At 43.0% G+C, this 144,179-nt stretch overlaps 1 protein-coding gene and 2 long non-coding RNA genes across 4 annotated transcripts; 1 reads left to right on the top strand and 2 right to left on the bottom strand.

Annotated features, from left to right (window-relative positions):
• Window positions 1–2,854: 2,854 nt before the first annotated feature.
• On the bottom strand, window positions 2,855–8,211 carry LOC115200139 (uncharacterized). Its single transcript, XR_003879479.1, has 4 exons — window positions 7,778–8,211; window positions 7,542–7,653; window positions 5,754–6,369; window positions 2,855–3,642 (listed from the first exon to the last, which is right to left on the bottom strand). It is a non-coding gene; the product is annotated as an uncharacterized LOC115200139 (long non-coding RNA).
• Window positions 8,212–19,980: 11,769 nt separating this feature from the next.
• Window positions 19,981–21,156, top strand: LOC115199631 (uncharacterized). Its single transcript, XR_003879394.1, has 3 exons — window positions 19,981–20,212; window positions 20,840–21,034; window positions 21,121–21,156. It is a non-coding gene; the product is annotated as an uncharacterized LOC115199631 (long non-coding RNA).
• A 57,845-nt stretch (window positions 21,157–79,001) lies between these two features.
• LOC115200136 (transcription factor 7-like 1-B) lies at window positions 79,002–127,054 on the bottom strand. Of its 2 annotated transcripts, none has more exons than XM_029762911.1 (12): window positions 126,094–127,054; window positions 125,857–125,929; window positions 125,624–125,751; window positions 101,701–101,784; window positions 85,419–85,554; window positions 85,117–85,219; window positions 84,650–84,733; window positions 81,497–81,643; window positions 81,084–81,246; window positions 80,849–80,956; window positions 80,558–80,609; window positions 79,002–79,901 (listed from the first exon to the last, which is right to left on the bottom strand). In XM_029762911.1, exons 1-12 carry the CDS (start codon window positions 126,277–126,279, stop codon window positions 79,426–79,428), a joined length of 1,740 nt encoding a protein of 579 aa, XP_029618771.1. In that variant the 5' UTR covers window positions 126,280–127,054; the 3' UTR covers window positions 79,002–79,425. The 2 variants fall into 2 exon arrangements, with proteins under 2 accessions (XP_029618771.1, XP_029618772.1); XM_029762912.1 differs by having other exon boundaries at window positions 79,426–79,901; window positions 81,084–81,243; window positions 126,094–126,279.
• Window positions 127,055–144,179: the final 17,125 nt, after the last annotated feature.

Below are 144,179 nucleotides of genomic sequence, written 5' to 3'. Positions count from 1 at the left end.
CTGCGTAAGAGCAAAGAATCAATGGCCAAATTCTTAGGCCTCATCTGGGGTTGTTAGTACCAGTCACCACTCAGTTAGTTGTAAAGCAGGTAAGGGTTGCTATTTGCTTTGTTTTATCTAATAAGAGAGTACACATCAGTGTCTATGCAGGCTACAAACCAAGCACTGAGCTTTTAGAGGTTGGCCACACAATGGACAGGGGTACAAACATTTGTCAGCCATTATTTGTTAAACTATTAAGATGGACAACTTAAAAAAGAATCATCTTTAGCATAGTTACTGAAACATTTGTAACAAAGATTTTGTTTTTATGCGTCCCCCCTGAGCAGAAGTGTGTGGTCAACCCAGTGAGCTACAGGTAGGTAGGTGCGCTTTGTCTTTAAATCTATTGGTTAATCCAGCTTCCCATCCCAGATCCTGGAATCATTCTCACCGTTGTGCTTTAGGGGCCAAAAGTAACATTTTTCAACAAGCAACATACTGAGCTTAAGGTTATAACAGATAGATAAATACATAGTTATTGTATATGATTTTGGGTGATCTGTGTCTGGTGGAAGAAATGTTTCAGGAAAATGGGAAAAGATTCTGTCTCAGACTCTGTGCACAAAGCAAAGAGTAGTTAATGTTAATGTGTTTGAAATTACAAGCCCAGCCAACATCATCCACAGTACAGGTTAGTATTAATAACCACAGGTCTGCTAGCCAGGTCACCCTTGATACAAGTCAGTATTCAATGTCCTTCCATGTCTGAGGACATCGGGAGATGATGTGGAAACTGGCCTCTAGGGGCAACAGTGAGCGCTGTTAGATTCAAGTAGGTTTCAGTTTTGGCAGATGGCAAATGGCATCTGCCTCGTGTCACAAAGGTTGCATGTTCAAATCCCTCAATATGAAGTTGTTTTTGAGATTTTTGTTTTAAGCCTATTCCTAACCTTAACCTTTAAACACTTTGAAATTTGGAAGAAATTTGAAATGTGATGTTTAAGAAACATGGATGAACGTCAAATTCTGACGTGAGACTGTGAGAGCTAGTTGCAGCATACATTACATGCACACGTACACACACACACACACACACACACACTAGAGAGGGGGATGGCTTGCTGAACCAAAACCTCAAAACCTGATAACTCTCAGCACAACATTAGTCATTTCAGTTAGTTTGTTAGATAATTAGTTAATTAGTAGGTTAGTTAGTTTGTTAGTTTCTGGGAAGCTGTTTCATGCCCCAATAGTTAGTGCTTTCTCACTCTAGTGCAGGTTATTGAAGTGTCACACGATCAAGGACACAGGGATGTCTATCCTCATGACAACTCAGGAAGTAAAGAAAAGATACTGCAGGGTGAAGTGATGAGTTGGTCGCAGCATGGTTAGACAGCATTGAAAGAAGCGCCACACGTTAGTCTTAGAGAAGATACAGTATGTTAGTAAGAGCAAGAAATCAATGGCCAAATTGTTAGGCCTCGTCCAGGGTTGTTGTTAGTACCAGTCACCACTCAGTTAGTAGTAAAGCAGGTAAGGGTTGCTATTTGCTTTGGTTTATCTAATAAGAGAGTACACATGTGTCTATGCAGGCTACAAACCAAGCACTGAGCTGCAACACCTTTTAGGGGTTGGCCACACAATAGAAAGGGGGACAAACATTTGTCAGCCATTATTTGTTAAACTGGAACACCTTTTACAAAAATAATACAATTCTTTAACATAGTTACTAGAACATTTGTAACATGTTTTTAGGCGTCCCCCTGAGCAGAAGTGTGTGGTCAACCCAGTGAGCTACAGGTAGGTAGGTGCGCTTTGTCTTTAAATCTATTGGTTAATCCAGCTTCCCATCCCAGATCCTGGAATCATTCTCACCGTTGTTTTAGGGGCCAAAAGTAAAACGTCTCAACAAGCAACATACTGAGCTTAAGGGTATAACAGATAGATAAATACATAGTTATTGTATATGATTTTGGGTGATCTGTGTCTGGTGGAAGAAGGGTTTCAGGAAAATGGGAGAGGTACAAGTTAGTATAGTACAGGTTAGTATAAGTAACAAAATGTCTGTTACCAGACATTAGTACTGTTAGGTATTAGAGGGTATTTGTTAGTGTATTTATTAAGGAATGCCAAGAGAGCTGATGGTTTGGTTTCAGGGGGTAAGGAAATGAATTACTCTAAGACCCCCACTCTTAAACTCAAAATGTACACCTACACCACAGGACTTTGTTGGCATCTTCAATTGGGAGGACGGGCTCATGGCTGGAGCGGAATGAATAGACTGGTATCAAATACATCAAATATATGGTTTCCATGTGTTTGATACCATTCCATTTGCTCCGTTCCGGCCATTCATATGAGCTGTCCTCCCCTCAACGGGGCTTGGGTTTTAGTTTGGTTGATTAGCTTGATTAGTGACTGTTAGATTGTTAGTCCAGGTTAGCAAACCAGGATTACTCTGGTGTTGGTTAGTTCTATATGACTCTAGCTGAGGTTATTGGGAGTTCCAGTACATGCAGCAATCACAAGACAAACCAGGCCTCGGGAGACCATCCAAACACCGCCACAAACACTGACACAACCCTATTAAAGTCGTAACATCCTCACAACACTCCTGTTCGAGCACACAAATTTATTTCTAGTGGCAAGCCGAAGTCGGTAGCCGAAATCTACGCTCCTTCGTTGGTGATTGGTCAACAGTAGGGATTCTTCAATAAAGTCTTTGTTGTAATTCAACGAGAGACGACATGTTTTCATGCAAATGTTTTCATTGAGAAATACTGCACCAAACAAATCAGTTAGATGTAAAATTGCGCGACTAAGATCTCCTCCGCAAAAACGTCAAATTTTATAACAGATTTCTTGAGTTATCTTAGATTCATTCTGAATATTTTGAGGAAGTTTATACTGGCTACGGCATGTCAAAATGGACAATCGGTACTATTGCCACTTTTTTATTGTTTTCCAAGTGAGGGTCTTTTAAGGGAGGATGCAAGCACACTTGTTCGGTTTGCCTAGCCGACTTCGGAAGCCGCCAGCCAAACTGAAGCATGCTGACGCCTTTAGGAGCGCATCAATTAAATTAGCAGGAAGGCCATCTCAGCAGACTCAACCTTGTTATTCATGTTAGACATCAGAGGTAGATGGAAGTGAGTAAGGTGTTAAAAGTGTTGCCAAGGTTACCGAGAAGAGAAAGGTGCTGACAGCATGAGGAGAAGCAGGCATCAGAGAGAGGTGTTAGTCTCTCTCTGCTTTGATCAGCTGAACAGTGTGGAAGGGGATGATAATGTGTTATTTTACAGAGAAGGGGAGAGAGCTCCCTCAGGTAAACAATATTTAAGGAAAAGAAAGCGCCAAAGCATCAGACAACACTAAAACCCCACCCTTTATGGGTCTTTCTTATGGCATGAAATGTGGTCCTGAATGACGTCGGCATAAAATAGACTACAATTAAAGGTTCCAGCAACGTACCAATGGTACTTCAAATAATAATATTAACAATAATAATCACTGCAAGGTCTCCTTCTAACACAAATCGATAGCTAAAGAAGTGAGCTCCGTCAGTAGCCTTGTAGTAATGCTCATTCGTCAGTGGGTGAAAGCCATAGGTCCCAGTTCCCGTCCCAGTTCCAATTCGGTAAGGATGAACCGCGTTGACAACTGCAGGGGGGATGACATGACAACACAGTCACTGAGTTCTGTTCTACATTACACAAGATGTGTAGACAACTGAGCAGCAGAGAAAGATTGATGGACTGAGTAGCAGACAGTTTGACAGGCGCAGAGAAGAAGTGATTGTGGCAGTTTGGCTGAGGACACCTAAACTAAAACAGGTGGAGGGAGCAGAGAAGCAGCCATTAGTTTAGGCTGACATGGTGCTAGGGTGAAGAGGACAACAGACATTAATTCTGCAACCGAAATGTCACACATTTTGTCCCAAAATTAAAGTCAAGAGGGCTCTTTGAGTGTGTGTGTGTGTGTGTGTGTGTGTGTGTGTGTGTGTGTGTGTGTGTGTGTGTGTGTGTGTGTGTGTGTGTTTGTGTGTGTGTGTATAATCTGTGAAATGCATGAAATCAGGATTATTGGCCAGGGGCAGGATTCTAAGCTTTAAAGCTTCTGCAAAGAGAGATCCAGAATATGTTTGGGTTGCCTTGGTGAGGACAATCTCCCCTCACACCACGGTCCCCCACCATCAAATCCACTCTCAGCACATATGTAGGCTACCCTTCCACAGCCTCTATTTCTCTTGCTCTTGGCTGACCTGACCCAACCAAACACATTTTATAGGCTGATCTGGCATACGTCAGATATTAAAGATAATCAGCCATGAAAGCAGATTAGACAAATCTGATTTAGTTATGGCTCTGCTTTCAGGTTGTTTTGCTCTCCACCTCTTGTCTCTGACAGTAAAGGGCGACTGCACTGTTATAATGCGGTGGATTTATAAATGAACACACTAAACTAATCCCTTACTTTCCATGTCACCCTCCCTATTATATACCCTCCCATATACCCTCTCTTTTAGATCACTCACAGCTGAAAATATTTAAATGTTACATTCATCCGATGTCTGCCACAATTTTGGATGACGTGATGATGTCACCGCTGCTCGTGCTGCTCCCTGTGCGCACTGAGTGCTAGTGCGCATGTGATGTTGGTCCATTTAAACCAGATGCAACCCGGATATAGACAGTCCACGAATCGGCGTATGCGAACGTGAGTAGATTACCTTGAAAACAACAGTCAGACATCTTGGACGCATTCTCCATTCCTTTATACCTCAGTGGATAGATCGGGTTAGATACACACAGACCGCGTAGTTCGCATGAGAGAGGAATGTACACAACACAACGACGAGAGGGATAGAGACCATTCGTGAAAGTATGCCTTATCTACTTTGAAGAACTAGAAAAATGATTTTGTCAGACAGCTAGGCAGGCTAGCCTAGCTAAATAAGATGACTAAAGCCAATAGTAGAGTATGGGGAGCACAGAGATAACATTAGATGGTTGTCTGGCTGGTTGGCTGCTACTGCCTAAGCAGAGATGAGATATGACTAAGGCAGTTGGGTCCCCAGAAATGCTGGCGATAAAAATGGGGTCCCGCTGAAAAATGTTCAATACCACTGCTTTAAGGAATTAAAAATAATAAAGTCATCAAATAAAAACTAAGTAATATACACCACTTAAATATTGTATTATTTCATAGTAATTTACTATTTTTCTATTGATGTCTACCTAATGTGGACCTGACAGAGACAATGGAATATGTTCAATGTGTTGGCAATTAAAGGTTCACTATTTTGGGGTTTGGAATTTCCATTAAAAACTATAAAACCATTTTAATGCCATTATTTCATAATGCATTTAATTAATGTAATTTTTTTTTTAAATCAAATAAGAACGTGATTATATTTTAATAATCGAACCAACTTCAAAAAGCACTAATCGCTCAGCATTAACCCTCTCTCTTGGCATGAGAACATATTGTACAGTACATCCTCAATAGCAGCACTGGTCTTTGTGTCAGTAGAAGGCCCTTGAACCAGTGTGCAACGAGAGGTCTCATTTGCTCAAATGCCAATATTCTAACAAAACCTCACAGACATATCGGGGGAAGAGAGTCCACCTCAGCATAGGTTTCTGGATTGTCTATTTAACAAGGGCATTTGAAAGGGTTTTGGCTCTCTCTGAATATAGACTGGCAACAAATATACATTCTTAGTCAATGACTTCAATGAAAGTCTAAATTAGTTTGAGAAATAGTTGTACCTGTGTAGAAAACAGCTTTGTAGACAGCTCTGTCAGTCTGGTCATGTTGTTGACTCGTCTAAATGGCCTCTGAGGGCTGGCACCGTCTCAGTATCCTCCTCAGCATATCTGGAGAGAAACACAGAGCAGCGAGCAGCAGAAAGTGGAACGCAACCCCCTGGAACACCTGCCCCCAAAACCCTACCAAGGAGAGGCTGGAACGTTGGACTTGACTACTGCCAAAAGATACCATTGGATGCAGGAGGGAAGGGTTAATAAAGTTCCCAGAATCATAGGTGATTAGGAACAGTTACTAACTGACTTGATTAACCTTTTTTTTATCTTATTTGAAATGTTTTACCTTAAACTGACCTAATTGAAATGAATATCTTGCTAAGGTAGCTCCCCTAATACAAACAATAGTCAATACAAATTTCATGGAGGAATGGAGCCTACAAGACATCATTACCACCAGTGGTTAATCCTCTGTCTTTAGAAGAACCCCTTCAATATGTGTGGATATACTGGACGCATACCTGTCTCCCTACTCCTGTATTCATCAGTCCATCAGGGACCCCAGGGAATCCCAGTTGTCATGGGGACGTGCGTCCTGCCAGCTGGGCTGTGGGTTTGGCCACTGTAGACAGAGGGCATCCATTAGCCAGCAGCACTGTTCTATTTAAACAGCAGCAGTGGAGGTGGACAGGGTGAGATAAGAACTGTTTGTAATAAAACTAGATGGATGCACACTGCCCCTGCTTCATCACAAACTGATGTGGTAGAGGGGCCGCAGGCATGAATTTCTCCTCAAAGAAAAATGTATGATGTATAGGCATATCCTATAATGAATCTTTTATTTATCTCCATCGTGGAACAGAATAGCTAGCCTAAACGAACAAGGCATATGATACAGTGGTAGCTGACTCACTGTGCTGTTGCTGCATTTGAATGTCTAAATTATTTACTATGTAGGGCTAGACTAGTTGGTCCTGCAGAGATTTGTGTGTCCTTGCCTTTAAACTGAAATGGGGGCGTTGAAATGGTATTCAGCTCTCATAAATCCGCATATACACTGAGTGTAAAAAAATATTAAGAATACCTTCCTAATATCGAGTTGCAACCCCCCAACCACCCAAAGGCACTTAAATATTTTGTCTTGCCCATTCACCCTTTGAATGACACACATACACAATCCGTGTCTCTATTGTCTGAAGGCTTAAACATCCTTCTTTAACCTGTCTCCTCCCCTTCATCTACACTGACTGAAGTGGATTTAACATCAATAAGGATCATAGCTTTCACCTGGATTCACCTGGTCAGTCTATGTCATGGAAAGACTGCAGGTGTTCTTAATGTTTTGTATACTCAGTGTATGCCAGTCACTGAAAGTCATGTCAGTAAAAACAAATTTGACTAGTAAATTAGTCTAGCCAGCTATCTAAATTTGTAGTAATCATATCCAAATTACCGACCATTTCATGTTCATAATGTTTTGTACGTTGTGTTATAAAACATAATTTCCAAATGCACCTCGCCATGAAGACTCGTCACACAGATTGATCATTAAATGATGATTAAAACCATTGAACACCATACATTATGACTGTTTTAATAATGTCTTACCCTATATTCTCCTCAGCATAATGATCACGTATATTATTCTCCCCAGGACAGAAACCAGGCAATGGAACAATAATTGTAGGCTGTCTGAAGCTACGGTTTAGGGAGCGTTTCACAGATTAAAATGAAGAATTAAACATCTTATTAAACGAATATCAGAAGATAGAAAATCGGTCAGTGGTCTCTTACCTTTTGCATTGATGCAAGTTTGATCATCGGTCCAAAATGCACCTGTCTCGCACCATCTGTGTCAGCAAGGGTGGCGCGATAAAGAGCTCCAACTGTGTCCGACTCTAATCCTCTTCGGATAGAATGAGCGATGTACAAAATTGTCAGTGATATATAGTATAGATATTCTGAATGAAAAGCGAATCTTTATCAATGGTTTTGTGATGCTCAGCGCACAAAAACCTATTCCAATTTACCCGTGGAGTGCGTCAGTTTGCCTTGATCAGAGAGGTCGGGTGAGTGCGGAGCAGCTGCCTCTGATGGGCGGTTAATAATGGAAAGTAAATAACAAGACTGAAGCCTGGACAAAGGAGTGTTTGGATGGCACGAGGAATTAACCCGCAGATGTCTGTATTTTGTATGCGAGCGCTTGTAGGCTACGGACTCCAGCTGCCACAGATCTACGAGTACGTTCTATTGTAATGCAAACTGATGACAGAATGAATGCCCGTCAGTCTCCTCTACCATCTGCGTTCCCTCGGTAACCAGAAACTTGCGTGTAGGCGCCATCCAAGCGTTTTCACATTGGCTACAGATTAGGGTTGAAACAATATAATCTCTGCAGTGAGTCTGAATACAATAGAATGAAACACTTAATACAGGGATGTGTAGGCCTATGCCATTTTAGCCCATATAGTGTCTAGTTTGGTAAGAAATTATCATATGATCAGACTTGCCTGCACAGTGCCATGGGGAAATTGAAAGAAAGAACCCTCCTATATGTGTGAACCCCTATAATCTATTCTAAATAATGGCCTCATCTCACACAAAAAGCAATTATATGCTAGAATGTTAATTTATTTTTTGTAAACTTAGCAAAAAAAGAAACGTCCTCTCACTGTCAACTGCATTTATTTTCAGCAAACTTAACATGTGCAAATATTTGTATGAACATAACAAGATTCAACAACTGAGACATAAACTGAACAAGTTCCACAGACATGTGACTAACAGAAAGTAACAGTCAGTATCTGGTGTGGCCACCAGCTGCATTAATTGCAGTGCATCTCCTCCTCATGGACTGCACCAGATTTGCCAGTTTTTGCTATGAGATGTTACCCCACCCTTCCACCAAGGCACCTGCAAGTTTCCGGACATTTCTGGGTGGAATGGCCCTAGCAATCACCCTCCGATCCAACAGGTCCCAGACGTGCTCAATGGGATTGAGATCCGGGCTCTTCGCTGGCCATGGCAGAACACTGACATTCCTGTCTTGTAGGAAATCACGCACAGAACGAGCAGTATGGCTGGTGGCATTGTCATGCTGGAGGGTCATGTCAGGATGAGCCTGCAGGAAGCGTACCACATGGATGTCTTCCCTGCAATGCACAGAGTTGAGATTGCCTGCAATGACAACAAGCTCAGTCCGATGATGATGTGACACACCCCCCCAGACCATAACGGACCCTCCGCCTCCAAATTGATCCCACTCCGGAGTACAGGCCTCTGTGTAACGTTCATTCTTTCGACGATAAACGCGAATCCGACCATCACCCCTGGTGAGACAAAACCACGACTTGTCAGTGAAGAGCACTTTTTGCCCGTCCTGTCCGGTCCAGCGACGGTGGGTTTGTGCCCATAGGCGATGTTGTTGTCGGTGATGTCTGGTGAGGACCTGCCTTACAACAGGCCTACAAGCCCTCAGTCCAGCCTCTCTCAGCCTATTATGGACAGTCTGAGCACTGATGGAGGGATTGTGCATTCCTGGTGTAACTCGGGCAGTTGTTGTTGCCATCCTGTACCTGTCCCGCAGGTGTGATGTTCGGATGTACCGATCCTGTGCAGGTGTTACACGTGGTCTGCCACTGCGAGGACGATCAGCAGTCCATCCTGTCTCCCTGTAGCGCTGTCTTAGGCGTCTCACAGTACGGACATTGCAATTTATTGCCCGGCCACATCTGCAGTCCTCATATCTCCTTGCAGCATGCCTAAGGCACGTTCACGCAGATGAGCAGGCACCCTGGGCATCTTTCTTTTGGTGTTGTTCAGAGTCAGTAGAAAGGCTTCTTTAGTGTCCTAAGTTTTCAAAACTGTGACCTTAATTGCCTACCGTCTATAAACTGTTAGTGTCTTATCGACTGTTCCACAGGTGCATGTTCATTAATTGTTTATGGTTCATTGAAGAAGCATGGGAAACAGAGTTGAAACCATTTAAAATGAAGATCTATGAAGATATTTGGATTTTTACGAATTATCTTTGAAAGACAGGGTCCTGAAAAAGGGGTGTTTCTTTTTTTGCTGAGTTTATATTCATTAGTATCCAGCATGGTGCTGTCATCCAACAGTCTGCACTTGGAGCCAATTCTCCACTCTTGTTTGAAGGTTGTTCATTCACTGTTCTCTTTTCTCTTGTTTCCTTTCATCTCTCACATAAATGAATTCTATCCACGATTAAAGCTATCACACACACACAATTTTGTAATTTGGCAGAACTATCCTTTAAACAAAACGCGTTGTAAGATTTGGTCACTTCGGGATTCTGTAGCTGAGGGAAACAAACATGATGTCACGTTGCTACTTCCTGAAAAGATTGAGAGCTTGTTCACTGAATTTAGATTATTTGTCTTTCTTTTTCAATGTGTGAAGCATGTTTTGGCATATGATATTAACTATTTTAATAAAACAGAGCTACTGTCAAGTTGCTGTTATGTCAAGCCAAAATAAGTTCATGAGTAAGAATTTGCTAACAAGTCACTCCGTGTGCAATTATAGTGTTTAACATGATTTTTGAATGACTACCTCATCTCTGTACCCCACACATATCTATCTGTAAGGTCCCTCAGTCGAGCAGTGAATTTCAAACACCGATTCAACCACAAAGACCAGGGAGGTTTTCCAATGCCTCACAAAGAAGGGCACCAATTGGTAGATGGGTTAAAAAAGCAGACATTGAATATTCCTTTGAGCATGGTGAAGTTATTAATTGCACTTTGGATGGTGTATCAATACATCCAGTCACTACAAAGATACAGGTGTCCTTCATAACTCAGTTGCCAGAGAGGAAGGAAACCGCTCAGTGATTTCACCATGGGGCCAATGGTGACTTTAAAAATGTTACAGAATTTGATGGCTGTGATAGGAGAAAACTGAGGATGGCTCAACAACATTGTAGTTACTCCACAATACTAACCTAATTGACAGAGTGAAAAGAAGGAAGCATGTACAGTATACAAATATTCCAAAACATGCATCCTATTTGCAACAAGTCACTAAAGTAATAATGCAAAAAATGTGGCAAAGCAATAAACTTTTTGTAATGAATACAAAGTGTTATGTTTGGGCCAAATATGTTACTGGTATGCTTGTAACTGTCACGTCCTGACCAGTATAAGGGTTATTTGTTATTGTAGTTTGGTCAGGACGTGGCAGAGGGTATTTGTTTTATGTGGTTCGGGGTGGTGGTTTATTTAGTAGGGCGTTTGATGTATTATTTCCGGGTTTTGGTTTATGTTCTATGTTTTGTACTTCTATGTTCTTTCTGGGTTGGTATATTTCTATGTGTAGGTTAATGGGGGGTTGGACTCTCAATTGGAGGCAGGTGCTTTCTCGTTGCCTCTGATTGAGAGTCCTATATATGGGTAATTGTTTGGTTTAGTGTTTGTGGGAGATTGTTTCTTGTTTTGCTGAGTGTGAGCATGACAAGACTGTTTTGTTGTTCGTGCATTCTTTCTTTATTTTGTTATTTTGGTGTTCACTTTGGTTTCAATAAAATACAAGATGAGCATCCACATTCCTGCTGCGTTTTGGTCCTCCATTCCCGACGACAACCGTTACAGTAACTTTCAGGGACTAGGGAGTTTTTAAGGGGGGGGGATTACAGAAGGGAGCTAAGCACAGGCAAAATCCTAGAGGAAAACCTGGTTCAGTCTGCTTTCCACCAGACAATGGGAGATTAATTCATCTTTCAGCAGGACAATAATCTAAAACACAAGGCCAAATCTACACTGGAGTTGCTTACCAAGACGACAGTAAATGTTCCTGAGTGGCCGAGTTATACTTGAAAATCTATGGCAAGACCTGAAAATGGTTGTCTAGCAATGATCAACAACCAATTTGACAGACACTGAAGAATTTAAAAAACAATAAAATGGGTATTTCTCATTTTCAATACATTTGCAAAAATGTCTAAAAACATTTTTTCACTTTTTCATTATGGGGTATTGTGTGTTGATGGGTGGGAAAAAAAATATATTTAATCAATTTTGAATTCAGGCTGTAACACAACAAAATAAATCAAGGGGTCAAGGGGTATGAACACTTTCTGAAGGCACTGTATGTTATTTTCAGAGGTTGACTGGCTCATCATTTGAAGCTGCATTTCTATACAATATAGAAAATCTAAAATGATAGTTGGAGAAGAGCAAAAAATATCCCCAGCCATTATCACGTTGGTTGATGTAGCTTCATTCACCACAGTTGATCTACAAACACATAGCCTTTTAGTTATACAATTACCTGCTACACATTCTCACATTATCTTAGCACCGGGATTAAAAACTATAATTGAATACGTAGAGAGGGATCTGTTAGCAGAAAAAACATTTTATTAACAAAAGGTAAACAACTAAGTTTGCTTTACAGGACATACTCTTTTGTTGCAGTTTTACAGCTAATTTCCTGCAATTCTACACATTTTGCCATGGGGTGGGGAGACATTTTTGCAGTTTTAAAGCTACACATTTTGTCATGACCTATGCCATGTTAATATGATATCTGAGTGATAGTGACTAACAAAATCAATGGGGGCCCCCTGGAGGTCAGGGTCCTTGGGCACGTGCCCGGTCGGTAATTTAGCTATGATTACTATACGTTTACTGACATGGGCTAATTGAATGACTGACATACATTGAGTGTACAAAACATTAAGAGCACATGCTCTTTCCATGACAGACTGACCAGGTGAATAGAAGTGACAGCCTATGATCCCTTATTGATGTCACTTGTTTAATCCACTTCTAATCAGTGTAGCTGAAGAGGAGACAGGTTAAAACCCCCTAGAAGCTATGGATGCACCAATCTAAGTAACATAATAAAAAAATCGCCAACAAAACCCGTCAGTTTAAGCTTTTGGGCTGCGTCTTAATCCACCGCATCCACCTATGGTGGCCTTCCGTATCTGCGGTGGAAGGTGGCCGAGCTACAACAGTGTTTGTCAGACCACGAGACATCCCGAAAATCAGTCTTCTCATGAAAACGTCTGTAGCATCCGAAAGGAGAGATTCTCACGAACAAGATGGTGTTCTCCGTTTTGCTCTATGACACCCAAAAGTGTCATGGGACTGGTCTGAAGGCAACCGGTACTGCTTTAAAAAAATGAATGAAGTATGGAGGTAGTTTTGTGCCTAGCACGCACCCTACATGTGGAAGTAAATCATCAATCTTGTCTTTATACCTGTTCAGACAACACATTCCAGGTGGCAGTATGCGCCCTTGCCTACTGTGAAATGGAGAAGGCCCTCAATGGCATTGCCAATGCCATCACAGAACCATTATGGCACAGAAGCAAAGAGCCCTCTATGTACTAGGCCTTACCTCCTTACTTCCTCATTTGGTCTGATTGGTCGATTGTGTCCCAAATGTTATCATATTAGCTACCTTGGCCTTTTCTAGTCTATTAACTCTTCTCCCTCTACATAGCAAAGCTGCTGTTATGCCAGCCGCCACTCACCACCTGAGCCATGAGCACGGCACAATGCCGAGGAATGTCTAGCTGGGAAAATCAGTAGCAGCATGCAAGCTCATTCTCCAACAGAAAGGTGCAGTATTGAGAAATGGATGAATTGACACAGCGACCAAAATCGAACTCCTGTTGCAAATATTAGTTTAGCTAATTCACTAATAAAAAGTATTGTGCCGACATGCCCAGACATGCATGCATGCAAGCTAGCTAAACAAATAGCTAAGATTACAATAAGGAACCCTTTCATCTGTGGTGTTAGCTAGCTATATTAGCAACTATGCTACCTAGCTGGCTAGATAAATATGGTGATAAAATATCAGATAGGAGCTAATAGCTAACGTTAGCTGGTTATCATTTTGAACATGCACCATTTTCGGCAACGAGCCATCTGACTTGCATTGTAAAGTTAGCTATTCACTGGTGTACTGATCTAAAATAGCTAGCTAGCAACTTGTAAACAATTACTCATTCCTATAAGTACTATTTTTAATAGTAATATTAAATAATACACATTGGCTGCTAAGCCAATTATTTTATATGATTGTTGCCTCCCTTTGAAGTTCATTGTGATGGTACCGGCATTTGTTTTTGATGATAATTATTAGGTGGAGGTTGCTAGCTACAATGGTATTGTAGCGACCCGCACAGACAGCTGTGGGTTATGTGTTAGGCTATTAGTGGGTTGTGTCGTACTTACCAGTGTTCGCGGGGTCATGCCAATCAACCTGCTATCTGCCAATCACGGGAATGCCTGGAATGTTCTGATACCGGGTAGCCTAGTGGTTGGCGGAGTGGCGTGAAGGGGGGTTGGGCAGGGGGATGGAGCATTGGAAGTTAAGACCGGGTTTAGCCATTGTTCTCTCTCTTACGTCTGTGCTTCACAAGAGAAGGTCACGGTTGGTTTGTAGGGTACCTTTCATTTATTTGGCGTGGGCTACGGCCAAACAGTAGCCTGTGTTAAGTTGGTTTAATAAACCGTCCATTCGTTAACTCCATCCTCTGTCTGGACAATTGTTCCTTTATGATCTAGTCTGGTCATTACATTGGTGTCAGAAGTAAAAACGGGAATAAAAGTTAGCCAGCTAGCTGACTTCGGTGGCTAGCTAACGTAGGTGAGAACGGGGTTGAAAATGCTTCGAGGGAATCCAAAAGTGAAGGTGGAGGTAGGGGACGATTATGGCCAAGGAGGTGCGTGTGCATGGACGTCGGAGGATCTGGCTGAGGAAATTGCCAGGGCGTCGGATCCCAGAGGCTGCTTGAGGGAGGACGTTAGAGTGATGGCGGCTGAAGCGGGCATGAGTGCTTCGTCTACTGTGCTTCGTGCAAATTCTGGTGGGCGGACCGAAGGGGTGACGTCGACGCGGCGGGACGAGGAATCTGGGGCTCAGGATGTAAACAAACATGGCGGCGCCCAGCCCCTGGCTGCGTCCGTATCCGTTAAGACCCCAAAGTATTCCGGTAAGGCGGATTGGGAAGCATTTCATGCTCAGTTTGAACTGTTAGCTCATTTTAGGGGGTGGTCAAATGAAGATAGGGCACTGCAGTTGGCTTTATGCCTCACGGATGATGCTCTGGCCTGTTTGATATTGATTAGCCCCGAGGACAGACGTGATTATGTGGCTTTAGTGGGAGCACTGAGGAGGCGCTATGGACAGTGTGTACAGCCCGGGCTGCTGCGTTCCAAACTGAGTAATAGACGCAGGCAGCCTGGAGAGCCTCTACGGGTGCTAGCTAATGACATTGAGAGCCTCTCTTGGCGGGCATATGCTCACATGCCCCCCTACGTGCAGAGCGAGCTAGCACGGGACCAGTTCATACATGCGCTTTCTCCTACGGAGCTGCGCATACAGACCCAGCTGGCTCATCCTGAGTCATTGCAGATAGCCTTGGAGATGGCTTTGGAGAGGGAGCTGGTGTGGGCTGGGGCTTCAGCTGGGTCTTTGGTGGGGGTGCAGGGAGGCAGACCCTCTGTGCGAGCTGGGGGGGCAGAGCAGCCCAGAGCCGGAAAAGTCTGCATGCGTGGCTGATATGACAGAACTCATTCGTGCTGTGGAACGAAACAGGTGGAACGAAACACACGCCGTGGTCCCCGGGTCTGCTGGGGTTGTGGCCAGCCAGGCCATCTGCGCCGGGATTGCCCCAAGTCCCCCGGAGCTCTGGGAAACGGCTCGGGGTCCGCATAGACCGGGTAGTGCGGACCCCTGACTTTCTATCCCAACCACCATCTTCTTCAGGAGGAGCCCACCGGCCCAGACGGGGAAGCAAGGCTCCATTTCCCCCAGAAGCAGACGAGGGCAAGCGGACGGAGCCTGTTGTTGTGGTGGGCCGGACCTGTGTTGGTGACTGTTGTCATGTCGCTGTCACTGTGGAGGGGGTGCCCTGCTCTGCCCTGGTGGACACTGGGTCCACAGTTACCCTGGTGAGGCCAGATATTGTACTAGGTTGGACTCAGTGTGAGCCCACAACTGTGCAGCTCCGCACAGTCACAGGTGAGCTGGCAACCATGAAAGGGAAGGGAATAATGACTCTGACAGTAAGGGGCAGGTCGGTGCGTAATCCTGTGTGGGTGGCGGCTGTGCAGGACCCTTGTATCCTGGGGTTGGACTTTCTTAGGAGCACAGGCTGCCAGTTAGACCTAAATGGGGGCACACTGAGCTTCCAGGGAGGGCCGGCAGTCACCATTGCACCCCCTAATATCACATACACTCAACTCAACAAACCCTTTACTCCAACAGTTAAAGCAGCAGAGACTCATGGCTGCCCCCCCTCCCCCACATCTGTGTGTGACTTTTCCCCAGCCCCCCTGTCACCTACGGCTGTGTGTTACATTCCCCCAGCTACCTCCACGACACAGCCCTCCGTGAGCCCGGGCCGCACCCCCCCAGCCCAGCTACCCCAGATGGGAGAGGAGAGGACACTGTCTGCAGTGAGGGAGATATGGGGGAGGAACTGTGTTGGTCTTGACCCCGAGCAGCAGGAACGGTTGTGGCAGTTGCTGTTTGAATTCAGAGACAGCTTTGCGCTGAGTGAGGAAAAGGTGGGTCAGACTCATCTGGTGCAGCACGAGATCGACACAGGTGATGCTCGACCCATCAAGATGCGTCCCCGCCGTATCCCGCTGGCACGCCAGGAGGCGGCAGACAAGGCTGTGTTGGAGATGCAGCGGGCAGACTTCATCGAGCCCTCAGACAGCCCCTGGGCGGCGCCAGTTGTCATGGTTCCTAAGAAGGGGGGCAAGCTGAGGTTCTGTGCGGACTACAGGCGGCTGAATGAGGTAACCAGGAAGGACTCATACCCCATACCACGTATCGATGAGTTACTGGACCTGGTTAGGGGGTCCTCCTGGTTCTCCTCACTAGACCTCCACAGTGGCTACTGGCAGGTGCCCCTCTCCCCAGAGGCCAGAGCCAAAACTGCGTTCTCCACTAACAGAGGACACTGGCAGTTCAAGGTCCTGTGCTTCGGCCTGTGCGACGCTCCAGCTACTTTTGAGCGTTTGATGGACAGGGTGCTGGATGGCATCCCCCGACAGCAGTGTCTGGTATACCTCGATGACATCCTGGCCCATGGCAGCTCCTTCCAGTCAGCCCTGGTGGCGCTACGGCGTGTGCTGGAGCGGGTGGCTGCCGCAGGTCTGAAGCTCCACCCCGAGAAGTGCCACTTCATGAGGAGAGAGGTGTCCTTCCTGGGCCACCGAGTGGGGAAGGAGGGGATCAGCACCATGGAGGACAAGGTGGGGGCTGTCAGAGACTGGCCCACCCCCACCGACCAGCGTCAGCTGAAGAGCTTCCTGGGCCTGGCCTCATACTACAGGAGGTTTGTACGGGGCTTCTCAAGTGTCGCTGCTCCCCTGAACCGCCTGCTGCCGAAGGACAAGGCTTTCACTTGGACAGTGGAGTGTGAGGAGGCCTTCAACACCCTCAAACGTGCACTGATCGGGGCCCCTGTGCTCGCCCCCCCCTGACCTCACCTTGCCCTTTATCCTGGACACAGACGCGAGCAATGTGGGCATGGGTGGGGTGCTGGCCCAGGTGGGGCCAGAGGGGGAGAGAGTGGTGGCGTACTTCAGCAAAACTTTTGACAAACATGAGCGCCGCCACTGTGTCACCCGGCGGGAGCTCCTGGCTTTTGTGGCTTCCATCAAACACTTCAAGTACTACCTGGGTGGCCTGCCCTTTACTGTAAGGACTGACCACTCTGCTCTCCAGTGGCTCATGTCTTTCAGAGAGCCAGAGGGGAAGGTGGCACGCTGGTTGGAGGAGCTTCAGCCGTATGACTTCACAGTGGTGCACAGGGCAGGGGCACGCCACTCCAACGCCGATGCCATGTCCTGGCGGCCCTGTACTGCAGATGGCTGCCGCCACTGTGAACGGAGAGAGGGACGGGAGAGAGAGCTGAGTGCAGAGGAGGGGTTCTGTGCCGCAGTGTGTCGGGTGAGCAGGCCTGTCTGCTGTGAGCTGCAGACTGTCGACGTGGCTGAATGGGAGCAGCAGCAGGGATGGGACACAGACCTACAGCCAGTGCTACAGTGGGTAGAGGCGCAGGTGAGGCCACCATGGGAAGAGGTGACAGCAATCTCACTCGCGACCAAAGGGTTGTGGTCAAAGTTTGAGAGACTGTGGCTGGCTGATGGTGTGCTACAGCGGGCATGGAAGGAGTCAGCTACGGGAGAGGAGAGGTGGCAGGTGGTGGTCCCAAAAGCATTGCGGGAGGCGGTGCTCCAGAGTACTCATGGGGGGGTGGGGACTCGACACTTTGGGGTCACAAAAACACTCCGCCGCCTCCGTCAGGGCTTTTACTGGGGGCAGCACAAGAGGGATGTGGAGGACTTTTGCCGCCGCTGTGACAACTGCACAGCGAGAAAGGGCCCCCCAGGCCGCTCTCATGCTCAGCTCCAACAGTTCCCAGTGGGGGCTCCCATGGAGAGGGTGGGAGTGGATGTAGTTGGGCCGTTCCCCACCACAGACAGTGGAAACCGCTGGGTGCTCACGGCCATGGACTATTTCACAAAATGGCCTGAGGCCTATGCTCTGCCTGACCAGGAGGCAGAGACCATCGTCGACGCCCTGACAGCGGGGATGTTCAGCAGGTTTGGAGCTGCGGAGTCCATCCACAGCGACCAAGGCAGAAACTTTGAGTCCCGTGTGTTCGCCACCATGTGTGAGAGGCTGGGTATGCACAAGACCCGCACTACTCCTCTCCATCCTCAAAGTGATGGCCTTGTGGAGCGCTTCAACAAAACGCTCGGACAGCAGCTGGCCATCGTCTCTGCCAAACACCAGCGTGACTGGGACAAGCACCTGCCTATGGTCCTCATGGCATGCCGCTTCGCTGTCCAAGACTCCACCTCCTGCACGCCTGCCCTCCTCATGCTGGGGAGAGAGATCCGCACCCCTACGGAGATGGCGTTTGGTCGGCCCCTGGATAGCCCTCATTTTCCCCCGGGGCCGGAGTATGCCCGGAGACTCCAGGACCGCCTGGAGACAGCCCACAACTTCGCCAGAGAGCAGCTGGTGAATGCAGGTGTGAGGCAGAAAAGGAACTATGACGTGCACACCCGGGGAAGGCACTTTGTGGCTGGGGAGCTGGTCTGGGTCTACAGCCCCCTAAGGAAAAAAGGCAGATGCCCCAAGTTGGACAGTCACTGGGTGGGACCCTGCAGCGTCTTGGAGAGGGTAGGGGAGGCTGTTTACCGGGTGCAGCTTCCTCCCAGGGGGAGAAAGGTGGCATTTCACCGGGACAGGTTAGCCCCATACAGAGGGGCCGCTTCTCCCCAAACCCCAGGGACCCCCACAATTCCCCTCTCTGGCAATGACATTCTCCAGGCACCCACCCCCAGGTGCCGTCGACAAGGCTCCAGATGGCCCACTCCTCCTGTCTCCCTCCCTGTGTCACCGCGTGGTTCCCTGGAGCCACAGACTGTATTCCCCGTTCCCGCTTCCTTGTCCCCCATATCCCTTCCTTCGTCCCCTGGGCCAGAGGGGCAGCCCCCTGCCATGGATGGAGCCCCCTGTTTCACATCTGGACACTCTGCGACCATCACGGCCACGCAGGCAAAGGAGACCTCCGGGTCACTTCAGAGACTTTGTTTGTTCCCTCGGGGATGAGGGACTTTGTGGTGGGGGGGCTGTGTAGCGACCCGCACAGACAGCTGTGGGTTATGTGTTAGGCTATTAGTGGGTTGTGTCGTACTTACCAGTGTTCGCAGGGTCATGCCAATCAACCTGCTATCTGCCAATCACGGGAATGCCTGGAATGTTCTGATACCGGGTAGCCTGGTGGTTGGCGGAGTGGCGTGGAGGGGGGTTGGGCAGGGGGATGGAGCATTGGAAGTTAAGACCGGGTTTAGCCATTGTTCTCTCTCTTACGTCTGGGCTTCACAAGAGAAGGTCACGGTTGGTTTGTAGGGTACCTTTCATTTATTTGGCGTGGGCTACGGCCAAACAGTAGCCTGTGTTAAGTTGGTTTAATAAACCGTCCATTTGTTAACTCCATCCTCTGTCTGGACAATTGTTCCTTTATGATCTAGTCAGGTCATTACAGTATCTTCAACCTAGCCTAGCTTTTAGCTGGGCCTACACCACTGCACACACACCAGTCGTTACTATGACAACTAGTGTAGCCATGTCAGCAAATGACTGCTGTCTGAACACACAAATCAGATTTGGTAGCCCTTATGCACATTCCATGATTGAACGTTCTAAACACACTTCCTACCGGCGTGGCAATTTCCTGTGGCTCATACTATAGAACGGAAGTCAGTCTAGTTGTTATCGACGATATAACGTTACTACCACTATGTCGCAGTTTTTTACTAGGTGTCTTCAGGACTTGCCTCAAGTTAATATTTATGATGTACATCGAATTGTTAAATCAGCCTCTGAGACTCCAGCTAGCAAGAATGAAAAGGGGTTCAAGATGTATGTAGGAAGCTACATATACAACTATGAAGGTGAGTACCAAGTCACTGACAGATATAACGTTAGCTAGCTACAATCATATTAGCTAGCTAATTTAACATAACTGTAGCTAGCTAGTTTCTTCGTAAAATGATGTAACGTTGACAGAATCTACCTGAGAATGTGTGTATTTTCATTAGCTTGGTTAAGTTATGCTTGCTAGCTAAAAATAATTGTTATTCATGTCTTCTACACACTATCTAACAAAGGTACATTGACAGGGGAGATCACCGTGAGGGCTGCCTGTCACGGGTCCATGAGGAAGAGTGAAAAGTCGCACAGCATGAGAGTAGGGAAAGGTTATAGCTAGCTACTAGGGACCTTGTTAAACATCTCCTGTGGGACGCTGTCATTATGGTCAAAATGTGTTGGAGACAGTGTCAACGTTTAATCTTATCGATAGATATTAATGATGGGTCCCAATCCCAATTTAGAATTGCCCACTTAACAGGTTATTTGGTAAAGATCTGTTGATGCAGTGTTTGGTAATTGTGTTACTGAGACACAATCTATTCCTGTATAGTTAAATGAGCCCCAAGTTAAGAAGACTAGACACTACTATGTTTATTGTTATTTATGGACCGCATCATTCTTGTTTCTCACTTATCTTATCTTCACAGATGGTGTTAAAACACTCCGTACCAGTGATAGTGGTCCATAGCCACTGCTCCTGTGTTGCAGGAAGTGCTATGTGCAATCATCTGGTGGCCCTTCTTTACCAGACAGCGCACTACTCTCAACTAAACATTCCTGCTGCACCACCAGTTCACAGCTGCACAGACATAGAACAGCGTTGGCACAAGCCAAGAACACTTGTGAGTCCTTCAATATTCATAAAAAAATGCACCTGAGAAGTATTCAGCCTATGTAACAGTAAATCCTTGTTAATTAGGGTGGGAAGCCAGGTCCGGTTGATGGGATAGAGTTCTGTAAACCTACTAACTCATGTGCTGAAGGAATAAGGTAAATTGGAAGTCCCTAGAATGGAAACATTTCAAAAAACATTTTCTTGTGATTTTCTTTTTTTTGTATCCAGATGATACGCCTAAACAGTGACATCTTTATGATGTAATGACAAATGTTTAGGACAAAGACTGGGGGGAAAATATATAATCTGTATGTTTTAATCCATTTTATTTGAACTTCGGGCTTGTGCTGTTTCTGGAAAAGTTACATGAGTTTTTGTCATAGTAATCTCTCCAACCTGATGTTAAGGTTTAAAAATGTTTTGCAAAAGTTCTCTCTACATAGCACTCAATGGATACATGCCTGACATGGACCTTCTCCGCATCTCAGAAACGTATTCCAACGTTTCTCCACTTACTGCCCCTCTTGTGACAACAATGGAAATGTCAGCTGACGTGCCCCTGGTTGAGTCTGCCTTAGGACAGCACGCTGCCAGCTTGCACTGGCCCAATCAACTTCCACAGCCAAAGACCCGTGAAATTGTGAAGATTGCCGATGCCCCTTCTCCACCAATACTTCCATTAGATGGCTACAGGCTTCAGTCTTCCCAGTGTGCTTACGTCCTTAGCCATCAGGAGCAGTTCCACCTCAAGGCATTAGAGACAACCTACGAGATGTCACACAAAGTCGAGGTTGCTACAAGGGAGCAGAGCAGCAGCCCGGAATGGTATCAGCTCATGAAAATGAAAATAACATCCTCTTGTTTCCGAGAAGTTTGCCATGTCCGGGGAGAGACCTCAGCTGACCTCCTAGCTGAGAGGATGTTCAAGGGATCTGATATGCAGACCATGGAGATGAAGAGGGGGCTAGCTATGGAGCCAGTGGCTGTACAGGAGTACTGCACACTGAAGAATGTTAACTTCTTTCCATATGGCTTCGTAGTGCACCCAGGTGCTCCGTGGTTAGGATCCTCTCCAGATGGAATCATATTTGATCCCAGTGTGAGGCTACACTTTGGACTCTTAGAGGTCAAGTGCCCAAATGTACCAAGTTATGTTGTACCTGAAGATACAGAATGGAGAGCTGAAGTTGAAGAGATCTCATGCTTACTACTGGCAGGTGCAAGGTCAAATCCTTCTCACAGGTTGTAGCTGGTGTGACTTTGTCATCTATGCACAGGAGGACATCCTAGTTGAAAGGATATATAAAGAGCTACAGGTTTAAAAAAATATGAGAGAAGGTTGACCACTTGTATTTTTACCACTACTTGCAGAAGTGTCTCTCGCACCTGAATGGATCCCCTGCATGGGTGCCAAATTTAGTGGTTTCACGAAAAATAAGTATTGATGTTCTTGTGAAGAAAACTACAGTAGAATAGATTTGTTTAAAAAAAATGTATTTCAGCAAATGTTCAACAGTTCAGTTAATCAATTACACATAATCTAACATTGTATTCATTCTTGCATGAAGGCTATTCTGTGTTTACTTGATTTCTTTCCCCCACCCCTAAACTCATTTCCTAATTAAAGCCAATACAAGCGCCACACAAACTAATACTCATTACCACACAAATGATTGATACATGTCGTAGATAAACAAATTATTATTTTGCTGCTAGAAAATAAACACGTACATTTACACTGGCTTGGCCCATGCTCTGACCAAAGGTCCGATTTGATAGTTGACCAACAGGCACGCCACTGCAAATAAAAGGTTGATGCTGCCGGAGATGGTCAGGGGGATGACTGTGTCAAACAGCTTGTGTTCCTTTACTCTGCAGATCATTCTTTTAACATGCACTCTCAGCCTGGTAATGGATTGGGTCTCCCTAACCTCATGCGCTGACATCTGTGTGTGTCTTGACAGAAAGGCTGGCTGGTAGACCTTGCACGAAACAATGTCATCTACGAGAAAGCCCTAATCCACTATAATGGCCATGTCAGGGGTGAGCAAGGAAATAATTCAAGACTGCTTGAAGATCTCCTTGTCACTCACAGATCCAGCATACAACGATGACACAAAAGTGACAGCTCCATGTGGTGACATTCCCAACATGCCCTTAAAGGTACAGTGTGTCTTGTAGGAAGAAAACACCTCACTCTGCAGTAGTAGTGAAGATGGTGTCTGGCAGTGGAGTTCAGTGCAGTCGATCACTACCTGGGTGTCTAGATAGTCCTTGAATTCAGGTGGCCTTTGATGGTTTCCTTGGGGATCCATATCTGTGCTGATCCAAGCAGACAGTAGAGAAAGTTGGCCCAAGAGATGATAATCTGGCTCACTGTCGATTGATGGATGCTGAACCGATGGGCCAAATCCTTCTGCTTCAGACCCAGCGACAGATGAGTCATAAACAAGAAGAACTCGTCGATTGATGCCAGTGATGACCGTTTTAGTACAATATAGTCCTTATATTCGGTCCATAACAAAAAGTAAATAATGTTTAACAATTACAGTAAGATCAAATAATATTCTCTTAAGTATTTAATGAAGTTGTCCCTTACCGGTTTTCTTCGAGGTACACTTGTTTCTGATGGATTGGTGCTTGTGACTCTTATAAACTTGATTTCTGCTGCCCGCTCAATCAAGTGCCAGAAGGCCATCAGGCTTGCAAATCTAAAGACAAACCCAGAGTATTTAGCAATATACATTCAATGTGCCTACTTATGCTAAGATATGCTAGCCTAGTTTAAATAACAATGAACATGTTCTTAAAGGTAAGATGGACTTTGGGTTAATAATAATAATTCATAGTAAATAATAAACAATAGTAATGCTGGATAATACAAATCATTACTGTACTTTGTGTAAAAACGTATATCCTCGTCAGCTCACTGGTCACCATAGCAGCACCCACCCGTAGCACGCGCTCCAGCAGGTATATCTCACTGGTCACCCCCAAAGCCAATTCTTCCTTTGGCCGCCTCTCCTTCCAGTTCTCTGCTGCCAATGACTGGAACGAACTACAAAAATCACTAAAGCTGGAGACACTTACCTCCCTCACTAGCTTTAAGCACCAGCAGTCAGAGCAGCTCACAGATCACTGCACCTGTACATAGCTCATCTGTAAATAGCCCATCCAATCTACCTCATCCCCATACTGTATTTATTTATTTATGTAACCCTCTCCCCAGGCTCGAATATGACTCTCACAATATTAACTTATGCAGAGTATCTCAGCAGCATGGGATGTTAGGTGAGAAGGACATCTCCAATAAGAATTCCTATTGTAAACCCTCTAGGGTTATGACAATAGGGTATTAACTTCAGATTAAATGATTATAGGTTTCTGTTATTGAATCAGGATAAACCATCCCATGCATTAAATTAAATTGAAACAATCAATGACTCCACCAAGGCAATATACATAACGTTCCATATGTGTATTAAAACATTTTTAAACACAAATACATTTTCAGACACAACATCAAAAGAAATAAAAAAAGAATCCCCAATGAGTCGTGCACAACCCTTGTCCAAATTATTTCAAGTTTGCTTAAATAAACCGTTGGCGCGCGTTGGAGCGCAAAAAAATGACAACACCCAAAAATATCCTGAAGCACCTCACGTTGTGGTTACTCACTACTTGGTAGATATTCCCTCAGCGAAATGTGTTAGGGTTGAACTGGCTATTTGTTTGCATAACCTATATAATATACTGGGGAAGCTATGCTACAATATTAAGTATATAAACTACGGATAAGTCAACTGCTGAAGACAAGAACTACACCCGGTGACAGGAAGTGCGTCACGAGGCTGGGACCAGCCTGCACGCCGACGATAGGATGAGCAAGTTTAAACCACGCTCCTCCTCCCTCTGACAGGCCAGCATTGAGGGGGAACTATCACTGTCAGAGTATATAAGAGAGAACAATAGGATGTGACGCTCTCTTCTCTGTCTGCCCTGCGTGGTGTAACAGCGAGACCGTATATATATATACGAACAACATATTTACTATACACGTGTTTGCATTAATTAAAGTACAAATAAATCAGAAGTTACTATGTGCTGACTATTTTGTTCTGATACCAGAATCGAATTGATGCAACTTTAACAGAAGTATGGCAGTTCCATGCAGGTTTCCTCAAAGTCCAAGGCAAGCACAGCTACCCATGCAGACAGTACTCCTTAGCCGCAACCGATATCCCCATGGGAACACAAACTCGTTAAGCTTCCCAAGCAATTATCTCCCGGTGTCACACGATGCTAGGCTAACCTCAATGCTGGCAAATACCTCCACGACGAGATGATAGCTTCAGTATTTACTAAGTTTTAACAAAATTATAACAACTCTTTTATAAAATAAAACATGTATTTCCCTTCATATCCTAGTAGGTATGGGTTTTGTTCTAGTTCTGTCGTCTTCTTTTATAATTTCTTTACCAACCGTTCTAAGGTAAAAACGTCCATCCTCTCATCAACGTCTTTTTTCCCTCTCTTTTTTTCCCAGGCCTCCCGTTAACCAGGTCAACTCCCATTGGCCACAACTTAACAAGCGACCTTATTGGTCAAAACTTACACTTCAAAGTAGTGGTTTGGAAGGAATCAGTGGCTAACTGCAAGCGTGGCAAAGCAATCACTAGCCAGCTATTCGGTGAAGAGGGTGTGTGGTCCAAGTCTGCGTTTAAGGGTCTCTTTTCCAAGCTTAAAAGGATAAACATTCACATGCAACACCATGGGCCAGAAAAGGTTGAATACATTGGCCATGCTGTCAATCCAGCATGACTTCTCCGTGTTCAAAACAACCGGAAACTCGGAACTGGGAAATCTCAGACTTCAGTGAGTTCAAGACAACTGTGAACTTGGAAAATACAAGCTCCAAATGGGAAAATAAGTTTTGAACATTCATCCAACTCGGAATTCCAAGTCAGGAACTCTGGCCTCTTTCTAGAGCTCCAACCTGAAGATCCCTGACGTCATGACTCAACATAGTTTTTTCCCCCAGAGTTCCCAGTTGTCTTGAAAGCACTATAAATCCAGAGAATGCCAGACTGATGACAAAGTTTGGTGACAAAATTTTCTCACAAGAAGGACCGCCGCACCACCTTGTCAAAGTGAGCGCAGCACAACAAGGTGAGTCCAAAAATGTATTGTATGCTGCTGCATAAATGATGGAATATGCCAGGGAGATATGTATACTGTAGCTAAGAAAGTAATACTAAGTGTATGTTATAATTTGGTCCCTTTCCCCCTAATAACTTAGCCAACTGTTCTGACTTGGTGGTGCACATGTAGCCTATAGACAGTTTTAAAAAAGGTCATTGAATTTTGTAAGAGTTTTCATTGTCTGCTTATATGCCCCTTTATATATCCTACAGTTCTGACTTGGTGTACATGGAGAATACTGTAAGAATGGCCCATGTTCTGAGTTCTGTCGCTCTACATTTCAAACGTGCTGAACAAATAGTTATATTGACTACATCTGTCTTAGCTCGCTCATTAATGTCTTAATCGAAATTATGGACTGCCTCTTATCCGCTCACTTTTCCTTATGCCATAGTTTGTACGTCTCAATTGTCAGTAGAAACCACATTTGTTTAAGCAAGTCAGCCATATCAGCTATGATTTTTTTAAAGGCAGTAATTGAGGCTCAATTAACTGTTTCGCAGCTTGACAAGGCTCCGCTGATAGCCAGGTGTAGCAGTGGTAAGGATTCACTCCATGGTGCTGAAAAGAAAGCTCTTCTGTTGGGACAGTTTTATGTAGGCCCTAATAGTTTGCAGGCAATGTTTGTCACCGTTATAGCGCAATTAATGTATTGTTTAGTGTTGTGTAGTGGCTTGCTGGCATGCATCTAAAAAATTAATTGCCCCACCAAGATTTACATGCTAAAATCACCACTGGTTCTTTTATATTCTCAAACGTACAGCAGTGCCTATATGATGTCCTTCCATACAGGCGTGACATGCTGAAATGATGCTTCTATGCAAACGTTGTTGATCAGTAGGCTACTATAAGTCCCAAACTGAAGGCAAACAGATTGTCTTCTGTAGCACCATAGACTCCACTAATCAGCCAAAACAAGGACAATAACTCAATTCATGCACACTCCTACTGAAAATGCATTCACCTGTATTGTTAGTAGACCTATGCCATCGTAATATACCCAGTTTATGAAGAGATTTACTATTCAAATAAAATGATTACATTGGTAAAATCAAACTATATAACAACAAAGGTATTGTTTCATTTTAAAATTGATGCATTAATGCATGCATGGCTGTCTCTGGGAAATTGACATCAAATGTTCAAACTGAATGATATTGAATATCGGCCTAAAATAAGAAATCCATATCAGTCGTTCTCTACTTTATAGTTCGCCACTTTTGACAGGAGCCCTATGGGCCCTGGTGGTCAAAGTAGTGCACTATATATGAAAAGGGGTGCTATTTGAGACGGAACCCATGTCTCCACCAAACCAATGCTTTTAGATTTGTGGGAAGTAGCCTGCAGGTGGCTTGGAATGCAGCCAGATGATTATATCAATTCATGGGCACTTACTTTAAAATGTAATTTTGTATTTTTGTGTTGTTGCCTAAAGTCTCTTTCTCCCATATATTTTAACAGTGCCATCGTCATCTCTCCGCCAGTCAGTTATCCATGGTCCACACACACACACACACACACACACACGTCACAACGCTGCCTACCTACTTCCTTTGGATAATTCGTTTCCATGTGTGTCAGGTCACCAAACACCTCTTCCTCCGCAACAGCAGAGCTGTAAACGACACGGCTGTCTTATCTCATTTCAACATAACCTGCATCATCAATGCCACACATCAATGACGTCACAAACACTTCCACTGCAGGGATGGACTATATCCATATACATGTTAGACTCTCCATCTTCACCTCTGAGTGACTTCTTTGATGAGGTAGCGGATAAAATACATCTTGTTGGGGAGCAGGGTGGACGCACATTAGTTCACGGCAACGCAGGCATGAGTCGCTTAGCTACACTGCTTGGTGGGTCTAATGAAGTACCATGGAGTAACACTTTGACGCCCACAAATGGGTCAAATCTTGTGGACCTATTATCAGGTCAAATAGCGGATTCTGGAAGCAACTCATCAAATCAAAGTTTATTTGTCATGTGTGCTGAATACAACAGCACACGTGAAAATGCTTACTTACAGGCTCTAACCAATAGTGCAAAAAAGGTATTAGGTGAACAATAGGTAGGTAAAGAAATAAAACAACAGTAAAAAGACAGGCTATATACAGTAGCGAGGCTATAAGGCTACATACAGACACCGGTTAGTCAGGCTGATTTGGGGTAGTATGTACATGTAGATATGGTTAAAGTGACTATGCATATATGATGAACAGAGAGTAGCAGTAGCGTAAAAGAGGGGTTGGCGGGTGATGGGTGGGACACAATGCAGGTAGCCCGGTTAGCCACTGTGCGGGAGCACTGGTTGGTCGGCCCAATTGAGGTAGTATGTACATGAATGTATAGTTAAAGTGACTATGCATATATGATAAACAGAGAGTAGCAGCAGCGTAAATTGAGGGGTTGGGGGGGGGGGCACACAATGCAATAATCCGGGTAGCCATTTGATTACCTGTTCAGGAGTCTTATGGCTTGGGGGTAAAAACTGTTGAGAAGCCTTTTTGTCCTAGACTTGGCACTCCGGTACCGCTTGCCATGCAGTAGTAGAGAGAACAGTCTATGACTGGGGTGGCTGGGGTCTTTGACAATTTTTAGGGCCTTCCTCTGACACCGCCTGGTGTAGAGATCCTGGATGGCAGGCAGTTTAGCCCCAGTGATGTACTGGGCCATACGCACTACCCTCTGAAGTGCCTTGCGGTCAGAGGCCGAGCAGTTGCCGTACCAGGCAGTGATGCAACCAGTCAGGATGCTCTCGATGCTGCAGCTGTAGAACCTTTTGAGGATCTCAGGACCCATGCCAAATCTTTTTAGTTTCCTGAGGGGGAATAGGCTTTGTCGTGCCCTCTTCACGACTGTCTTGGTGTGTTTAGACCATTCTAGTTTGTTATTGATGTGGACACCAAGGAACTTGAATCTCTCAACCTGCTCCACTACAGCCCCGTTGATGAGAATGGGGCCGTGCTCGGTCCTCCTTTTCTTGTAGTCCACAATAATCTCCTTAGTCTTGGTTACATTGAGGGATAGGTTGTTATTCTGACACCACCCAGCCAGGTATCAGACTTCCTCCCTATAGGCTGTCTCCTCGTTGTCGGTGATCAGGCCTACCACTGTTGTGTAGTCTGCAAACTTAATGATGGTGTTGGAGTCGTGCCTGGCCATGCAGTCGTGGGTGAACAGGGAGTACAGGAGGGGACTGAGCACGCACCCCTGGGGAGCTCCAGTGTTGAGGATCAGCGTGGCAGATTTGTTGCTACCTACCCTCACCACCTCGGGGTGGCCCGTCAGGAAGTCCAGGATCCAGTTGCAGAGGGAGGTGTTTAGTCCCAGGATCCTTAGCTTAGTGATGAGCCGAGTAAAGCCCAAAAGATCTCCGCCACGGCACAACCCAATGGGGGGCACCAACCCAGACAGGAAGAACACGTCAGTGACTCAACCCACTCAAGTGACTCACCCCTTCTAGGGACGGCATGGAAGAGCACCAGTAGGCCAGTGACAGCCCCTGTAATAGGGTTAGAGGCAAAGAATCCCAGTGGAGAGAGGGGAACCGGCCAGGCAGAGACAGCAACGGCGGTTCGTTGCTCCAGTGCCTTTCCGCTCACCTTCACACTCCTGGGCCAGACTACACTCAATCATAGGACCTACTGAAGAGATGAGTCTTCAATAAAGACTTAAAGGTTGAGACCGAGTCTGCGTCTCTCACATGGGTAGGCAGACCATTCCATAAAAATTGAGCTCTATAGGAGAAAGCCCTGCCTCCAGCTGTTTGCTTAGAAATTCTAGGGACAATTAGGAGGCCTGCGTCTTGTGACCGTAGCGTATGTGTAGGTATGTACAGCAGGACCAAATCGGAAAGATAGGTAGGACCAAGCCCATGTTATGCTTTGTAGGTTAGCAGTAAAACCTTGAAATCAGCCCTTGCCGTAACAGGAAGCCAGTGTAGGGAGGCTAGCACTGGAGTAATATGATACAATTTTGGGGTTCTAGTCAGGATTCTAGCAGCCGTATTTAGCACTAACTGAAGTTTATTTAGTGCTTTATCAGGGTAACCAGAAAGTAGAGCATTGCAGTAGTCTAACCTAGAAGTGACAAAAGCATGGATACATTTTTCTGCATAATTTTTTAACAGAACCCATTTCAGATTTTTGCAATGTTATGTAGATGGAAAAAAGCTGTCCTTGAAACAGTCTTGATATGTTCGTCAAAAGAGAGATCAGGGTCCAGAGTAACGCCGAGGTCCTTCAGTTTTATTTGAGACGACTGTACAACCATCAATATTAATTGTCAGATTCAACAGAAGATCTCTTTGTTTCTTGGGACCTTGAACAAGCATCTCTGTTTTGTCCGAGTTTAAAAGTAGAAAGTTTGCAGCCATCCACTTCCTTATGTCTGAAATACAGGCTTCCAGCGAGGGCAATTTTGGGGCTTCACCATGTTTCATTGAAATGTACAGCTCTGTGTCATCTGCATAGCAGTGAAAGTTAACATTATGTTTTCGAATGACATCCCCAAGAGGTAAAATATATAGTGAAAACAATAGTGTCCTAAAACGGAACCTTGAGGAACACCGAAATTTACAGTTGATTTGTCAGAGGACAAGCCATTCACAGAGACAAACTGATATCTTTCCGACAGATAAGATCTAAACTAGGCCAGAACTTGTCCGTGTAGACCAATTTGGGTTTCCAATCTCTCCAAAAGAATGTGGTGATCGATGGTATCAAAAGCAGCACTAAGGTCTAGGAGCACGAGGACAGATGCAGAGCCTCGGTCTGACGCCATTAAAAGGTAATTTACCACCTTCACAAGTGCCGTCTTAGTGCTATGATGGGGTCTAAAACCAGACGGAAGCATTTTGTATTCATTGTTTGTCTTCAGGACGGCAGTGAGTTGCTGCGCAACAGCTTTTTATACCATTTTTGGGAGGAATGGGAGATTCGATATAGGCCGATAGTTTTTTATATTTTCTGGGTCAAGGTTTGGCTTTTTCAAGAGAGGCTTTATTACTGCCACTTTTAGTGAGTTTGGTACACATCCAGTGGATAGAGAGCCGTTTATTATGTTCAACATAGGAGGTCCAAGCACAGGAAGCAGCTCTTTCAGTAGTTTAGTTGGAATAGGTTCCAGTATGCAGCTTGAAGGTTTGGAGGCCATGATTATTTTCATCATTGTGTCAAGAGATATAGTACTAAAACACTTAAGTGTATCCCTTGATCCTATGTCCTGGCAGAGTTGTACAGACTCAGGACATCTGAGCTTTGGAGGAATACGCGGATTTAAAGAGGAGTCCGTAATTTGCTTTCTAATGATCATGATATTTTCCTCAAAGAAGTTTATGAATTTATTACTACTGAAGTGAAAGCCATCCTCTCTTGGGGAATGCTGCTTTTTAGTTAGCTTTGCGACAGTATCTATAATAAATTTTGGATTGTTCTTATTTTCCTCAATTAAATTGGAAAAATGGGATTATCGAGCAGCAGTGAGGACTCTTCGATACTGCACGGTACTGTCTTTCCAAGCTAGTCGGAAGACTTCCAGTTTGGTGTGGCGTCATTTCCGTTCTAATTTTCTGGAGATGGGTTAAAGTAGGATTTTTAAGCGTTGAGACAATAGACGGATTGTATGTGTGTGCCATTCAGAGGGTGAATGGGCAAAACAAAATATTTAAGTGCTTTTAGCAGGCTATGGTAGTAGGTGTCAGGCGCTCCGGTTTGTGTCAAGAACTGGAACACTGCCGGGTTTCACGCTCAACAGTCTCCCAAATGTGTCAAGAATGGTCACCCACCCAAAGAACATCCAGCCAACTTGAAGCACCTGTGTAAAGCATTGGGGTCAACATGGGTCAGCATTCCCGTGGAGTGCTTTCGACACCTTGTAAAGTTCATGCTCTGACAAATTGAGACTGTTCTGAGGGAAAAAGGGGAAGCTGCAACTCAATACTATGAAGGTGTTCCTAATATTTGGTATACTCAGTGTACAGTCAAACAAAGCCCTTACAAAATGTGGAAAGTTTATTTACAAGCCAGAATGTTGAATAAAATTACATTTGGACGTACTCTACCAGTTGTCTGTGTGGTTGGTCCTTCAGTGGGTCAAAATTTGAGACAAGGAAAGTATTATTTACAACTTTTGAGAGCGCTGGTACTGCCATAAAAAAATATCACCTGACCCATGCGCAAAACCATGTAAACACATGCAAGACTTCGATTATATGCATGCATCGCATGCAGGTACTTCCGTCTTGTGCACGTGCCTTAGGTCACAAGCAAACTAAATCTTGATTGCCACATACAGAGAGACATGTTTTGAAGTCAGTTTAATAATACTTTCCTGTGGATATGGTCTCAAATTTCAACCCACTAAAGGACCAACCCCACGGACAATCGGCAGAGTAAGTTAAAATATAATTTTATTCAACATTCGTGACAAACAAGGGACATTTAGGTTTTTTCTATGCAATTGTGCGTAGCTAAGCTGTAACCAACAGAGTGGAGCAGAGACCAGCTCTGACTATATCGAATCACCCAAGGTCAAAACCACTCCATGGTGAAGGAAGTTTCTGATTAACTCCACCAACGGAGTGGAGCATATTATACATGTTTTTGTATAGTTTTTATAGTTCTGAACCTACTGCCCCCCAAGTCGTCATGACATCGTCAAGTTCGCCACCCCCTAAACGTTCAGATAAGCATGATATTCCCCTTTTTATCCAATTTTTGAATATTGCCACAGAGGCAGGGTGAGACAATGTTCAGCTGCCCATTTAAGAGGTGGACCATTACTGTGGTGGGAGTTGCATGTCTGTCTGAGTAGCCTTAGCAGAGTTGCCAACAGGGCATAACATTTACTTTTTGGTCCACCAGCCACTGTGGTAGGTAGATTTAAAATCGACCATTCACTCAAGATATTTTACCAGCCAAAATATTTTTTCTCCACTAAAATTACACCAAAAAACAAAACAAATTGATGAGTATGCTTTGTAATGTTTCTAAAACAATAAATGTATTACTAGTAAGAAGTATTGTGGTATATTGTTTAATTACATTTTTTGTGACTCATGTCTTTTAACTAAAATATCAGAGACAAAAATGTTAACCTGCCCATTTAAGGGCGGAAGGTTACCGTGGTAGCTCAACTCGAGTCAAGTATGTGCCTGTGAGATTGAGTCTGACTCGTAGAAGTGTTATCTTCTCTTACCCCAGCAGTTGAAACTCAAACATAGAAAAACCTAGCTTGTGAACAAAATAATGTAAATAGCCATGAAAGCACAAGGACAAAGTTTAACTTCAGTAGACTTTCGTTCCAAGTCAATAAGACCAACTTTTATGTCTGTGTGCAGTGCTTCTAAAAAATGAATCTGTAACGGCTGTCTGAAGAGAGAGTAGACCAAGGTGCAGCGGAGTTAGTGTTCATCTTCAGGAATTTATTAATGACGAAAGAACACTATACAAAAAACAAGAAAACCGACAGCCAAACAGTACTGTCAGGTGCAAACATGAACGAGACAGAAAACAATCACCCACAAAACCCAAAGGAAAAATAGGTTACTTATGTGTGACTCCCAATCAGCAACAACGAACTTCAGCTGTGCTTGATTGGGAGCCACACACGGGCCAAAACAAAGAAATACAAAACCATAGAAAAAAGAACATAGAACGCCCACCCAATGTAACACCCTGGCCTAACCAAAAATAAAGAACAAAAACCCCTCTCTATGGTTACAGAATCTTTCACTTATGTTGCTGGCTGTGCAGCACGTTAAGTGGAATAACCTATTTGTAGTTCTTTGACTTTGTGTGATTCATTTACCAAATATGAAGCAGCAGAAATACTTTGAAAACAGCTACTATAGCATTTATTTTACTGTAAATGTGTTCATACTTGACTAGTTATTGATATATGCAAGTTGAATGCTCGCACTGTAGAGTAGAGGTCGACTGATTCATCGGAATGGCCGATTTAATTAGGGCTGATTTCAAGTTTTCATAACAATCGGAAATCGGTATTTTTGGATGCCGATTTGGCCGATTTTGGGATTTTTTATTTAAAAAAAATTATTAAACACCTTTATTTAACTAGGCAAGTCAGTTAAGAACACATTCTTATTTTCAATGATGGCCTAGGAACGGTGGGTTAACTGCCTTGTTCAGGGGCAGAACGGCAGATTTTTACCTTGTCAGCTCGGGGATTCAATCTTGCAACCTTATGGTTAACTAGTACAACGCTCTAACCACCTGCTTTACATTGCACTCCACGAGGAGCCTGCCTGTTACGCGAATGCAGTAGGAAGCCAAGGTAAGTTGCTAGCTAGCATTAAACGTATCTTATAAAAAACAATCAATCAATCATAATCACTAGTTAACTACAAATGGTTGATATTACTAGTTTATCTAGCCTGTCCGGTGTTGCATATAATTGCTTAGGACCTAACCATAAACATCAATGCCTTTCTTAATAAAATCAATACACAAGTATATATTTTTAAACCTGCATATTTAGTTAATGTTACCTGCTAACATTAATTTCTTTTAACTAGGGAAAATGTGTCACTTCTCTTGCAACAAAGTCAGGGTATATGCAGCAGTTTGGGCCGCCTGGCTCGTTGCGAACTGTGAAGACTATTTCTTCCTAACAAAGACAGCCGACTTCGCCAAACGGGGGATGATTTAACAAAAGCGCATTTGCGGAAAAAAGCACAATCGTTGCATGACTGTACCTAACCATAAACATCAATGCCTTTCTTAAAATCAATACACAGAAGTATATATTTTTAAACCTGCATATTTAGCTAAAAGAAATCCAGGATAGCAGGCAATATTAACCAGGTGAAATTGTGTCACTTCTCTTGCGTTCATTGTACGCAGAGTCAGGGTATATGCAACAGTTTGGGCCGCCTGGCCCGTTGCGAACTAATTTGCCAGAATTTTACGTAATTATGACATAACATTAAAGGTTGTGCAATGTAACAGGAATATTTTGACTTAGGGATGCCACCCATTAGACAAAATACGGAACGGTTCCGTATTTCACTGAAAGGAAAAACGTTTTGTTTTCGAGATGATAGTTTCCGGATTTGACCATATTAATGACCTAAGGCTCGTATTTATGTGTTTATTATATTATAATTAAGTCTATGATTTGATAGAGCAGTCTGACTGAGCGATGGTAGGCACAGCAGGCTCGTAAGCATTCATTCAAACAGCACTTTCGTGCGTTTTGCCAGCAGCTCTTCACAATGCTTCAAGCATTGCGCTGTTTATGACTTCAAGCCTATCAACTCCCAAGATTAGGCTGGTGTAACTGATGTGAAATGACTAGCTAGTTAGCGGTAGCGCGCTAATAGCATTTCGAATGTCACTCGCTCTGAGACTTGGAGTAGTTGTTCCCCTTGCTCTGCATGGGTAACGCTGCTTCGAGGGTGGCTGTTGTCGATGTGTTCCTGGTTCGATACCAGGTAGGAGCGAGGAGAGGGATGGAAGCTATACTGTTACACTGGCAATACTAAAGTGCCTATAAGAACATCCAATAGTCAAAGGTATATGAAATACAAATCGTATAGTGAGAAATAGTCCTATAATTCCGATAATAACTACAACCTAAAACTTCTTACCTGGGAATATTGAAGACTCATGTTAAAAGGAACCACCAGCTTTCATATGTTCTCATGTTCTGAGCAAGGAACTTAAACGTTAGCTTTCTTACATGGCACATATTGCACTTTTACTTTCTTCTCCAACACTTTGTTTTCGCATTATTTAAACCAAATTGAACATGTTTCATTATTTATTTGAGGCTAAATTGATTTTATTGATGTATTATTGTCAGAATGCTCAAGGAAGCAGGAGGGTTGAAGTCAGGCGCAGGAGACACAAATCCGTGAACACTCGTCTTTAATAAACAATCCACACTTGCCAAAAACAGGTAGGGCAGGGCAAGGTAAAACAAATACCCATAAACAGCCCGAACACAGCGTAGGGACACAGCCCAAAACACATTGCCACAAAACCCACAGGCAGAAGGGAAAAAACACCTGTTCCCCAGACGTACAACCTGACGAAAATAATCACGCACAAACACAGACATACCTTGCTAAACTAAATAACCCCCCCTACTAATAACTAAACTAAAACAGGTGCGTGCCTACCTAGACCTAACCAACAGAAAGTGAAACAAAAAGGATCGATGGCAGCTAGTAGGCCGGCGACGACGACCGTCGCCCGGTCGAGGAGGGGCACCACCATCCGTCGGTGACGTGACAGTACTCCCCCCCTGACGCGGGTGCGCCGACGCCGGCCTCGAGGACGCCCCGGCGGGCGAGGCGCAGGGCGATCCGGATGGAGGCTGTGGAACTCCCGGATGAGCGCTGGGTCAAATATGTCCTCCACCGGTACCCAGCACCTCTCCTCCGGGCCGTACCCCTCACAGTCCACGAGGTACTGCAGGCCCCTCGCCCGGCGTCTGGAGTCCAAGATGGACCGGACTGTGTACGCCGGGGGCCCCCCGATGTCCAGGGGGGGTGGAGGGACCTCCCGCACCTAATTTTCCTGCAGCGGACCAGCGACCACCGGCCTGAGGAGAGACACATGAAACGAGGGGTTAATGCGATAATAAGAAGGAAGTTGTAATCTGTAACACACCTCGTTTATTTTCCTCAGGACTTTAAATGGCCCCACAAACCACGGACCCAGCTTCCGGCAGGGCAGGCGGAGGGGCAGGTTCCGGGTCGAGAGCCAGACTCTCTCCCCTGGGGTAAACACGGGGGCCTCACTGCGGCGCCGGTCAGCGCTCGCCTTTTGTCGTTCCCTGGCTCGTTCCAGGGATTCCTGAACAGCGTCCCAGGTCTCGCTAGAGCGCTGAACCCATTCCTCTACCGCAGTGGCTTCCGTCTGGCTCTGATGCCATGGCCCCAGGTCCGGCTGATAACCCCACACACATTGGAACGGCGACATGTTGGTAGAGGAGTGGCGTAAAGAGTTCTGAGCCATTTCGGCCCATGGCACGAACCTTGCCCACTCCCCTGGCCGGTCCTGGCAGTAGGACCGCAGAAACCTGCCCACTTCCTGATTTACCCTCTCTACCTGCCCATTACTTTCGGGGTGAAACCCTGAGGTCAAACTGACCGAAACCCCCAGTCGCTCCATAAACGCCCGCCACACTCGTGACGTGAACTGGGGGCCTCGATCTGAGACGATATCCTCGGGCACCCCGTAGTGCCAGAAGACGTGGGTGAATAAGGCTTCCGCGGTCTGCAGGGCCGTAGGAAGACCGGGTAAAGGAAGCAGACGGCAGGACTTAGAGAACCGGTCCACAACGACCAGGATCGTGGTGTTGCCCTGAGACGGCGGGAGATCGGTCAGGAAATCCACCGCCAGGTGGGACCATGGTGGCTTTGGAACCGGGAGGGGCTGTAATTTCCCTCTAGGCAGGTGCCTGGGAGCCTTACTCTGAGCGCACACCGAACAGGAGGAGACATAGTGCCTCACATCCCTCACCAAGGTGGGCCACCAGTATCTACCACTAAGACCACACACTGTCCGCTCAACCCCTGGGTGACCCGAGGAGGGAAGCGTGTGCGCCCACCGAATCAGACGATCGCGAACACCGAGCGGAACGTACTTACGACCCACTGGACACTGAGGAGGAGTAGGCTCCGTCCATATGCCCGCTCGATGTCCGCGTCCACCTCCCAGACCACCGGTGCCACCAGGCAGGAGGCTGGAAGTATGGGAGTGGGATCGGTGGACCGTTCCTCGGCGTCATGGAGACGAGACAGTGCGTCGGCCTTAGTGTTCCGGGAACCTGGGATATACGAGATGTTAAACTGAAATCTAGTAAAGAACATCGCCCACCTGGCTTGACGCGGGTTCAGTCTCCTCGCCGCCCGGATGTACTCCAGATTGCGGGGGTCAGTCCAGATGACAAAACCTTCAGACGACCAAAGGCCCTGTCCGCCTCCGCTGACCACCGCAACCGCACCGGGCCCCCCTTCATCAGTGAGGTAATGGGAGCCGCCACCTGCCCAAAGCCCCGGATAAACTTCCGGTTGTAATTGGCAAATCCCAAAAACCGCTGCACCTCCTTCACCGTGGTGGGAGTCGGCCAATTACGCACGGCTGATATGCAGTCACATTCCATCACTACCCCTGATGTGGAAATGCGATACCCCAAGAAAGAGACGGCTGGTTTGGAAAACTCACATTTCTCAGCCTTGACGTATAGGTCATGCTCCACCAGTCGCCCAAGCACTTTACGCACCAGAGACACATGCTCGACGCGTGTAGCGGAGTAGACCAGAATGTCATCGATGTACACCACTACACCCTGACCGAGCAGGTCCCGGAGAATCTCGTCCACAAAGGATTGGAAGACTGCGGGAGCATTCTTTAACCCATACGGCATGACGAGGTACTCATAATGGCCAGATGTGGTACTAAATGCAGTTTCCCACTCGTCCCCTCCTCGGATACGCACCAAATTATATGCACTCCTGAGATCCAATTTCGTGAAGAAGCGCGCCCTGTGAAATGACTCTATCGCCGATGCGATGAGAGGTAGTAGGTAACTGAAACCCACTGGGATGGCATTTAGACCTCTATAGTCAATGCACGGGCGCAGACCTCCCTCCTTCTTCTTCACAAAAAGAAGCTCGAGGAGACGGGTGAGTTAGATGGCCGAATGTATCCCTGCCTCAAAGACTCAGTGACGTATGTTTCCATAGCCGCTGTTTCTTCCTGAGACAGGGGATAAACGTGACTACGAGGAAGTGCAGCGCCCACCAGGAGGTTTATCGCACAGCCTCCTCGTCGATGATGGTAATTGGGTCGCCTTCGTTTTACTGAAGGCGATAGCCAAATCGGCATACTTGCTGGCTGTGCAGCACGTTAAGTGGAATAACCTATTTGTAGTTCTTTGACTTTGTGTGATTCATTTACCAAATATGAAGCAGCAGAAATACTTTGAAAACAGCTACTATAGCATTTATTTTACTGTAAATGTGTTCATACTTGACTAGTTATTGATATATGCAAGTTGAATGCTCGCACTGTAGAGTAGAGGTCGACTGATTCATCGGAATGGCCGATTTAATTAGGGCTGATTTCAAGTTTTCATAACAATCGGAAATCGGTATTTTTGGATGCCGATTTGGCCGATTTTGGGATTTTTTATTTAAAAAAAATTATTAAACACCTTTATTTAACTAGGCAAGTCAGTTAAGAACACATTCTTATTTTCAATGATGGCCTAGGAACGGTGGGTTAACTGCCTTGTTCAGGGGCAGAACGGCAGATTTTTACCTTGTCAGCTCGGGGATTCAATCTTGCAACCTTATGGTTAACTAGTACAACGCTCTAACCACCTGCTTTACATTGCACTCCACGAGGAGCCTGCCTGTTACGCGAATGCAGTAGGAAGCCAAGGTAAGTTGCTAGCTAGCATTAAACGTATCTTATAAAAAACAATCAATCAATCATAATCACTAGTTAACTACAAATGGTTGATATTACTAGTTTATCTAGCCTGTCCGGTGTTGCATATAATTGCTTAGGACCTAACCATAAACATCAATGCCTTTCTTAATAAAATCAATACACAAGTATATATTTTTAAACCTGCATATTTAGTTAATGTTACCTGCTAACATTAATTTCTTTTAACTAGGGAAAATGTGTCACTTCTCTTGCAACAAAGTCAGGGTATATGCAGCAGTTTGGGCCGCCTGGCTCGTTGCGAACTGTGAAGACTATTTCTTCCTAACAAAGACAGCCGACTTCGCCAAACGGGGGATGATTTAACAAAAGCGCATTTGCGGAAAAAAGCACAATCGTTGCATGACTGTACCTAACCATAAACATCAATGCCTTTCTTAAAATCAATACACAGAAGTATATATTTTTAAACCTGCATATTTAGCTAAAAGAAATCCAGGATAGCAGGCAATATTAACCAGGTGAAATTGTGTCACTTCTCTTGCGTTCATTGTACGCAGAGTCAGGGTATATGCAACAGTTTGGGCCGCCTGGCCCGTTGCGAACTAATTTGCCAGAATTTTACATAATTATGACATAACATTAAAGGTTGTGCAATGTAACAGGAATATTTTGACTTAGGGATGCCACCCATTAGACAAAATACGGAACGGTTCCGTATTTCACTGAAAGGAAAAACGTTTTGTTTTCGAGATGATAGTTTCCGGATTTGACCATATTAATGACCTAAGGCTCGTATTTATGTGTTTATTATATTATAATTAAGTCTATGATTTGATAGAGCAGTCTGACTGAGCGATGGTAGGCACAGCAGGCTCGTAAGCATTCATTCAAACAGCACTTTCGTGCGTTTTGCCAGCAGCTCTTCACAATGCTTCAAGCATTGCGCTGTTTATGACTTCAAGCCTATCAACTCCCAAGATTAGGCTGGTGTAACTGATGTGAAATGACTAGCTAGTTAGCGGTAGCGCGCTAATAGCATTTCGAATGTCACTCGCTCTGAGACTTGGAGTAGTTGTTCCCCTTGCTCTGCATGGGTAACGCTGCTTCGAGGGTGGCTGTTGTCGATGTGTTCCTGGTTCGATACCAGGTAGGAGCGAGGAGAGGGATGGAAGCTATACTGTTACACTGGCAATACTAAAGTGCCTATAAGAACATCCAATAGTCAAAGGTATATGAAATACAAATCGTATAGTGAGAAATAGTCCTATAATTCCGATAATAACTACAACCTAAAACTTCTTACCTGGGAATATTGAAGACTCATGTTAAAAGGAACCACCAGCTTTCATATGTTCTCATGTTCTGAGCAAGGAACTTAAACGTTAGCTTTCTTACATGGCACATATTGCACTTTTACTTTCTTCTCCAACACTTTGTTTTCGCATTATTTAAACCAAATTGAACATGTTTCATTATTTATTTGAGGCTAAATTGATTTTATTGATGTATTATTGTCAGAATGCTCAAGGAAGCAGGAGGGTTGAAGTCAGGCGCAGGAGACACAAATCCGTGAACACTCGTCTTTAATAAACAATCCACACTTGCCAAAAACAGGTAGGGCAGGGCAAGGTAAAACAAATACCCATAAACAGCCCGAACACAGCGTAGGGACACAGCCCAAAACACACTGCCACAAAACCCACAGGCAGAAGGGAAAAAACACCTGTTCCCCAGACGTACAACCTGACGAAAATAATCACGCACAAACACAGACATACCTTGCTAGACTAAATAACCCCCCCTACTAATAACTAAACTAAAACAGGTGCGTGCCTACCTAGACCTAACCAACAGAAAGTGAAACAAAAAGGATCGATGGCAGCTAGTAGGCCGGCGACGACGACCGCCGCCCGGTCGAGGAGGGGCACCACCATCCGTCGGTGACGTGACAGTACTCCCCCCCTGACGCGGGTGCGCCGACGCCGGCCTCGAGGACGCCCCGGCGGGCGAGGCGCAGGGCGATCCGGATGGAGGCTGTGGAACTCCCGGATGAGCGCTGGGTCAAATATGTCCTCCACCGGTACCCAGCACCTCTCCTCCGGGCCGTACCCCTCACAGTCCACGAGGTACTGCAGGCCCCTCGCCCGGCGTCTGGAGTCCAAGATGGACCGGACTGTGTACGCCGGGGGCCCCCCGATGTCCAGGGGGGGTGGAGGGACCTCCCGCACCTAATTTTCCTGCAGCGGACCAGCGACCACCGGCCTGAGGAGAGACACATGAAACGAGGGGTTAATGCGATAATAAGAAGGAAGTTGTAATCTGTAACACACCTCGTTTATTTTCCTCAGGACTTTAAATGGCCCCACAAACCACGGACCCAGCTTCCGGCAGGGCAGGCGGAGGGGCAGGTTCCGGGTCGAGAGCCAGACTCTCTCCCCTGGGGTAAACACGGGGGCCTCACTGCGGCGCCGGTCAGCGCTCGCCTTTTGTCGTTCCCTGGCTCGTTCCAGGGATTCCTGAACAGCGTCCCAGGTCTCGCTAGAGCGCTGAACCCATTCCTCTACCGCAGTGGCTTCCGTCTGGCTCTGATGCCATGGCCCCAGGTCCGGCTGATAACCCCACACACATTGGAACGGCGACATGTTGGTAGAGGAGTGGCGTAAAGAGTTCTGAGCCATTTCGGCCCATGGCACGAACCTTGCCCACTCCCCTGGCCGGTCCTGGCAGTAGGACCGCAGAAACCTGCCCACTTCCTGATTTACCCTCTCTACCTGCCCATTACTTTCGGGGTGAAACCCTGAGGTCAAACTGACCGAAACCCCCAGTCGCTCCATAAACGCCCGCCACACTCGTGACGTGAACTGGGGGCCTCGATCTGAGACGATATCCTCGGGCACCCCGTAGTGCCAGAAGACGTGGGTGAATAAGGCTTCCGCGGTCTGCAGGGCCGTAGGAAGACCGGGTAAAGGAAGCAGACGGCAGGACTTAGAGAACCGGTCCACAACGACCAGGATCGTGGTGTTGCCCTGAGACGGCGGGAGATCGGTCAGGAAATCCACCGCCAGGTGGGACCATGGTGGCTTTGGAACCGGGAGGGGCTGTAATTTCCCTCTAGGCAGGTGCCTGGGAGCCTTACTCTGAGCGCACACCGAACAGGAGGAGACATAGTGCCTCACATCCCTCACCAAGGTGGGCCACCAGTATCTACCACTAAGACCACACACTGTCCGCTCAACCCCTGGGTGACCCGAGGAGGGAAGCGTGTGCGCCCACCGAATCAGACGATCGCGAACACCGAGCGGAACGTACTTACGACCCACTGGACACTGAGGAGGAGTAGGCTCCGTCCATATGCCCGCTCGATGTCCGCGTCCACCTCCCAGACCACCGGTGCCACCAGGCAGGAGGCTGGAAGTATGGGAGTGGGATCGGTGGACCGTTCCTCGGCGTCATGGAGACGAGACAGTGCGTCGGCCTTAGTGTTCCGGGAACCTGGGATATACGAGATGTTAAACTGAAATCTAGTAAAGAACATCGCCCACCTGGCTTGACGCGGGTTCAGTCTCCTCGCCGCCCGGATGTACTCCAGATTGCGGGGGTCAGTCCAGATGACAAAACCTTCAGACGACCAAAGGCCCTGTCCGCCTCCGCTGACCACCGCAACCGCACCGGGCCCCCCTTCATCAGTGAGGTAATGGGAGCCGCCACCTGCCCAAAGCCCCGGATAAACTTCCGGTTGTAATTGGCAAATCCCAAAAACCGCTGCACCTCCTTCACCGTGGTGGGAGTCGGCCAATTACGCACGGCTGATATGCAGTCACATTCCATCACTACCCCTGATGTGGAAATGCGATACCCCAAGAAAGAGACGGCTGGTTTGGAAAACTCACATTTCTCAGCCTTGACGTATAGGTCATGCTCCACCAGTCGCCCAAGCACTTTACGCACCAGAGACACATGCTCGACGCGTGTAGCGGAGTAGACCAGAATGTCATCGATGTACACCACTACACCCTGACCGAGCAGGTCCCGGAGAATCTCGTCCACAAAGGATTGGAAGACTGCGGGAGCATTCTTTAACCCATACGGCATGACGAGGTACTCATAATGGCCAGATGTGGTACTAAATGCAGTTTCCCACTCGTCCCCTCCTCGGATACGCACCAAATTATATGCACTCCTGAGATCCAATTTCGTGAAGAAGCGCGCCCTGTGAAATGACTCTATCGCCGATGCGATGAGAGGTAGTAGGTAACTGAAACCCACTGGGATGGCATTTAGACCTCTATAGTCAATGCACGGGCGCAGACCTCCCTCCTTCTTCTTCACAAAAAGAAGCTCGAGGAGACGGGTGAGTTAGATGGCCGAATGTATCCCTGCCTTAAAGACTCAGTGACGTATGTTTCCATAGCCGCTGTTTCTTCCTGAGACAGGGGATAAACGTGACTACGAGGAAGTGCAGCGCCCACCAGGAGGTTTATCGCACAGCCTCCTCGTCGATGAGGTGGTAATTGGGTCGCCTTCGTTTTACTGAAGGCGATAGCCAAATCGGCATACTTGCTGGCTGTGCAGCACGTTAAGTGGAATAACCTATTTGTAGTTCTTTGACTTTGTGTGATTCATTTACCAAATATGAAGCAGCAGAAATACTTTGAAAACAGCTACTATAGCATTTATTTTACTGTAAATGTGTTCATACTTGACTAGTTATTGATATATGCAAGTTGAATGCTCGCACTGTAGAGTAGAGGTCGACTGATTCATCGGAATGGCCGATTTAATTAGGGCTGATTTCAAGTTTTCATAACAATCGGAAATCGGTATTTTTGGATGCCGATTTGGCCGATTTTGGGATTTTTTATTTAAAAAAAATTATTAAACACCTTTATTTAACTAGGCAAGTCAGTTAAGAACACATTCTTATTTTCAATGATGGCCTAGGAACGGTGGGTTAACTGCCTTGTTCAGGGGCAGAACGGCAGATTTTTACCTTGTCAGCTCGGGGATTCAATCTTGCAACCTTATGGTTAACTAGTACAACGCTCTAACCACCTGCTTTACATTGCACTCCACGAGGAGCCTGCCTGTTACGCGAATGCAGTAGGAAGCCAAGGTAAGTTGCTAGCTAGCATTAAACGTATCTTATAAAAAACAATCAATCAATCATAATCACTAGTTAACTACAAATGGTTGATATTACTAGTTTATCTAGCCTGTCCGGTGTTGCATATAATTGCTTAGGACCTAACCATAAACATCAATGCCTTTCTTAATAAAATCAATACACAAGTATATATTTTTAAACCTGCATATTTAGTTAATGTTACCTGCTAACATTAATTTCTTTTAACTAGGGAAAATGTGTCACTTCTCTTGCAACAAAGTCAGGGTATATGCAGCAGTTTGGGCCGCCTGGCTCGTTGCGAACTGTGAAGACTATTTCTTCCTAACAAAGACAGCCGACTTCGCCAAACGGGGGATGATTTAACAAAAGCGCATTTGCGGAAAAAAGCACAATCGTTGCATGACTGTACCTAACCATAAACATCAATGCCTTTCTTAAAATCAATACACAGAAGTATATATTTTTAAACCTGCATATTTAGCTAAAAGAAATCCAGGATAGCAGGCAATATTAACCAGGTGAAATTGTGTCACTTCTCTTGCGTTCATTGTACGCAGAGTCAGGGTATATGCAACAGTTTGGGCCGCCTGGCCCGTTGCGAACTAATTTGCCAGAATTTTACATAATTATGACATAACATTAAAGGTTGTGCAATGTAACAGGAATATTTTGACTTAGGGATGCCACCCATTAGACAAAATACGGAACGGTTCCGTATTTCACTGAAAGGAAAAACGTTTTGTTTTCGAGATGATAGTTTCCGGATTTGACCATATTAATGACCTAAGGCTCGTATTTATGTGTTTATTATATTATAATTAAGTCTATGATTTGATAGAGCAGTCTGACTGAGCGATGGCAGCAGGCTCGTAAGCATTCATTCAAACAGCACTTTCGTGCGTTTTGCCAGCAGCTCTTCACAATGCTTCAAGCATTGCGCTGTTTATGACTTCAAGCCTATCAACTCCCAAGATTAGGCTGGTGTAACTGATGTGAAATGACTAGCTAGTTAGCGGTAGCGCGCTAATAGCATTTCGAATGTCACTCGCTCTGAGACTTGGAGTAGTTGTTCCCCTTGCTCTGCATGGGTAACGCTGCTTCGAGGGTGGCTGTTGTCGATGTGTTCCTGGTTCGATACCAGGTAGGAGCGAGGAGAGGGATGGAAGCTATACTGTTACACTGGCAATACTAAAGTGCCTATAAGAACATCCAATAGTCAAAGGTATATGAAATACAAATCGTATAGTGAGAAATAGTCCTATAATTCCGATAATAACTACAACCTAAAACTTCTTACCTGGGAATATTGAAGACTCATGTTAAAAGGAACCACCAGCTTTCATATGTTCTCATGTTCTGAGCAAGGAACTTAAACGTTAGCTTTCTTACATGGCACATATTGCACTTTTACTTTCTTCTCCAACACTTTGTTTTCGCATTATTTAAACCAAATTGAACATGTTTCATTATTTATTTGAGGCTAAATTGATTTTATTGATGTATTATTGTCAGAATGCTCAAGGAAGCAGGAGGGTTGAAGTCAGGCGCAGGAGACACAAATCCGTGAACACTCGTCTTTAATAAACAATCCACACTTGCCAAAAACAGGTAGGGCAGGGCAAGGTAAAACAAATACCCATAAACAGCCCGAACACAGCGTAGGGACACAGCCCAAAACACACTGCCACAAAACCCACAGGCAGAAGGGAAAAAACACCTGTTCCCCAGACGTACAACCTGACGAAAATAATCACGCACAAACACAGACATACCTTGCTAGACTAAATAACCCCCCCTACTAATAACTAAACTAAAACAGGTGCGTGCCTACCTAGACCTAACCAACAGAAAGTGAAACAAAAAGGATCGATGGCAGCTAGTAGGCCGGCGACGACGACCGCCGAGCGCCGCCCGGTCGAGGAGGGGCACCACCATCCGTCGGTGACGTGACAGTACTCCCCCCCTGACGCGGGTGCGCCGACGCCGGCCTCGAGGACGCCCCGGCGGGCGAGGCGCAGGGCGATCCGGATGGAGGCTGTGGAACTCCCGGATGAGCGCTGGGTCAAATATGTCCTCCACCGGTACCCAGCACCTCTCCTCCGGGCCGTACCCCTCACAGTCCACGAGGTACTGCAGGCCCCTCGCCCGGCGTCTGGAGTCCAAGATGGACCGGACTGTGTACGCCGGGGGCCCCCCGATGTCCAGGGGGGGTGGAGGGACCTCCCGCACCTAATTTTCCTGCAGCGGACCAGCGACCACCGGCCTGAGGAGAGACACATGAAACGAGGGGTTAATGCGATAATAAGAAGGAAGTTGTAATCTGTAACACACCTCGTTTATTTTCCTCAGGACTTTAAATGGCCCCACAAACCACGGACCCAGCTTCCGGCAGGGCAGGCGGAGGGGCAGGTTCCGGGTCGAGAGCCAGACTCTCTCCCCTGGGGTAAACACGGGGGCCTCACTGCGGCGCCGGTCAGCGCTCGCCTTTTGTCGTTCCCTGGCTCGTTCCAGGGATTCCTGAACAGCGTCCCAGGTCTCGCTAGAGCGCTGAACCCATTCCTCTACCGCAGTGGCTTCCGTCTGGCTCTGATGCCATGGCCCCAGGACCGGCTGATAACCCCACACACATTGGAACGGCGACATGTTGGTAGAGGAGTGGCGTAAAGAGTTCTGAGCCATTTCGGCCCATGGCACGAACCTTGCCCACTCCCCTGGCCGGTCCTGGCAGTAGGACCGCAGAAACCTGCCCACTTCCTGATTTACCCTCTCTACCTGCCCATTACTTTCGTGGGTGAAACCCTGAGGTCAAACTGACCGAAACCCCCAGTCGCTCCATAAACGCCCGCCACACTCGGGACGTGAACTGGGGGCCTCGATCTGAGACGATATCCTCGGGCACCCCGTAGTGCCAGAAGACGTGGGTGAATAAGGCTTCCGCGGTCTGCAGGGCCGTAGGAAGACCGGGTAAAGGAAGCAGACGGCAGGACTTAGAGAACCGGTCCACAACGACCAGGATCGTGGTGTTGCCCTGAGACGGCGGGAGATCGGTCAGGAAATCCACCGCCAGGTGGGACCATGGTGGCTTTGGAACCGGGAGGGGCTGTAATTTCCCTCTAGGCAGGTGCCTGGGAGCCTTACTCTGAGCGCACACCGAACAGGAGGAGACATAGTGCCTCACATCCCTCACCAAGGTGGGCCACCAGTATCTACCACTAAGACCACACACTGTCCGCTCAACCCCTGGGTGACCCGAGGAGGGAAGCGTGTGCGCCCACCGAATCAGACGATCGCGAACACCGAGCGGAACGTACTTACGACCCACTGGACACTGAGGAGGAGTAGGCTCCGTCCATATGCCCGCTCGATGTCCGCGTCCACCTCCCAGACCACCGGTGCCACCAGGCAGGAGGCTGGAAGTATGGGAGTGGGATCGGTGGACCGTTCCTCGGCGTCATGGAGACGAGACAGTGCGTCGGCCTTAGTGTTCCGGGAACCTGGGATATACGAGATGTTAAACTGAAATCTAGTAAAGAACATCGCCCACCTGGCTTGACGCGGGTTCAGTCTCCTCGCCGCCCGGATGTACTCCAGATTGCGGGGGTCAGTCCAGATGACAAAACCTTCAGACGACCAAAGGCCCTGTCCGCCTCCGCTGACCACCGCAACCGCACCGGGCCCCCCTTCATCAGTGAGGTAATGGGAGCCGCCACCTGCCCAAAGCCCCGGATAAACTTCCGGTTGTAATTGGCAAATCCCAAAAACCGCTGCACCTCCTTCACCGTGGTGGGAGTCGGCCAATTACGCACGGCTGATATGCAGTCACATTCCATCACTACCCCTGATGTGGAAATGCGATACCCCAAGAAAGAGACGGCTGGTTTGGAAAACTCACATTTCTCAGCCTTGACGTATAGGTCATGCTCCACCAGTCGCCCAAGCACTTTACGCACCAGAGACACATGCTCGACGCGTGTAGCGGAGTAGACCAGAATGTCATCGATGTACACCACTACACCCTGACCGAGCAGGTCCCGGAGAATCTCGTCCACAAAGGATTGGAAGACTGCGGGAGCATTCTTTAACCCATACGGCATGACGAGGTACTCATAATGGCCAGATGTGGTACTAAATGCAGATTCCCACTCGTCCCCTCCTCGGATACGCACCAAATTATATGCACTCCTGAGATCCAATTTCGTGAAGAAGCGCGCCCTGTGAAATGACTCTATCGCCGATGCGATGAGAGGTAGTAGGTAACTGAAACCCACTGGGATGGCATTTAGACCTCTATAGTCAATGCACGGGCGCAGACCTCCCTCCTTCTTCTTCACAAAAAGAAGCTCGAGGAGACGGGTGAGTTAGATGGCCGAATGTATCCCTGCCTCAAAGACTCAGTGACGTATGTTTCCATAGCCGCTGTTTCTTCCTGAGACAGGGGATAAACGTGACTACGAGGAAGTGCAGCGCCCACCAGGAGGTTTATCGCACAGCCTCCTCGTCGATGAGGTGGTAATTGGGTCGCCTTCGTTTTACTGAAGGCGATAGCCAAATCGGCATACTCTGAGGGAATGTGCACGGTGGAGACTTGGTCTGGACTCTCCACCGTAGTCACACCGATGGAAACTCCTATGCACCTGCCCGAGCACTCATTTGACCAACTGATGGAGTCAGCAGGAGTCAGGGGGGGAGTACTGTCACGACGACGACCGCCGAGCGCCGCCCGGTCGAGGAGGGGCGCCACCATCCTTCGGTGTCGTGACAATTATATTAAGTTAAAATAAGTGTTCATTCAGTATTGTTGTAATTGTCATTATTACAAATAAATGTAATTAATTAATTGGCCAATTAATCGGCACTGGCTTTTCTGGCCCCCCCCCAAAAAAATCGGTATCGGTATCGGTGTTGAAAAAAAATCATAATCGGTCGACCACTACTGTGGAGCCCTGACCACCCGCTAACCTGGCTGGTGAAATATACATTTTACCCGCCAATGCCAAAGTCTACCTGCACGTAATTCATTTTAGGCCCTGGTAGCCAACAACTGGAAGTTCCGGTTTTCAGGGGAAAACGGTAGAGAGCCTTTGATTCGACTTTTGGATGTTAACAGAGGAAGAGGTAAAGAGAGGCCCAACTCTGCGGAAAATCTGTCTCCCTCCAGCGGGTGGTGTTTTTTTCACCCCCACAAAGCAATGACTTTTTGTATGGTGGTCAATGAGAGTGTCGAATTTGGTCAACAAAACAATTAATGGATTATTTGCTACATGAGGTTTATTTGGTTGAACAGAAGTTCCATAATGCTTAGGTTGTTACGAGTGTGCTGATATAAGTAGAACACGTGACATCCCCGCAACTTATATCAGAGTTGTCTCAAGATGACTAGAATCTTTCCAAACATACCCAAATCAAACAACCTGGATTAATAGAAGACTTGTAAGAAAAAACTGAAAGAGCAATGCTGCTTATAAACGGGGCAAGGTGACCGGGGACAATAGTTTGGGTAAACAGTACAAATATGATTTACAGTACAAAAAAATACAAATATATAAATAAATGCATGAAATGAAATGTATGAATTCACTACTGTAAGTCGCTCTGGATAAGAGCGTCTGCTAAATGACTAAAATGTAAATGTAAAAATGTAAATTTACGCAGATCGATCAAGATGGCGAAACTCAAGCATAGAGACAAAGTGGAGGAACAATTCAGCGGGTCAGACACAATGCATATGTGGCAGAGCCTCCGGATTACAAAAAGAAAGCCAGCCACATCACAGTCAGTCACCAACGCCACCCTACCGGACGAGCTAAAGCACAATGACGCTGAGCTGCCGAGGAGCGCCCCCGATGACAACATGGGCTACACATTCACAGGTTCCACTGAGGATGCATGTAAGTAATTTTAACGTGTTAACCCTTGCAAGGCTACTGGCCCAGATGGCTAGTGTTGATGAACAGTTACTTGAGAAGGAGACCAAGTCAAGACGCCGGACAGGGTGGATTCAATTATCGTAAGGCAGCTTTATTAAGATACAAAGATATTTGGCATAGCGTGCACGGACTCGTTCTGTCACCTCTTAAGGAGACAGCAGAAGAGAGCCCCGAGAACATGTTGTGTTTACATTTTATACAGTGTATCAATAATGAAATGATGTAGGTTGAGTCTGGTAGATTCGCTCTCCTGACTGGTCGATGAGTGTTGAGGGCGGTCCCGTCCCCGACTGATGTCGACTTCTCATTGGCTCTTGACAGTGTTCTTTGTTCTTGAAACCCAGCCCTCAGGGATGTGTGTGTGTGTGTGTGTCACGAGTCTACTCAGCCTACACTACTTCTAGCTTATCTTCATGTGTGTACCCGAGAGTCAGACACCCAAGGACAGTGCCTGTTTTTATGCTACAGTTAGGACAGTCTCTGCTACCAGCCCCTCCCGTACACCTGTCCTTGAGCGGCCCCACAACCAGGCATTGTGTGTGTGTGTGGGTGGTTAGGACTAACTGTTCTGCAAGATGTTAGCTTGGTATAATGATTGTGTAAGGTTACTGGCAGTGTTTAGGCAATATCGCATTAGTATTAAGAGACATAAAGAATATATTTATTACAAATCCCCCTCTTCACGTCTCCAAAGAGACGTGACCACCAAACAAGTTTAAAAGTACATTTGCAGAAGCAAATTTTTAGTCCCCTTCTTCACGTCTAAAAGACGTGACAACTTCCGGCTACACCTAACATGTGCTGGGTTGACTACCAGTCACCCAGGAACTTAAAACCTTCACACCCGGAAGAATAACATTACACGAACTGATTACACAAGGTTGGAGTAAAACACAAATTTGTCAAAGACAAATTTTGTGAGTCCCCCTCTTCACGTCTCACAAGAGACGTGACAATGTATAAGCAAAAGGCATAGTTATAGATGAAATTTGTCGAAAGACACATCTAGTCTTGAAATATGTAAGTAGGTTCTGCTTCCTCAACAGTAAACCAATGATCATTGCCCAGAGCTGGATTCAGTGTCCTCTGGGGTCACTTCCATCAAAGGCATCATTCCGGTTGCCCATCTGCTCCGTTATCAATCTCTCCAGAATCCTGGAAATGAGACCTCTCGCACACGGGAGCCAAACAACAACCACACAACACAAACACTCATACCGGTGAAAGCAGCCCATAATACAGTTCTCACAACACTTTTCCATTTACCAAACATGGGCTGTGTTATCAGGAATGTACGTACAGCAATGAACCCAATCATTCTACCTACACCATCCTCCTTTGCCAATAACATATCGAGAGTCAGTCTATTTTACCAGGTCATGAGGGGGGTGGCGGATAATTGATCAGAGAACCTCTTTACTGCATCCCCGTTTTCATTCATGAATCTCTGTTGATTATAAAACATGTCATTAATCCCATCCACATTTTTATTTGTTGTCAACCACCAAAATAATGTAGGGTTAAAAACTTCACATATTTGATTCATAGCTTTGTATTCATCTGGAACTTTCCTGAGGATGCCAATAGCATCCCTCTAGACAAAGCTACTCCCATCCTGGTCAAAACTCCTCCTGTGCCTACTTTAGCCTCCTATAACTGGCCTCTGATGACTAACTCGAACTGGTTGGACCAATAACCCCAGGGCGCAAGCTAACCACCCTTTGTGGTAATTTCTGTCGCATGCGTCCTTTTCTGGTACTAGCCCACCCTTCATCAGTTATAGGTGCTGTGAGGTTAAACATTTTCTATTCATCTTTCAAACCTAAGTCAGTCACATTCACGATTACTTTCAGCCATTAAAGTCATCTAAGTTCTCGGTGCCATTCTTGTATCTATAACACTGGTGCTCATCAGGAATTTAGGTGAACCCGAGGTGGGTTGGCTGAGTACTTCAATCTGGCCAACCCCAATTCCTGTACAGTTGTCTGCTTCCCCAGGAAATTGTTTAATGTTTACCTTAAATTCTACATCTTGATTTTCTTTAATGCCTTATTCTGTATGTCACTCATCAGTGTATTATATAGTTTATCTTCTACTTCTTCTCAATGACAACGGTATCGTATGATTTGTACCAGAAGGTGGTGGATCTGAATGTATCAGTCAGATTAGACTATGATGCAGCTCAGAGTCTCTACTCTTCCCAAAAACCGCCAACCCTCTCCTGCCCTTAGTCACTCTGCTAGGTACCACCCCATACTCACACCTCTAGGAGCACACACAGTGATGAACGGTCGGGATAGGAAATCTTCGTTAAGGAGGTAACCCCCGGACCCTATTGGTATCGGTTCTTCTCCTAACTCTGTGTGTGATCAACAGTGTTCATATGTGTACATACCTCCTTGCAGTGGGTAACGTGGACCCAAGTGACTCTCTCAGCTTTTCTAATGGCAAAGGAAGTGGCTTAACAGAACCTGGTATGGGCCTTCCCAACGGTGTTGCTTCCAGTTTTTTCTCCTCAGGGACTGGATCCACACCCAGTCTCCTGGTTGGATTGAGTGAATCACCTTCTCCTGTAATTCACCTGTTGGACACAAATTCTTGGACATACGGGTTTGGTTAACAAACAGTCTTCTCATGTGCTCTGCTAGTATATCTTTAATTTCTATGTCTACCTGTTCTGGCATCTCTAACTCTGGCATTCTATAGGCTCTACCTGATTAGCTAAACTGTCATCCATCATTTAAAGAGATAGATCCTAGTAAACCAACTCTAGGGATAATATCTTGACCTAATATTCTAGCTACCATAATCATGTCCACCAAGTAAGTTGGGAACACTTCTACCCATTTGCTATACTTATCTGTTATTGTTAAACACCCCTTCTTCCCCTCAATTCGGAATAGTTCAATAAGTCCATTTCCAAATGTTGGAATGGATATTCTACAAAAAATGTTTTTGTTTAAATAATTATCCTAACCTGTTCTATCACCTGCTCTACCATGCTCTCTACCATACTCCCCCTATTTATACATGGCTCAAGCCATGTATCAATTTTTCTACATATCTAAACAGTGTCTTTGGTAAGGCCCCCTTTCATTTTCCACATGTCCAATTCTCCCTTGGGCATTCATCCTTAGCTATCATTTAACAATCCTCTGTCAAGTGTCTTATCTTCTTTAAGATGTATCTGTGCTGTTTTGTATGGTTTTAAATGTCTATGTGCTTGTCTGTGTAAATAGTAACTTTTCTCTCCTTTCTTATTTCACCGGTTCTAGTCAATGCTACTATTTCGGCCTACTGTGTAGAATAGTGTCTGGGCAATGGTTCAGAGTCTAACACCTGAAACCAACTAAGCTTTCATTGCTCTTTTAGTTAGGGTAACAATTACTTTCAACAAAATGTTCATATCTCCTCCTAGCGATATTACCAAACATAAACTTCAAATCAAAACTAAAATACATGCCTGCCAATGGAGCCGATAGTCTCTCCATGAATTAATATCCTAAAGCTAAGTGAACCCAATTCTCTTCCTATCTACTCCTGCTGGCCCCCCTTCTTTCTTCCCGCTACTCCCCAACCCTCAAGGTTACAGCGGTGCAGGGGAGGATCTCTCTGTCTGCCCTTCTATCTGTCTCCAGCTTTTTCTCATAACAGAAAGCATCAAATCTGGGTTGTTTCCAAATATTGACTAAATGTCTCATTGTCTCCTTGGTTGCACTCCTGAACTTTAGAAAAATCAACCTGTCTAGATATTGCATATCTACTAAAATGTATCTCGATACCCTCAATAATCCTGGATCACCTACAGATGTCATGTATCCCTGTCCTGTTGACATAAGTCTACCATTATTAAACTTATTCACAACAAAATATAGTAATACTAGTATATCAATTCCACAGCCTTGTTGTGTTAAATCTCTTACACTGAATTCAACAACAGCTGACTTCCTAAGGGAAAATAAACCTATCTAGATCATGTATAAAATACCCCTGCTACTGGTCAAAATATTTTAAAATCACATAATCAGATCAAAATGACACATCTGATTTACTCCACCCAGGAAAAATATTTTACCCTTATTGTTCTAGGAAAATAGACTTAAGGAAGCCTACCCTTAGTCTAAGGCTTTGCCCTTTTAGTCCTATCATTGGTTCAAATTATCAATTGTGTCTAAGAGCTTTAACTCCATCATAATTATCAGTTCTACAAATTCCCTTAAAACACAGGAAAAGTCACCAGAGGGGTTAAAAAGTCATACCACCCTTTCAGAACCGTGTTTCTTACTACATTAAACAAATTAAAGCTAAGAACTTTATCTACATTTGTATCCCAGGTTCCCAGAACATCCCTTATCAAAAGAATTTCGTGTGTTTATTAAAACTCAGAAAACAAAACTTCCAAAATGCCATGTGTGTATACCCCTTTAAGATATCCTGTCCCTAGGATTTTTCCAAAGACAGTTAAGCGCTCCATTTTCCATAAAATAACCACTTGGTCAGCATTTCCTCATACTACACCGATTCAAAAACCCAAACGTTAACTACAAACAAAACCTAAAAATACTTTATAATTCCATTATACTCCCCCCGGTCATTGGTTTTAAACTTATTTGAACATGCGCTACCCTTGGATAAAATACTGTACTTCAAGCCTATTAAACTCCCCTACTTTAACATACTGCTTGACTAATTTAACCCAAGATTGCTTAAAACCTTAAACCCCTTCAGTTTGTCTGCAAACCGGCCCATTCTGTTTGCTAGGAATACCCTGCCATTATACACAACTGTGTTTAATGTGCACCGTCCCTGTAAAAATAAAATTAACTCCACCTGCAATTCACTTTACTAACTTAATATTTTTCCATGCAATGTTCAAATCCCCACCAGTGAGAGTTCCTAAGGATACTCCGGCAATGATTATGAAAATAACAAACAGGGGAGCTGATATCCCCAGCCTCTCCCAGGGAGGGAGATAACCCGACCCTGGGCGTGGCGCCTTAGGTCGTGGAAACGGGAGCTGTGGTCCCATTTTCCCCAACTAAGGTTTCAGTGGTTGGAATCGAATTTTAGGGCGCGCAAATCGGCCCTGGTTTCAGTCAAAGTTCTGGAAGGGGTTGGGGCCGGAGTGCAGTGTGTAAGGTGGTGCCAAGGCGCGCCTGATTTACCTTTGACCTGGACAGAGTGTGAAGTAACTTCCTTCACTTCGTACGGTCCAGTCCACCTGGGTTCTAGCCACTTTCTCTTGTGGACTTTGACCCTCACCCAGTCCCCAACTTTTACCTTCAGTGGTGGCGAGTCTCCCGACAGCTCCCCCTCTTGGACCTTCCGGACCTGCGCAGAGAGAGCTACAGAAAGTTCCGTCAGTTTTCTCACATAGTCAGACATTCCTATTCTCAGCACATCAAGAGGGGGCATATGACCTCCCTCCCTTGGTGGGCCAGGCATGACTCTCCCCGTCATTATCTCATGGGGAGAGAGAGATGGGTCCCCGCCAGTCATGGCCATCAGTGCCAGTGGTAGGGCTTCCACCCAGGTTAGCTTCGAACCTGCACATACCTTAGCAATCTTAGCCTTAAGAGTTTGATTTGCATGTTCCGCTAGGCCCTGAGATTGTGGCCTGTACACTGACCCGAATTTGTGCACAATTCCAAACCTTTCCTCCACCTGTCTCAGGTGTTTATTGCTGAAATGGGATCCGTTACCGGAACGGATTTGTCTCGGAACCCCATACCTAGGTATGAGGTCTCTTTGCAGCCATTTGATGACTGATTTGGCATCTTCCCGTGCCGTTGGTATTGCCTCTACCCACCTAGAGAACCTGTCTACCATTACTAACAGGTACCTTTTTCCTCCCACCACGTTATCTGCTCCCATGTCTGTGTAATCTATACTAATGTCTTGGAAACAGGCATTGGGTACTGGGTAAGATCCCATGGGCGTCTGGTATCTGGTTTTTTATATGGAAGCGCCCTTCTAGTCTCCTCTATAGCCCAAACTCCTATTCTCAATTCTGCTTCAGCCTTTTCTCTGTTTTTAGTTCCTTGTTTCTTAAACATATGCCTTCTGTTGCCTTCCACTTCCCCTGCTATTCCTTTCTGCACTACCTCCTTCAACCCTTCTTCCATCACTAACAGCTGGCTTTTAGTGGGGGCTCCCCCGCTAAAATAGCCCGCCTGTGTCCATGTCAGTTTCACTTCCTCCCACACTTTTCTAATTGCTTTATACTGTTCCTCTCCTCCTGCCCTCTCTCTTATTTTTTGTTCCAAATATTCACTGAATTTAAGTTTAGTCGGCGGAATAGACGCCATATTTATTTATGAATTACCCACTATCCTTTGTATACTTAGCCCGTCGTTGGTCAAGACCAACGATGTATTCACGGTGCCGGCACAGTCTTGTCTTACCTCTGGTGCCCCACCCTCGTAAACAAAGTTATTTTAAAATATTAGGACTAATATTCTGAATAGGCTAAAACATTAACCCGGTCAATACCAACTCCCCGGTGATTACCTCAATTTGGTGTTCAATGTTATTTAGGTCCCCCTCGGTACTTACACATCAAACCCTTACTCAGTTCTATAGACAGACAGATCGCACACCCGGGCTGAAACCCAAACTATTGGTATCGCTTCGCGCCTTCGGGGTACGTACAAACAAAACGCTCTCAAAACAGGGCCGGAAACAGATTCCAGGCGCCCTGGAGGCGCACGAATCCCTCCCTAAACAAAGTCTTAAACCGGAACTATTTCTAGATGTCCGGGACGAAACTAAACACGTTATCACAATAAAATTTCGGGACTTCCGACCAAAATCGGCTTATCTAGCTACTTGCTACTCCAATCATTCCCTAAATGAAGTCTTAAACCGGAACCAGAATAAATTCCGGAGATCCGGGACGAAACTAAATAATTTTAACTGGATTATTATTGTTTGAGTTATATCTACTTTAACCGACCCGCTTATGCTGAGTGTTCCCTCCTGGTCAGCCAGTTCAGGAGGCCTTCTCTAGTTAGCAGTCGTCACTATCAATGTTGTGCCACACAGGCTATCAGTTTTAACCGGGAAGAGTCACACAGACTCTTTGACCCACACAGGATCGCCACACAGGCTCTCTATCTTCACTATTATGCCACACAGGCTCACAGATCCACACAGGATCGCTCTATCCAGTCAAATATCTTTGTAATCAGCCTTAACAGAGTAATACAATTTGCATTAAATTTAACAACAATTCATACTCACACCCAGTACTACTGATCAAAATTTGGATAAGACTATAATACAATCTGCAGATTTCGTTTTAACAGGCTCTGCATACCTTTTTTAGTCGAGCTCGTTGATCAGTTTCCCGGGGCAAGCAGAATCGCCGATGGCTCCTGCGGACAGGTCACCCGTCCTCACGAGATTGTCCTGGACTTGTCCCCTCTCACATCAACCATCTATGGACCTAATTCAGAAGTATGAAACCATCCTCTGCTACCAAGTTTTGTTGATGAACAGTTACTTGAGAAGGAGACCAAGTCAAGACGCCGGACAGGGTGGATTCAATTATCGTAAGGCAGCTTTATTAAGATACAAAGATATTTGGCATAGCGTGCACGGACTCGTTCTGTCACCTCTTAAGGAGACAGCAGAAGAGAGCCCCGAGAACATGTTGTGTTTACATTTTATACAGTGTATCAATAATGAAATGATGTAGGTTGAGTCTGGTAGATTCGCTCTCCTGACTGGTCGATGAGTGTTGAGGGCGGTCCCGTCCCCGACTGATGTCGACTTCTCATTGGCTCTTGACAGTGTTCTTTGTTCTTGAAACCCAGCCCTCAGGGATGTGTGTGTGTGTGTGTGTCACGAGTCTACTCAGCCTACACTACTTCTAGCTTATCTTCATGTGTGTACCCGAGAGTCAGACACCCAAGGACAGTGCCTGTTTTTATGCTACAGTTAGGACAGTCTCTGCTACCAGCCCCTCCCGTACACCTGTCCTTGAGCGGCCCCACAACCAGGCATTGTGTGTGTGTGTGTGGGTGGTTAGGACTAACTGTTCTGCAAGATGTTAGCTTGGTATAATGATTGTGTAAGGTTACTGGCAGTGTTTAGGCAATATCGCATTAGTATTAAGAGACATAAAGAATATATTTATTACACTAGCCGTGCCCTTTCTAGTCTGCATGTGCAGACCAGCTGCTTTTTAAAAAATATTACAATATTTTGTTGTTTTTTTATTTCACCCAAATCAAATCACATTTTATTGGTCACAAACACATATTTAGCAGATGTTATTGCAGGTGTAGCGAAATGCTTGTGTTCCTAGCTCCAGCCGTGCAGTAGTGTGTAACAATTTTCAGTAAAAACAATGGAATTAAGAAATATAAATATTAGGACAGCAATGTCGGAGTGGCATTATTAAAGTGACTAGTGTCCCATTAAAGTGAACAGCGATTCCATGTCTATGTACAGTGCATTCGGAAAGTATTCAGATGACTTGACTTTTCCCATATTTTGTTACGTAACAGCCTTATTCTAAAAATGGATACAAGTGTGTTTTCCCCCTCATCAATCAACACACAATACCCCATAATGAAAAAGCAAAAACAGATTTTTAGAAATGTTTGCACATTTATAAAAATAAAATAAGTAAAAACACACAGAAATATCAGTCATAAGTACTCTAACCCTTTAAAGACTCAGTACTTTGTTGAAGCACCTGTTGGAAGCGATTACAGCCTCAAGTCTTCTTGGGTATGACACTACAAGCTTGGCACACCTGTATTTAGGGAGTCTCTCCCATTCCTCTCTGGAGATCCTCTCAAGCTCTGTCAAGTTGGATGGGGAGCATTGCTGCGCAGCTATTTTTAGGTCTCTCCAGAGCTGTTCGATCAGGTTCAAGTCCGGGCTCTGGCTGGGAACAAGGATATTGAGACTTGTCTCGAAGCCACTCCTGCATTGTCTTGGCTGTGTGCTTAGGGTCGTTGTCCTATTGGAAGGTAAACCTTCGCCCCACTCTGAGGTCCTGAGCACTCTGGAGCAGGTTTCATCACTGTATTTTGCTCTGTTCATCTTTCCCTCGATCCTGACTCGTCTCCTAGTCCCTGCCGCTGAAAAACAACCCCATAGCATGATGCTGCCACCACCATGCTTCACCATAGGTTTCCTCCTGGCGTGATTGTTGGCATTCAGGCCAAAGAGTTCAATCTTGGTTTCGTCAGACCAGATAATCTTGTCTGACAGTCCTTTAGGTGCCTTTTGGCAAACTCCAATGGGGCTGTCATGTTCCTTTTACCTCTGAGAAGTGGCATCCATCTGGCCACTCTACCATAAAGGACTGAATGGTGGAGTGCTGCAGCGATGGTTGACCTTCTGGAAGGTTCTCCCATCTCCACAGAGGAACTCTGGAGCTCTGTCAGAGTGACCATTGGGTTCTTGGTCACCTCCCTGACTAAAGCCCTTCTCCCCCGATTGCTCAGTTTGGAAGCTCTAGGAAGAGTCTTGGTGGTTCCAAACTTATTCCATTTTAAGAATGATGGAGGCCACTGTGTTCTTGGGGACCTTCAATGCTGTAGAACATTTTTGGCACCCTTCCCCAGATCTGTCACTCGACACAATCCTGTCTCGGAGCACTACGGACAATTCCTTCGACCTCATGGCTTGGTTTTTGCTCTGACATGAACTGGCTTTTGTCCCCAGCACAAGGTGCACTTGTGTAATGATCATGCTGTTTAATCAGCTTCTTGATATGCCACACCTGTCAGGTGGTTGGATTATTTTGACAAAGGAGAAATGCTCACTAACAGGGATGTTATTAACAAATTTGTGCACCAAATGAGAGAAATAAGCTTTTTGTGTGAATGGAACATTTCGGCGATCTTTTATTTCAGCTCATGAAACATGGACCAACACTTTACATATTGCGTTAATATTTTGTTCAGTGAAAATAGCCAAGAAACAGGACAAAGACACTGAATACTTTAGGGTAAATTTAACCAACTTCTATGCCTGTGCGCTTCTAAAAATAAATCTTTCAACACTTCACTCATAGCGTGCATAGCGCCCCAGGGACTGTTGCTGAGTGAGGTGGGATTTATGGGACAAAAATTATTTGTGATTAACTACCAGCTTTGAAACAAAACGGCATAAATACTTTTCAAATAGCTACTGCAGTTTTTACTGTTGCTATAAATCACAATTGCACATGTGTCATACTCACCTTTTTCAGTTCACACATATCTAATTTTAAGCTTATTATAACTTTTTTTTTATAGCCTGGCTGCGGTGGTTTGGTACAGAGAGAATTTAACTGTAGTTAATTTGTTTATTTAAGAAAAAAAAGCATGATTACTCAACATCAGCAATAAAATAAGTTGCAATATGTGTGTGAAATCAATATGTAAACATGGCTCAGACATTGTGTAGGCCAATGTTCTAATGTTTTCTTACAAAGAGAAAAATATGCGCACTTGTGTGACTCTCATATAGCAAGGTACTTCTCATCTCCCACTCCAGGGTAATGTGATGGGCTGTCACTAAGTAGCTCTCTGTAGCACTGGAGGTCCATCCGTCTGTGGTAAGCGCATCAGTGTGCATTGGCCAATTCATTGCCAACTTCAGATTTAGCTTGCTTATATAGAGCAGGTAGTGTTGTCAACTTAGCGACTTTGTCTCTATATTTAGCGAGTATTCAGACCCCTCTGGCTACACATTTTCAAAAAAGCGACTAGCGACAAATCTAGCGACTTTTTCTGGTGTTATTGGAGACTTTTGGAGACTCTGGCGTGAAAGCACTATCGTTCTTACTCTTCTCAACTCTTCTGGCTTACATTCAGGGTGGGATGTAAATGTTAAAAAATAAAATACAAAATAAAATAATGTAAAAAATAAAATAAAAAACTAAGTAACTCCGCCAGAGTGTCTCTTTTGGGTCACTTTTGCCGGTCCCAAGCCCGGATAAAGGTGGAGGGTTGGAATTGTGACAAAAAAAACAAGAATCGACAGAAGAAAGTTCATTTGTAGTTCTAAACATATTTGGGGTGTTTTTTACTCACTTTTTGTCACTCCCACGACGTTATTCCTCTCTCCTACAGCGTCCATCACAATTACATGCAGATGGACAATTATGCAAATTAGGTGATGACGTCATTTAGCGACTTTTAGGACAGCCAATAGCTACTTTCCTTACTGAGGAGTTGGCAACACTGAGAGCAGGTACTACCGGTTTGTTGAAATGGGAGCGAGAGGGCGAAGTTCATAGTGTTGCTCGAGCACTTTAACGAGGTGCTGAAACCCCTATTCTCAACCATCAAGAATGGGTGCACGTCCTCAGATTGAATGCAGAGGGGAAACAAAGTTGTTTTTTTGCGTTTCCGTCTTGCTCCGGTGGTAGGAATACTGGGGTGATGTCAGTATTAACGTGTCAACATGTTGGTGTAGGTGTTGGCAGCTGCGTAGGCTATTCTCGTTGAACAGTGGCGACAGTACTGTTAATTCGCTGTCCATCGCCGTTGTAATCTACTGGGAAGCCAAAATGTTCCCAAACTGGAGATTTCAATGACAATCGAGAATCCTCTTGGTTTATCGACCCCACCACTCGCCATCATACAGAACTAGTTCCCGGGTGCGCCTCACAAAAGGAGTTTGAAATGCTCAGATTTAAGATTAGAGTTTTTATTACAATGTTCGCATAGGCTATAGTTTTTTTCCGGTTCACAGTGTGGACGGAACCGATGTCCCCATAACGAATGGTTCGGTACGAATACGTGTACCGTTACTAGCGCAATTATAAAATACGATTTTACAGTGTTAGTCTTTCACAAGGCAATTCAGAGAAGCAGATTGTAATTTTTATGAGCATTAGAATGGAGTCATGAGTGCCTTCAGATGTGTGGTCGGGCAAATTTTCTTCACAATACAATGAACATATATATATATATATATATATATATATACAGTGCCTTCAGAAACTATTCATACCCCTTGATTTATTCTACATTTTGTTGTTTTACACCCTGAATTCAAAATGGATAGAATTTCAACAGAAAAATCTCACCCATCTACACACAATACCCCATAATGACAAAGTAAAAACATGTTTAGATTTTTTTTGCAAGTGTATTGAATATTAAATACAGAAATATCTCATTTACATAAGTACTCTCACCCGAGTCAGTACTTTGTACAAGCAACTTTGGTGGTGATTATAGCTTTGAGTCGTCTTGGTTATGTTTGTATGAGCTTTGCACATCTGGATTTGGGAATTTTCTCCCAATCTTCCTTGCAGATTTTCTCAAGCTGTTAATTTAGATGGGGAGTGGCAGTGAACAGCAATCTTCAAGTCCTGAGTCACATCAAGGATTTTCCTGTATTTGGCTCTGCCTTTTTGCAAACTCCAGGTGTGCTGTCATGTGCCTTTTTTCTCAGGCGTAGCTTCCGTCTTGCCACTCCCATAAAGCCCAGATTGGTGAAGTGCTGTAGAGGCTGTTGTCCTTCTGGCAGGTTCTCCCATCTCATCCAAGGCAGTCTGTAGTTCTGCCAGAGTGGTCATTGGGTTCATAGTTACCTCCCTGAACAAGATCCTTCTTGCCCAATTGCTCAGTTTTGTCAGATGGCCAGCTCTAGGCAAAGTATACCACCTCTAGGTAGAGCATACCACCCTGCATCCTGCTGCTGGCTTGCCTCTGAAGCTAAGTAGGGTCAGTCCTGGTTGGTCCCTGGATGGGAGACCAGTTCCTGCTGGAAGTGGTGCTGGAGGACCATTAGGAGGCTCTACTCCATCTGGTCTAAGGAGATCCCAGGGCAGTGAAGGGAACATTTCCCTGCATAGAGTGCCTTCTTTCAGATGGGATGTTAAACAGGTGTCCTGACTCTGGTCATGAACGATCCCATGGCACTTATCATAAGAGTAGGGGTGTTAACCCAGGTGTCATGGCTAAATTCCCAACATGGCCTCATTAAATCATGGCCACCTAATCATCACCCTCATTTGTAATTGGCATATCTCTCCATCTGATAGCAGTTGTGTGGTGAGTGTTCTGGCACAAAAATGGTTGCTGTGCTACACATTTGTGGTGGATGACAAGAGTTTCCCCCTACTATGTAAAGTGCTTTGAGTACCTCGGTAGAAAAACACTGAAATTAATTATTAGTCCCATACTTTTTTCAATTTCCCAATGATGGAGACCACTGTGGTCTTTAACTTTCAACACTGTAGAAATTGTTTTATATCCTTCCCCAGATATGCCTCATCATAATTCGATCTCAGAGACCTACAGACAGTTCCTTGGACTTCATGATATAGTTTCTTCTCTGCCATGCACTGTCAACTTTGGGACCTTATATAAATATATTAACAGGTGTGTTTCTTTCTAAATCATGTCCAAACAATTAAATTGTCCACAAGTTGATTCCAATCAAGTTGTAGCGACATCAAGGAAGATCAAAGGAAATTGGATGCACCTGAGCTCAAAGGGGTGTGAATACTTACAGTATGTAAATGAGACATTTCTGCATTTAATTTTCAATAAATTTGCAAAATAATTCTCAAAACATGTTTTCACTTTCTTATTATGGGGTATTGTGTGTGTATATGGGTGAGAATTATTTTGAGCAATTTTGAATTCAGGCTGTAAGACAAAATGTGAAATGGGCTAAAGGGTATGAATACTTTCTGAAGGCACTGTAGGCTCATTCTGCTAAGGACAACCCAAGGTATAACACCATGTCATCTTGTAACTGTACATCAAACATAGTGATCATAAATGTTAACTGTATATTACATGAGTTTTATGATATGGAAATGGGAAGTGCACATTTGGACACACTGGTCTTTGGCTTGCTTGTATGACAAAAGCGGTATTTATATATTGTAATCTCGAGTGTCATCTTTCAAAATGCATTGATTTCTCGTAATTTACAGCATTTTCCTCACTCAGACAACAAAAAAATTGGCCAAAGTTGCCCAATTAGCAGCAAGGATTGGGCAACTTGTCAAGCGCTGTGTTCAAGTTCAGAACGGCTCTCAATCAAACCCCATACAGAGCTGTGAAGTAGAGACCCTGAGCTCTGACGTCATGTATAGGATGTAACAGTACAGCCACTAGCGGTTCGGGGGGGGGGGGTTCTGCAGTGCCCCTGTGACAACAATTTTGGACCCCCTTGTGGCCCCCCTAAATGTGGAGTATGAAATAATTTTTACAAAACACATTTTTGCTATTATTCTTTTTTTTACATCACTTATTAGACAGTGGCAACGATGATGATTATGAACATAGTCTTTTGCCTGCTAATGCCTGCAATGCAATGAAGAAAACGATATGACAACAATAACATCTAATGTAACTGGCCCCTCTAACAGTACAACTGGCCCCAGCTTGGCCCCCCAGTTGAAATGGTCTAGAACCGCCACTGAGTACAACCACTGCATTCCCATTTAGACGCTTATCAGTGTCCAAATCTGCCATGTTCAACCCATATGGGTAGGACTGTAAAGGCTTAAAGTGTTTGTAAGTCGTTGAAGTCGGAAGTTTACATACACCTTAGCCAAATACATTTAAACTCAGTGTTTCACAATTCCTGACATTTAATCCTAGTAAAACTTCCCTGTCTTAGGTCAGTTAGGATCACCACTTTATTTTAAGAATGTGAAATGTCAGAATAATTGTAGAGAAAATTATTTCTTTCAGCTTTTATTTCTTTCATCACATTCCCAGTGGGTCAGAAGTTTACATACACTCAATTAGGAATTGGTAGCATTGCCTTTAAATTGTTTAATTTGGGTCAAACGTTTCGGGTAGCCTTCCACAAGCTTCCCACAATAAGTTGGGTGAATTTTGGCCCATTCCTCCTGACAAAGCTGGTATAACTGAGTCAGGTTTGTAGGCCTCCTTGCATGCACATGCATTTTCAGTTCTGCCAACAAATTTTCTATAGGATTCAAGTCCAATACCTTGACTTTGTTGTCCTTAAGCCATTTTGCCACAACTTTGGAAGTATGCTTGGGGTCATTGTCCATTTGGAAGACCCATTAGCGACCAAGCTTTAACTTCCTGACTGATGTCTTGAGATGTTGCTTCAATATATCCACATAATTTTCATCCCTCATGATGCCATCTATTTTGTGAAGTGCACCAGTCCCTCCTGCAGCAAAGCACCCCTACAACATGATGCTGCCACCCCCGTGCTTCATGGTTGGGATGGTGTTTCTTGGCTTGCTAGCCTCCCTCTTTTTCCTCCAAACATAACCATGGTCATTATGGCCAAACAGTTCTATTTTTGTTTCATCAGACCAGAGGACATTTCTCCAAAAAGTACATTCTTTGTCCCCATGTGCAGTTGCAAACTGTAGTCTGGCTTTTTTATAGTGGTTTTGGAGCAGTGGCTTCTTCCTTGCTGAGCGGCCTTTCAGGTTATGTCGATTTAGGACTCGTTTACTGTGGATACCACTGGTGGTACAGACCGATACGTATATAGATAATTTTGTACCTGTTCCCTCCAGCATCTTCACAAGGTCCTTTGCTTTTGTTATGGGATTGATTTGCACTTTTCACACCAAAGTACGTTGAGTCTCCTTCCTGAGCGGTATGACGGCTGCGTGGTCCCATGGTGTTTATACTTGCCTGCTATTGTTTGTACAGATGAACGTGGTACCTTCAGGCGTTTGGAAATTGCTCCCAAGGATGAAATAGACTTGTGGAGATCTACAATTATTTTTATGAGGTCTTGGCTGATTTCTTTTCATTTTCCCATGATGTCAAGCTAAGAAGCACTGAGTTTGAAGGTAGGCCTTGAAGTACATCCACAGGTACACCTCCAATTGACTCAAATTATGTCAATTAGCCTATCAGAAGTTTCTAAAGCCATGACATCATTTTCTGGATTTTTCCAAGCTATTTAAAGGCACAGTCAACTTAGTGTATGTAAACTTCTGACCCACTGGAATTGTGATACAGTGAATTATAAGTGAAATAATCTGTCTGTAAACAATTGTTGGAAAAATGACTTGTGTCATGCACAAAGTAGATGTCCTAACCGACTTGCCAAAACTATAGTTTGTTAACAAGACAGTAGTGGAGTGGTTGAAAAAAGATTTAATGACTCCAACCTAAGTGTATGTAAACTTCCGACTTCAACTGTATGTACACACACACACACACACACATTAAATAGTACCCGCAAAACACCAGTCTCAAAGTCAACAGTGAAGAGGCGACTCCAGGATGCTGGCCTTCTAGGCAGAGTTGCAAAGAAAAAGCCATATCTCAGACTGGCCAATAAAAATAAAATATTAAGATGGGCAAAGAACACAGACACTGGACAGAGGAACTCTGCCGAGAAGGCCAGCATCCCGGAGTCGCCTCTTCACTGTTGACTATTTGACTGGTGTTTTCCAGGTACTATTTAATGAAGCTGCCAGTTGAGGACTTGTAAGGCGTCTGTTTCTCAAACTGGACACTCTAATGAACTTGCTCAGCTGTGCACTGGGGCCTCCCACTCCTCTTTCTAAACTTGGTTAGAGTAGTACACAGCGTTGTAATAGCCTTCATTTCTCAGAACAAGAATAGACTTACGAGTTTCAGAAGAAAGGTCTTTGTTTCTGGCCATTTTGAGCCTGTAATTGAATCCACAAATGCTGATGATCCAGATACTCAACTAGTCTAAAGAAGGCCAGTTTTATTGCGTGTTTAATCAGAACAATAGTTTTCAGCTGTGATAACATAATTGCAAAGGGTTTTCTAATGATCAATTAGCCGTTTTTTAAATTATAAACTTGGATTAGCTAACACAACGTGTCATTGGAACACAGGAGTGATGGTTGCTGATAATGGGTCTCTGTATGCCTGTGTAGATATTCCATTAAAAAAATCAGCTGTTTCCAGCTACAATAGTCATTTACAACATTAACAATGTCTACACTGTATTTCTGACCAATTTGATGTTATTTTAATGGACAAGAAATGTGCTTTTCTTTAAAAAAAACAGGGACATTTCTAAGTGACCCCAAACTTTTGAATAGTAGTGTATATTTATGTTTTATTTAACCTTTATTTAACTAGGCAAGTCAGTTTAAGAACAAATTCTTATTTACAATGACGGCCAAACCCAGAAGACACTGGGCCAATTGTGCGCCACCTTATGGGACTCCCAATTACGGCCGGTTGTGATATAGCCTGGATAGGCGGAGATCAGTGGAGGGATGTACAGTAAGCAGTTATTACTACATCATTATTCAATCCAGTATTATATACATGTATATGAGCAGTCGATGAGAATGTAGTATCAGTAGACAAAACATGAACCTGAACTAATAAGTTACTGTTCTCTCTTTTAAGCTATGTGACAGCCTCAAAAATGATACTCCTATGTAAGGGTCTGCAGCGACTCAGACAGCCACCAGAGACGCAAATGTAACCACAGGACATGTGACAGAGTTGATGGACACCCTATGTTCATCAAAGTTCCACAGAATGGAATATAATCATGTGCTATCAGAAACCGATGCACTTGACCCCAGGTTTAAGAAGTTAGCCTTCAGTGATGCCAGAGCGATTGATGAGGCTCTTCAAAGAATAACCACAGCAGCAGGGAGGGACAGCCCCAGCAGTCAGCTGGCTCAGGCACCAGGGCAACAGGAAGAAGAGGGATCAGATGGAGCAGAAGCATCAGCAGTAGTGTCACAAACGTCTGCTGTTTGGATGCTGTTTGACGAGAGAGCAACTGGGATGCAGCACGAAGGAATCCCTCAGCAGATGCCATAATGGAGGTCCGATCCTATTTGGAGGAGCCCCTCCAAAGATCTGCAGATCCTCTGAGCTGGTGGAAGAACAAGGCCTCTGTCTACCCATGGCTTACTAAAGTCATGACAGGAAGACTCTGCATAGTGGCCACATCCGTTCCCTCTGGGATGGTCTTCTTGAAAACAGGACAAATAATTACTGAGAGAAGAAACCGCATCAGCCCCTCGAAAGCGAGGCAGCTTGCATTTCTGAAAGCAAATCCCTCATAAAAAGCAAAATATGCTCAGCATTGCTGTGTGCTACTGGTTAAAACATGGCAATAAAGAAGAGAGAGAAAAGAGGGACCAGTTTAATGTTTTAAGTGCGATGCTGCAGTTTTGCACATTGTTATTTATTTATCTTTGATATGGTGCAATATTATATTATTATGCTGTTCAGATTGTATTATTTTTGAATTGTTACAGTTACAGTAAAGTTTACATACACTTAGGTTGGAGTCATTAAAACTCGTTTTTCAACCACTCCACACATTTCTTGTTAACAAACTATAGTTTTGTCAAGTTGGTTAGGATATCTACTTTGTGCATGACACAAGTAAATTTTCCAACAATTGTTTACAGACATATTATTTCACTTATAATTATTCACTGTATCACAATTCCAGTGGGTCAGAAGTTTACATACACTAAGTTGACTGTGCCTTTAAACAGCTTAGAAAATTCCAGAAAATTATGTCATGGCTTTAGAAGCTTCTGATAGGCTAATTGACATCATTTGAGTCCATTGGAGGTCTACCTGTGGATGTACTTCAAGGCCTACCTTCAAACTCAGTGCCTCTTTGCTTGACATCATGGGAAAATCAAAAGAAATCAGAAATCAGAAAGACCTCAAAAACAATTGTAGACCTCCACAAGTCTATTTCATCCTTGGGAGCAATTTCCAAACACCTGAAGGTACCACGGTACATTTACATTTACATTTTAGTCATTTAGCAGACGCTCTTATCCAGAGCGACTTACAGTAGTGAATGCATACATTTCATTTCATACATTTCATACATTTTTTTCCCCCCGTACTGGTCCCCCACAACCCTGGCGTTGCAAACACCATGCTCTACCAACTGAGCCACACGGGACAAACAATAGTAAGCAAGTATAAACACCATGGGACCACGCAGCCGTTATACCGCTCAGGAAGGAGACGCGTTCTGTCTCCTAGAGATGAACGTACTTTGGTGTGAAAAGTGCAAATCAATCCCAGAACAACCGCAAAGGTCCTTGTGAAGATGCTGGAGGAAACAAGTACAAAGTATCCATATCCACAGTAAAAACGAGTCCTATATCGACATAACCTGAAAGGCCGCTCAGCAAGGAAGAAGCCACTTCTCCAAAACCGCCATGAAAAAGCCAGACTACAGTTTGTAATTGCACATGGGGACAAAGATCGTACTTTTTGGAGAAATGTCCTCTGGTCTGATGACACAAAAATAGAACTGTTTGGCCATAATGACCATGGTTATGTTTGGAGGAAAAAGGGGGAGGCTTGCAAGCCGAAGAACACCATCCCAACCGTGAAGCACGGGGGTGGCAGCATCATTACATTTGTACATTTAGCAGACGCTCTTATCCAGAGCAACTTACAGTAGTGAATGCATACATTTCATACATTTTTTTCTCCCGTACTGGTCCCCCGTGGGAACCAAACCCACAACCCTGGCGTTGCAAACACCACACTCTACCAATTGAGCCACAGGTGCTTTGCTGCAGGAGGGACTGGTGCACTTCACAAAATAGATGGCATCATGAGGTAGGAAAATGATGTGGATATATTGAAGCAATATCTCATGACATCAGTCGGGAAGATAAAGCTTGGTGCAAATGGGTCTTCCAAATGGACAATGACCCCAAGCATACTTCCAAAGTTGTGGCAAAATGGCTTAAGGACAACAAAGTCAAGGTATTGGAGTGGCCCTCACAAAGCCCTGACCTCAATCCCATAGACAATTTGTGGGCAGAACTGAAAAAGTGTGTGTGAGCAAGGAGGCCTACAAACCTGACTCAGTTACACCAGCTCTGTCAGGAGGAATGGGCCAAAATTCACCCAACTTATTGTGGGAAGCTTGTGGAAGGCTAAACGTTTGACCCAAGTTCAACAATTTAAAGGCAATGCTACCAAATACTAATTGAGTGTATTTAAACTTCTGACCCACTGGGAATGTGATGAAAGAAATTAAAGCTGAAATAAATCATTCTTTCTACTATTATTCTGACATTTTCACATTCTTAAAATAAAGTGGGGATCCTAACTGACCTAAGGCGGAATTTTTACTAGGATTAAATGTCAGGAATTGTGAAAAACTGAGTTTAAATGTATTTGGCTAAGGTGTATGTAAACTTCCGACTTCAACTATATATGCACTTTGTTTATATACATTACAAAAGTTATACTTTAAATGCACAGGTGTAATAGCATCCTTTTTTACATTTATTTCAATTTGTGGGATGCTGCAGTTTTGCAAATTATAAATGTTTATTTTATATTGTGCCATTCTATTGTGCTGTTCAGATTGTATTCATTTTGAATGGTTAGATTTATATGCACTTTGTTTACATACATTAAAGTTATACTTTAAATGCAAATGTTTAATAGCATTCTTTTTCATAACAAACCAATGCATTTTTAAATACATTGTGGTTAAGGTAGAGTATGATTTAATTTAATAATTTAATTAGAATTGTTTTAACACCAATCATAGTCAAACTATCGCATACTGTTTGACTTGAAAAAATAAAAAACATATTTTTTTTAAAGAGCCGTTTGAGAGCCAAAAGAGCCGGAATGCTCATCACTACTTCCTTCACTGTTCATAGATGACAAAACCAGGGGTTTATTCATTAGTAGGATTCCGTTGAAAAACGTTTGGTCTGTTGCAAAACATTTAGCAACGGAAACGTTTACTCTAGGAACCAAACGGAAGCTGAGCAAACTACCTTTTATTTGTCCACTAGAAACTCTCCGTTGCAAAACGTTTGGCCTGTTGCAAAACATTTTGCAACGGAATCCGAGGAATGAATACACACCAGGTCTAACAGTCTGTGGTGCGCTGCTGCTGCTGCTGCTACCACGCATAACGTTTAATCAGTTTCAACAAAACATAGATTATGAACTCACGAGTTTCAAAATCAGATTTGTTTTACATTAATAGTAGGCTATGCAAACTGGATGTGATGGTGTGCTCCAATCACCAGCAGCATACCACACTGCATCCCACTGCTGGCTTGCTTCTGTAGCTAAGCAGGGTTGGTCTTGGATTGAAGACCAGATGCTGTTGGAAGTGGTGTTGGAGGGCCAGTAGGAGGCACCCATTCCTTTGGTCTAAAAGAAAATCCCAATTCCTCAGGGCAGTAATTGGGGACATTGCCCTGTGTAGGTTGCTGTCTTTCGGATGGGATGTTAAATGGATGTCCTGACTCTCTGAGGTCATTAAAGATCCCATGGCACTTATAGTAAGAGTAGGGGTGTTAACCCCAGTGTCATGGCTAAATTCCCAATCTGGCCCTCATACGGTCACCTAATCATCCCCAGTTTACAATTGGCTCATTCATCCCCTGTAACTATTCCCCAGGTCGATGCTGTAAATGAGAATGTTTTCTCAGTCAATTTACCTGGTTAAATAAATATAATCACTCAATCTTTTCTTGGCCAATTACAATATTTGAAGGAATCCAGCAGAGGTCAGTACAGGCCTTCTGATGGTGTGATGAACCTTGATGTTGACCATTCAGCCTGGCCTCAGAGCCATACGAAACATACTATACGTATTTCTGAGCACCTACAAGAAGTATGATGTACTAAAGGTCTAGTTATACTGAACAAAAATATAAACGCATGTAAAGTGTTGGTCCCATGTTTCATGAGCTGAAATAAACAATCGAAAGAAATGTTCCATATGCACAAAAAGCTTATTTCTCTTAAATGTTGTGAACAAATTAGTTTACATACCTGTTAGTCAGCATTTCTCCTTTGCCAAGGTAATCCATCCACCTGACAGGTGTGGCATATCAAGAAGCTGATTAAACAGCTGATTAATCAGCATGATAAGCTCCAGAGTGGCACAGCGGTCTAAGGCACTGCATCTCAGTGCTAGAGGCGTCACTACAGACACCCTGTTTCGATTCCAGGCTGTATCACAACCAGCTGTGATTGGGAGTACCACAATTGGCCCAGAGTTGTCCGGGTTTTGCAGGTGTAGGCGGTCATTGTAAATAAGATTTTGTTCTTAACTGACTTGCCTTGTGCTAGGGACAATACAAGGCTACTCTAAAATGTGCATTTTTGTCACAAAACACTATGCCACAGATTCGTCAAGTTTTGAGGGAGCGTGTAATTGGCATGCTGACTGCAGGAATGTCCACCAGAGCTGTTGCCAGATAATTGAATGTTAATTTCTCTACCAACATCATTTTAGTGAATTTGGCAGTATGTCCAACCGGCCTCACAACCGCAGAACACGTGTAACCATGCCAGCCCAGGACATCCAGATCCGGCTTCTTCACCTGCGGGATCATCTGAGACCAGCCATCCGGACAGCTAATGAAACTGAGGAGGAATTCTGTCTGTAATAAAGCATTTTGTGGGGAAAGACTCATTCTGAATGGCCTGGCTCCCCAGTGGGTGAGGCTGGCTCTCAAGTGGGTGGGCCTATGCCCTTTCATGTGAAATCCATAAATTGGGGCCTAATGAATTTATCTCAATTGACTGATTTCCTCATATGAACTGTAACTCTGTAAAATAGTGGAAATTGTTGCATGTTGTTTTTATATTTTTGTTCAGTATACATTCACCAGAAACAAAAGTAGTATACCGTGACCTTCTAGCAATCCAAAGATTGCGTGTTTGAGTCGCAATGGGGACAACTATAGTGTTTTAGCTAACCATTCCTCTAACCTAATTCTAACCTTAACCCACCTTACCTGCTACGCACATTCTCCTAACCTTTGTCGTTTTAGTTCTCCTAACCTTTTCTGTCCTAACTATTGTCGTTAGTTCTAGCCTGGTCTCACAGACTAGACGTAACATAGTAAACGTCAATCCGGGATACTCAAAATAGTATGATACATTATGTTTGGTATAGTTACATAGTACAGGTGGTTACTTAAGGCAAAAACAAAAGTAGGGTGGGTGGGTAGACGTATAACGGGAACATCTAGCAACCAAAAGGTGTGAGTTCAAATCTCTTCACGGAAATCTTAATTATTTTAGCTAATTAGCAACTTTTCAGCTACTTACTACTTTTTAGCTACATTGCATGTTAGCAAACCCTTCCCCTAGCCCTAATCTTAACCTTTTTAGCTAACCTCAACCCTTCCCCTAACCTTAACCCTTTAACCTAACTCCTAAACTTAACCCTAACCCCTAGCCTAGCTAATGTTAGCCAGCTAGTTAAAGTTAGCCACCTAGCTAGAATTCATAACATATCATACATTTTGCTAAATTGTAATGTAGTACATTTGCAAATTCGTAACATATTGTACGTTTTTCAAATTTGTAACATATAATACAAATTGTAATCCATAATATATCATATGAAATGGGTGATGGACATCCAAATTAATACATACCATACACATAACATATACTAAATGGATTATATAAAATAAAATGAAATGCTCTGAGACCAGGTTTTTAGTTCTCCTAACCACCAATGTAAATTTTACCTGGAATTTTCCTAGCTTGTTATGAACCAACAAACAACCTGGTCTGAGAGAAAGACGTATAATACTATGTCCTCCAAGAGGTATGCAAAGTAACTCATCCAATTTGTATGCTTTTGTACGACAGGGTAAAACGTAGGAAACTATACGTCCTATATTTCATTTGATATTGTATGACCGCTATTCCATTCATAATGTAGCCTAATGTAACATTATATATCATAGGCTACTAAATGCCGGGAATAGTTTTGCATACCAAATCCGATGAATTATATGTATGTCTTATAAGTGGTTTATATTTCCACATGTAGACACCTACATTTTGGGGGGGCATTTAATATTTAAAAATAGGAACATTAATACAACTGGATTAACAGAATGCTTCATTTGAGTCATTCTCCATAGCTGTGAAAAACACACTGTATCACTGTTGCACTTTTAATTCAACATCAACTGGATTAATATTACCTTTGTGATACATTTCCCATCAGAATAGGCCTGTTAGTTGCAAGAACCTGTCACAATCTGTATACGAGAAAGGCCAGTTTGGAGCTAATGTCTAACTAAAGCTGTTTACAGACCAAACTTTTGTTAGTTCAAATCCCATAAGGAACATTTTGTTATCCTTCAAGGTGGTTTGGTTTAAGAAATCCATTGTTTTTAATAAGTAAAGGCCTTTATTCTTATATTGAATGACATTGGTATCCTTACCTGGCTACAGTGTTGTGAACGATCTTACTGTGAACACATTCCTATGCAAATGCTGAGGGATTCACTGGAGTCTGACTACTACCATGAAGCTGTTTGCAATGTGTTTTGTGAATTTGTGTGATAGAAAGCTCTAGATCCTCCCAGGTACAACCAAATAAATGTATTTCAATAAGTGCAAAATCAAATAAATTGCAATTTGTTGGAGCACATAACCTGAGATTTTGGGAGACATAATAATCATCCAAATGTTAATGAGAGGTATTTGACATCTCAGCTGGAAATGAGAGACCTGTGGATTCTTGAAATGAATGTGTCTTAATTACGGTGTTTGACATTTAGAAATTCAGACGATCGCTCTCATTCTTGAGTTCTATTTGCATTGCCTTCCTTAAGGTCAAATGGGTATGAATAATACATTAAGCAGGGGGTTCTTCAGCTCACAGCCAGCGATACCTGTCTTCATAGAAGTGCCAGCTGAGTCTTGTCAAACTCATTGAACGTTGGGGATACAATCAATTAATATCACGTTGGGAAAGCAGGGTAAAAGCACATACACTGGAACCTTCCGGACACTTCCAACATCCTGTATCTATCGATAGGAGCACCAAGATAATGATGACAAAGGAAAAAGGAGGCGTGATTGGATAAGGTTCAAGTTTTAATTTCAAGTACAGTGAAATGCCTTTCTTGCAAGCTCTAAACCCAACAATGCATTAATCGATATAAATGTACTACTAAAAATAATATAAGGTAGAACAAAAAGAAATAAAATAAAAAAGTACTTGCAAGGATACTAGAGTGATAGAGGTAGATATGTATAGGGATAATGTGACTAGGCATTAGAATATGATACACAGAGTATCTGTGTGTGTGTGTGTATGTGTGTGTATGTGTGTGTGTGTGCGTGTGTGCGTGCGTGCGTGCGTGCGTGCGTGGGTGTGTGTGTGAGAGAGAGTCCATAGAGACAGTGCAAAAATAAAATACTATGGTCAACTCAGTTAGTCCATGTAGCCATTTTGTTAGCTATTTAGCAGTCTTATTGCTTGGGGATAGAAGCTGTTCAGGAGCCTGTTGGTGTCAGACTTGATGCACCGGTACCTCTTGGCGTGCGGAAGCAGAGAGAACAGTGTATAGCTTGGGTGGCTGGAGTCTAATGATTTCCGGGCCTTCTTTTCACACCGCCTTATATAGAGTCCTGGGTGGCAGGGAGCCCGGCCCCAGTGATCTACTGGGCTGTCCGCATCACCCTCTGTAGTGCCATACGATTGAGGGCGGTGCTGTTGCCATACCAAGCAGTGACACAGCCAGTCAAGATGCTCTCAATGGTGCAGCTGTAGAACTTTTTGAGGATTTGAAGGCCAGTGCCAAACCTTTTCAACCTCCTGAGGGCGAAGAGATGCTGTCGCGTCTTCTTCACGACTGTGAGCATGTGTGTGGACCATTTTAAGTCCTGTCGACCCGCTCCACTGCAGCCCTGTCGATGTGGATGGGGGATAAATACAGAAAGTTTACAATACAGGCTGTTCTAAAGTAAGTTTTACTGTGTATGTAAACCCTTTGTATAATGTATTACTTTAGTTGATGATATGGTAGCCTCTGTTTGTTCTGGCTGTAGACAATAACACAATTGAAATTTGAGACTGCACTAATTGTGTGTTTTGCAGCTCTGTCTCAGACTCCCAGAATGTCCATGTAGAATGGCACTGATTACTTACTCAACCTGACTTCTGTTATTATGGCTCATACATGCTAGCTAGACCTGACTCCTTGTAGCCTATAGGCCACTCCTAGGATTTGATGTCCTTTTGACAGCATGCTACCAGCATATAACAACAGGATGTTACATTGTCTCCTGCATGCCAAACCAAATAGATTTTTCTCTATAATCCCATAGTATGATTTATCTCTAAGAATGAACCACTGATATTCTAACCTGAGAGGAATCATATTAACTCCTCTGTCTAATTGGGGACTTATTTGTGTCTCTACGTTGGAGATGTGTCTATGCAATGTCTCCACATCATGCATTTGAAATATCAAAGGGTTAACCTGGAATTCATTTGTGATCAAAGGAGGGCCCAAAAAATAAGCTTGGCAAGAGACTGCAAGAATTTAATGAGCAAAATTAACATGTACTAAAGCTGACATTGTGCTTACATGGCAGATGTCTAGTAGATCAACCAAATACTACACTTCTTATTGGATAAACAATTCAGACTCCACAATGTTGTGCAAATAAAACTTAAAATACAAATATCAAGAAAAGGAAATGTTGTATCGTATATGTGCAGTATGAGGAAACAAATAGGAGAGGATTTGTTCAAATATGAATTGTACACATTGCAGCTACATATGAAACACCAAAACAACTAACACTATTGCCTCATCACAAATTGTGCAGCTGTATTCCTGTGATAATTTTGGAACAATTATGCAATGATGGATATTGACTGAAATGTATTGACAGTTATTAGATGGCTTGAAGCCAGCCTGGAATAGCCAGCGTGCTACATTTGAAGTTATTCACCTGGAGTCTCTCAGTTTCATAATTTGTTACTGTCTAAGGAGAATGCAACATTACAATAGATCTGTAGCCTTGAGGAGGCAGTTTCACTGGCTGTGTTTAACAACTCATTACCTGTACTTTCAGTGACGGATTGGAGAAACAGCTTGAGGGCAGGCAGACATGGCACCAGAGACCACGGCCTCTGCCTGGGATGAGGTAAGAAAGAGAGGCAAACAAGCAGAGACTTATTATAGCTAATGATTGGTTAAAACATTGCTGGGAGACTGACAGCTCAGTATCTCACCGCAGGGCAAAAAAGGCACAGTCTGTCGCTTGTGGTTCAGACCATAAAGAACCCAGTCTGAGAGAGAGACGCCCTTGTCTGAGGGCATTGTACAGCGTGTTGAGGAAATGGTTCAAGTTATGGCTTATGGAAAATACTAACGAATGACAGCTATTGTTATTGGCTGCATACATAAAACATTTGAATAAAACTCAGAATTTTGACTCTGCTCCATCCTAATTAGGCTAATGTGCATGTTCACAGCCTCTCTATAAGAGCTGATAAGGATACTGAGCATGGTAAGCAGATGAGAGAGTATGCATGTGGTTAACCATTGTTACTGTCAGACTCAGGAGGGGCTACACCGGGCCCTGGGGAACCCACAGAGCGGTGGGTTTGGGTTTGGAAGGCTGGTCAGTCTCCTACCATCCGGATGTTGCAGGAATACAATGCATCAACTAATTACTTCTATTTGTTTTTTTGAATTACCGAACTGCCAATTATATGGATGGGCATTTCAATGACAATCTACAGTCACAGTAGCTCTGCTCTCGCCCTTCTTTATAAGAAGCGTGGGTAAGGTAAGGTCTAAAACATAGTCACAGGGTGAAGGAACTTCAATGTGCCAGTCCCCCAGCTAGAGGCTAATTGGTCCATCCCTGGCACTGCTCCCCATGTCCAAAGCAACCAAAAACTGTAACCTACCTTGTGTATTTTTCACTAATTGAATTGCCTAATGAGGTCCCAGGGGCTACATCCCAATACCTCAGAGTTAATTAAAGCCTCAGCACTGTGCCAAATGGTGAATAAAGATGCAGTAAAACAGGGAGAGAGCGAAAGGGGTTTGGTGTGCTGGGGACGAGTCTGACCTGCTTTTTTGTCGTTGTTATGGGACTCTACATTCCAGGAAGGAACAGATGCCTATTTATTTTTTTATTTTTGTTGGCTTCAAATTTTGTTACCTTGGCACAGCTTTTCATTTTCCGGTGTGGTTAGCCTAAATTCACCCAATTAAAGATTAACTAGTGATTCTTCCCCCACTATCGTCATGATATTCATTATAAACAACTAAATTCCCAAAAATACAAAATATCAGTCACTAACCGATGAATGACCACTTCCAATATTTATCTTGAAGAATGTCAGAACTTATCAACAGCTGATGGAGTATTAAAACTCCCAGCAATAGTCTCCTTCCAAGTTAGCATCTGTACCTGTATTTACAGGTTTGAACCTGTAGGAAATATGTTCCATACATATATGTCGTCAAAATTATGTTATTGATTCATTTATATTCAAATGAATGTGCGTGATCAGGCAGTGATGAAAAAAAAGAGAACCAGGCATTTCTAAAAAACAATCTCAAAGGTTTATTTAACATGTCAAAAGAAAGTCACACTCTTGGGAATTTAAAAGGGGTATTTGCAAGGACTGAAATTATTGTCCAGAACTATAAATCAAACTCAATACTAACATTAATAATGTTTTGGCTAAAAGGAGAGGGTGTTTTTTGTTCCTTTTCTTTATTTTCTTTTATACAAGTAGTTTATTGGATAAATGCATCAAAAAAAGAAACCAGTTCTGCAGTAAACTTTACAAAAAATACATTTTGTTTCATTGGAGAGGAGTAGAAAAGGATGGGATCAAATATTGACCAATAATATGTATTCCTTTTCATCATTTAAAAAAAGTTCTAATATCTATTTTTTGAAAAGTAAAAGCAATATACAGCACAATAAAAGAGAGAAAAAAAGAATTGCTTTTGTAGATTTAGTCAGACGATTTGGTTACCAAGGAGAGGGGCTGCGACTGGAAGAGGGCATGATGGGAATGTAGGGCTGCTTGATGGAAAGGAGAGGGCGGTGAGAGCATTGAGTGGTGCAGGGAGCTGAAGGGGATTGGCCGAGAGAGAATGGGTGTGGAGTGGCTGCCTGAAGTACCAATAGGGATGGAGATGCTTGGGTGGGAAGAGGAAGAGGAAGAGGATGAAGATGACGAAGATGAAGCAGATCCAGAGGGTTTGCCAGTTAGGAAATGGTGGTGCAGGCGTCCTTCTGGTTTGGTGGTGAGGGACAAGGGCTGGGCCTGCTCTGAGTGTGTGGCGGCGGGAGCGGCCGGGGAGGCCAGAGCTGCAGAGGGTGTGGCTGGAGAATCCAGCATGCTGCCGTGAGACGAGGCAGGGCTGTCACACATTTTCTCTGAGGGCATGTATTGTACACACTGCTTCTTGTTACTGATTGAGAAGTCTGGAGAAACAAAAGGAAGGGGCTTTGTCAATATTGCTGTTAAATAAGCCTATAATCTGTTACAAGTCCTTCAACAGTGCCAGTTCCCTTGCATACATGATAGTTGGCCAAAAATACAAAACATTCACAGACAATGTACAGAACATGGAAAACCCAAAAGGTCTGGGACAAACAAATTAACTTTGAATTAATGTAAAAAAAAAAAAAATGTTTTAAAAGTACTTAAAAAAAGAACACTACCGCAAGGGGTGAAATGCACAACTAAATGGCATAGGTTTTTAGAAACTAAAAAGATTGGGTGAAAAAAAGTGTATGTGTACGTCGATAACACATTAAATGCCTGCATGTAAATGAGGTTTGAGTGCTGCGCTGCAACAGACCAGACCACTGCGGGTGGAATGGAGAGCAGTGTCCTGCAGTTCAGCCTTACTGGTTCATAACAGCAGACATACCTGCCTCAATGTCACAATTAGCACTGAACCTCATATGCTGCTTGTGAAAGTATAGAGGGAAGAAATGAGTTAGTTAGAAGGAGTTAGTGGCAAGCCAAGTGTAGCTAGCAGCACTATTTCACACAGGCCTATAGATGGAGTTCTTTCTGCCCTAAATAGAGAGGATAGGTCCAAGAGAAGAACAGAGAGAAAAGGACCCCTTACCCTCTGGTGTTGAGTCTGGCTTATTATCTCTCTTCCTCTTTTTCCGCTTTCCCTGCACAGATAAATGAAACAATGAAGTCAGGAAAAAAAACAGTTTACTATCAAAATGAAAGCAACATCCTTCAACACTACATCAAACAACTTCAGTGTATGAGAACAAAAGTATTGTAGATCATTAGAAATACAGTATATATAGAATTATTTTTTAACAAACTGGAAATGAGGCGCTTACTTACGTAACCCACATTTCCCTCCCTTGTTGAAAGATCCATGGGAAAAAGTCCTACTCACATAGTTATCTCGTGCTGACCAGCCTGGGTAGAGTTGGGAGTGCAGTTGCCGCTCTTTCCTTGCCAGCTCATAGTATTTGGCTTGCTCTTCTCTCGATAGTGAGTGCCACTGTGAACACAAACATGACAAAAGTCAGAACTGGCCAAAGCATGTACAGAATTTACACACACACAAACACACCTACAAACTGTGGTGTGTCTTTGTGTGGTCAGGCAGTGTGTTGTGCTGTGCTCACCCTTCGGCCCAGTATCTGGTTGATGGCAGCGCTCTCCTTCAGGGTGCACTCAGCCACTACCTTGGCCCTCATCTCCTTCATGTACAGCATGAAGGCATTCAGAGGCTTCTTGATGTGGGGCTTTTTGTCCTCCTCCTTCTTCGCCGGGCCAGGAGACTTTCTGCTGAGACACAAAATACACATTGCAAATGTCACTTAAAATAGTCCTCCTTGTGTATGAGGTCCGATTCCCTTCCAGAAGACCTGGCTGACCTCTTACAAAGAAACAGGATGTTCTAGAATCCTGGCCCTCTAAATGGAATTATGAATAGAGACGGGATACTCAGTCAACAACCAATTTTAATAAGAGTAAATAAAGTGTTTATATGTTTGGATAAAAGTAAATGTGAAGAATCTCAGTTATTGGTCCTTACGAATGCATAGAGGGGCTCATGTGGTCATGAGTGTTTGGCTCCTGCTTGATGGCTGGTGATACGATAGCAGGATGAGGGATGCCAGTCTGGTGCATGCCGTGGGGGTGGTGGGGCATCATGTGGGGGGAGAAACGGCTGGACACCAAGCTGGAAACAACAAAGACAGCACAACCATAACAGTTAACAAACTTTTTACACACTCTTTCGGTCTGACCTGTCAAGTCAACTGTCTGTCTGGAGTCTAGACTAAAGTAATGTCCACAATGAGCTACATATTTCTTTTTTTTTCAAATGAAGGCTTTTTCAAAAGCCCCTTTATCCAACCATGCCGGAGAAAAGTGAAGTGTATGGTAACCATGGTGACAGAGGGGACCTGACACGGGAAACCACTGCTTCCCGTGTTCAAAACCATGCAGGGTCTTTCTTCCACAGCTACCAGAACAGAACACCTTCAGATAGCACCACTCATTTTCCAACAGCTAACACAATGGTACATTGTACATGGACAAAGGGGGAAATTAAGTTCCATGCTCCTCTGCCACACATTCTTGCTAAATACATGAAAGGAAAATCCTTTAATGCTTCATAAAAATCTCAAAATTTAACTGACAGATATGGTCTATGAAAGTCCAAAATACACTATAACCTTGTACTTCATGCGAGTGTGTACAGACGCTTTTCTTGCTATAAAAAAAGGTTACTTAACAGTAGCACATCAAATTGAGGACAACCCATTCGTAATTGGGTGTTCACTTTAATCTCTCCAATATCTTTCTACTTAAACTATCATATCATACATAAAAGAGGGGGCTCTTCCACCATTACCATCCCAGCAGCCCCTAAAAAACTAGCTGAGGAAAATGAAAATATAAAACAGTAGAACATCAAATACAGTGGCTTGCGAAAGTATTCACCCCCCTTGGCATTTTTCCTATTTTGTTGCCTTACAACCTGGAATTAAAATGGATTTGGGGGGGTTTGTATCATTTGATTTACACAACATGCCTACCACTTTGAAGATGCAAAATATTTGTTATTGTGAAACAAACAAGAAATAAGACAAAACAGAAACAGAAAAAAACTTGTGTGCATAACTATTCACCCCCCAAAGTCAATACTTTGTAGAGCCACCTTTTGCAGCAATTACAGCTGCAAGTCTCTTGGGGTGTGTCTCTATAAGCTTGGCACATCTAGCCACTGGGATTTTTGCCCATTCTTCAAGGCAAAACTGCTCCAGCTCCTTCGAGTTGAATGGGTTCCGCTGGTGTACAGCAATCTTTAAGTCATACCACAGATTCTCAATTGGATTGAGGTCTGGGCTTTGACTAGGCCATTCCAAGACATTTAAATGTTTCCCCTTAAACCACTCAAGGGTTGCTTTAGCAGTATCCTTAGGGTCATTGTCCTGCTGGAAGGTGAACCTCCATCCCAGTCTCAAATCTCTGGAAGCCTGAAACAGGTTTCCCTTAAGAATTTCCCTGTATTTAGCGCCATCCATCATTCCTTCAATTCTGACCAGTTTCCTAGTCCCTGCCGATGAAAAACATCCCCACAGCATGATGCTGCCACCACCATGCTTCACTGTGGGGATGGTGTTCTCGGGGTGATGAGGTGTTTGGTTTGCGCCAGACATAGCATTTTCCTTGATGGCCAAAAAGCTAAATTATAGTCTCATCTGACCAGAGTACCTTTGTCCATATGTTTGGGGAGTCTCCCACATGCCTTTTGGCAAACACCAAACATGTTTGCTTATTTTTTTCTGGCCACTCTTACATAAAGCCCAGCTCTGTGGAGTGTACGGCTTAAAGTGGTCCTATGGATAGATACGCCAATCTTCGCTGTGGAGCTTTGCAGCTCCTTCAGGGTTATCTTTGGTCTCTTCCTTGCCTCTGATTAATGCCCTCCTTGCCTGGTCTGTGAGTTTTGGTGGGTGGCAGGTTTGTTATGGTGCCATATTCTTTCCATTTGTTAATAATGGATTTAATGGTGCTCCGTGGGATGTTCAAAGTTTCAGATATTTTTTATAACCCAACCCTGATCTGTACTTCTCCACAACTTTGTCCCTGACCTGTTTGGAGAGCTCCTTGGTCTTCATGGTGCTGCTTGCTTGGCGGTGCCCCTTGCTTAGTGGTGTTGCAGACTCTGGGGCCTTTCAAAACAGGTGTGTATATATACACACTGAGATCATGTGACAGATCATGTGACACTTAAATAAAGTCCACCTGTGTGCAATCTAACTAATTATGTGACTTCTGAAGGTAATTGTTTGCACCAGATCTTAGGGGCTTCATAGCAAAGGGGGTGAATACATAAGCACGCACCACTTTTCCATTTTCTTTTAATACTTTTTTGAAACATGTTATTTTTTCATTTCACTTCACCAGTTAGGACTATTTTGAGTATGTCCATGACATGAAATCCAAATAAAAATCTATTTAAATTACAGGTTGTAATGCAACAAAATAGGAAAAATGCCAAGGGGTTGAATACTTATGCAAGGCACTGTACATACATTATTATCATATATTTATGACCAAACTGTCAAATATTACATGAACAAGCCTTGTTCAGGTGGGACAGACAGCAAGACAAACTTTGTAACACTGTGGCAAGAGCTGGGTGTACTATTGATCATACAGAGACCCTGATGAATATTTCATCCCATACTAACACCGGAAGGCTCGCTACAAATCTTTCAAATTTTGACAGTCGGGCAGAAAGTTCAATCAGATGGGAGTTGTCGGTTCAGATGAGCTTTGATTTGTCTTAATCGATTCTCAGCCCTTTCATCTTTGTGTGTGTGTGTAGCAGATCAACTGAGAACATTGGCCTGGCCAGGGTAGTATAGCTCACAGAGAAAAGACAGTGCTGTCTACAGCGTAGGGTTATGAATGCCAATAATCTGTTCACTTTCTCTTTGGAAGGAAGGTGGAGCTCATTTTTGGAGGACTTAGCACCCCTATTTCTTTGTAGTCCCTACCCACTGGCTGTCCAGGGTTGGATACCCCTGTCCTATGACTGTTATAAACTCAGCAATGAGAACATCATAAACATGACTACAGAATGTAATACAACCACAAGATATTGCTCTCTTTTTGGGGATGGCTAGGGGTTGGTGAGACTGGGTGACAAAGAGTAAAGTGATCCACTCACCTGGACATGGATGCATTCATTGCGAGGGTGGGATAGGGGTGCCGGAACCCCCCCGGGGGGATAGAGTACATGTGCTGGCCCTGCCTGAGAATCAGAGGAGTAGAGGAAGGCACCAGTGAGAAGAGGATCAGACACAGCTGACAGATAACGCACCAGCACTAATCCAGCACTCAACTGCAATCCCCTGCTTGCGGAAAAGCACCATTCAAATTGGTTACAAGACCCATAGCAAAACCCATAGAATGTGAAGAATTTATCCTAAATATCTAAAATATGGCAGTGTTTTATTATCAAAATTGCATCAGAATGTGCCTACACTGCAAAGTTTGATAAATACTGTATATATTATACCGTATTCAAGGTTTCCCCCCCCCCCCTCCCCCTTGTGGGGGCTGCAAGGGTGTATGGTACGCCAGTGCATAAATATGTGTATAATACTGTTCTATTTAATGCTGTGTGTTACTCACTGTGGCACCAGCCATCCCAGAGGGTGAGGGATCTGTCCCACTGCACCTGGAGACAGGGGGTAGTACGGAGAGAGCTCTGATGGATGGGGAGTCCGAGGAATGCCTGAAGGGAACACAGAGGGGACAGTTGAAGCAATAGATAATTTAAAGTCACAGTCAAGGTCATTTTCTCTAAGAAATTAATAGATATACTGCAGTTTAAGTTTCATGCAAACCATGTCATGCTTGCATTGAGGTTGTGTGTGTGTGTGTGTGTGTGTGTGTGTGTGTGTGTGTGTGTGTGTGTGTGTGTGTGTGTGTACCGGTCTTTGGGTCAAGGATCTCCGGGGAGAGGTGTGAGGGAGGGGTTCCGGGGGAGAAGTGTTCATTGCTGTAGGTGATGAGGGGGGTCAGCGGGTGGACGTGGTGAGCATGCTGCACCACTGGGACCTTGTTGGACTGTAGGAGAGATGAGAGGAACACACAGAGGGGCTTTAGACACCAGAGAGAGAGGACTAGATAGACCAGGGGTTTAATAGTCTCCCTGGGTCTCCAAAGACTCACACAGAAACAGGCTCATTCATAACAGTCTGACATTTGTTGTGCCTGATATGTATGACACTGACCAACATGCACAGCCCTCTGCATCCTAATGCAAACTGTTCCAAATCCAAAGGTATGTTGTTGGTAGTCAATGTGTCATGTGTGTAAAGGTGAGTCCCTATGCCTGAGAATGCTGTCTGTCTGTCTGTCTGTCTGTCTGTCTGTCTGTCTGTCTGTCACCCTCCCTGGTAAACAATGCAGGCTGTGGCTATGTGTGTGACCAGCACTATGATGCAATCTGGATCCCCACCAAGACACAGTGAAAGCCTGCAGATGCATACCAACACCATTACGGCCATTAAGTGGAGGAGAGAACTGTTTGTTCAGCCCAACAGGCAAAACAACAGGGCCCAAGATCCAAAAGTCGCACCAACACAAGCCCCCAGTACTGTAGGTAGCTCAGTGCCCATACACATGGCTAATCCCTAATCTCAAGCCGCTAACTCACCCGCACACTATTCAGTTCTTCATTGATCCATGTAGGATGACATTAACCCTGAACAGTGTTTTCAGTTCCTCATTGATATGGTTTGAGCACACTGGTACTAGATCTATCGATCTAGTCTAAGGGAATCAAATCCTATACACTCAAAGCACTCACAATACAGCATCAATCACAATGGGAGGTGGGGTATACATACACTTCAAGGAGTTAAAGAACTTTGATTTTGTTGGAGCAGACTCATTGTTATTTCAGCTATTTTAATAGAGCTGTGTGGTGGCAGAGAAACTCCATATCCCCTAACTCTAGTGCAGCTAGCTAGCGAACCTGGCCAGGACAGCCAGGAGGACGATGATAATAATAATAATAACCAGCGTCTCTACTTTCATTAGACAGCGTTCGGCCTCACAGTTATTTCCTCTGGCTGCCCTGCTCAATGAAACGCTTGTTGGCCCAACTCGTCACATGGGAGGGCCAGGGGTGGGGGGGAGAAAGAAGTCTTGTTCCTCCAACCTAACCTTTCTTCAGTATCCCTCCCAACTCCCTTCTCAAGCTCTCGTCTAACCAACGAGGTCCGGGATGGAACAAGGTTTGCATTGAAACGACTGTACGCTGTGTTACTTCATGCTGCTTAGAATTGTTCCAAATATCAGGCATGCTTTTTCTGCCCTTTTTTTTAAAGCAGTTCCAACCTCTCCCCCTTTTTAAGTCTTAGCAAAAGTGTTTCTCCTGCTTCCAAAGCCTGCTTTGATTTCACTAATGCATGTTGTGATGAGGAAATTGCAGATGCAAAGCCTTGTAAAAGGTAAAGTACATATTAGGTGTAAATAAACAATAAGTCCATGATACATGGATAAAGCTTTCATATTATAGGATTGCGTACATACGATGATAATACATACATACACACACACACACACACACACACACACACACACACACACACACACACACACACACACACACACACACACACACACACACACACACACACACACACACACAGTTGGAGTTTACATACACTTAGGTTGGAGTCATTAAAACTCATTTTTCAACCACTCCACACATTTCTTGTTAACAAACTATAGTTTTGGCACGTCAGTTAGGACATCTACTTTGTGCATGACACAAGTACATTTTCCAACAATTGTTTACAGACATATTATTTCACTTATAATTCACTGTTTCACAATTCCAGTGGGTCAGAAGTTTACATACACTAAGTTGACTGTGCCTTTAAACAGCTTGGAAAATTCCAGAAAATTATGTCATGGCTTTAGAAGCTTCTGATAGGCTAATTGACGTAATTTGAGTCAATTGGAGGTCTACCTGTGGATGTACTTCAAGGTCTACCTTCAAACTCAGTGCCTCTTTGCTTGACATCATGGGAAAATCAAAAGAAATCAGCCAAGACCTCAGAAAAACAATTGTAGACCTCCACAAGTCTGGTTCATCCTTGGGAGCAATTTCCAAACGCCTGAAGGTACCACGTTCATCTGTACAAACAATAGTAGGCAAGTATAAACACCATGGGACCACGCAGCCGTCATACCGCTCAGGAAGGAGACTCAACGTACTTTGGCGTGAAAAGTGCAAATCAATCCCAGAACAGCAGCAAAGGACCTTGTGAAGATGCTGGAGGAAACAGGTACAAAAGTATCTATATCCACATTAAAAAGAGTCGACATAACCTGAAAGACCGCTCATCAAGGAAGAAGCCACTGCTCCAAATCCGCCATAAAAAGCCAGGCTACGGTTTGCAACTGCACATGGGGACCAAGATCGTACTTTTTGGAGAAATGTCCTCTGATCTGATGAAACAAAAATAGAACTGTTTGGCTATAACGACCATTGTTGTGTTTGGAGGAAAAGGGGGGAGGCTTGCAAGCCGAAGAACACCATCCCAACCATGAAGCACGGGGGTGGCAGCATCATGTTGTGGGGGTGCTTTGCTGCAGGAGGGACTGGTGCACTTCACAAAATAGATGGCATCATGAGCAAGGAAAATGATCTGGATATATTGAAGCAACATCTCAAGACATCAGTCATGAAGTTAAAGCTTGGTCGCAAATGGGTCTTCCAAATGGACAATGACCCCAAATATACTTCCAAAGTTGTGGCAAAATGACTTAAGGACAACAAAGTCAAGGTATTGGAGTGGCCATCACAAAGCCCTGACCTCAATCCTATAGAAAATTTGTGGGTAGAACTGAAAAATTGTGTGTGAGCAAGTAGGCCTACAAACCTGACTCAGTAACACCAGCTCTGTCAGGAGGAATGGGCCAAAATTCACCCAACTTATTGTGGGAAGCTTGTGGAAGGCTACCGGAAACATTTGACCCAAGTTAAACAATTTAAAGGCAATGCTACCAAATACTAATTGAGTGTATGTAAACTTCTGACCCACTGGGAATGTGATGAAAGAAATAAAAGCTGAAATAAATCACTCTACTTTTATTCTAACATTTCACATTCTTAAAATAAAGTGGTGATCCTAACTGACCTAAGACAGGGAATTTTTACGAGGATTAAATGTCAGAAATTGTGAAAAACTGAGTTTAAATGTATTTGGCTAAGGTGTATGTAAACTTCCGACTTCAATGTACATTAGAGGTTGACCGATTAATCGGAATGGCCGATTTCAAGTTTTCATAACAATCGGTAATCAGCATTTTTGGACACCGATTATGGACGATTACATTGCACTCCACGAGGAGACTGCGTGGCAGGCTGACTACCTGTTACGCGAGTGCAGCAAGGAGCCAAGGTAAGTTTCTAGCTAGCATTAAAATTATCTTATAAAATAAATAAAAATTCTTAACATAATCACTAGTTAACTACACATGGTTGATGATATTACTAGTTTATCTAGCTTGTCCTGCGTTGCATATAATCGATGCGGTGCCTGTGAATTTATCATCGAATCACAGCCTACTTCGCCAAACGGGTGATGATTTAACAAGCGCATTCGCGAAAAAAAGCACTGTCATTGCACCAATGTGTCCCTAACCATAAACATCAATGCCTTTCTTAAAATCAATACACAAGTATATATTTTAAAACCTGCATATTTAGTTAATATTGCCTGCTAACATGAATTTCTTTTAACTAGGGAAATTGTGTTACTTCTCTTGCGTTCTGTGCAAGCAGAGTCAGGGTATATGCAGCAGTTTAGGCTGCCTGGCTCGTTGCGAACTGTGTGAAGACCATTTCTTCCTAACAAAGACTAATTAATTTGCCAGAACTGTACATAATTATGACATAACATTGAAGGTTGTGCAATGTAACAGCAATATTTAGACTTAGGGATGCCACCTGTTAGATAAAATACGGAACGGTTGTGTATTTCACTGAAAGAATAAACGTTTTGTTTTTGAAATGATAGGTCATTAATATGGTCAAATCCGGACACTAAGGCTCGTATCTGTGTGTTATTATATTATAATTAAGTCTATGATTTGATATTTGATAGAGCAGTCTGAGCGGTGTTAGGCAGGCTCGTAAGCATTCATTCAAACAGCACTTTCCTGCATTTGCCAGCAGCTCTTCGCTGTGCTTCAAGCATTACGCTGTTTATGACTTCAAGCCTATCAACTCCCGAGATTAGGCTGGCAATACTATAGTGCCTATAAGAACATCCAATAGTCAAAGGTATATGAAATACAAATGGTACAGAGAGAAATAGCCCTATAATAACTACAACTTCTTACCCGGGAATATTGAAGACTCATGTTAAAAGGAACCAGCAGCTTTCATATGTTCTCATGTTCTGAGCAAGGAACTTAAAAACATTAGCTTTTTTACATGGCAAATATTGCACTCAATTTCTTCTCCAACTCTTTGTTTTTGCATTATTTGAACCAAATTGAACATGTTTCATTATTTATTTGAGACTAAATAGATTTTATTGATGTATTATATTAAGTAAAAACATATATTTTTTTTAAGTGTTCATTCAGTATTGTTGTAATTGTCATTATTACAAATAAAAAAAATGGCCGATTAATCAGTATCGGCTTTTTTGGTCCTCCAATAATCGGTATCGAAAAATCATAAAATCGGTCGACCTCTAATGTGCATGCATACATACAGTGAGGGAAAAAAGTATTTGATCCCGTGCTGATTTTGTACGCTTGCCCACTGACAAAGAAATGATCAGTCTATAATTTTAATGATAGGTTTATTTGAACAGTGAGAGACAGAATAAAATAACAAAAAAATCCAGAAAAATCACGTCAAAAATGTTATAAATTGATTTGCATTTTAATGAGGGAAATAAGTATTTGACCCCTCTGCAAAACATGACTTAGTACTTGGTGGGAAAACCCTTGTTGGCAATCACAGAGGTCAGACGTTTCTTGTAGTTGGCCACCAGGTTTGCACACATCTCAGGAGGGATTTTGTCCCACTCCTCTTTGCAGATCATCTCCAAGTCATTAAGGTTTCGAGGCTGACGTTTGGCAACTCGAACCTTCAGCTCCCCCCACAGATTTTCTATGGGATTAAGGTCTGGAGACTGGCTAGGCCACTCCAGGACCGTAATGTGCTTCTTCTTGAGCCACTCCTTTGTTGCCTTGGCCGTGTGTTTTGGGTCATTGTCATGCTGGAATACCCATCCACGACCCATTTTCAATGCCCTGGCTGAGGGAAGGAGGTTCTCACCCAAGACTTGACGGTACATGGAAACGTCCATCGTCCCTTTGATGCGGTGAAGTTGTCCTGTCCCCTTAGCAGAAAAACACCCCCAAAGCATAATGTTTCCACCTCCATGTTTGATGGTGGGGATCGTGTCCTTGGGGTCATAGGCAGCATTCCGTCTCCTCCAAACACGGCGAGTTGAGTTGATGCCAAAGAGCTCCATTTTGGTCTCATCTGACCACAACACTTTCACCAGTTGTCCTCTGAATCGTTCAGATGTTCATTGGGAAACTTCAGACGGGCATGTATATGTATTCTTGAGCAGGGGGACCTTTCGGGCGCTGCAGGATTTCAGTCCTTCACGGCGTAGTGTGTTACCAATTGTTTTCTTGGTGACTATGGTCCCAGCTGCCTTGAGATCATTGACAAGATCCTCCCGTGTAGTTCTGGGCTGATTCCTCACCGTTCTCATGATCATTGCAACTCCACGAGGTGAGATCTTGCATGGAGCCCCAGGCCAAGGGAAATTGACAGTTCTTTTGTGTTTCTTCCATTTGCGAATAATCGTACCAACGGTTGTCACCTTCTCACCAAGCTGCTTGGCGATGGTCTTGTAGCCCATTCCAGCCTTGTGTAGGTCTACAATCTTGTCCCTGACATCCCTGGAGAGCTCTTTGGTCTTTTCCATGGTGGAGAGTTTGGAATCTGATTGATTGATTGCTTCTGTGGACAGGTGTCTTTTTTAAAGGTAACAAGCTGTGGTTAGGAGCACTCCCTTTAAGAGTGTGCTCCTAATCTCAGCTCGTTACCTGTATAAAAGACACCTGGGAGCCAGAAATCTTTCTGATTGAGAGGGCATGAAATACTTATTTCCCTCATTAAAATGCAAATCAATTTATAACATTTTTGACATGCGTTTTTCTGGATTTTTTTGTTGTTATTCTGTCTCTCACTGTTCAAATAAACCTACCATTAAAATTATAGACTGATCATTTCTTTGTCAGTGGGCAAACGTACAAAATCAGCAGGGGATCAAATACTTTTTTCCCCCTCACTGTACATACATACAGCCAGGCAAAAATTGGCACAATTACTCATACCAGGGTTTTTCTTTAATTTGTACTGTGTTCTACATTGTAGAATAATAGTGAAGACATCAACACTATGTTGTAAGCAAAAAAGTGTTAAATAAATCAAAATATTTTACATTTCAGATTCTTCAAAGTAGCCACCCTTTGCCTTGATGACAGCTTTGCATACTCTTGGCATTCTCTCAAACAGCTTCATGAGGTAGTCACCTGGAATGCATTTCAATTAATAGGCGTGCCTTGTTAAAAGTTAATTTGTGGATTTTTTTCCCTTCTTAATGCATTTGCGTCAATCAGTTGTGTTGTGACACGGTAGGGGTGGTATACCGAAGATGGTATTTTACCAAATAGGACTAAGTCCATACAATGGCAAGAACAGCTCAAATAAGCAAAGAGAAAACGACAGTCCATCATTACTTTACGACATGAAGGTCAGTCAATTCGGAAACTTTTAAGAATTTTGAAAGTTTCTTCAAGTGCAGTCGCAAAAACCATTAAGCGCTATGATGAAACTGTCTCTTATGAAGAACACCACAGGAAAGGAAGACCCAAAGTTACCTCTGTTGCAGAGGATAAGTTCATTAGAGTTAACTGCACCTCAGATTGCAGCCCAAATAAATGATTCACAGAATTCAAGTAACAGACATCTCAACATCAACTGTTCATAGGAGACTGCGTGAATCAGGCCTTCATGGTTGAATTGCTGCAGAGAAACCACTATTACTAAAGGACACCAATAATAAGAAGAGACTTGCTTGGGCCAAGAAACACGAGCAATGGACATTAGACCAGTGGAGATCTGTCCTTTGGTCTGACGAATTCAAATTGGAGATTTTTGGTTCCAACCGCCGTGTAGGTGAATGGATGATCTCTGCATGTGTGGTTCCCACCGTGGTGTGATGGTGTGAGGGTGCTTTGCTGGTGACACGGTCTGTGATTTATTTAGAATTCAAGGCACAATTAACCAGCATGACTACCACAGCATTCTGCAGTGATACGCCATCCCATCTGGTTAAGGCTTAGTGGGACTATCATTTGTTTTTCAACAGGACAATGACGCAACACACCTCCAGGCTGTGTAAGGGCTATTTTACCAAGAAGGAGAGTGATGAGTGCTGCATCAGATGACCTGGCCTCCACAATCCCCCGACCTCAACCAAATTGAGATGGTTTGGGATGAGTCGGACTGCAGAGTGAAGGAAAAGCAGCCAACAAGTGCTCAGCATGTGTGAGAACTCCTACAAGACTGTTGGAAAAGCATTCCAGATGAAGCTGGTTGAGAGAATGTGCAAAGCTGTCATCAAGGCAAAGGATGGCTACTTTGAAGAACCAAAAATATATTTTGATTTGTTTAACACTTTTTTCATTACTACTTGATTCCATGTGTGTTCTTTCATAGTTTTGATGTCCCCACTATTATTCTACAATGTAGAAAATAGTACAAATAAAGAAAAACCCTTTTCCGGGATGGAAAAATGCCAACAGTGTAAACTTAAAGGGATACTTGGGGATTTTGGAAATGAGGCCCTTTATCTACTTTCTGAGTCAGATGAACTCATGGATACCATTTTTATGTCTCTGCTTGCAGTTTGAAGGAGGTTGCTAACTAGCATTAGCGCAATGACTGGAAGTCAAATGGGTATCCCCTCCTTTCTGCGACTGTTACCACCGCTGCTAAAAAAAAAACTAGAGAAAAAGCCTGGATGGTTGCATAAAGCATTTATGCATAATGTAGAAAACCCAAAGCCCAAATGTCATGTATACTTTAGGCATTCTTTGTTGTCCCACTTCATGTACAATGTGAGTGAATTTTCCCTATATTGTGGATGCTGTTTGAGACCTCTAGACCTGAGAGCCAACACATTTTTGGGAAGCACTTCAGTGAGAATTGGAAACGATCGCCATTAATAATTCATACTTTGGAATACACCAATCATGTGTTCGCTCAGAAGAGAGTTTAAAGTTTAACAGCGGCAGTTTCAACATGAAGACAAGTCTGCATACGAGTAAAGCAAGCAAAAAAACGGAACAAAAATATGTAGACGTGGGCTGTCCACATGCAAAAGCATTTTGGCCAGCGGCCTACCTGCTTAAACCATCTTCAGAGGAGAGGTCCCTCTGTGGTCTACCTTTAAGTACATAGATGGTTACCTCATCAACTTCTACTGGGTTATTAGGTGCTGACAGAAAAGCAATAAGCAAGTCCGTCCCTCTAGATCAGAATATTGTGAGTAGTTACAATTAAATAAAAGCATTGGTATTACACTTCTTCATTCTGTCACATTGAACTTTCAGTTGGATAGCAGTTTAACAGTAGTTACCAGTTAGTCAAAATGAGAAGAAAAAAAATTAATCGCACAAAAACAAGTCATCTTAACGTGTAAAACTGAAGAACGCCAACTTAAATAATGGTTCTAAATAAAAGAAGGAACTACCCAGCCCATCAATACCCCCATCAATACTACTTCAGCCTCTAATTTACCCATCACAGCCTCACATGCTTGGTTTCATGATCCATGGTCAAGGTGTAATATGGAAACCACATGGAGCATGAGCTGTGTTTTAAATATAAACAACATCTACGTGACGGCCGGGACATAGAAGGAGCAATCTGGAGGCAGACGGGACCTGCATTGACACACAGACATCGTCCTCTCTAAATAGACCTGCCTGCTCGTTAAACTACCCAGTCCACTGTAACAAAGCACAATGCCTTCACAACTGACGTGTGGCAACACTGTTGAATGATATTGAATTCGAGTTGACACGGTAACAGGAAGATGAAAAATAGCAAAAAGTTGCTGAGCCAGTGCAGAGACAAAGTGACTGTCTGTTAAGCAGTTTGAGGCGAAAAAGGCCAAGGTGGCAGTACCTCACTGGGCCGTTAAACTTGGAACACTGCTAAGAAAAGCTTAGTCCTTGGTCAATGTGGGTGGAGGGGTAGATTTCATTCAAATAAACATGTTTTTGGATCCTGCACATCTGAATTGAATTACTAGGCAAACAGCCGATGGGGAAGAGCGCTCAGAACAAACTGAATAACCCCAGGTCTTTGTGTGCGCCTTTCTGCTACGTGACCCCTTCTGGGTGGGAGGCTCAGAGGTTTTTCAAAACTCCAGGAAAGAAAGAGTGAAAAGAATGCATGGCATGCTGAGAAATCCAAGAATTGTTTTTCAATGCCAACAGGAAAAGGACATAAGAGTGGACTGACTGTCGTATGCTTTTAGAACAAGCCCACCAAAAACTATGGCACAGACAAGCTGCGTCACTTTACGTCTGACAAGTCATCCACACTGAAAGGGTCAATGGCAATTACATTTAAAGTTAACAAAATGGCCGTGTCACGTTGCAGTTGCTAGACACCAATAAATAATTTAGTGTTTCACCTAGTTCACGAGGAACTGAGAGGGCAAGCGAAAAGGCAAGCATTGACACAAACAGTCACCACTACTTACCACAGCCACAAAGTCATACATTCCGGCCTATTTGTTCAACTTATCTTCTTTAAATGTGATTTCAAACCTAACCTTAACCACACTGCTAACCTTATGTCTAACCATACCCTTAAAATAAAAACAAAAAGCTCAATTTTGTTTTCATGAATTTGTGGCTGTGGTAACTACTGGAAACCTACAAAACATGGTGAAATTACTAAAAAATGATGTAGAAAATAATTATTTACCACTGATTAATCAAATAGCCGATTTTGAAAGTTTTGGTTTTCAGATGGCTGTGTACTTGATGTCGGGACCTGGTTCCTATATTTGACTTTCACTGAGGTACTGAGTCCAGTGTGTGTCTATAAAAGCAAGGTTTCTGCAGAGCCATGGAAGGACTGCAGCCTTCCCATCAGTATTCAGTTAAGGCTTATCCAAAACCTTTGATTTTATGACGGACTCTGGTTGTTTAATGCGTAATGCAAGATCTCAGAGCACACCCTGTAAAACAAATTTTGACTGCAAGCTAGCAGAAAGTAGCTTTGCCAAAACCAACCTGTACCATTCTCATTCGATGTCTTTACAAAAACTGCTATTCAGTCTAATGTGCCGAAAATATCAACGGAAACTCCATGGACAAGCCATTTTTGGATGCACACCCATGTCAGTGCTGAGCTCTTACCACTTCGATTCACTTAACAAGCAATCTGGTGACCTCCATCCTGCTCCAAGTGAGTTATGACAAGCTGCTGACACAGTGACCAAGACCAACGCTCCTGTTTTCAACATGATTGTTCTGTAATGGGGTACTGAAACACAAGATAGAAGAATTCCTCTGTCGTTGTCAAATTCAAAGCAGGAGACCATTTTGAGCTGTGAGTACTGATGATCTGATGACTGGACTGGGCAGGCAAACACTGAAGTTAGGGCTATCAGATCTCATTAGGAAGTTACATTCTTTGTAAACATCCTCCATTGATGATTTAACTTTTGCTAGTGAATATTATGTGGACAGCCCTTCAAATTAGTGGATTCGGCTATTTTAGTCACACCCGTGTATAAAATGGACCACACAACCATGCAATCTCAATAGACAAAAATTGGCAGTAGAATGGCCTTACTGAAGAGCTCAGTGACTTTCAACGTTGCAGTCATAGGATGTCAAATTTCTGCCCTGCTAGAGCTGCCCGTCAACTGTAAGTGCTGTTATTGTGAAGTGGAAACGTCAAGGAGCAACAACGGCTCAGCCGTGAAGTGGTAGGCCACACAAGCTCACAGAACACGTATCGTGTAAAAATCGAGTCCTTGGTTGCAACACTCACTACCAAGTTCTAAACTGCCTCTGGAAGCACCGTCAGCACAAGAATTGTTCATTGGGAACTACATGGGTTTCCATCACCAAGCAGCCACACAGAAACCTAAGGTCACAATGTGCAATGCCAAGTGTCAGCTGGAGGGGTGTAAAGCTTGCCGCCATTAGACTCTGGAGCAGTGGAAAAGCGTTCTCTCAAGTGATGAATCACGCTTCACCATCTGGCAGTCCGACAGACAAATCTGGGTTTGGCGAATACTAGGAGAACGCTACCTGCCCCAACGCATAGTGCCAACTGTAAAGTTTGGTGGACGAGGAATAATGGTCTGGGGCCGTTTTCATGCTTCGGGCTCAACACCTTAGTTCCAGTGAAGGGAAATCATAATGCTACAGCATACATTGACATTCTAGACAATTCTGTGCATCCAACTTTGTGGCAAAAGTTTGGAGAAGGACCTTTCCTGTTTCAACATGACAATGCCCCCGTGCACAAAGCAAGGTCCATAGAGAAATGTTTTGTCAAGATTGGTGTGGAAGAACTTGACTGGCCTGCACAGAGCCCTGACCTCAACCCCATTGAACACCTTTGGGATAAATTGGAACACCGTCTGCAAGCCAGGCCTAAATCGCCCAACATCAGTGCCAGACCTCACTAATGCACGTGGCTTAATGGAAGCAAGTCCCTGCAGCAATGTTCCAATATCTAGTGGAAAACCTTCCCAGAAGAGTGGAGGCTATTATTGCAGCAAAGGGGGGACCAACTCCATATTAATGTCCACAATTTTGCAATGAGATGTTCAACGAGCAGGTATCCACATACTTTTGTAGTGTATAAATACAGTGAAGTACACATCAGTGTTTCCATTAGGAAAATGTGCCGCTTGACATTTGACCGGTAACATTTTAATTTACAGGACATTTGAGAAATTTGCCAGACCCATATGCATTGGGTGCATAACCTGATTAGGGTGTCCATTCACAGTGCTCAGAATGACAGAAATCACATTTAGATTATGGTAATTCATATTAACAGAACATGCAAGTCGAAGATGCAATGATATGCGGTCCTTCTTACCAAATTCTGATGGGCACTTTGAAGATGTTTAGAATAATTGTCCACATTTACTTTTCCTCAGCCTACAAGACGAGTAACGCACAGCAAAATCACTAGCCTTTGTCAATCTACTATCCCCAATAGAAGGAAATTTGACCTGTTCTATTTGGTCAGCTTGTTGAGAAGGAAATAGCCTATTCCAAACAGACTCTGGGACAGTTATGGGAAGATTGATCCCATATTCATACAACCAGTAGGCCTTTGCTACATCAAACATTTTTTTAAAGCAATGCGTCTGATGAAACAGATCAGAAGGTTTAGCTTAAAATGTTCTTCACGTTATAAGCGCAACAATCCCCACAAGGCAGCAGGCTACACGTGAATGTTTGTTCCATAATGCAATTAGCAGGAAAACACCATTGTCAAAAGGGCACTTCATGTGAGAGGTTTCATGTGACAGATGAAAATATCCACTAAGAGATCTAGTAGCCTACTTTGAAGCAAGGAAATACATGCCTCATAATGTATTCAACCATTCAGGTTTCAAACAATTAAGTATGTTGTTTTCAAAATGCATAGCCTACTGCCTCCAGCTCATTGCAAAGTGGTGTGTGACACGCTGATGAAGCCTGCCTTCCTTTGCCATTTGAGATGCTGCAGCAGCAGCTCTCGCGCTGTCTGACAGATTTTCCGCTCAAAGGCTCTGTATGCTGTACGTGTGTGATAAATAAAGGTACATAATGAATATACTGCAGACTACACACTCGCCAATTTAATTCCACAAAATTATGCAAATTAGCCTATAGACCGATAAGCATGACCAGTCAAAGGAATTTCCATAGACTGGTATTTCCATCAATGAATAGGCTAAAAAGCATTACTTCACAATGGGATTTTCTTCTTTTTCCAGACAATTGGCCAGCGCCAATTGTCGGGAATTGTCAGAAAAGTCGATTTAAAATCGACTTTTCTGCCCTGGTACACACACTAAAAGGTAAAAAAATATGTTTTTAGGAAAGTTGTGTTTTTTAGACAAGGGCATTCCATAAGTTGGTCTGATGGGAAGTTGTGATGTCATTAGCCTCCCCCTCAGTTGAGGAGCAATAGAGAACAAAAGAGGAAAGGCCCACCCTCCTACTTGTGATGTCATGACTTATCTGGACCACCTATTGAGATTTGACTTTTGTTAACTAAATCAGGTGTTAAATGAGGTGAAAAGGAGACTGGAGTGCCACTTTAATGTTGAGTCACTTATAACTAATGACATGTCAAACAGTCTAACATGGACCAATCAGTAGGAATGGTAGAATGACCTGAAGCAGCGGTATTGGCAGCATGACCTCCATGGTTATGATCGGGCTGCATTACTCTAGTTTGAGGAGTGCGTTATTGCTGCTGTGCAAATGCACATGATCTGTGGTGCCAGATGGCAGACAGCTCTCTCCCTGTCCAGTCTGCTCCAGCCAGGCCGGACACTACTGGTGGAGAGACAAGGCAAGGGCTGACTCCCACAATACATCAACTGGCCCTGCATCGCCATTGATGTATAATGAATGAAGAGGTAGCCCTCTGAGTATGATATGGGGGCGGGGGTGGGTATTCACAGGCAAGCTTGTTCCCTTCTATTGTTCCCTTCTCCCTAGTCTGCCCACCCATACTACCAAAAGCAATACCAACTGAATGCTAAACAAACCTGTCTCGTAAATAATTGAGGATCTCGGCCGGAGAAGGCTCTGATTAGCATACGGGCCTTATGGACCCAAACTGCACAGCAGTTACAGGACAGACTTCCCCATTCCACAGGCTTCTCATATCCAAACAAGGGTTTCATTTCTTTTTCAAAGCTTCCTCTCGCTCCTGGTCCACTAAGACAACAAGAGGAGTCCTAGTGAAACCAGCTCCATCATTCATTACAATTCACATTGTTGTCTGCTGCAGGCCAGGCACCGTGAGGGACACTTGATGATCTGAGTCACCAGGAATCTGATCATCAGTGATGGCATCATCATCTCATTACTGCTGTAGAACTGCTGCTAAATGACTAATTCATCAGCAAATACACTAAGGGGGAGAATGCCTTTATACAAACACATTCTAGGGCAGATAAGTCATCAGTAAAAGGGCCATATGTGTATGAACAATTGAAGATTCTGAAGGTACATGCATATGTGCATACTTGAGGGTCACCCCCAGGAGTCCCACAATCAATATCAGAGAAAAACGCTGTCTCCACACCAGCCATCATGAATATACAAATATGACATGTAATGAGTGCTTGCAGAAGAGAGCAGGAATACATCAATATTGTGGTTGATGGAAGCCCTGCTGCTGTCCCCTGGCTCCCTCTCCTCAGGTCCCTCTGGCTGGTGTTGGCCCTGGCCCCTGGGCAGTAATCCCTGGACCCCTGTGTACCTCTGCATGTTCCCATCCGCTCCCAATGCTCTCATTAGTGCAGTGCTGGGGCCCTGCAGGCCTGGGGAGCCTGCCTCCTGCTCCCCCTCTCTGCTGCCTGGGTAATGAGCACATAATCAGCCTGGCTCCCTGGCAGCAGCTCACCAGAAGGGCATGTGGGTTTTATGGCCGTGGTGTGTGTGTGTGTGTGTGTGTGTGTGTGTGTGTGTGTGTGTGTGTGTGTGTGTGTGTGTGTGTGTGTGTGTGTGTGTTTTAAGGGCACAGTGGGGTGTTTCAATCTGAATCCCCAGTGGCCCAGCCTTCCTTTGCTACACTCCCTCTGTATCAGAGGATGCTTCTGCTCACACATCTGATGACCCTTTGTCTCAGATCACCTGATCTAGAATGGCTACTTCCTCTTCTAGTTCACATGACCCGATACTCTATTGCCAGAAAAATTTAAGGGGAAGAAAATATAAAAAGTGAAAGAAGACAGTGACTTGAGATGGGAACCAGCAAACTGTCCACTACCAAATCTAAAGTTAGGCAATTAAAATAAGTCAAATATTCTCCTTCAAAATTAGATACAGTAAATCCCTCACGTCTGAATGGCAAAGTACACAATAAGACTCTATTGACCTTCCTGGTTCAATAGACGTCGCACAGATATAGAAGGCTCGCCGCAACAGAGAAATCCGGAGTTCAGCCAAGGCAGGGCAGCATGGAACCAAGCCAAAGTCCTGTGTTCACGTCAAGTCTTCAATAGCCCCTTTCAATTCCTCCTGATTCACTTCATTACTCTGCTCCTTATTGAGATTTTCTGCGGTCCCATAATGCAAGACCATGCATTTCATAATGTTATATATTAAGTAAATAAAATAAAATCCATTGGCAGGAACAAAACAGGGCACAGCAGACAAACGAGCCATGCTCACAGACAGTCACCGACAGGTCAGCACTTATTGTAATAAAATGTATTTAAATTGGCTTCCAATTGAGAGTGAAGTCAGCCACAGAGCAGCTCTGGATTCCCCAGGGCTAGGCCTGCACTGCTCCCACTGACAACAGCTTCCCATTGACACCACTCAATGAGGACTTTGTCAAGTGCATCATTGCGTTTATGAGATCCGACAAACACACCAAACTAAACAGACCCGTCTAGCCTGGATTACTGAGGTCACAGGCTGAGTCACTGTGGTTATTTTTCCCACAGCTTGGTGACTGAGGCTGGCTCTTTCTGAGCACATCTACAGATCACTTCCCTAACCCCAGATCAGCAAGATATGCTGTTCTACTTTCTCTCCACACTTCATGGTATGTTGATCCCTAGTGGCGTTTATCTAGTGTTATCACTAAAACACGGTTCCATATGAGGTGTAACAGGCCCAGCAGGTCCTGCACGTCCAGAGGTGCACAAAAGAGACTGTGCCAAAACATAATCACGGACGACTTATCTACGGAAAGGCATATGAACTGGCCGGACGTGAACTTAAATTATATGAGAATTAATGATAAATGATGTATTGGACTGGCATGGTATGGAATAACTAGATGACTGTTGTGTAATGATGTAGTGTAGTGAAGGGTGCTGTGAGCTGTTACTAGACTCAGTGGATGGATAGATGGTATGGTGTACTCACTAGGTGTCCTGGGGTGGGGGAGCGGGAGTCTTTGAGTCCAGCAGCTCCAGGGACATCCAGTAGAGGCCATTTCATCTGCAGATACTGTGGGGTGAAGAAGGAGTAACATGAAATCAGGATTATTTAGGTAGATTCAAATGAAAGCGATCACAGAGAAAAGGAATGTATTTCTATACAATAATACCTAATCTGCTTCATATATACTCACAGTTCACAATCACACAGTTTTACACCATATGCTATTATCTAACTTGCTATAATGTGTCGAGACTAACTCGCTAATGTTTGTTGAGAATGAATAGCATGAAATATGGTTTAGCTATTCCAGAACAGACCACAGTGTAATAAATGGTGTGGGAGCCAGCAGAGAGCCAGAACTCTGACAGACACCTGTATGAGACTCATATGCTGTTGGAGTCAGACACCGGCTTTTGGCAGCAGGGGGAGAGGGATGTGAACACAGCGGACTGGAGGGGGACTGTGAAATCGCAGTTTGTCAGGGAAAAAACACGATTCCAGCTGTGGGCGCCCATCGACTAGCGGGTGGGAAAGGACAGCTGGAAGGAAGCTCCATCAGGAGAGGGGAAAGGCAGGGGTGGGGTCTCCGCACTAAGCCTATGGCATCCTGGTGAATTGTTTTGGCCTTTTGACCCAAACCAAACTAATCCACTTTTATTGTTAGCATTTTTCAACTTGCTATCATAGTTGTTATCATTGGCTTAAACATTACTGTTTTCTTTTCCATTTTATTTGGCACAGAGTTTAACACAATTGTTCATTTATGGCCGCCCAGCCCATGTGTAACTCCCCATGGAACAGGGTCATGTATGGAGGAGTTGTTTTATCTCCTCCTGAAAGCAACACGTTTAAAATAGATTTTCTAGATCAGTCTTGGTGCGTGGAGCTGGTGCTCAGACCGATGCAGAGCTCGGCCATCTGGTTTGTGAATCAGTTTAAATACCCCGTACAGCAGACTGTCATACATGTGCATTTTCTCCATGGTATCCAACGATTTCAAATGAATTAAAAGGGTTTTTATTTCAGTTTCCGCTGCATTTGTGGTATCATAGATATACTACATTGCCTTTTGGGCCTAGAATACAACACGATTCCAAAGCCTCAGCATGTCAGTGGTAATGGAACAACATGGCGGTTTAGTAATTGCGAGTTGTTTTGAACATTACGCCGTAGTTGAATTTATGTTCACTATGAAACTCCCCAAAATGGCTGGGTCAGCAGCAGGCTATATAGAGAGAAGGATGAATGACGTGCATCTCAGAGTCCCCATCATCAACCTCTGCCACTGGGGCTTGGGTCTTATCAGGCAACCTTTGACTGTTTCGCTGTATTGATTTGAAGGGTTTAAGACCATTTTAACAGTTTAGCTGTTTCAGCTAGTTTACTCATCTCCCTCTCAAAATCCATATCCCAGATTAAAATAAATAAAATATCTATTTTGCATGGGAAAAAGCCATATTGTACAATAAGAAATGACACGTTTCCTCATCTTACATAAACCAAGGCTGTGCACTTAATACATTATACTGTTGCACAAAGTCTATAAAGGGGGAAAACTCGCTGCATGCATGTGAAAGATGACAAAAACCTTTTCAAGGCTTAAAAGGAGATGACAATCATCTGTGCAGGATTAGATTTTTAAAGCTTCATTCATCACTCTGAGTTCATAGGGAGGAAGGAAGCTTGGATGACTAAGGGTTAAACATGGAAAAGACATAACAGCAGGGGGAAAGGGAGAGAGGGAGAAAAACATTTTCAGGAATGAGTTTGTCGGAGCAGAGGGTATTGTTTCCTGACAGCTGGGGTCCAATAGAGTACTGGGGGAGGGGGGGGGGATTCTTGGAGTTGACATCAGTCCTCTTCATTTTCACCACACTGCTCAAGGCTGAATCGCAGGTCCCAACTAATGGGCCCAAGTCCATACAACTGTCAGGAGGCCCTTGCTTTTAGATGCTGCTAGCTCCCTATTGAAACTTTATTTTGTTCTGCGCATACTGCTTAATGAATGCTGCTTTCTGGAGGGAAAACCAAAACAATACATTTTTCACTGTCTAATCTATGTCAATCACAAGTCCCTCCACAAATGAAACAAGCCCTATTGTGAGCGTTTGGTCTACCCTGGCCTGACCATGCCAGCCCCCAGCTCTCCCGCCCCCTCCTTCCCTTATTGGACAGCTTCTAAGGGGACTGGGGAACATACCCTGAGGCACTTTTAAATGTGAAATGAGCCAGCCTCCTTCATAGAATTGCCACTGTACTCAATGGAGTGGCTGGTTAGAGAAAGACCCCTTCAAAACGACCATCTTCCCCAACCCTCCCTGTAAAATGTCTACCTCACACACCCAGTATCAGCAGTTCCTACATCACTGTAGTCAACTACACACCAGCCGCACACTACGAGAGAGGGAGAGAGAGACAGAGGTGGTAGGGGATCAACTCAGGGGGGCCTCAGAGTTATTAAACTGCTTTCTAGAAATCTTTCCCCACACACACACACACACACACACACACACAGGTCAGTGTTCCTCATGCAGGAAAAGCTGAGAGTTTTATATAGATCTTTCCTTCTCTCCAAATACGGGGCGGGAGCCTCAAATTAAAGCGTGAATGCCATGTTCTCTCTTCAAAATAACAGAACATTTAGGCTAACAATCAAGGGACCTCTATTCAATCAAAATCAATACAAAATTGTGTTTCACTAACAGATTTGAATAAATCCCCCCAAAATAAATGCACGTACATAAAACCCAGAAAGGAACGCATGGTAAATAGGAAGATACTATTAAAAAGGGGCTGACGTCTTGTTGAATAATCTGCAAAAGATTGAAACCATTGAAACTAAAATCAGCAATTACACTTTACAGTAAACTTCAGGCAATCATGTAATGTTTTGTAGATGCCCTTAATTTCATTAGAAACAAACACAATTTGAGCAGGCCTAGGTTGGCCTCCATAGAGACACTGGTTTCACTGTAGAGACTGCTCTGGTGAAGAGTTTCAGAAGCTGTGAGAGCTGTGCAAATAAAGTCAACTTCTGCAACTATCTGATCCATTTCCATGGCTCTAATTGTCTTCCAGCCTCCCTCTGCCTCCAGAACTCAGAATAGACATCAGTAGAATACTGTGCTACTTATCAGGGACCCAGATGCAACAAAGGTGGCAAAGTCACCACAAAACATTTCCCAAAAGCCAAGATGAAGCCCTTTGGTTTTTCGAACAGAGAGAATACAACATATGCTCTGGGGCATGCGGACTGCCAGAGTTGGGTTCTAATTGTTACATTTCTCTCACAGAGCAGGGGGAAACATGGCCAAGTGTCTTTGTCATCTCTGAAGTGTGTGCTGTCATACTGCTGGCCAGGCAACAACATCAGAGCATGGAGGAGAGGAGAGGCAGATGTCTGGACATTTGTTGTCAAAGTAAGTCAAAGACACTGCCAGAGACAGAAAAAACAGACCAAACTTTTCCACTAACTATCTGCCGTGTTGTTACTCATTACAACGCCTTGAAAAGGTTTAATCAATCTGTATTTTGACACGTTCTCAGGGTCTTTTGTTCTATAGTCAATTAACTACAAAAATGTGTCTTTGAAAATGTCTACAATGTCTATTTTAGGGACCACACACACACTGCACCGAATGTTGATCTGCCGTTCGTTCGGCGCGGTGTGTTTTAGGGTTCACCCGCTGGTGGATGTCATTTTCGCACGATTCTACATGTAGAACCGGTTTGCACTAGGTTTCTAAATTATGGCCAGCACTCGGTTCAGAGGAGCTAAGTACTCTCGGCCAGCAAACACTACCTGTGTGTCCGTGCCGAGCAACCTTGGCTAAAAATCCTATTTCTTGCTCCCCACATCACAGTGAATCTCAGTGTTTGGAAATCACTGTTTAATGTTCTAACTTTTGATGATGTGTATATATATATATATATATATATATATATATATATATATATATATATATAAAGTTGTAGCTGATGACATCTTTTTTTGAAATGCGCATTTTTCACGTACAGTATGTTGACACTGGTATTGTGCTGGAGATAATAAAAATGAGGTTGAAAAGTGGTGGAGTTGCCCTTCCAATACCAGCAGGTGAATTGACAGGGACACTCCAGGGCAGAAAACCTGCCTGACGGGCAGGGTGTCTGCCTTGGGCTGGGGCCATCAACCCCACTCTCAACACTCTCTTCTCCAAACAGCAGGGAAAGAGGAATGCTTCCAGGGATTGCTCCAGCATATATGTCAATCACCTACTTTGTGGAGAGCCCCTCCCCAATGTTTTCTTTTGCCCCCCCCAACAGAAAATAAATGGGCCACACAGCTTGCTATTAAGAGTGAGCTGTTAATGATCCTCTACCCATATGAACAGCAGCACCACACAATGGCCTTGCCAATCCTTACGCCATAGTCCCTCCCTGTTTATTTCCGCTCAAATCACCTGCTTATGCAAGCCATTGCCACCTCTACTTGATCTATGCATGACATAAAATGAAAAAATGGTCTCAAAATTTGAATTAAGATCCATTGTTTGCGGACATTACAGGCAATTACATAGACAATTATTAAGCAAACTCCAGCCCTCATTGTGCTAATTACTGGTTAATTGACGGGGAAACGATGGGCAGTTATGCTGGTCAGCTATGCTGGTCAGCTTGGCTGCTACTGGCCACAGAAATAGCCGTTAGTGGAAAAACAGCCCATTATCCAGTCTGCTGTAAAGTGGATTACCTTAAGAGGAAGTTGTCCATGAAAACAATCCTGAGGAAAACGAAGGAACTTACAGAGAAAATATTATGGTGCCTACATAATTGATGGAAATAACAATTTGTTACCGTGAATATAGCCACACCTTGTATTTATCATTTCTTATGTAAACATAGACATACACTGCCCTCTTTTAAGGAGTTGTCAGCAATTAACGAAAATGTTTTCACATTAAAGAAAAATATTACCTTGAACCAGTGTTTACATTGATCTTTGTGTCTAATAAAAGTTGATGAGCTAATCCAATGCAATAACAACTAGAAACACTTTATCAATTCACTTTCAATGCCCCCAAAACAGTCCTTTAAGGATAAACTGTGTGCCAAATGCACAAGCCTTTAAATGGATACATTGCAAACTATGCCATTTTGAATCTGAGAACATAAAAATGCTAGATGTGTTTGGTAGGATATGTGAATAGCAGGGTGATATTTCTCAACGCCCCAGCCCAGAGCAGACACCCAGGTTATGCATGGGGTTAACCCTGAGAAGGTTGCTGTCTCAAGCAGTGTCACTAGCATCCTTCTCATGGCTAGCACATTCAAAGTGTCCATTAGTACGTGGAGGAGTGAAGTTAAGTGACTGTGACAGGGGCACTCCCTCAGCTCTCTGGGCCTCTATTGTGACCAGGTTGGTCGCCCTGCTCTCTTATTCACAGCCAGGGAAAAACTGGGTCAAAGGTCAGCCATCCAGAGTGCACTGGTTTCTATGGCAACATGGCCTATTAAGGCCAGGCTCATTGGCCTCTTAACATGCTCTTGTATACAAAAGAACTATTAGCGCAAAGAGGGAGAGAGGAGAGTGAAGAGGGGAGGCAGGCTGAGGGAGGTCTTAAAAACATAGTGGAGGGGCTTTGCCAAGATTCTAAATCAGTTACACACTGTGCCAAACAGTCCCAGATAAATCCAACATAACAACCATCCATGCTTTCTTACAACCATCAGTCTTGGTCAAATAAAGAGGTGACATCACTGGTCCATGCTCGTCTACAAACTACAAAGTTGACACAGAAAAACAAAGAAAAACTTGCAGAATCATCAACACTTTAAAAAAAATTCAACCTTTATTTAACTAGGTAAGTCAGTGAAGAACAAATTCTTATTTACAATGACGGCTTATCCCAGCCAAACCCGGACGACGCTGGGCCAATTGTGCGCCACCCTATGGGACTCCCAATCACGGCCGGTTGTGATACAGCCTAGAATCAAACCAGGGTCTGTAGTGACGCCTCTAGCACTGCGATGCAGTGCCTTAGACCACTGCACCACTCGGGAGCCTAATTGGTTTGATGCTCAACAGAAGAAAGGCAGCTTGCGTTCTTCTACACATGCATTAGATCAATTTGTAAGGAATTCTAAATTACACAAACATGAAATAGATTAAAATGGTATTGAACTCAGTGAGCTTTAGTGTCATATGACTAGTTCATGTATATTCTGAAAAATGCCATATTGGTCTGCAAGTCCTGATTTATTTAGGCTGTTATTTAGGCTGCTAAAAAAATCAGGTTCTGTTTGTAAAGTCCCCACTAATGAATTTTGACTTCCGTCACATTCCACTAGGCTAGCTGCAAAAACAAATGTATACAGAATCTCTTTTTACACAAACAAACAGTGCAAGCCCAAGATATACCTCTTATTTTGGCCTTTCTGAATGGTGCCTTGAGGGTTTTACTAGAGACAAAAAAGACTGTGGCATTAATGAGACTGCATTTTTTGTAGCTCAAGCAGTTATTTGTATCAGGGTTCATTTTTATTTGGGGGGGGGGGGGGGGTGACATGATCAAGAATTATTGCCAGAGTTTAAAGAGTGTTGCTACAGCAAAACAGTGAATGTCTCTTTAAACGAAGTACAGTATTGTTTTACTTTAAGGCAATTTCAAATCAGATGTGGTTAGGAAAAGAAGCACTTGTTGGGGTGAAAGTTTGGAATAAGTTAGCAATTGTATTACAGATAACAACAGCATGCTGGTCAAATAAAACAATGTATAATTAGAGCCACAAGAAAATAATAATGTGTCTGGCAGGAGGCTCACTTTCTCATTCAAATAGAGTAGGCAGTCACGCTGTTACACTCAATTATTTGAAGTCAATTATGTGGTATCTGGTTTCAATTGTGATAGACTACACTGGTAAACTCAGTATTAATGCGGTCCAATGTCAAGCCATGCTACACTTATAATGGAGGAGACATTGTCCGTCTTTCACGTAATTTCCCCTGGCACTGTTTGTCCAGTAACACAACATTTTATTGTTTGGGGAGCAGCCTACTTTCATTGAAATGCACAGCCGTAAACCTCTGTAATTAACTCCAGAACTAGTTGTGACTAACAGTGGTTGGCTGGATGTTTAATGTAAAGCTCAAGAGAGAAGTCAAATTAACTATCTCTGTGTGTGAGCTAAAAGTGCAATATCTACACAAATGACATCAATGAGACCTGCATTTTTTATTTATACCCAAACACAAATGTACTGACAGAGACAGCATGGGTTACCAACATAATGGAGTGTGTGGTGCCAGCCAAGCAGGTTAAGATGTGATAATAAGTCCACCATACACCCCCACACAACAGGGTAAATACCTCTACGCAGTAATCACTTCTAAACTGAGGTAGAAACAAAAAATTAACTTTTTCCAGAAAATGTAGATAAATATTTACACCTCTGGGTAAATTTTATCTTAAACGAGGATAAGTCTGCCAAATGTTCTATAACTCCTCAGACCAGCTGACACAGGCAGGAGGCCATGAAGCATCTTTGAGTAAAAGTCAGTATGAAAGAGGAGTGGTTAGGTGGGGTGCTGGGGAGAAGGAGAGAGAAAAGAGGCCTAAATTAAACACATTTGTTTCTGCTCTCACATACCACAAGTCTTATGAAAACAGAGGGCTGATTGTGTTCACTCTGCAGCCCCCCACCCCCCCACTCCAACTCCACCCCCTGCTTCCCTGCCCCGAGCACCAGCCCCTCCCCCCACACACAGCTGCCTGCAGATGCCTCCTGTGTTTGCACTGAGAGTAGGCACAAATCTCAGGGCCTGAAGTCTCAGCCCTGCCTCATCTCAGTTTTACTGCCTGACACCCCTCTCACCCCACTGCTAACCTAGTCTCTCTCTGACACACACACTGTGGGTATGCATGCCTGAACTTGCAGCCCATACATCAGACTTAAAAAACCGTATTCACATAAAAATTAGTAATCAAACAAAGTCAGCCTTTATTGCGGATTCACCTTTTTAGAGAAAAAAAATGTAAAATGCACCAAACAAAGGAAACAATAAAAAAAAAAGTACAAATATTCAAATGTTCACTAGTACAAACATATATAAAATGACACTTTCCAAAGAAAGTTTCTGAAGAATTTAGGCCAATGGAAAGCCAGAGTAAGTGGTCAGCCCATCCCTCTGCCTGCCAGTCCCCTGCCTGCCAGTCCCCTAATTCCAGAAACATCAATCTTTAGGAGGGACACGGAGCAAAACGAGCCTGGGTCATAAGGTCCTCTACCTCTTCAAGGTTCACCAAGTCGTCAGAGCAAAACAACGGAGTAGTAAGCATATGCAAGGTACCTTCCCCTTCCTGAGCACACAAGAACCGCTCAGTCCCTGTCAACACTCAGGAAAAACCTCTGGAACAAATACTTTCCGGAGTGTTTGGAGGAAAAGGGAGGAGGATGAAATTCAGTGAGCTTAAAGAAAGAAAAAATCTTTACGGATAATAAATGCCATGTCAAATTAAATCAAATGATCTGTATCTGAAAGGGATTATAGGAAGTACCAAAAGGCACAATGCTAGCCAAGAGTCCTGATGAATGCCAATGATATCATGGAGATTTTCATGATATCAGGGAGAAATGGGGGCCACTAAATGTCAATGGAATGATATTGAATCAGGGCTGGGGTCAATTCCATTTACATTGCAGTCAATTCAGAAAGTGAACCAAACTCCAACTAAAATTCCAATTCTCTTCAATGCTTTTTAATTTTAAAAAAATTACATTTCAGTGTACTTCCGGAATTGACTGAAGTTTATTTCAATTTATTTCACCTTTATTTAACCAGGTAGGCTAGTTGAGAACAAGTTCTCATTTGCAACTGCGACCTGGCCAAGATAATAATTGACCGCAACCCTGATAGAAATCCATAAAAATGTAACTACACCAACTCATGGCTAACCTTGCCAATTTCAAAAAATATTCCAGTCTTTGCATATTACTATCATTCAATCTGAATACATTCTTATGAGAGGGGAAAGGTGATTATGACCAGGGGCTGCAGCAAATATCAGATTCCCAGGCAGGGGCAGAGCTAAGGGGAGGCCCCTACCAATTACACTGAGTGTTCAGGAAAGTAGAGCCAAGACCATGCTGCCACAGACCTACCTGAACACCAACCACTCTCCACAAATCACCACTAGAAATACTGCGTATACTGTTCAGCTCGCAAAGTAGTTTTGTTGAGATTGGAGAAAAATATCTTGATATCTCGATATATTCTTTCCTAAAAAAAAAAAAACAATTCTCTCCCACTTCACAATGCAACAAACTTCTTCCAAATCCAAAGTGCTCACTCCTGCAAACAATTAGAGATGACCTGAGCACTGTAAGCTGTGTGTCAGATAGAGAGGGGGAGAAGGAGCTGATGGAGGAACGAAGGGGGAGAGAAGGGAGAGGGGAGCTTGTGCACAATTACAGCAGGGATTTATGGCCTGAGAAACAATTTATAAATCACAGCGCCTGAGCTAATGTGATCCAGATTGCTCGCCATGCAGCTGCAATTTTGGTCTGTGTGAAACTGCATAATAAACCTGACTGGAGGTCATTTGTTGGGTGGTGGTGGGGCGGAGAGAGACTGGAGTTGTGGGTGGGGGCTAACGAGGGTGAGGTTTTTGGCTCGCAAACTCTGGAGGTGTTTTGGACAAAAATGCTGGGAGTCTTATATGTTGGGTGGGAAGTTTTGCTGAGGTGCAAAACAGGATTGTTGATCTTGACAGATGCTCGAGACGAAGTGTTCTTGCGTAAACCTCACAATATGACTTTTCACATGCAAATAATAAGTCAGACGTTTATAAAAAGCTCAGTAAATCAAAATGCCATTTTGTATTGCGGTGAAAGGTAATTGAAGGAGAGCAGCAAAGCAGGCCTCTAGTAAAAATACTAATCTTGTCTTTGAACAAATCATATTTATACAATGGCACTAGCCTAGCTTGCAATAAGACGCTATATCCATGTCTCAGGCACAAGTTCTAAGCCAATGTCATTACACCCATGTGAAAGTTTTTAGCCACCATAATCAAATCAATGAATTAAACCGAAAATGAATTTTAGATTGTGATGGGGGAAACAAGAAGTGTGGCTTTTTCCCCTCTCTTTTCGTATCTTAGGGCTGGTGTGAAAAAGGGAACGGATGTGCTCAGTGAACCCGGGGCTTTGGTGACCACTCAGCCAACGGGCCCTGAACCTTGACCTCTCACCCTTCACCCTGGGGGGCAAACAAAGCTCTGAGTGACATCTGAAACGGGAGACCCTATGGGGAGAGAGTGTCTGGAACAGGGCTGAACTGACCCATTAACTCTGCTGATAAGATTTAGTGGCTTTTTTTGTTGTTTCGTGTCTTAAACCATGGGGTAGCACACAGCTCAATCAAAATAACGAAGCAAGCAACTCATTTGAGGTTAAAGTCTTCATCTCATTTATTTGCCAACGCCTCCATATTATACGAAAACAAACAAAAACTGTTCCCTAATGAACGACTTCACCCGCCTGACGCCAAGCTTAGCTGTGATTACCAACAACAAGCAGGAGGGGGGTTCCATGGAGCTAGTGTTAATACATGTTTAACGAGGGGCTTTGCTAAGCCCAGACTAATATGAATTATAGCAAAGGAGGAGGGAGAACAGAATAACATGGCAAAACACATTACTGAAAAATACAATAAAGATGAAACAAACAATTCCCAGTCTGTTTATTAGGAGCTCACTGAAAATGATTCACCACTCTTCCAAAACGTTTCAACACAATAGCTCATGTAAATAGCCTTCTAGCATTAGCATGTTGTAAACAAAAACACTGGAGAAAGTTGATGGAAAATGTGGCATATAGAAGTGATGTGAGCCTTGGTCTCCAGAATGCTTAAAGCCACTGTAGTACTTAAATCAGGCAAGGAGGGAGGAAGACTGGGTGAAGGCAGCATTCTGTAGCTCAGCTGTGAGGCTCTAAGCCGTTGCCCTAGGGTCTTTGTCCTGCCTTTCAGGGCAGGTCTGAGGTAGTCAAAGACCCTATTCATGAACAGCGCTCCCCCTGCCAACACCCATACAGCCCCAGTCAACTCAGCCCACAGCTATAGAGCCTTTCCATTTCACACGAGAATCAGACTTGCCCCCAAAGCCTGCTTCAGGGATTTCCAATAGCAGGCCTTTCCAGCCCATGTACAAATCAAACAAAAGGACTTCTTGGACTATTCCATGTCATATAGGCTTGATTAGAGCCGTTTTTAATGTAGCTAGCTGGTCTGACTATGCAGCAAATAAATCATTCACATTTGTAAGGATTTTGTATCAAACCATGTAAATGGATGAGGGATTATGCCAGTGGAAGGTGTAGAGGAGTGTGCATCCCAAAGAGTCGCCATATTGCAACTGCACATAGAGACCCCACACTATTTTTTGTGTGGACATTTTTTCAGAATACATTTCAAGTCTTATTCTTTAGTATACCACTGATCAATCATGCTAGTGGACAACCATTTCAAAATTCTGAAAACATATTTGAAGACAAATGTGGAAGTGTCAAATGAAGGAATCACAAGGACAATCCAAGGCAGAAGGAAGAATCCCAATATCACTTGAAACCGATGTTTTATGATCTCAGCTGGAATTCATCAGTATGTAGAACATTGCATCATGGTTTTAAATATGCCATGAAAGGCCATAAAACTACAAATCAAACTATGAAAAGCTGTAAAAAAAAATAAAAAAAATAAAAGAATATATACATACATAAAATATCCACACACATCTCATCTGTCTAACTGGATCCACAAGTCTAGGTGGAGACAACGAAGCTACACATTTCAGATTACTCGAGTCTTCGCTTTGGCTTTAATCAAATTTGACGCTCTGTAGAACATTGTGACTCCTTAACAAGTACAATTGGTTTACAGGGGTTATGTGGAGGTAGCTAAGGGCACCCAGGGGCAATAGAGAATTGTATATGTTAGGACATCATCCACATCAACAAGCTGAATGATAACTAAATAACCATTTCCGTTATGGCATTACACTGAAAGCTCTGTCAGCGTCCATCAGCTGTGCTCCTAGGACTGACTGTCACAATATGCAGAGCTGGCGGTCCAAAACTGCTGTTCCACCTATATGCCTTATCCCAGAGCAACCTTGGTTTTTGATTTGACCCACCTGGAAGACCAGGTATGTTGAATTCAGGCAATCACTGAACTGATCAATTAGCTCAGCTGGTCAGGTGTGGTGCCTAGTTGGACCAAAATCCTGCAGTACCTGCGACACTCCAGGAACAGGGTTACCTACCCCTGCCTTATCCTAAGAACCTTGTTTGAAAGTGTTGCATCTTCCCCAGACATCTTCCTCTCAAAAAATGTATAATTTGAGTGAAAGTTTGTAAATTGGGTAAATAAAGCAGATACACTCTTCCAAGATACATTCATCTGCTGCTTGTAAATGTATTGAAGCTTACAGTGCATATACTATAAACACAAGCGTTATTACACTGTAAATATGTATGAAATTGTAATAGGAGTTGAAATGGAAGTAGCACGCCAGTTCACACTTCAGTGAACTTGTTACACATTGTATTGACTCATGAACACTCATATTTCTGACAAATGTTTTGAAGTGTCATGTAATCACCAAGGTATGTACGACTTATAACCGAGGAACACTTATGTATGTCCAAGAAAACACATTTTCATCCACCTGTGTTAATGTGGCATCTAGAACCTTTCTGTAGAATGAATGCAGGTGCAATGTGCTGTCTCGACATCCCTTACCAGGAGACTTGAGCCGGGACGAGCAGTGCAAAGCCACAGCACCGTTATGGGGATTTGCTTTTCTGGAAGGAGACGAACTGATTTACAACTTCAACAAGAAGAGCAGCTGCTCCGCTCACTAAACTCATCATGGAAAGATACCCATTCATGTCTTTTTATAAACTGGGTGGTTCAAGTCTTGAATGCTGATTGGCTGAAAGTCGTGGGATATCAGATCATATGCCACAGGTATGATAAAATATATTTTTACTGCTCTCATTACATTGGTAATCAGTTTATAATAGCAATAAGGCACACGTTGGGTTGTGCCCAAGAGCAGCCCATAGCTGTGATATATTGGCCATATACCACTCCCCTTCGGGCATTCTATCTTTAGTATAGTACAGGTTGGAGAGTCTACTCTGGCCATACTAGTATATACTTAAGAATTATTATTTATTTATTATTTACGGTAACCTACCTGTAGTTACTATACTTACTGTATCCTGCGTTCTTGGAAGTAAAGATTGCAGAGTAGACCTAGAGAAAGCATTTCCATGGCCTTCATATGAACTTAGGTGAAACCAGATTAATATCTAAGTACCAAGGAATCTAGAACTGTATGATCTGATAGTATCATGCAGCTGTCTGATTGGCCTGCAAGGGAAGGGCAATGCATTCTGGTCCACAGCAGAGTATCGCTCTGTGGAGGAGAGAATCCCTCAGATAAGAGAGCCTCAAGGTCTGGAAGCTGGCCGACCTCGGGATAACAACCAAAAGAATAGCAAGGCCCATATCTACCCCAGTTTATGCTCCCACCACATCTCATCAACAATCTCTCTTCTTCCCTTCTCAGCTCCCTCTGTCTCCTGCTGCCTGCAGAGCTTAAATTAAAACCAGCTGTTTGGAATACCAGACTGATGAAAACCTATTTAGATTTTTTTCTTCCTGCTGTACAATCAGGTTTTATAGCGTGGAGTGAGGACTTTAGTGTACACTTTAAGAGAGCTAACGTTACTTAATGTGCTATAAAACGGGGCTCCACGACATGAGGACCACATACAGAAGGAATCCCAAAGCCCTGAGTAGTGGTGCCGTCACTGTGTCCCATCCATCAGCCAGGGCCCAATCACCTGGGAAGCAGATTGATTACCCAGACCCCTTGATAAAACCAGGGTGCCAAACTCCCTCCTAAACGGAGGCTTACTCCTAATACCGGAGAACATAGACATTAGTGAGCATGAGACATGCTGGCATTAACATGATATATTATCCAGCCTCCACAACCTCCTGCTCATGTCATGACAACCGTTTTATTTTCAATACAATTAACAGCTGTATGGCCTTGCTAGGAGCTCCATTGTTTAGGGGAGGATTCCACATATCACGATGGTGGTGTCATGGCTTAGCCCTTACCTCCATGCCGAAGTTGACGAGTTTGTCTCTGAGACTCAAATTGCATTGCTTCTACCTTAGCTCATCTGGCTCTCTGAGCCCCATGACGGCCCATCCCGAATACGCTAGAAAAATAAGAGCATCTGCTAACAGAGGGCTGTCCATGTACACCACACAGTATGCTGAGAGCTCTTTTCCCTTTAGGCATGGGGGAGGTCAGGAAACTGCCTTCACAGTGATAGTGTTGAAGTTATATTATGTGGAATGAGTGTCAAACAGGTATACATGATCCACACTCTGGTGTCCTGAAACCTGCTGCTGGGGTTTAAATTGATAGTTCGGGATTTGTATCTACTTTATCTACTTCCCCAAACTTAGATAAACTTGTGGATACCATTTGTCTCTGCATTCAGTGTGAAGAAAGTTCCCAACTTGCGTTAGCGCAATAAAATGGAAGTTTATGGGAAGCTGTTCCTGTAGACTTCCAGTCATTGCACTAACGCTAGTTAACATTTGCTCGCAAAACTACCTCAAACTTGGTTCATACTGGACAGAGGAGTTCAGCTGACTCCGGGGCAGTAGATAAAGGGCTTCAGAGTCAAAATCCCAAACTATCCCTTTAAATGTTTCGCAACATTACATTGACTCAAGCCATTGACTCATCTCACTTTTTAAATGTGATAAACACTTACTCGCTACACTTATTCAGTCGATCCACAGACCACACCGTCATTTACCATGTGTGCGCTTGGGTGGTCTGTTTGGAGCAATGCACATCTTTTGGTTAACACGATACTTCAACGGTCCATGCATTTCTAGACTCCCCAATAGCAAAATTCACAAAAGGGGCGATAGCAGAGATTCTTGTTGTTGTCTTCTCACGTTGGAAAGATTACCAGCACTGTACGCTTATTTGAAAGAAAACCTACTGCATATTTAAATAATAGCTACATGTAATGAAAGTGTCGTTTTTTTTAACATTACCTTGCTACTCTGCTAGCAGCTTGCTAGCTAGCTGGCTAAAAACAGCAAGCAAGCTAGCCTTTTATCTTAGCACATCTCCCCCATGTGAAATAATCAGATTTATAAATAATATGCCCTGGAAAATATTATTATACTTGCCAGTATAACCTACGACAATAACCTACATTATCCCAGTTTGATATTTTTTTATTTAACTAGGCATGTCAGTTAAGAACAAATTCTTATTTACAATGACGGCCTACCTGGGAACAGTGGGTTAACTGCCTTGTTCAGTGGCATAATGACAGATTTTTACCTTGTCAGCTCGGGGATTCAATCTAGCAACCTTCGATTACTGGCCCAACACTCTAACCACTAGGTTACCTGCCGGCCCTGATATGCTGCTTGAATGCATCAGATAAAAATACAGCACATGGTTACAGCTGATTTTACCCTTTCAAAATAGCCTACAATCATGTAGTTATTGCTTCTAAACAAAATGCATTTGGGGGGGGATTCTATTAAGGCTATAATGTTGCTTGGTTTATTGTTTAAAACAGTCGCTGAGATTATAATTTGGTTATCAATGCAAAATAGACTGCCAATTTGATGTATATAGATCAGATCAATGAACCAAGCAAGTTGGTTCAGCCTCATTATCTACACAACCCTGCCCCTACCCGAAGGAAGGAATAATGCGATGCTTTTCAAAATTTGAGTGGAGAAAATCTGCGTAACAAGCGCCGTATGCAGGTCTACGTACTACAAGAGGCCGCCCATTCTGTGATGAAAAACGACATGCACGTAATGTGCTATGATCTAAGGTGCCTGTGAACCAGCTACTTACACCTGTAAAAGTAGGCACAGTGATTTTTGTTATATATATATAATTATTTGTATTTATTTTTACAAACGTGTTATTTCTACATACTGTATCAAGTAAAACAGACGCTATCAATGAGGATTTGAAAGGTATTCATGCTTTGGCTGGCAGATGATCTATCCAGTTCAACAAAAAGTAATCCCGATTTTTTTCATGAAGAAAAGTACTGTACCACATCTGAAACTCTGAAGTAGTTCTGGCCAGACCTAATGGATGTGAAAAACACATATCTGGGATAAATAAATTGATAAAAACACATTTGCACACATATTCATCTTGGCACTTCAAAGGGATTCATTGATGTCACAGAACGTAGGGAATCTGTGGCTGAGGGGGGAGGGGGTGGTTATCCTTTCCTCAAAGGGTGCTGAGATGCTCCTGATGGGCCCTGCTCTTGAGAAGCCAGCGAGTGCTATAAACAGAATTTCTAATGGCAGGCGGGAGGGTTGGTGGGTAGGTGGTGAGCTAGCAGGAGAGGGGTGGCGGGTGGAATTGACGCCAGCTCATGCTTTTCCACAGAGACCAAAGAGGGAGGAATAGAAACCAGGACTGGCACCATTTCACACACACTTCAATACAAGTGCTGTTATGAACTGTACACGAACAACCCTGAGTCTGAAAGATGAAATACAGAGAAATATCCCTCCTCCCAGAGACACCGGAAAAGAGGTAGGCTGAGATTCTAGAGCAATGACCTAAGTAGCATCTTCACCACTTCATGAAGTAATCAGTAGAAATGTTAATGCCAAAACAAATGCCTCATCTCTATAAGTGTAAAACCAAGTTCCTATAGTGTTAAAAGTGGTTTGTACTCTTTTCATTCAATTACTATAGAAGGGGTGGGTACGTCTACTAGAGAAGGGTTTTCATACAGACTTTAGGACATGCAGTGCCTTCAGAAAGTATTCGCATCCCTTGACTTTTTACATTTTGTTGTGTTTCAACCTGATTTGAAAATGGATTACATTGAGATTTGGTGTCACTGGCCTACATGTCAAAGTGGAATTATGTTTTTAGACATTTTTACAAATTAATTACAAATGAAAGGCTGAAATGTCTTGAGTCAATAAGTACTCAACTCTTTCGTTATGGCAAGCCTAAATAAGTTCAGTCGTAAAACTTTGCTTAACAAGTCACATAATAAGTTGTATAGACTCACTGTGTGCAATAGTGTTTAACATGATTTTTTAATGACTACCTCATCTCTGTACCCCACACATACAATTATCTGTAAGTGAAATTCAAGCACAGATTCAACCAAAGACAAGGGAGGTTATCCAACATCTCGCCAAGGGCACATATTGGTGTATAGGTACAAATAAAAACACAAACATTCAATGTCCCTTTGAGCATGATGAAGTTATTAATAACACTTTGGATGGTGTTTCAATACACCCAGTCACTACAAAGATACAGGTGTCCTTCCTTACTCTGTTGCCGGAGAGGAAGGAGAGGGCTGCAGGTAGCCTAGTGGTTAGAGTGTTGGGCCAGTAACCGAAAGGTTGCTGGATCGAATCCCCGAGCTGACAAGATAAAAATATGTTGTTCTGTCTCTGAACAAGGAGGTTAATCCACTGTTCCCCGGTAGGCTGTCACAGAAAAAAATAGGAAACTGCTCAGGGAGACCAATGGTGACGGTGACTTTAAAACAGATAGAGTTGAATGGCTGTGAAGTTTCTCCACAACACTAACCTAATTGAGCTTTCCACACAATCCAGGTGTGAAAAGCCCTTAGAGTCTTACCCAGAAAGACTCACAGCTGTAATCGCTGCCAAAGGTGTTTGAACAAAGTATTGACTCAGGGGTGTGAATACTTATGTAAATTAGATATTTCTGTATTTCATTTTCAATACATTTGAAAAAAATGTAAAACTTGTTGACTTTGTCATTATGGGGTAGATGGGTGAAAAATAAATATATTTCATCCATTTTGAATTCAGACTGTAAATGTGGAATAAGTCAAGGGGTATGAATACTTTCTGAAGGCACTGTATCAGAACTTTAATCTGGGTTACAGCTGGATATTAAAAAGTGTTAGTAGAACACGGTTAAACAGAACCTTATTTTTCTTTAGTTTAGCCAATTGCAAACAATAAGCCCACTTATGACAAATACTGTAAACCATTTTAGAGGTGAGATGTTTGCAGGCCTTGACGTTCCTGAGGGCGCATGCAATCTTTTTTAAATTGAAATGCTGCCACTAAATTGATGTAGATTTGTTTGCCTTTGAAGAAAAAAATCCTTTCCAAAACATAAACCTAGTCCAAAATGTTGCTCTGTTTACACAGTCCTTGGTTAAAAAAATATTTGCAAGCTTACATCGAGATTACTTTCAGCAGTCGCACACAGCATCGAGGCTTGTCAGAATGAGAGCTCTGGACACTGTTCCCTCTGTAGCAGAGCACAGACAGAACCTACCCTGCTGATCTCCTCACCACACCCCTCCACCTCCACCATTGGGACTGCAAGGTGAGTGGAAAAGGCAGTGTTCTACCTGATTAAAAGATAGCTCCACACAAATAACGCACTTCCAACTTATCCCCACACCAGTTTGTTGCCAGTGTTTTATGTTTATGTCGACTCTAGTGTAATCGTGTTTCCATAGCTAGGCCTGACAGTGAAACTTGTGAAGAGCAGAATCAACATCCTCTGCATAATCAAATCAGTTGCTTTGTGAGAAGGTGTTAAAGTTCATAGTTAGACATTGTTATGTAAATGGTGGCTGAAAAGTACCAGTGGCCTGTCTGGCTTTGGCCCCAGGTGAAAAACTGGTCCGCCGGACCATGGCCCAGTGAAACACGGGTGCCAGCCCCCGTAGATGGAAACAGAAAAGTCTGAGCCTTTTGGGTAAAACACTGACGTAAATCCTCAGTGGAAATGCGCCAAAACACTGTTTGCTTATACAAGGTGAGGCCCGTTTATTCAACAAGACAATGTCACTGTTTACTTTTCTTTGTCTACATATTTTTAAGCACCAAAAAGACTGGAAAAAGGAAGACGTCAGAGAGGCATGCAATTGTAGTACTGACATGTTCAGACATTGTAGCAGCACATTCACGCCCTGATTGACTAGCACACATGCATTTGATTCAGTTGTATCCAGGTGACTTTAGCCTACCTGACACACACAAGAGATAATTCACTGTTTACTGATACAACATTGTAAAAAGGGAGTCCCTTTAAAAAAGAAAATCTTGACTGAAATATAATAGGGCCAATAAACATTAGCGTTTTGAACAATTCCTCCAGCACTCTTCACTGAGAGTTCCTAATCACATCCATCTACAATAGGCCTAAAAAACAACACTATCTGACAGTCTACCTCACAGGGGAAATCCTCCTTGGCCCTCACCCATGACAAAAGTCTGGTGAAACGTCTTTCCAAAAGCAAAGTTCCTCCTGAACTCTCAGCGGATTACAGCGGAATTTCAGCTCAGAACAGCCACTAAATCAGTTACGCTTCACCCTCTAGAGATTTGTGTTATGCTGAGCCAAAGTGTCTTACATTGCTCATGATAGGGTTGTCATATGCACATTCTCAAGTTGTGCCTCAAAACAATAGACATACCATACTAGATTAAACCAGAAACACTGGACTCGGGTGTAAAAACTAGGCGTATTCTACAAAAAGCATGCTGGTCTCTTGAGAAAAGCCTAAGAATAATGCTTATTCAGCTGTTACTGTTCTCTTCGTCTGGATATTACATTACTTCTAAAAACATGGAATATCAATTGATTGAAAATACCCATCTATTGTTATAGTCTTTAAATTACTCAAATATTTATTTCTAAATTAATTCTATCACATAGCTTGCAATTATTTAATCCAGTTACTGGGAGGCCAGAAGGGGGAGTTGTTGACAGTATTGTTCGAGAGAGAGAATGTACCTTGGGGAGAAAAAGTAAGACTTCCCTAACAGTCTCACCTAAAAGTGAGAGGTATGAAAAATTGGCAAGGCAGAGTTGTTGAAGCACCTCTACTGCTCCTATGTCTGTGTTTACGTTCCTTTTTCTGATCCACAGGTATTCTGAACTCTGTTTTATTCTTATTCCTGATATGTACATCTTTAAAAACAGACACTGCAGGCCAAATCCATTGTTATTGTTGTTTATTTTTTATGTAGTAACTGTTCACAGCTGGAGAACAACATATTTTCAACCAATTAGGAGACCTTGCAGGTATGTACACAGAGCAAATGTTACTGTGGAGCTCATTAGTTTAACAAACTTGTGTACCCAACGTTTGAGCAGAGACCAATAACCAAGTATTCTCCATTAAATGCAGCTGTATCCAACTCGGCGATACCAATTTAAAAAACTATCATTGTAGGCTAAAAAGATTATAAATTCAACATCAGATTATTCAAAGTCAGAGCATTTTCTACTAAGTCCCAGGCAGTGCGTTTTATTCAGCTCCATATGGCAATACCAGTAAATGTGCAGTCACAGTTTAGGACTACTTGTTCAGTAAATATCCAGAGTATTCCAGCCAGCCATTGTCTCACTGTGGCTTCTCTACCATGGTGGTGCTCTTTGACAGAGCGGGCTCAACATGGCCCATTAACCTGATTCTTTCCTCCCCCTATAGTTTGGGGGAGCTACAAAAGTATTGGGACAGTGACACATTTGTTGCTGTTTTGGCCCTGTACTCCAACAATTTGGATTTTGAAATGATACAGTGCAGACTGTCAGCTTTAATGTGAAGGTATTTTCATCCAAATCGGGTGAACCGTTGAGAAATTACAGCACTTGTTGTACATAGTCCCCCCATTTTAGGGGATCAAACGTATTGGGACCTCATATACTTATACAGTATGTGTATTAAAGTATTCAAAAGTTTAGTATGTGGTCCCATACTCCTACCAAGCAATGATTACATCAGGCTTGTGACTAAAAAACTTGTTGGATACATTTGCTGTTTGTTTTGGTTTCAGATTATTTTGTGCCCAATGGAAATTAATGGTAAATAATATATTGTGTCTTTTTGGAGTCACTTTCATTGTAAATAAGAACTGAATATGTTTTTAAACACTTCTACATTCATGTGGATGCTACAGATGCACACATATCAAAATGCTAACCTCACCCGTTATTGTAACGGTGAGAGGTTAGCATGTCTTGGGCATATAATATGTGTCTGTATCTTTCTTACTCATCATTATTTATGATTCATTCAGGACTATCCATAATCATAGTAGCATCCACATTTATGTAGAAGTGTTCAGAAACATACTCTATTCTTATTTACAATAGAATTGACTCCAAAATGACACAATACATTATTTAGCATTCATTTCTACTGGGCACAAAATAATCTGAAACACAACCAAAACAAGCAACAAATGCATCCAACGAGTTTGTAGAGTCACAAGCTTGATGTAATCATTGCAAGCTAGAAATATGGGACCAAATACTAAACTTTTGACTACTTTAATAGACATTAGTGAATTTTTTCCCAATACTTTTGGTCCCCTAAAATGGGTAGACTATGTGCAAAAAGTGCACCTCATGACCCCATAGTCATAGCATAATTTCAAATCCAAAGTGCTGGTGTACAGAGCCAAAACAACAACAAGTGTGACTGGCCAAATTCTTTTGGAGCTCACTGTAGCTCCAGCATTGGTACACTTAGAGGGAATGTGGATCCCTCCCTAAAGCAACTGAAATTGAGAAAGAAAACCGACAGCCCTCCTGACTCACTTTTTGTTTAGGAGTTTTTCTTTCTTTTTCTGAACAAAATCAAAACCATGGTGGGAGGTAGAGCTCTGGGTCCCAGCATGCTTTGTGAGGGGTCATGGAGGAACAACATGAGGTCAAGACAGGGTTTACCAAAATGTTATCATTTCCCTCACTCAACATAATAAATAGGATATTTCTGCTAAAATACTAAGTACATTTTCTGTATCTGGAATTGGTTTTCATTGTAAATAACATTATTAGTATATGGGGTCTGGCACATTTGCAAAAAAACACCCAGAAAAAACTATTTCACTGGCCTTGGATATGTTTAACATTTTGGTAAACTTGCACACAAAAGACAAAGGGAGGAGAAAGGAAGGAAAAATATCCAGAAGGAAGCAACAAGAGGGGAAATATTGTATATTTGTCCATACAATTAATATTATTGTGATGTGAGTGAGGTGCATGGATTGCTTGCAAAAAGATGTATCATACAAAATGGTCTTAATTTAAACAACTTTTCATCTCATTGCCAAAATATGGATATGAATCCACAAAAATAATAAAAATTCTAATCTTAGATCGAAGGAACCGAAATTAAGGCAAAAATCTGAATGCATCCAGAAAAATGTCAAAGGGCCATATGAGAGTGAAAAGTATAAACAGAAAACACAGGCCTTCTACAAAAACTAGTATTTTCTTTTGACTATTCCAATAACAACAAAAATGCAATGACTTGAGGAACAAACATCTCCACAGTGGTATGAACCTTGTGTGTAGAGTAGCCATTTAGTTAATGAGCCCCAATGGAGACCTCCAATGAAGCCATCAAGCGCCTGCTCAGAATAACAATGGTCAACTAACGCCTCACTAATTGAATGGAAGGTACAGGGAGGCAGGGAGAGTTGGTTTGAAACAGTGAAAAGGAGACAGAAAAAAGCAGATAAAGGAAGGGGGTTATTGCTTTTCAGTGAAATGCTTCACTGGTCCCATCCAAATCACTCGCTTTTGAGGCTGAGAGAAGGATTGTGGGATGGAAATGCTCTTAACAACAACAGTATTTCATTAGGTGGTTTTTCAAGGAAGTTTATGCTAGCCACATTGTTTTTAGTTGATTTGATACACAGAAAGAATATTTTCTTTAACTGTTAATTATATATAACATCTACATGAAATGCATACAGAAATCTGAAGTGTGTACATATTTTTTCTCTACAAGCAGGCCTCGTAATAGTGTATTAGATTAGTGCACACTGTTTTTCCATAATATGCCACACAACTTGCTATACATTGTGGTATATGGAAAATAGACTTTGTAGGAAATAATGTCATTACAGTAGGCCTAATTCTTTTTTGGGGGGGGGGGGGGGAATGACACTTTCTAAATCATGAGCATATGACTTTGGGTAAATAACTGGTCTAAAACTAATGCTGACATGACAGTTAATTCAAGAAAACAAGGGCATTAAGCAAGATAGGTTGTGGGACACTACTGTAACCTACTGCATCTTGTTTTGATCAGGTCTTTAAACTGCAACATCTGATGCCGTGTGCATCAAGTGTCTAAGAGTACAGGTATCATGCACCCAGAAATTATTGCCATGGTTTGCTTTATGCAAATTGTTGAATTTGGGCTCTAGGGAACATTGAATGGGCTTGAAACTTATGGATCTCAATGTAGTATGTACTTAGTACTGGAGTCTGATGAGTTTTTGCTGATAACTACTTTATTGAGGAAAAGTGTAATTACTATGCCTGCGATATGTGGTTGTCCCACCTATCTTCAGATGAACGCACAAACTGTAAGTCACTCTGGATAAGAACGTCTGCTCAATGACTAAAATGTAACAAGTTGTTGCTAACCAGGCCAGTGCCACAGCTTCAGTTGAAGAATCACATTTACAAAATGACGATACTGCTCATATTTATCAGACCATATATACACACTTCTGCCTCGAAATAAATAGATCAGCGTCTTGATTAATTATGGACTTGATGAGAATTGGAGATTGAGTCTAAATTGGCAGTTAGTATCCTACAGAAGGCTGACGGGGAAAATCCCCAAAGAACAAAGAACTAGTTACTCCTTGAGAGGCCACACTAAGAGAATATGGCGGTCTGGTTATGCAGAATTAACTTTTACGCATGCCTTCAGTGGACAGCAGATGCAGATTAGTGGCAACACTGAAGAGTAACTTTTGCTGAACTTTGTTATGGCCACTCACCGTTCTTGCGCTAGGGGACAGGGCCCCATTGGATAGGTAGGGGTTGGTAAGATCTGGGATCATGAAAAACGGGTACCCAGGATAATGGGGACCCTTGAAAAAGCCACCATCTTGCTGTCTTCTGAATGCTGTAGGGACAGAGCATGGAAGTCAGTATAGAAATGGGACATCACTGTAATATGAAATGCATTAAAAATATATTAAGCAACAGCATAGCAAGAGGTACTTTTTACCTTCACTAAAGTAATCCCTGGTTTTCTCGTAACTGTCCAAGACTGGTCTTGGTTGAGGGCGCCTCTCTGCTTGCTGACAAGGACAGAGGCACACACAGAACAAGAAGGGAAAACATGTTATTGTAGGCTAGTCTATTTCAGCAATAGGTTCATACCAGAAAAATATTGAAATGGGATGGATATGGCCTATTTAGGACAAGCTTGTCAGTAGATCACCCTTCAGTGCAACGTCCTTACCTCGGAGTCTGATGAGCTACTGTTGTTTTCCGATTCGTTTACTAAAGAAGACTTCAGATCATCCAAATCCCTCTCGGCTGATACATTTTCGGATATTTTTTCCTCTTGCTCCCCTTCATCTTTGAATGATATCATTTCATCATTCGCCCCTAAATCATCGCCCCCGCCTCCGTTAAGTTGTGGCATTTTGTTGATAAAAAAGTTTCTACCTGATAAAGTTGTCAAGAAGGCGCGATCGCTCCAACAATCCGAAATAAATAGTTTATTTGCAAAGAAGAAAAGTCCAGTTTGCTTAGTAGTATAAACAACACTGACTGTGTCAAAACAAATGCCACGTTTTCACATCTCCATTTTGATATACTGAATCTCCCACTTTTCCATGATGATGAGCTCCAATAATCCACCAAATACAACTGTTTTAATTTCGGCGTCTATATCCGGAAAAAGAAATTCCGCAAAGTATGTTCTTCACTCTTCCCAGTCGGTTACCTGTAGCCCTCTCTCCCTCTGTATGGGTGCTAAAGAATGCAACTTCGATATTCTTCCTGAGACGCACACAGGCAAACAAACTGGGTACGAACCAATTGAAATTGAAGGCTGACATCCAATTTCACCTCCTAAAATCCATCCATACGTGAGTTACAATTCGACAGACAAAATATGTCTTATTATAAGAATGGAAAATAGAACCGCATCTATTGCTTGCTTTCTTTCTCAGGGCACTCTCTCGTTAGTAAATATAGTTTCGATCAAAACTATATTTAGTTCGAGGAAGTTTACCTTTTTATAACTGTCCTTCGTATGTTCAAAACATGAACTGAAATTATATCCGAGGCAAAATCGATATTTTCGGGTAGGTCGACCGAGGTCTTTCCCTCCACATTAGCTGACGAGGAATGCGCTCAAAAACTACTTGGTTGTTCAAGTGGAAGTAAAAGCGCAGCCTGTTCAGAATGCAGAGGAGGAGTTAGCAGGGAAAAACGACACTTCATTTACCATGTAAACGGGGTATGCTTAAAGGAACAGTTTGACCATATTATACATTACAAAGTTACCATTCATATTGAAATAGTATCCTGTTGTTTCAACATCGGTAAGATATCGATGGTTATGTGACTAACAATTCTTCCAAGACCTATGACAATGTCATAGGTATTTCACTTTAATGTAGACTTTTAAAATGACAGCTTAGTAGGCCTAGCTACGTGCCTACAATCCATTTAGTTGTATCTTATTTATTAGGCGAATTATTCTATGAAATAAATAAAGTAATATTCATAAACGTTTGTTCTAGGGTGCACTTACTGACAGAATTTGGCAGAGAGAGTGAAGTTGGACTTTCTATCAAGCAAACCAAATATTATGAATTTCTCTAGGAGGGTATAATAGCCTATACAGTATAGAAATACTTCATCCTCCAACAACAGTGTATTTATTTTCGTTGTGCTGCTGTGTCCAGAAGCAGCAGCACTGTCTTTCATCCTTGTGTGTTCCCATGCAGTCCTATCTCCTGTCCAAGCTGTGAACGCAGCAGCAGCAGCACCCATGCTGCCTACAGCCATGTGATAATTACAGGCTCAGTAAAAGAGTCTTAATTACACGCTGCCATGCTAAATGTGTGTTGGTGTGTGTTCCTGGAACAATGCACTTGGAAAGGCAAGGCCCAGCATCATGGGGATAAGCATGGTCTGTTTGCAGGGCTTTAGGTTTGGCTTGGTAATAAAATCCTCTCACTATATGAGGTTGGATCCCCAGCACTCCCAACCAGACAGGACTGTCCTGGCCATATCACTAACCATGCCTGCTTGATGCCCTCTGCATTGAGTTAGAGCTTTTGGATGTACCATTGAGAGGAATCTACATGTGTTTTGTGATGTTGACTAATGAAGACGCAGCTAAAGACGGGAACGAGCTGCAACAAACACTCAAACTGGACAATTTTATCTCAATCTCTTCATTCAAAGACTCAATCATGGACACTCTTACTGACAGTTGTGGCTGCTTTGCATGATGTATTGTTGTCTCTACCTTCTTGCCCTTTGTGCTGTTGTCTGTGCCCAATAATGTTTGTACCATGTTTTGTGCTGCTACCATGTTGTGTTGCTACAATGTTGTGTTGCTACCATGCTGTGTTGTCATGTGTTGCTGCCTTGCTATGTTGTTGTCTTAGGTCTCTTTTTATGTAGTGTTGTGTTGTCTCTCTTGTCATGATGTGTGTTTTGTCCTATATTTATATTTTTAATCCCAGCCCCCATCCCCACAAGGCCTTTTGGTAGGCCGTCATTGTAAATAAGAATTTGTTCTTAACTGACTTGCCTAGTTAAATAAATAATAAATAAAGAGGGATTTTGCCCACTGTAGCTAATATAAGTAGTAGCAATACATTTTTTTATTTTTTTTATTTAACTAGGCAAGTCAGTTAAGAACAAATTCTTATTTACAATTACGGCCTACCCCGGCCAAACCCAGACGGCGCTGGGCCAATTGTGCACCGCCCTATGGGACTCCCAATCACAGCCGGATGTGATGCAGCCTGAATTTGAACCAGGGACTGCAGTGATGCCTCTTGCAATGATGCAGTGCCTTAGACCGCTGCACCACTCTGGAACCCAATACATTTTTACCGAAATGATTCTACTAATCTTGTATATTTCCAACGAGTTGTGCTATATTCCCAAAGATCCAAGATAAATATGTTTTTTAATTGTAATTCGAGATAAAAATGCACCCCCCTTCGATCATCATCTATTATGAATCAGGAATAGCTGTCACTGTCACTTGTACATCAGTTCAGAGAATGTGGCAAAGAAGAAAAATAGTCAAATGATTGCTATTAGGGGGATACCTGTCACTGTGCATGAATGTTATAGCATCTACCTGCCACAGGCAATCTTTACCTAACCCACATTGTTCTGTGACAAAAAATACAGCCCTGGAAATTGTGCATCTTTCTCGGCTGAGCATGCCATATTGGTGTGGCCTACTGCATGAAAATGCACAGCTGATCAATTCTGTTATATCGATAACAACAAATGTACAACTGTGAAACTAAAGCTTACCAAGGAAAACTTAAAATATTCAAGCCATTTTTTCCCTGCATGGAATCTGTCTATCTATTGATCTGTACTGAAAACATAAATTATGAAGTGTCAGTGAGGATTGGTATAAATGTTACAACGATTACAACAACTGTCATGATCATTTAGTTGAAGTCAGAAGTAATTTGCCCTGATCTGATGCACATAATGAATGATTCATAGTAAACAGATTGACAATATTATTCTAGAGGAGTGGCACAACAGAAAATACTATATATTTTTACTCTACCCCTCTTTCCTTTTGCTTTTACTCTTCTTTCCTCATGTCCTCTCAAACTTCCCTCTTCATCTTTCTCACTGAAACTTCCGATTCCCTTCTCTTCTGATGCAATCTGACAGGCTTCTCTCTGTTTGAGAAAAATCTTATTGAACTTGTCGACCGTGTGTCGGCTAGCAGAGGTTTGATTGACAATCCAGCAGGGTCTCCAAGGGCCTCATTAGAGTCCCACTCCCCTTGTATGTGTGTGTGTGTGTGTGTGTGTGTGTGTGTGTGTGTGTGTGTGTGTGTGTGTGTGTGTGTGTGTGTGTGTGTGTGTGTGTGTGTGTGTGTGTGTGTGTCCATGTGCATGTGTGTGTGATCGAGCAAGAGATATAGTTTGTGAGATTGTGTATGTGTTTTGCAAGTGCATACCATATCACTATGAAGTGCATGTATGTGGATCATGAACAATAGACCCAGCTTAGAGTTCCTCACACAGGTGCATTTTTGCCCCAATGCCTACATCTCAGTGTCTTAACCTACTGCTGCATGCCCAGCACATAATACAAAACCTTTTCCTCATGATGCATAGAAAACTCTTGCACTATTGTATTTCCAAATGGATAACCTAACCATAACCGCAATAGATACTCCCATGATTGTTGGTGCTTACACAACTTTTCATGTGTTAATTACCTTACACAAGTCCATTATCATGAAGATACTTACAGGACAAATGATCATTTTCTTTGTTTCAAACAATTATTTTAAAGGATTTCTAATCATTGAAGGGCACCTTGCATCACATTACATATTAGTCCTTCCAGTGGTGTGTGTTTGTGCGTGTCCAAATAGACATAATTAACTTAACTCACACACCACACACTTAAAAATAATTTACTCAATCAAATATTAGATGACAACCTTAGAAAATGTATTACAATTACATATATTTTAGGTCTTAGCTCTTCCTGAACCAAAAATCTCCAACACACTCACACGTCTCATGCATGCATCAATGTCACTGTGCTATGGTGTACTACTGCTGCCGTACACTTAAGAACCAACAGCAGCACACTGCAACATGACACTTATATGATGAATTGAAAACTCAAGGGAGTATACAGCAAATTAATTACTGATACAGTAGTGTTTCGTCAATACGTATTTTTCTTGAAGACAATTGCAGTCTGTTTTACCCATTATAGCACTTCTACAGTTGATTACAGGATCTCTATCTCTTCTAAATATCCACTCCTATCATATCATTCTATCATTTTCTCCATGTCTCCCTTGTTGATAGGGATTCATTTTAACTGGGAGCTGATGAGGGGTCAGGAGAGATGCGAACCACCACAATCTTAGCCTGAGGGCAGATCGACTAGGGGCCAGAAAATGTATTCAGAGGGTGCTGTCCCTGCATCTGCCTTACTTTGAAGTGGCTCTCTCAACTCTGGCTGAGAGAGAGAGGGAGAAAGAAAGAAAGAGAGAGCGGGAGAGAGAGGGATACTCAAGGTCATTCTTTCATGTTTTGCCAAGCTTCGCTCAATCAGTTTCCCATCAAAGTAATGCTTAATTCAGAGCTAATTCCACCCTCCTAGTCACGAATTTTCCTCACTGTTGTCTAGGTGTTAGAGGTGCTATTTTCTGTGCTCTGCTCTGCATTGCTATGTTGAACACATGGCATGCAGAGCCCATCTACTCACTGTGTCATGTATGTGTTGCTGGATAGAGACATGTCAGACTCCACACTGGCTGTCCCCTTCTATCACAGTCAATCCTTACAGGTTCAAGTCTTACGCCACTGTCCACAACTTAAAAGCTTGATCCACACATGACACATGTGCCTGTTTTATTACCCTCAGGCCCATTCAGTGTCACAAATTTAACAATAAAGCCAGTTAACTGTGGAAATAAAGCAGATTTAACTGATAACTGGTTTCACAGGTGGAAGAGGAATACATTTATATTTTCTGTCACACTGATCATTGATTTGATCTACTTCAAAACATATAAATTCTCTCCTTAAGTGGGATTTTTCCATAATATCTTTATTGTTATTCAAAGGACTTGTTTAGGACAGTTGTTGCCGGAAGTTACTCAGGCACAAAATGTATAATCTTCTCTCTGTTATTCAGAGGCAACCACAGACTTTTTCCATCTTCATTGAGAATGTTTTCTGATGTTTTGTTGATTGACAGGGCTACCCACAATCCTACTGCCATGTCCCCATGTTTATATAGTTGTCTCTCTCCCCCTCCTATCTCTCCTCCACACACATCACTCGGACTTTTAGTGAGAGTGCCTCATGCAATCATGCATTTTATTAAATTACACCATATCCGTTTTTCTCAAAAGAAAGACCTATTTTCAAGCTGGTGGGGCGTACGTGCTATTTAAGACTGCATGAGGACACTATATTAGATGACAGTTTTTACTGCCCAGAGGGTGTAACTGAAACAATAAACTATGCAGAGAAGAGAAAATAAAAAAAGTGTTTTAGCATGCTATTCCTCCTTCTGTTTCTCTTTAGGGTTGTATTTCACTTAAAGTATTCATTTGCAAAAAGCTGTATTTTTCAAGTTACAGTATCCACAGGTGTTAATTCTCACACACACATTTCACATTATCTCTGTCTAAATTCAGTGAATCTTAACACTGGATATAATCCCAATTTAAACAGTTTGAAAGCTCATATGAGCACAATTACATTTTTCATACTGAATAATCCTGTCATACAGTTGTACTTTATATGCAAAACACTGTCGAGGAAAAAGATGAAACATGTATCAGTGCATCTTCCATTGTGGGTTTACGGTTTACATAGCTGCCTACAAGTGCCCGAGCCTTTGATTGAAATACCCGTTCGTGTTCTCTGTAATGCCGAGGATGCTTTTAAGGAGCATTATTTCCGAGAACTTCAAAGCCTGCCAAATGCACTCTGCTTGTGAGTGTGCGGCCTCTTGAAAATGTCCTTATATTTTCCAAATGGACAGGAAGAGGCACTCACTGGTATTGAGGTGATGTTAATGCAGTGCAGTGCTTGTTTTCCACATAACCCTGTTTGTCCCTGGTGACTGAGCCAGCACTGTACTCAGCCCTATTGAGATCATTTATATACAACTCTAGATTAACCTTATTTACACTCTAATGAAGAGGGAAGAGTGCCATGCATGACAACATAATGTTACTAACTACCCTGTAAAAAAATACTTGATGCTTTCTACATTTGCTTGAAGCAATTCATTATTTTCAAAACTGAAAAATAGATCTGGTACAAAATGTAAAGTTACAGTTAGTTATATCATCAACGATATCCTCTGGCTAGATTATTCACAATTAGTTCAGTTTGCATGCAATTGTAAGATTACTGTAATTTACCTAAATTACTGTTAAAAATGTTATATATATATATATATTCTCCAGTATTGGACTGTGCAAAATAAATTGATGCCCTCTCTGGATACGGGACTCTCCCATTCTGACGTCAAAAAGTCTATTGATCCAGTTAAAGGCCCAGTGCAGTCAAAAACGTATTTCCTGTGTGTTATATATATTTCCACACTATGAGGTTGGAATAATACTATGAAATTATGAAAATTATGATAATGCCCTTTTAGTGTAAGAGCTGTTTGAAAAGACATTTCAGCCTGTTTTGGTGGGTGGAGATTTGGCCTTCCATGGGGACATCACCATATGGTAAATTACTTTATAGACCAATAAAAAAGTACCTCTCTGCCAATAACAGCTATTTTTCAGTTTTCCCCTCCCTATTCAGACCACTCCCAGACAGTCCTAGCAAAATTCTTGCTTGAGAAATTACCCTTTGCTAAGAAGCTATTTTTGTTTATTTTAGACCATTTAATTGAGAACAATCCCAGTAAGGTACTTAATTGTTACCCACAAATGATTTGATATTGAGATAAAAATGGCTGCATTAGACCTTTAACATGATCAGTTACAAGACAAGCCCTCTGTCTGATGTTTTGTCAGCTGAAGATGCACAGCAGAGCTCCTTGGAAGATTGGAGGTCCTTTCCTGTGATGTAAACCCTATACAAGTGAGAAGCTGTTGACTTTATTTCATATGTTTCCCAGTTTTGATGAGTTTTACGTGCATGAGATGGTTTGCATTATGCATGAACCATATGTTGAGCAGTGGCATGCATCACCGTAGACAGCTGGAAGTAACTCAAGCCACTTTGTCACTTATCAGTACTGGCATCCTTGTCATTTCCCATAGCCATCCTCAACCAAGAAGAATCTACCCATTGTTTTAATTTCTGTGAGCCCTGTGTGTTAACCCAGCAATACTTTGCTGATTTCTGCAGAGATATTTAGGAACATTTTAGATTTGTCTTTGTCCACATAACACTCGTCTTGTGACATCCAAGTGTGTGTGTGTGTGTGTGTGTGTATTTGTGTGTGTATTGAGGGGGGTTAGTTGGTAGAGTTCGGGAGAAGCTGCACCTGCCCTATATGTCAACACAGGGTTCTGGAGCAGACACTCAAGTAGAGAGATGGCTTTCACACCACTGCCCTCACTAAAGCTGCTTACTTTTCTAAGACAACAATAACCGCTCTGCTGTGCTGTGGAATGGCCAGGGCCAGGGCCATTCTTCCACACAATAACCTGGGTGCCTGCTCTGTGTGGGCCCCAGATTAACTCTCGACTGAGCCTTGCTATGTTCAGGTTTACTGGCTTTCCTCATGTCCCCTTGTTTTTTGGAGTTTAGAGTTTCCTGGATGCTTTCTGACTGTCTGTTTTACGCATAGAGACAGGATCCCCTGTGGGGGTTGTTTAGAGGTTACAGCGGGGTAGTAAAGAGGTCAGGGAGAAACTGTCAGTCTATTTCCTTTCTCTGGCCTTGGGAAACTGCACCACAAGTCTTTTGCATATTTTTAGTGTCAGAGCTGTTTTTCTCAATATGAATCCACAGGAAAAGATGCAGTTATTCCCAGTTTATAGGATCTTTAATTTCTCTGATGGATTATTTTTTAATTCTCTTTTTTCTTTCCCTTCTTCACATAAGATCATGTCCAGCACAGAGTTGGTCAATATAGTAGACTGTCTGGAAGCCATCATTTTTATGTGTTAGTGTGTAAAACTCTGGACCATAAAATTACTACACAACCTTCTTCAGACATTTGCCTCATGCTCCTGAGTATCAACCGTGTGTCTACAGCTGTGATTTGGGTGTGAAAGGAATGAATGTAGGCCTTAGTGTTATTTCTAGGCTTTTCTCTTCGCCATCGGTGAGACTATACTAACGGGCACAGGAAACGTCTCTTTATGCCGATCTGAGATAATACCTTTATGTGTTTCCTCGGATAGTAAACACTCTAGGCTACAAATAGATACAGGGGTTATTTTCTGGTGATTTGGAATTATACTGAAGGCTCTCTTCAAAATGGAGAAGTCATAATGTTTGAACAGACAACTTGTTTTTCTTTTTTAGTGTTTAAGGGCTGGCATAGAATTTCTGTTTTGGTAAAGTGCAAATCAGGATATTCAGTTGGGGCTGACCCCTCTTCCCTCTGTGACAGACCAGTCCTTCCCAAGGCCTTGCCAGGTATTGAGAGGGTGCATTCAGATGTGAAGGTACTCATAAACCTTCTAAGCAGTCATGCTGATTCACATTAAACCTGCCTGAACCATCTGACCGATCGCATTGAAGATACGATCCACAGACGTAATACCTGCCCCTCCACATTCCTCCTTGTGTTTAGGAATCACACATGCACACCACAATACCACCCACTACTTCACCATGTTCTGTTATCATCTGATGATGGACAGACTGACCAATCACCCTATTGTGCTAGTTGATAGCGAAGGTCACACTGTTGTGTTAAAAAAGCCACTGTAAATAAAATAAAAATACTAATAGCAAGGCCTCCTGAGTGCCGCGGTGGTCTAAGGCACTGCATTGCAGTGCTAGCTGTGCCACTAGAGATTTTGGGTTCGAGTCCAGGCTCTGTCGCAGCCGGCCGCGACCCGGAGAACCATGGGGAGGCGCGCAATTGGCCCAGCGTCGTCCGGGTTAGGGGAGGGCTTGGCCGGCAGGGATGTCCTTGTTCCATTGCGCTCTAGTGACTCCTGTGGTGGTCCGGGTGCAGTGCACGCTGACACGGTTGCCAGGTGTACGGTGTTTCCTCCGAGACATTGGGGCGGCTGGCTTCCGGGTTAAGTGGGCATTGTGTCAAGAAGCAGTGTGGCTTGGTTGGGTTGTGTTTCGGAGGATGCACGGCTCTCGACCTTCGCCTCTCCCAAGTCCGTACGGGAGTTGCAGTGATGAGACAAGACTGTAACTACTAATTGGATACCATGAAATTAGGGAGAAAAAGGGGTAAAAAAAATAAAATACTAATAGCAAATAATTATCAAAAACACCCATTAACAGAAAACATATTTGTGCACATTAAAATTGTCTTAACCAGACTGTTGTCCTTTTTCTCCACTAATTCTGCAATGCAATTATCATTTATAGTGAAAGGACTTGTACATGCCAATAAAAACAAGTAATTTCTGCTTAGCACTGGCCTACTTACTTTCTAATGCTTGGCTGTGCAGCTGCACTGTGCTCTGAAAAACAAACAGTGCTGTGCAGCTGGGCTCTTCAAGACACAGGGAAAGGGGAATTTTAATCCCATGTTTTTTTTTTTTTTCTTTGGCACCAGTCAAATGTATTTGGTCGTAAGAGAGGAAATGCACCGCACCATCTGAAGGGGCTGGGGAAGTCATGCCACAGCCAGTTGTAAACGAAGAAACACAACATGCCAGGAAATTAATCCTGAGGGGTCAAAGTGCACCCAGAATATTCAAACCACACAGAGACTAATCAGTTCCATTAGTGGCACATTACTAGCATACCTGAACATTTTAGGCCAATGGCCCAGCCCCAGAAACACACATGATGATGAATACTACTCTGGGTTTGCTATTAGTTTAGAAAATACTACATGCAGCAATATAGGTTTTATAATAGTGACATCACTGACAGCATTGAATGCCTCCTAAAAATGTGACTAAGTACTGAAACCAGATCCGTTTCCTGCAGCCGGATATGAAAATAAACTATCAATGGACCCTAAAACCAGTAGTAGTAGTATTCACTGTAGCATTTACTGTGGTATACTATAGTATATTATAGTATTTACAGTTAACTATGGTATTTACTGAAGTGTTTTGGCGGACTGTAATATACTGTAGCATTTACTGTGGAGTTTTTGCAGACTAATATACTGTAGTATTTACTTTAGTGTTTATGCAGTCTGTAAAATACTATAGTATTTACTGTACTGTTTTTGCAGACTAATATACTGTAGTGTTTTTGCGGACTGTACTAGACTGTAGTATTTACTGTTGGGTTTTTGCAGACTGTAATATACTGTAGTATTTACTTTACTGTTTTTGCAGACTAATATAGTGTTGTATTTACTGTAGTGTTTTTGCAGACTAAAATACTGTAGTATTTATTGTACTGTTTTTGCAGACTAATATACTGTAGTATTTTTGCGGACTGTACTAGACTGTAGTATTTACTGTTGTGTTTTTGCAGACTGTAATATACTGTAGTATTTACTTTAGTGTTTTTGCAGACTAATAACTGTAGTATTTACTGAAATTGTTTTTGCAGACTAATATACTGTAGTGTTTTTGCGGACTGTACTATACTGTAGTATTTACTTTAGGGTTTTTGCAGAATGTAATATACTGTAGTATTTACTGTACTGTTTTTGCAGACTAATATACTGTTGTGTTTTTGCCGACTGTAGTATACTGTAGTATTTACTGTAGTGTTTTTGCGTACATTACTGGAGTGGAGGCTTTCTCCTTCAGGAAACCTACTGGAGAAATACTAGAAGAGCAAATGTTCCATAACCTGTAGGTAGGTAGGACTTGGGTCTGAAGGGATGGTTCAGCGCTTCTGGTATTTTCTATAACCTGTCGGCAACACAATATATGGTCTATACTTAGCATGTAGGTTTTTCACTTACGGGTGGCACAAATTGTAATATGGGGAGGGGAATGGACACGATATAGAGTATTTACTATAGTTAAAAAAAGTTTGGACTGTAGTGTTTTTGCGGACATTAATGTAGTGTTTACTACAGTGTTTTTTTTTTGCGGATAATACTGTAGTATTTACTATACTATTCTAAAGTAAACTACAACATTTTATAGTAAGTACTACACATGATCAAGGGATACTACAGTGTGTAGTACAGTATACTATAGAATTTTATAGTAAATACTGTAGTATTCTATAGTAACTGTAGTATTTTTTTCATGAGGGTAAGTAACTCAAGCTGCAAGTATTGTGCTCAGAATTGCCTTTGAATGGAACAAGTAAGCCTAGCCACATGTAACACCTACACTGGATCATATTTTAGTTGCCTATCACTTTAAGCCATCACACAAATACAACTACAATGAACACAGAATAACCATTTTCTGTATGCAAAAACTGTTTGAATACTTTAGAAGTAGAATGTCAATCTATTGAGTAGCAATTGGTTCATAGAAGTAAGAGCTTTAAGCAATTTGAGAGCTGCAATATTATTACACAAATATTGTTAACAAACAATTTTTCAATCTTTATAATTGACTGTAATGTACTGTAACAACCTGTGACCTGTGTGTTGATGAAGCAACAGATAACATGTCAGGATGAATATGCAGTAAGCTTACAATACCCTGGCCAAACAGCATCTGACATTTCACACAAAGCTAAAGTCCAGGTACCATAAAAAAAGATGAATGTGTCTCTGAGAATGTCCAGAGACAACACATAGACTCGTCCCAATCCCTCAAGACACTAGGTATGAGGACAGACTGGAGGTCTTAAATCTCTCTTTGGTTAAAGTGTACTAAGCTCAAGGGCAAGAGCATGAGTGCACTGAATATAGAATTAACTTATGCCCCTATAAAGCAAGCAGAAAATGTAATTTAGATTAGGCTATGCACAAACATTTTATGAGAAATGTTGTATTGTAAAAAATAAAATAACACACACCAAAAAAATAACCATAACATTTTACTTTGTTATGTGAAACATTATTAAAACATTGTACTCTACTGCTTTAGATGTATCCAGGCTGTCATACATTTCCGCCACTTCTCTCTCTCTTGGAAAAATCACTCTTTCCCCCATATACTTGGCTTCTATTATTCTGATTTTAAGCCACAGGTACCCACTGTGGCTAAAAAAGCTCTGATGCACATCTATGCCACACTTCAGTTGAGTGCAAGGCCTCTCCTATAAACCATAATAACTTTGGCAAGAGCCTCAGCTTGAGAAAAGTCTAGAAGAATGATGAATTATTGTGTACGTAAATGCACATGATTTGGAGAGATCATTACCTTATATGTAAAGTTGAAGTCGGAAGTTTACATACATTAAAACTCGTTTTTCAACCTCTCCACAAATTTCTTGTTAACAAACTAGAGTTTTGGCAAGTCGGTTAGGACATCTACTTTGTGCATGACACAAGTAATTTTTCCACCAATTGTTTACGGACAGATTATTTCACTTATAATTCACTGTATCACAATTCCAGTGGGTAAGAAGTTTACGTACACTGAGCTGACTGTGCCTTTAAACAGCTTGGAATATTCCCGAAAATTATGTCATGGCTTTAGAAGCTTCTGATAGGTTAATTGACATCATTTGAGTCAATTGGAGGTGTACCTGTGGATGTATTTCAAGGCCTACCTTCAAACTCACTGCCTCTTTGCTTGACATCATGGGAAAATCAAAAGAAATCAGCCAAGACCTCAGAAAAACAATTGTAGACCTCCACAAGTCTGGTTCATCCTTGGGAGCAATTTCCAAATGCCTGAAGGTACCTTGTTCATCTGTACAACCAATAGTATGCAAGTACAAACACCATGGGACCACGCAGCCGTCATACCGCTCAGGAAGGAGACGCGGTCTGTCTCCTAGAGATGAACGTACTTTGGTGCGAAAAGTGCAAATCAATCCCAGAACAACAGCAAAGGACCTTGTGAAGATGCTGGAGGAAACGGGTACAAAAGTATCTATATCCACAGTAAAACGAGTCCTATATCGACATAACCTGAAAGGCCGCTCAGCAAGGAAGAAGCCACTGCTCCAAAACCGCCATGAAAAAGCCAGGCTACGGTTTGCAACTGCACATGGGGACAAAGATCGTACTTTTTGGAGAAATATCCTCTGGTCTGATGAAACAAAAATAGAACTGTTTGGCCATAATGACCATCGTTATGTTTGGAGGGAAAAGGGGGAGGCTTGCAAGCCGAAGAACTCCATCCCAACCGTGAAGCACGGGAGTGGCAGCATCATATTGTGGGGGTACGTTGCTGCATGAGGGACTGGTGCACTTCACAAAATAGATGGCATCATGAGGTGGGACAATTATGTGGATATATTGAAGCAACATCAAGACATCAGTCAGGAAGTTAAAGCTTGGTCACAAATGGGTCTTCAAATGGACAATGACCCCAAGCATACTTCCAAAGTTGTAGCAAAATGGCTTAAGGACAACAAAGTCAAGGTATTGGAGTGGCCATCACAAAGCCCTGACCTCAATCCTATAGAAAATGTGTGGGCAGAACTGAAAAAGTGTGTGCGCACAAGGATGCCTCCAAACCTGACTCAGTTACACCAGCTCTGTCAGGAGGAATGGGCCAAAATTCACCCAACTTATTGTGGGAAGCTTGTGGAAGGCTACCCGAAATGTTTGACCCAAGTTAAACAATTTAAAGGCAATTCTACCAAATACTAATTGAGTGTATATAAACTTCTTAGTTGCTTTATCTCTTTAATGATCTGCGTTATGCCCAATTTGGTCAAAAAGCATAATCCATACTTCTGTGGGAAAGTATGTATACTATGTCCCCGTCTGAAGGAAATCACTATATTGAAGGACCTAATAAAGACATTCAAAGAGAGCCAAGAGGGAACAGTGGTCTACTCAGATGAAGAGTTGACTAAAGGCAACCAGGAAATGTATCACGAAATGGTCAGTCATTCTATTGTAGCCAGAAACCCTGCTTTAGTTCCCTGAAACACATTCTTGAAATAACAGTGTTTCAGAATAAAAGAGAAAGACAAGAGAGCAAAAATAATACATTTTCATGTTTTATTTTTTTTAGAGGGGAAAAGCCCTTTATCATCCTTCACATCCAACCTCTCACCTCCCCCTTTGGGCCTTTAGGAGCATCCTGTGACCCCTGACCCCCTGGACAATGGAGGCCAGGACATTTCCCAGTGAGCAGCGACGTAGCCAACAACAGGAACATGAGATGTGCTCCTGGGAAACAAACTGTTTATTGTGCGACAGGATGGACAAGGCCCTCCATCTCCCACTCACTTAGTTTCACACACACTCATGTGCACATAGTTACATACACACTCACAAATGCCTCACAAATGCCTCCTGCCTAGAGTCGCCTCTTCACTGTTGATGTTGAGGCTGGTGTTTTGCGGGTACTATTTCATGAAGCTGCCAGTTAAGGACTTGTGAGGCGTCTGTTTCACCAAACGAGACACTCTAATGTACTTGTCCTCTTGCTCAGTTGTGCACCGGGGCCTCCCACTCTTTCTATTCTTGTTAGAGCCAGTTTGCGATGTTCTGTGAAGGGAGTAGTACACAGCGTTGTACCAGATCTTCAGTTTTTTGGCAATTTCTTGCATGGAATAGCCTTCATTTCTCAGAACAAGAATAGACAGACAAGTTTCTGAAGAAAGGTCTTTGTTTCTAGCCATTTTGAGCCTGTAATCAAACCCACACATGCTGATGCTCCAGATACTCAACTAGTCTAAAGAAGGCCAGTTTTATTGCTTCTTTAAACAGAACAACAGTTTTCAGTTGTGCTAACATAATTGCAAAAGGGTTTTCTAATGATCAATTAGCCTTTTAAAATTATAAACTTGGATTAGCTAACACAACGTGCCATTGGAACACAGGAGTGATAGTTGCTGATAATGGGCCTCTATAAGCCTATGTAGATATTCCATAAAAAATCTGCCGTTCCCAGGTACAATAGTAATTTACATTAACAATGTCTACACTGTATTTCTGATCAATTTCATGTTATTTTAATGGACAAAAAAAATCTACTTTTCTTTCAACAAGGACATTTCTAAGTGACCCCAAACGTTTGAACGGTTGTATATGTCTTGTCAAAACCTGCTACTCTGAAATGTTTTACAACAAATAGGGATTCTCCCTTCACTTTTCTGTGGGCTTCTGTGTCTGGTCATATGGGGGATAGTCCTTGGTTTCTGGTAAGGAGTGGGGGGACGTATATTTTTCACAAAATATTGCATACGTCCGAGTGCATCAACTAAACACGTTGAAGGGCTTTAGTTTTCTTTTTTTGCTAGCCTTTTGCCTTTCTTTTTGTATAGCTTGACTGTCCCCCTTCTTTTGTGGTTGACTCGTGAAGTAAATGGACCTTCTCTATCTTTTGTTGTTTTTATTCAATAAAGCATAAAAAGCCCTGTGTCTGTTCTTGGTTTCAAGGACACAGTCAATAGGGAGGGCACTTCTTTTGTGAAGATATAAAGTGCATTTTCTTACCAACCCCCTTGCGCTTGCACCACCAGCGTTGTGGGTTTGACTCCAGGGCCACCCATATGTAAAATGTATATACGCATGCCTGTAAGTTGCTTTGGATGAAAGCGCCTGCTAAATGTTATATTCATTTCATATATATTACAATAAACACAGTTGAGAATCTCCCCTTAGGAATGTAAGCACTTTGAATTAATTGACGAAGACAACGACCAATGCATGTAAACATTTCTGTCCACAGTTTTCTTTAATACCTCATCTACAGGAAATACGAGTAAAGAAATAAATAGAAGCTTGTAAATTCCACAGTGTTGTGGCAGCAGTATTCAGAAACACTTCTTCTCGTAATGGAAGGTGAGAGTGTCAGCATGGTGTCAATAAACACAGCAAAGCCCACAAATACTGCCTTCCCACTGGGCACAGATATCAGTCTAGTTTTTATTACGTCTAGTTTTTATTCACATTTGGTTGAGTTGGCAACTAACGTCAATTCAACGTGAAATCAAACAAACGTTTCACCATGTCATTAGGTTAAAAGTTGGGTAAAAAAAATAAAGAATAATCCCATTACATTTTTGTTGTTGAAATGACGTGGTTCAACCAGTTTTTGCCCAGCGGGTTCTGTCTGTCTGCCCAGCACCAAGACATGCCTGAGAAAACAGAAGAGCTGCACTATGGTCTCATGTTACTGCTTTTTTATTATTATCACATGGCTGGGTTGGTTCAGGTAGACAACAGTTAACATCAGTGTAGTACATCGCTGGCTGATTAGACTTGTACCAGATGTACTATTTGGTACTGCCACTGTGTGTCTGTTTGAGAGGAAATCCCTTCTTCATTTCTAAAAGAAGCTTAGCGAAATTGGACAACCTGAATATATTTTTTTAAATACACTTATTTCTCACTTTACTACTAGCACTGACTTTGCTGATAACTACTTTGTTGGTGAAAATGTACTTGCTACAATTGTGATATTTTGTTGTCTCACCTAGCTATCTTCAGAGGAATGCACTATTGTAAGGCGCTCTGAATAAGAGTGTCTGCTAAATGACTAAAATGCATGAATGTAAATGTAGAAGACAAACAGCATGAAAGCATTTACTTGTGTTCAGGCTGTGACTGTTCCAGAGACCGCAACAACTGTGTCAGTTAATGCTCAGGATTATTCATTAGTAAGGCTCTGGAGACCACTCATAGCAAGGGCAGTGTAGTAAAACAACTTTTCCAGCAGGCACATTGTCAGCCTTGCAGTTAAACAGACAGACACAGGGGGTGCAATGCTCCTCCCTAAAATGCTTACCCCCAAAGGATTACTGGCTCTGGTTGAGTGTGGAAGTTTTCCTCCTTCCTCATGTTTGATGGGTTGAATATCACATCGAGAAAGAGAATCTTTATTATTTTGGAACTGCTGTGACTGGATTGTTAACTGTTCATTTTTAATGTTTATTTCACTTTTGTACATAATCTACCTGACTTGCATTGGCAATGTTAACATATGTTTCCCATGCCAATAAAGCCCCTTGAATTTAATTTAATTTAATTGAGAGAGAGAGGGGGGGGGGGGATTTGGCTCACTATCTCCTCATCCAATGTATTTTTAGAAGCTCTGAGAAGTTCTTCGGACCGTAATGTTCATAGCTCCTTGGGGGGATGGGTACTCATGTCTGTCTGAGTCTATGGGGGGCTGGAATATAAACTTGGGGGAGGGAGGAGGGCTGACTGCTCTAATTGTTGTTACAATGGTCTCCCTGATAAACATGCTGATGTAATCCTGTGGAGGACAATGGGATTCGTTATTTGACAAAAAAGGTGCTAAAAGTGTTCATGATGGCCATGTTTGATTTGGCTCATCTCTTTAGCACATCCTCTTCTTTACTTTATATTAGTCAGTTACGGGGGTGTTATACATAATACCTCTCCAATACCTTGACTTTGTTGTCCTTAAGCCATTGTGAGTGTATGTAAACTTCTGACCCACTGGGAATGTGATGAAAGAAATAAAAGCTGAAATAAATAAATCATTATCTCTAATATTATTCTGACATTTCACATTCTTAAAATAAAGTGTTGATCCTAACTGACCTAAGACAGGGAATTTTTACTAGGATTAAACGTCAGAAATTGTGAAAAACGGAGTTTAAATGTATTTGGCTAAGGTGTATGTAAACTTCTGACTTCAACTGTATTTATGCACTTATGTGGTGATGCTGTGCTGTGGTTTGCTGA

This window comes from Salmo trutta, chromosome 9 (genome assembly GCF_901001165.1).
Source record: "Salmo trutta chromosome 9, fSalTru1.1, whole genome shotgun sequence".
NCBI classification, from domain to species: domain Eukaryota; kingdom Metazoa; phylum Chordata; class Actinopteri; order Salmoniformes; family Salmonidae; genus Salmo; species Salmo trutta.
This window is presented reverse-complemented; position numbering and strand designations above follow the sequence as displayed.

What these genes read in the sequence shown, in the direction of transcription:
- LOC115200136 (XM_029762911.1), bottom strand. Translation starts at nt 126,279, where the DNA reads ATGCCACAACTTAACGGAGGCGGGGGCGATGATTTAGGGGCGAATGAT. An exon ending in GTAGCTCATCAGACTCCGAG is followed by an intron (nt 125,930 to 126,093) that starts GTAAGGACGTTG and finishes TGTCCTTGTCAG; the next exon opens with CAAGCAGAGAGGCGCCCTCA. An exon ending in CTGGGATGGCTGGTGCCACA is followed by an intron (nt 84,734 to 85,116) that starts GTGAGTAACACA and finishes TCTGATTCTCAG; the next exon opens with GCAGGGCCAGCACATGTACT.